This window comes from Schistocerca nitens, chromosome 4 (assembly GCF_023898315.1).
Source record: "Schistocerca nitens isolate TAMUIC-IGC-003100 chromosome 4, iqSchNite1.1, whole genome shotgun sequence".
NCBI lineage: Eukaryota > Metazoa > Arthropoda > Insecta > Orthoptera > Acrididae > Schistocerca > Schistocerca nitens.
Window position 1 is genome coordinate 501372156 of NC_064617.1, and position 144179 is coordinate 501516334.

Genomic DNA, 144179 nt, shown 5'->3' on the forward strand with positions numbered 1-144179 from the left:
GTCATATTTCCTGTGAAGTCCAGTAGGGAAGAAACCATTTCTCTGACATATGTGGTAGCTACACTGTTGAGTGCCACACAGCGACAGCAGTCCTTTCGCCAAGTTGTGTTTACGACAGAGACTGCTCCAACTGACGCTCTACCGGCAGCACAGGCGTTGCGGAATACTCGCTCTACAGGAGGAGCCCGAAAACCCGGAGCAGGATCGCGCCCCTGGCAGGCGCCTCGCCCTCCTCGCTGTGAACTGCGTTCATTCACGACGTGACGGCTGTCGCAGAGAAAGCTGACCAGCGCGACAAATTTACATTGGAACAATAGCCGTTGTGCCTGCTGGATGTGACGCAATATTCTTTACTGCAGAATCTAACAGCGCTTCCACACTTCGTAACGGGAGAGCATTTCGAACAATTTGGGACCAGAATACATGTTAACAAAGTACTGAATCGAGGTGTTACGAAGAATGAAGTCACTACGGAATGTACTTGAAATGTTGCACGTAAGTTGTTACGATTGTGTACATTATATACATAAACTACTAACAACTACTAGTGCTGGATGCCGAAACGGGATTTTAGGTTTAGTAAATTCGACCCAGGCGCACATACAACTCAGCATGAAAAAATAAATATACTACATTGAAACCGAGTGCAGGTGCTACGACTCTATTGCATTTACAAAAAAACTCCTGAATATGCATCTCATCGAAGACCTACACGTAGAATTAGCACCAACTGCGTACTTAAAACATGAGGAGGGTGTTCCTGCCAACGCTACCAACCTTAATGCTTAAATGGCAATCACTATGAGTCAAATTAAATTATTACAATCTAATCAAGCTTTAGAAAAAACCTCAGTTCGCCGTACGAACGTTGTCAAAAAGTGCAAGCTGTAGTTCGCGCAGATAATGTATCAAAGTTATAAGCTGGACAACGATAACTTTAATACTTGTAAACAGCTATAAATGAAACAACCGTCAGAGACTGCCTCGGAATTAATTTTGTATAATACAATATTATTCCTAACTCAAAATTAACCTTTTCCATGACTTATACATGCTCCTAAAACTTCAACTATGGATAGAAGACGTAATAGAACATGATTGAATGTAGGACTGAAAACCAGCCATAATACAACTAAAATACTGTAGAGTCAACACATCAAAAGATATTGTAGAGATTAAACTAGAAGTTAAAGAACGATGTGATGAATTTTTATATTTTTGGTCGGCATAAGACGACGTCTGGATGGACAGCAACAGAAATAATCAGAAGGGTAAAAATAACCTGTAATCCGTTTGGTAAATTAAATTACGTAGGTGTACGAGACTAAGATTTCGGTATGTCGTAAATGGAAAATTTACGGCGTATATTACACCTTTGACTTATGGTCATAAGACATGGACAGTTAATGCTAAACCCTTTTAATAAAAGTGTTTCTCAGTAAATATTGAAGAGATAAGTCTTAGAACATAGAAAACGTGCAGCAACAATATACACGGGCCGTAATTCGTGGATCTTTACCTAGCAGTGAGTGTTAAATCCCTGATGATTATGATCAGACATTCCTCTGAAGATTGTTGGTAACTTTTTGAAACACTCAGTAGACATCGGTACCAGTGATGTTCAGAAACAGCTGAAATCCATAATTCATCACACACCAGAGATCCAAGGTAAAACTTATCTGTATGTTTTTTAGTTTTTATTTACACATCAAGTTCCCTAGGACCAAATTGAGAAGCAAATCTCCAAGGTCATGGAACGTGTCAGTACATGAAATTACGACATAAAGATAATAACAGATAAAAAATGTTTATGAACTGGAAAAAAGTCAATACATAAACGCAGTCAACAATACAACAAGAATCATCTTAATTTTTCAAGGAACTCCTCGACAGAACAGAAGGAGTGACCCATGAGGAAAGTCTTCAGTTTTGATTTGAAAGTAGGTGCATTACTGCTACGATTTTTGAATTCGAGTGGTAGCTTATTGAAAATGGATGCAGCATTATACTGCACACCTTTCTGTACAAGAGTTACGGATGTCCATCCAAATGCAGGTTAGATTTCTGCCGTGTGTTAACTGAATGAAAGTTGCTTATTCTTGGGAATAAGCTAATGTTGTTAACAAGAAATGACAGTAAGGAATATATATATATATATATATATATATATATATATATATATATATATATACTGAGAGGCCAATGTCAAAATATGCAAACTCGTGAACAGGGGTCGACAAGAGGTTCGTGAACTTATTTCCCGAACCACCGGTTTCTGAGTCAAAAATATCCTTTAGAATGGAAAGAGTTACCCCAAAATATAGTACTATACGACATAAGCGAATGAAAATAAGCAAAGTAGACTAATTTTCGTGACGAACGATCACTCACTTCAGATACCGTTTGAACAGTAAAAATTGCAGCAGTACGTCTTTGAACAAGATCCGGAACGTGGGCTTTCCACGAGAGTTTACTATCTATCTGAACACCTATAAATTTGAACTGTTCAGTTTCACTAATCATATGCCCGTTCTGTCAAATTAAAACGTCAGGTTTTGTTGAATTGTGTGTTAGAAACTTTAAAAAATGAGTCTTACTGTGTTTTAGCATTCGTTTATTTTCTACAAGTCATGAACTTAGGTCATGTACTGCACTATTTGGAACCGAGCCTATGTTGCACACAACATCCTTTACTACCAAGCTATATCATCAGCAAACATATTTTAGAGTTACTTATAATACTAGAGGGGATATCATTTATATCAATAAGGAACAGGAGTGGCTTCAACACTGATCCCTGGGGCAACCCCCACTTGGCCGTACCCCACTCAGACCAGACATCACAGCCATTCCCAATATTGTGAATAATGACCTTTTGCTGTCTGTTACTGAAGTAAGAGGTGAACCAATTGTGAGCTACTGCCTGTATTCCGTAATGGTCCAACTTCTAGAGCAATATTTTGCGATCACCACAATCAAATGCCTTAGTTAAATAAAAAAATATGCCTAGCGTTCGAAACATTTTGTTTAACCTATCCAGTACGTCACAGAGAAAAGAGAATATAGCATTTTCAGTTGTTAAAGGACTTCTAATGCCGAATTGTACATTTAATAGCACATTATGTGATATAAAATTATCAATTATCCTTACATACACAGCCTTTTCAATAACTTTAGCAAACACTGATGGCGTAGAAAGAGGTCTAAAATTATCTACATTATCCCTTTCTCCCTTTGTATAAAGCGGCTTTACTACTGAGTACTTTAATCGTTCAGGAAACTGACAATTCCTAAAGGAAAAATTTCAAATATGGCTAAATACAGGGCTAACATGTGCAGCACGGTACATTAATATTCTGCTAGTCACTCCGTCGTAACCATGAGACTCCTTAGTCTTCAGTAATTTAATTATTGACTCAATCTCCCCCTTGCCTGTATCACGGAGGAGTATTTGAGACATCTCTAGCGTGCAATGAATTACGGATTTCAGCTGTTTCTTAACATAACTGGTACCAATGTCTACTAGTGTTTCAAAACGTTACCAACAATCTTCAAAGCACTGTCTTATCATAATCATCAGGGGTTTAACACCCCATACTGAGCACATGAACCAGTTGTTGGAATGTGTGTGCAAATCCATTAAGTTGGAAAAAACGAGGAACACTTTTACTTACCGTTATGCATGTTGCAGTTTTTACGATCTATATTATTTACATTGTTTCTACTTCGCTCTCTCCCGTTTATACTGTTTTGCGGCAAAATAAAAGCAACCTTTCAAAATTGCCGTTTGTTGTTTTAATTTTGGACACCAGTGAATTTGCTTTTAGGCTGCAATGATCTGTCCTGAGCAAAGCGATCTTCTTGGCCGTAATGAAAATGGATCTTGGATTATCTAGCACACAATCCTATTCCACGTTCTTCTCATATGACGTCCTGAAAGATGCCAAAGCAAACAGAGTCAGTGTTCATCGACGTTCCAGATGCCTTCGATGTAATAATGAAATTACGCTTACTTTGAGAAAATTCGTTGACAATGAACTAAATACTTGTATTTGTGATCGTAGCGAGATTTTTTTTTTTCTTCAGCTTCATTCCAGAACGGCATCACAGAAAATCTATAGATGCTAAAGGAAATTCCGTGTTCTCTGGGGAAACATGACGCGACAAGTATTGTTAGTGTAACTCTTCAGGCTTTCCCGGCGATCTAATGACATCTTGGGTTGTCGGGTGTTCTGCCGGATATCAGCGTCGACGCTAGATGGCGCTGCCATAGATCAAAAGGATATCAACCGCTTTTTTTTTAAATACGAACCCCCATTTTTATTACATATTCGTGTAGTACCAAAAGAAATATGAATATTTAAGTTGGACCACTTTTTTCGCTTTGTGATAGATGGCGCTGTGATAGTCACAAACATATGGCTCACAATTTTTGACGAACAGTTGGTAACAGGTAGGTTTCTTAAATTAAAATACAGAACGTAGGTACGTTTGAACATTTTATTACGGTTGTTCCAATGTGATACATGTACGTTTGTGAACTCATCATTTCTGAGAACGCATTCTGCTACAGCGTGATTACCTGTAAATACTACATTAATGCAATAAATGCTCAAAATGATGTCCGTCAACCTCAATGCATTTGGCAGTACGTGTAACGACATTCCTCTCAACAGCGAGTAGTTCGACTTCCGTAATGTTCGCACATGCATTGACAATGCGTTGACGCATGTTGTCAGGCGTTGTCGGTGGATCACGATAGCAAATATCCTTCAACTTTCCCCACAGAAAGAAATCAGGGGACGTCAGACCCGGTGAACGTGCGAGACATGGTATGGTGCTTCGACGACCAATCCACCTGTCATGTAATATGCTATTCAATACCGCCTCAACCGCACGCGAGCTATGTGCCGGACAACCATCATGTTGGAAGTACATCGCCATTCTGTCATGCAGTGAAACATCTTGTAGTAACATCGGTAGAACATTACGTAGGAAATCGGCATACATCGCACCATTTAGATTGCCACCGATAAAATGGGAGCCAATTATCCTTCCTCCCATAATGCCGCACCATACATTAACCCGCCAAGGCCGCTGATGTTCCACTTGTTGCAGCCATCGAGGATTTTCCGTTGCCCAATAGTGCATATTATGCCGGTTTACGTTACCGCTGTTGGTGAATGACGCTTCGTCGCTAAATAGAAAGAGTGCAAAATATCTGTCATCGTGCCGGCAGAACTGTACACGACGTTAAAAGTCGTCGCCATGCAATCCGTGGTGCATAGAAATATGGTACGGGTGTAATCTATGTTGATGTACCATTCTCAACACCGACGTTTCTGAGATTCCCGTTTTTCGCGCAATTTGTGAGCTACTTATGTGCGGATTAGCCGCGACAGTAGCTAAAATACCTGTTTGGGCATCATCATTTGTTGCAGGTCGTGGTTGACGTTTCACATGTGGCTGAACACTTCCTGTTTCCTTAAATAACGTAACTATCCGGCGAACGGTCCGGACACTCGGATGATGTCGTCCAGGATACCGAGCAGCATACATAGCACACGCCCGTTGGGCGTTTTGATCACAATAGCCATACATCAACTCGATATCGACCTTTTCCACAATTGGTAAACGGTCCATTTTAACACGGGTAATGTATCACGAAGCAAATACAGTCCGCACTGGCGGAATGTTACGTGATATCACGTACTTATTCGTTTGTGACTATTACAGCGCCATGTATCACAAAGCGAAGAAAGTGTTCCAACTAAAACATTCATATTTATTTACGTACTACACGAATATGTAATAAAAAATGGGGGTTCCTTTAAAAAAAAAAAACGCAGCTGATATCCGTTTGACCTATGGCATCGCCATGTAGCGGGCCAACTATTGCGCCATCTGGTTTCCCCTCTTCAAGCTAGACGAGTTTCGTTCTTTGTAGGTTTCTGTTTGATGCTTATTTCGTGAGATATTTGGCGCGGTCACTATCAATGGACCACCCTGTAATATGGTTAATTATCGAAAAACCCATAGTCTCATAATAAGCTGTTGTTGGAAAGGTATCATCCTAAAGCAAGTTTTGACCAGAAGTGTAATTATGAAGGTGAGCTCTTAAATAAAGATAAACACGCAAAGCCTTTGACTAGAGAATAAATACGTCATAAATGAAGTAATTTATACGAAATGTAGAGAAAAGAAAACAAGGGGACTCGCTGTGTTGGCTGAATGCCATTATTTTCTACTCTTTGTTAGGTCCTGCTAATGAAGATATTTACAACTACATCTATATCCACATTCCCCATCCTGCAGACCACTGTGAAGTGAATGGCAGGCGGTAGGTTCCAGTGTATCAGTTATTATTGTCTTCTCCTGTTACATTCATATATGGAGCGCGGGAGGAATGTTTGTTTGAATGCCTCTGAGCGTGCTGTAATTATTCTAATCTTATCCTTACGATCCGCAGAAGAGCGATACTTAGAGTGTTATTGTATATTCCTACAGTCATCATTTAAAGCAGGTTTTTGAAAGTTTGTTAGTAGGCTTTCTCGAGATAGTTTACGTCTATCTTCAAGAGTGTGCCTGTTCAATTCTTTCAGTAACCCTATGATACTCTCCGGCGGATCAAACAACCCTTTGACGTTTTGTGCTGCCTGTCCCTGTACACATTCGAAGTCCTCTGTTAATTCTATTTCGTATTGGTTCCACACACTTCAACAGTATTATAGGATGGTTCACACGAGTGATTTGTAAGCTGTTTCCTTTGTAGAGTGATTGTATTTCCCTAGTATTCTACCAAGAAACTAAAGTCTACTATCTGCTTTACCAACAGCTGAGCCTCTGTGGCAGTCCTGTTTCATGTCCCTTCAAAATGTAACGAATCACTGATATTATAGTCATAGGCTACTAAGTTTTATCGTTTTGTGAAATGCACTGCTTTACATTTTATCGTTTTGTGAAGTGCACAGTTTTACATTTCTGAACATTTAAAACAAGTTTCCAATATTTTCATTGATTTGAAATATTGTCGAGGTTTAACAGAATATTTGTGCAGTTTCTTTCATACTGTACGTCATTATAAATAACTGCATCCTCTGCGAAAAGTCTGAGGTTACTGGTACCATTAATATTATACATGCCTGACGCTGTGCCAGAGTCTGGGCCATCTGTAGTATTATAAGCTCAGAAGGAAAACCTCAGTAAGCCAAGATCGCTAGTAAACCATTCATTTCTATAACGGGTTTTGATAAGACTACATTACCATCTTTCGATCTACAATGAATAGCACCAAGTTGACAGGGTAACAGGTTTACAAGTCTAGTATAACAACAGACAAAATTAATTGTCTGTACACTTGGAAAAATAATGTGTGTTATGCTCTACAAATTCACGCAATCTCCTCCATCTGTGCTATGTATTGAAAGGTCTCTGTTGGATTCCTTTCATGTTAATTTCTTAAATCTGTTGTCATTTACGGCATAAATTCCTCTTCTAAATTCACTGTGGTGTTTCTGACTATCTGGGAGGAGACTGAGCAGTGAAACGTGTTACTTTTACACATAAACAAGAACGATCTGTCACACTACTACACTTTAAAACACAGTTTATATGTAATTCATGTCACACAGTCTCATACGGAACCTACATCCGCTTTCTTTTATATACTGTATATGATAAGATACTGTCATCTCCCTTCCCTTCTGTGTGAAAGAATGAATGAGCAAATGTATTTCTAGTTGCATGCTGGATGGTAGCAGACAAGCCTGTCTGCTAGAGAACAGTAGGACCAACGTCGGAACAGGTAGCTACGCTTTCTAAAAGCAAAGAGGTTTCTATCCTTAGTATGGTCCTATCTTGTCATATTGGTATAGGAAGCTGCCCCTCTGGTCACTTCCGTTTTGTATACGGAAGCACCCTTTGTAGGAGCCCAAGTCAGTCTGTCCGCAGCGAGCGTCTGAAGTGGTAAGATCTCCGGCTAAGCGCGTGTCTGCTAAGTCCGTAGAACAATGGATTTCTTAAGTTCAGCCTAACTGAAAATTTAATCACCTTTATTTCAGGTTTAGCTCTAAAACATCTAATGTTATCTTAAATTGCAACGCATTGTATTTCGAGTGTGAAGTTCAGAATATCTTCCAGTAGTTGCTTTGTCACTACTTTGTGAGTAAAGTGGAACCAAGTGTTGATCAGTAACTCTAACTAAGATCATCAATCTTAAATGCGAATGTGCGTGAGATTATAACGTCTCATCTTGACAATATTTTTCAATATAGCAACTTTTCTTTATGTTCAACCCACGTGGGCTGTACTTTGTGAGACCAGTACCACGTGCTTATACAGTTGTTTGACCCATCAGGTTAATAGTAAGACGATAGTAACCAGTTCGAGGTTTTTCTTTTGTAAATTGCTTTTCGATCTAATTTATTTTAATTATCAAAATTATTGTGGAGTTACACTCTTTGTGTAAACCAAGTTGAACACGTGAAACATGTGGTGTAATGACAAAAGTAGCGAACGTAACTTCTTTGGGTGAAAATTGAAGCGGTTGGTTGTGGTTAATTTCCTCTTGCATAAGTTTCAACGTTCTTCGTGAGTTATTTTTTGAATGCAGTGTTGTATGCAGTCTCCCAATCTAGGCTCTGTATTTGATGTGTTCCGTAAGATTACAAACTCACAATTTCACAATCCTAAATAAGGCACCAGTTTAGTTATGAATCAAGTTTAATATGCTGAAATTTCATTGATCAATGTTAAAATAAATTTCCAAATATGAACTGATTTATTTATTTTTATTTAAATTCTCTTTATATATATATATATATATATATATATATATATATATATATATATATATATATATATATATATATATATATACAGGGTGAGTCACCTAACATTACCGCTGGATATATTTCGTAAACCACATCAAATACTGACGAATCGATTCCACAGACCGAACGTGAGGAGAGGGGCTAGTGTAATTGGTTAATACAAACAATAAAAAAATGCACGGAAGTATGTTTTTTAACACAAACCTACGTTTTTTTAAATGGAACCCCGTTAGTTTTGTTAGCACATCCGAACATATAAACAAATACGTAATTAGTGCCGTTTGTTGAATTCTAAAATGTTAATTACATCCGGAGATATTGTAACCTAAAGTTGACGCTTGAGTACCACTCCTCCGCTGTTCGATCGTGTGTATCGGAGAGCACCGAATTACGTAGGGATCCAAAGGGAACAGTGATGGACCTTAGGTACAGAAGAGACTGGAACAGCACATTACGTCCATATGCTTACACCTTTTTATTGGTCTTTTTCACTGACGCACATGTACATTACCATGAGGGGTGAGGTACACGCACACACGTGGTTTCCGTTTTCAATTACGGAGTGGAATAGAGTGTGTCCCGGCATGTCAGGCCAATAGATGTTCAATGTGGTGGCCATCATTTGCTGCACAGAATTGCGATCTCTGGCGTAATGAATGTCGTACACGCCACAGTACATCTGGTGTAATGTGCCGCAGGCTGCCACAATACGTTGTTTCATGTCCTCTGGAGTTGTAGCCACATCACGGTACACATTGTCCTTTAACGTACCCCACAGAAAGAAGTCCAGAGGTGTAAGATCAGGAGAACGGGCTGGCCAATTTATGCGTCCTCCACGTCCTATGAAACGCCCGTCGAACATCCTGTCAAGGGTCAGCCTAGTGTTAATTGAGGAATGTGCAGGTGCACCATCATGCTGATACCACATACGTCGACGCGTTTCCAGTGGGACACACTCTATTCCACTTCGTAATTGAAAACGGAAACCACGTGTGTACGTTTACCTCACCCCTCATGGTAATGTACATGTGCGTCAGTGAAAAAGACCAATAAAAAGGTGTAAGCATATGGACGTAATGTGCTGTTCCAGTCTCTTCTGTACCTAAGGTCCATCACTGTTCCCTTTGGATCCCTACGAAATTCGGTGCTCTCCGATACACACGATCGAACAGCGGAGGAGTGGTACTCAAGCGTCAACTTTAGCTTACAATATCTCCGGATGTAATTAACATTTTACAATGCAACAAACGGCACTGATTACGTATTTGTTTATATGTTCAGATGTGCTAGCAAAACTAACGGGGTTCCATTTAAAAAAACGTAGGTTTGTGTTAAAAAACATACTTCCGTGCATTTTTTTATGGTTTGTATTAACCAATTACACTAGCCCCTCTCCTCACGTTCGGTCTGTGGAATCGATTCGTCAGTATTTGATGTGGTTTACGAAATATATCCAGCGGTAACGTTAGGTGACTCACCCTGTATATCACCGGTTGTCGTATGACGGTTAAAAGATTATAATTAATGTTAGTCTGGTTGGGAATTTGGTAAGCTAGACTGGATACCTGGTGAAACAGTTGCTCAGTAATGCAAGGTTAACTTCCCCAGACACCTCACAGCTTTTAACCCGCTTTTATTGTCTATCAGCACCGCTTTCAGAAGAAATTAAAGCAACAACATTACAGTATCATGTCACATCGTGAATATGCATGTGAAGATCATGTAATTCATTAGATATTGAGATGTCAAATGTAAAATAAACTACATGTACTGTTAGTTGACCCATGGACTGTTACCCTGGAGAGTGAAATGAGACATCACGAAGACAGTAGGTTCCTTTAATTAACTCTTTTATTTGGGTCCTCAGTTGCTTTACATCATGAAAAGCTTGGTGGAGGCATCCAGTTGCCTCTAGTGTGTAACAAATAACGGCATTGTTGACAGCACAAAGAGAGGGGCCGAGCATGCCATCACTCCGCTGTCAGCAACGTCTCTGGCTGCGACCGTGATGACTGCTCGGCAGCGCAGCTGACAGTACCACAGGGCAGCCGTGATCTCCCTCCAGTCGGCTGGCGGCTCTCTGCTCCGGAGGCGGTTGCTCCTGTGACTCAGAGCGTCTGCCCTGTCCCATGATCGAACAGCGTACACTGTACTGCATTCAGGGATGCTGCTCTGGATGTCATATGCTCATGGTGTAGGCTGTAAAACTGAGATGAGAATATTTTAGTACATGAATGACTGAGTACTTAGACACTCCACATTATGTTGATATACGGCTTAAGGCAATACTCTAAACACTTCCATGATGGCAAGTGAGGTAAGACTTCCATCCTTCCGCTAGCACATTGCAGCATCGGCCGTTGCTATACCGATCCCAGCTGCCTCTGCTTTCCAATGCCTGTGGGGTGTGTTTTCCTTCAAACCGCATAACACTCTTGTCTGCCAGTGGGTGGCTCTGTTGCATCTCACTGCCGCTCTGGTGTACTTTTTGACCGAATACGGTCAATATGCGACAGAACAAACATGAGGGTAGTGCACTGAAAACAAGTGCTCACACTCACACAACAGCTGATTACAGACTGAGATGCAAAGTAAACACAAGTATTCTATAAGCCCAACAGGTGGTACTATGGTAGTACAGTTTGGAATCGTTTTATGTAAAGCAATTGCATGAATATAAAATACCAACTAACTATTGATATGCTAATTGAAATAAGAGCTTTCAAAAAACGTTTATTTTTGTCGCATAATCCAAACCAGAAACCATAGAGATCTTCAAACAACAAATTATTATAAAATAATTTTATAGATTACTTTAAAAACTCCATTCTATTAACATGTAAAATTTGTTTATATACTCAGTTTATGATGTAATCTGGTAAGTAATCAAGCCAAACACTCTTCATACTCTTTAACATACATCTATAAAAAAGGGTCCAAATTGTCAAATCTGTGCTTGGAACAACAAACGCAGAAACTATATCTACTCGTACTAAGTATTCAGAGTCCATACCAAGAAATTTCACAATATACATATATTATGGTCTCTTACATATTACTCGACTGTATTATAGATATTATGTCTAGATACATTGTAATATGAAATATTATGGCTAGATATCGACTGGGGGCGTTAATTATGTTAATTTACATGTAGTATAAATTGATAGTGTACGAATAAGACCACTTAAGAAAAAGAACATGTACTATACAATTAACGTGATAACATGTAAAGTTTGTTGCTCAATGTCTTGGTACATCATTTAACAGAATGCAGATACTGATCGATATGGTAATCTATTACTGTTATTATTAGCCACCTGAAAGTTTTACTATCAAAAATTATTATTATAGCAACAGACACACAGAAGTGTGTAAAACTCTGTCTCTGACAATGTTATCGTTGTCTACAATTTTTCTCTAAAAATTGTTAGATCATCTAATGAAACTTAATGATCATTATCATAAAATCTGATACATAGCCATACAACTTGTATTAAGAAAACCTTTTTCCGATTTGTCAGTATTCAAGCATTTTCTGGAACTTCCTACTATCTGATATGTCAGTATCCTGTTACAGAACAAAAAACCGAAATTAATTACTCTTCCCATAAATCATAAAAAATCAATTCTCTAGCATCCGACTGCGATTCCTCTAAAATATCTCTAAATATATTCTCTAAAATCTCCTAACAATCATACTCTAATACTCCCACACACAATCAACAACTTACCTCATATTGCCGCTGCATGAATATTCTGCTTCCAGCATCATGCTAAAATAATTCAAAAGAAAGACTGTGATCCACGCAGAGCGCAATACATTGTTGTAACTACTGATGTGGCTACTTCCATGTTTCTTTTTTGTAAAAATTAGATGATCATGAGGGATTTAGTCAACAAGCCTTAAGTGGTGTATAAAATTAAAGGAATTAATAAAAAAATTAATTTACTTTATTCTGACATTTCATGTACGACATACTCTACTCTCTACCTTACTTTTCCTAGGACGATTTGATTAGCAATACTTTAATTATTCCACTATGTCTTTAATTAATAATCATGTTTCTGGTCACAACAAAGATACAAATATTACTTTCAATGTATGAATACACAAAAATAAAAAAATCACTGCAGTGCACAAGCAAGCAACAACTGTGTGCAGCAATGAGGCAAATTACCAAAAATCCTCAGTTATTGCGAAAGTCTCCTCTAGCGCCACTAGTATATTCAGGGCAAGCTGAGACCTCTGCTGATGAGTGCCTGATGTCTAGGTGAATGCAGCAGTAAGGAGACAATAATAATTCAGATCATACTACTTAAACTGTGTATTTAATTACGAAACAAATTTTATGAAGTAACGAACCATGTTTGCGACTTTCGGTAGTTTCAACGGTAGCCCCATCAGTAACGATGAATAACAATAAAAAGCAATTAATTACATCTTAATGTACGTCTAATCGTGGTATGATCTTCTGTTAAGTATTTTAGGTGCAGAGCTATGTCCCTTGGAAACTGAGGATTCTATCAAATCGGGACAGTATCTGTGAAACATGCTAAGTCTAGAAGCCTGTTTAATGCACCCAATTATTATAATATATCCTGTCCGCATGATACTTGCACCCGTAACATGATATAATCGAATTTACAAGATTATTTTCTAGACCATATACGACAGGCATGAAAAAATATAATATTTCATGGAAATACATTTATGATCGCAGTATCGTGCATAAGGTAAAATTGCTGTTATGCAGTGGTTCTTAGTGTCTAGCTGGAGCCGCTATCCGATATATGCATAGGTAAGTTATGGAAAATATTAACCTTTCGTAAGGTGTGTGGAGAAAGTATAAACAAACCCATAATTGTAATTTAATTACATTTTAGAATCTACAATGAGTATGCGCACCAAAGCATCAATAGAACGGTGTTCGATGTCTAAGTATCCTGCATACTCGTATGTCTTATAGTAGTATATACATGATGTCCTCCATGTAAAGTAAACACATGGTAACATGATATCCGCACTATACAATTAGGTCGTATTCCGTGTAATTTAACTGTACAGGTAAACGTCTCGATACATCACTGAGCACTGTAAATGAAACTCATAAATTATTCCACGTTGTTTCGTAATAAATTATAATCCAGTCGCAGTGAAGAGGATCTAATGTAATTGTGAGAATAAGTTTGTAGCAGTATATTTTATCATAACTAGAGAGCGGATTATATGCATTTGCATGTTGCATATGATTTTACATATGGCTCCTTTTCACCATACTTTAACTAAAAACTAGTGACGATGCGTATTTTCGTTCTATGTTTCCAATATTTTAAAAATTTAGACGGGCAGTCTCTAGCTCGATCTAGTTTTGATGTCCCACAGATTGACCCCGGTCTAGAACTGCGTGCAACCGCTAACCCAGAGGCTACTGCCTAGCAAAATCATTACAGAAGAGGAACAGGAACAGGCAGACAAAGTCAATGCTCCTGCGCCCGTACCCCCCCCCCCCCCCCCCCCGATTAATCCCCTCCGCTGTCATACCGTACGCGTCGGCAACAATTAAACTACGCGAACTTTTAGTCTCATGTCCATTGTTTCAGTATAGCTTTCTACTTACTTGTACACAGTTGAGCCGGGCGGGATTAGCCGAGCGGTCTCAGGCGCTGCAGTCATGGACTGTGCGGCTGGTCCCGGCGGAGGTTAGAGTCCTCCCTCGGGCATGGGTGTGTGTGTTTGTCCTTAGGATAATTTAATTTAGGTAGTGTTTAAGCTTAGGGAATGATGACCTTAGCAGTTAAGTCCCGTAGGATTTCGCACACATTTGAACATTTGTACACAGTTGAACGTGTTTACGACTTGTACTGTGTAACGTGTTGTGCGGCATGCCATCCGAAAAAAGAAACGTCTTTTCGTGGATTGCAGGCCATCCAGGGACATTTACATATGACGGAATTGTTTTATGTTGTCGACTTTGCGAGAAAAAGTTTCGCGCAAAAAAGTTTGCAAATAGACCAGCATGTCAAGACAAGTATTCATATCGCAGGAATGCAGAAGAAAGGTCCACGACAACAACTTCTGACAACAGCAAGTTGCAGTAGCAGGGATTTGTCAAAAGGTAACTGAAAACGTCGGTTTAGCATGGATCTATGTGAAGCATTCATTGCAAGTAATATTCCTCTTCACAGACTTACAAACCCTGTCCTCAAAGGCTTCCTGCGCAAGTATTTCTTAAATCAAAATATACCAGATGAATCAACACGGCGTAAAAATTACATACCGACAATTTATGTAAATGTTCTGCAAGAAATACACAATGAACTCAAGGACAGCATTATCTGTATTTCAACTGACGAAACTAGAGACACTTGTGACCTTTACATAGAAAATTTAATTGTTGGTGCTTTAAAAGAAGAGCCTTCTTCTCCATATTTAGCGGCCTGCAAAGAACTTGAAAAAGTAAATCATTCTCTGATCGCCACATTTGTGAATGATGGTATTAGAAAATATTTCCACAATCTTCTGCAAATAAAGGCTGTTTGTGTTTATTTCAGATGCTGCTCCCTATATGATCAAAGCAGGAAAAGCCTTTACAGTATTTTATCCCAATTTGATTCATGTGACGTACTTTGCTCATGGAGTACATTGCTCTGCTGAAGAAGTACGTTCCACGTTTGTGAATGTAAATAAACTGATTTCGTCCACAAAGAAAGTGTTTCTAAAGGCTGCTGCTCGTATCAAGATGTACAAAGAAAAACTACCAAATGTGCCTTTATCTCCTGAACCAGTGGTAAATCGCGGTACGTGGGTCGAAGCTGTGTTGTTTCTCGATGAACATTTCGAGGCCATTAGAGGGGCAGTAAACTACTTCGATAGTGCAGAGGCTTTGGCAATTTGCCATTGCAAGAAAGCTTTTAATGTTTCAGGTATTAAAAAAGACATTGCTGTGATTAGCTCTCATTTTTCCCATATACCTGTAAGTATTAAAAAGCTTGAAACTCATGGTTTGGCGTTGAATGAATCTATTCAGTTAATGAATACAATTGTTTCTAGTTAACCCCTCATTGCTGATTTCCAAGAAAACTTAAAGAAAAGTTTAAAACAATTTAAGCAATAACCCAGGCTTTGAACCCTTGTGCCAGATCGATATTTTTATTAATGGGACAGGTGAACTTTTACGAGTACTAGAAACAATAAGTGCCAACGTTGCACCCAAATTCAGTTACTGCCAGTTACCTCACTTGTTGTGGAACGGTCCTTTTCTGCTTATAAAAATGTCTTGAGTGATCGAAGACATCATCTTACTACTGAACATTTGCAACAGTACTTGGTCGTTTATGCTTACAAAATTAGAAAAATTTTAAAATAAATTACAAATGATTCTTTGGTCCGATCGTATTAATTAAAAGTTAGTGCTGTTCAAAAAAATTCGTCATTGTATGTTGTTTTTTAAATAAAATATTACGGAGTTTTTGAGCGTCCCCCTCAGCGTGCGATGTATCTCGAAGTGGTCTTGTACATATCGATTGTTTCGCTGCGACTCACTCGCAACGCATACGCTTGTGACCGACTACAATAGCAAAGAAGAGACAATTCTCGAAACAAGATATGCGTCCCCATTTTGTAAATTTTTACAAAATAATCCAAGAAAGGCCCCCTTCCTAAGCTCTACCAGAAAGTATTCAGAAAATGATATCAGCGTTCGAAATGTACCGATTTTTCCCGTGGGCGGCGCTATTCCTCGTAACTGAGATGCACAGGTTCGGCTTTGACATACAAATGCACCAAGCAACTACCATGTTTTTTTATCATTTGATCTTGCATATTTCGACACTTTTCATGCATTTTTAAGCATTTTTCATGCATATTTTAAGGTTTATGTGATGCATGTAATTCGGTCTCTAATCATAACTTACTGTAGTGGAAGATTGTTTAATGCAACACGTATTATCATAACATCCTGTGTAAGGACTGAATAAGAATCATATTTACTGTGAATTTGACATTCAAAGCCCAAAGTATGCTTACACCACGATAATGCTTCTATAATGTAATCAACGAAAAGTCATAACTTAAATGTGCCATCACTCAATAGCATGAGATCCGATGTCTCCGTGATTTACTTGATGCACCGTCAAACTGTAAGGTTTCGAGAGATTGAAAAGTAATCATTTGACAGTCACAGTAAGGAAATCTGCCAACAAGTACGTAAGAACGTAAAATACATGAGACAAATTCAAGCACTCTACAAAATGAAACTATCTAACATTATAAAAACTCGTCAAAAATTGTAAAAAAGTTTTTTACAAAATTCCAGACGATCATTTAACAGATAACTCGGGCATGTCTTCCTGTTACGGTATACCTGAAAGTTTTCAAGTTTTCAAAAATATCTAGTTTTCTCCCCTTAGGGACCTTATGCAGGATTTTCATATTATGACGAATGTCAGTAATCTTATGTTTCTCATCACAAACTGATCCCCGAAAGTGTAGTTCTATTATGAGTACTCGTATATTCTTTAAACTTCTTGAAGAAGGACCTACCTGTCTGTTCAACGTAAAAGGCGTTGCACGCACCACAGTTTAATTTATACACTTCCGATATACTGTATTTGTCTTCGTTATTCTCAATATTGTGTCGAATTTTTATTTTAATGTATTAGCAGTGTTAAATGCAAGGATAACAGTCGGTATCCGGAACTGCCGCTGAGTTTTATTTGAAATCTTCCCTCTCTCTTTCATGACAACATAGTTTAATTCAGTTTTGGTTTTATACTATTTTGCTTTGCAGTGACATTATCCGTGTACTTTTTCTTATTTAGCTACTTATTTAGTGTACTATAAACGTCATCAACCAAACCATGAGTGTAGCCATTAGAAGCCGCAACGTGTTTAAGCGCCATCAATTCTTGCTCTATATTTTCCTCATTGAACGGCAATCTTACCATTGTGTACAGCATGATATTGAAATAAACTGTATTGTAACGTGTTGGATGACATGATACAGCATCTATAACCATGTCAGTATTCGCTGATTTTCCAAATATGCTAAACATGTGCCTACCGTTCTGTTTCCTTATAGTTTTATCCAAGAAGTTGATAGCCTCATCTTTTCATATTTCTAATGTGAAATGAACTGTATTATGCATGCTATTTGAAGTTGCTAAATAATCTTGAACATCTGTTTCATCACCTTTTATCAGTGCAATTATGTCGACGCTGTACCGTTTGAATTTTATAGTTTCTCTTTTAAATCGGTGTTCAAACGAAAAAGATTATTTTCCAAATTATTTATAAAGATATCAGCCATGATAAGAGCTAAGCTATTACTCATGGCAAATCCTTCATTTTGACGGTAATATTTATTGTTAAACTGAATGTAATTATAATATAACGGCAATTCAAGTAATTATATCAACTCAGTAATCTCTCCTTGACATAACTTACAATGGGTTAGCAAGTTATTTTTTATAACCTCAAGATATTTCTTAATAGGTTTATTCGTAAAGACGTTTGTGATGTCAAAGGAGGCTGAATGGAATCATTAGTTATTTGAATGTCCTGTAACAATAGTACCAGTGCCTGTCTGTTATCTTAGTTGGATTCTCAAAGACAAATTCTTCTTTTTTAATATTTTATTTAATATTTTACTTAATTCATAATTTGGAGAAGACCAGATGTCAAGAATCGGACTTATTGTTTTCATAGGCTTATGTGTAATGGCCTAAGACCATAGTCTGGGTATACTAGTAGTCCTCATTTATATGTATCGTTTCTCTTTTTCAGTCAGAATTAAAAACCATTTGCTTCTTTTATTCCTAAGAGCAACATTAAATTTTCTGGTTGGATCTTTATCTACGTGTATAATGTTGTTATCGTTAAAAAATTGTTCAGTATCGCCTGTGTAAGCCTGATGATAGATAATTATAGTGACATTACTCTTGTCAGATTTTATTGCAATGGATCTATTATCACACAGTTTTCCATTAAGAGATTTTAAAATCTCGGTTCCACTTCGCACTCACAGATGGAGGAGATTGTGTAGAGCATAAGGTATGTTAGTTTTCTAAGTGTATAGGCAATTAATTTTGTACCTTGTTAAGCCAGACTTTTAAACTTATTACTCTGTCAATTCGGTTCTAGCCGTTGTATATCGAAAATGGTAACGTAGTCTTACCAAAACCCGTTATTGAAATAAATGCTTTAACGATCTTGGATTTTTGAAGTTTTGCTTCTGAATTTATTACTCTTAATGTTGTCTGCAATTTCATTAATGCACATCATGAACAGCAAAAGACCCAGCACATTTTCCTGATCACCGAAGTTACTTCTACATCTGTAGGTTCATAGCCCCTGGGTAACCTACTGCGTCCACCATGACAAAAAACTGTGAGTCCACTCACAAATTTCGTTTGATACCCTAACTATCGTACTTTGATAATAAGTTTGGGAGTGGTACTGAGTAAAATTTTCTCTGTCTGACTGCCTTGACCCATAGTTATTAGCATATCTTATGAGAAAACTTTGAGTTGGGTTTCACATGATTGATGTTTTCGATATATATACTGGTTGGCATGGAAGTGGTGGTTCTCATTATGTTTGAGCTGAGAATATGTTCTAAGAATCTACTGGAACTGAATGTCGAGGATATTGGACAGTAATTCTGTTGATCACTTCAGCTACCTATCCTGCAGATGGGTGTGAGCTGTGGTTCTTTTTTTTTCAATTATTGGGCACGGTTTTTTGTTCCAATGATCTAAGGTGTAGTTAACTGAGGGTCTAATTCAACCACGAATTGGGTACAGAATTTGACAGGAGTTCCATCGAGCCCCGGAGCTTTGTTCAATTTTAGCCATTTTAGCTGTTTCTTAAAGCTACTAACACTAATATCTACTTCATTCATCTTTTCTCTGATATGATAATTAAATTGGGACAATATTCCTCGATTTTCCTTTGTAAAGAAATATTTTGAAACAAAGATATTTTACTTTGCTAACATCAAATTCAGTTTCTCAACCTCTACAAATGATCAGAATTTCTTTGGGTTTTGTGAAATATCTTTGGACAATATTCTGCTACGATAGTCACTGAAAGCTTCACACATTGCTCTCTTGGTACGTTTCATTCAGAATTTCACTATTTAAATCCCTATGCTTTGTTTTATACGTCTTACGCTGTAGTTTCTGTTTCATTGCAGTGACAGTATACCATAGAGAGTCCTTCCCGTTATGAAGTGTTCTACTGGATACGTATCTACCCATTGCATGGCCAACTATTCTTTTAAACTTGAGCCACAGATCCTCTACATGTTCCTGTCATGAGTTAAAAGTTTCAAGTTCCCCACTAAGATGTGACACTACTGCTTGTTTGTCTAGTTTGCTGTACATATACGCTGGGATGGTAGTCATAGGATAGCGATACGCACATATACAGATTGAGGTAGTAGCGCGAAGACAAGCTATTAAAGGACAGTGCATTGGCGGTGCTGTCTTTTGTACTCAGGTGATAGACACCTATGTGAAAAGATTTCTGACGTGATTATGACCGCAGGACCGTAATTAGTAGATATTCAACGCGAAATAGTTGTTGGAACTAGACGCATGGTACATTCGTTTTCGCAAATCGTTAGGGACTGCAATATTCCGCGATTCACAGTGTCAAGAGTGTGCCAAGAACACCAAATGTCAGCCATCACCTCTCACCACAGACAACGCAGTGGCCGCCGGCCTTCACTCGACGGCCGAGAGCAACGGATTTTGCGTAGAGTTGTAAGTGCTAACGGACCAGCAACACTGCGTGAAATAACCGCAAAAATCAATGTGGGACGTACAACGAATATCCGTTGGCATAGAGCGACGAAATTTGGCATTAATGGGCTATGACAGCACACGACTGACGCGAGTGCCTTTACTAACTGCACGACATCGCCTGCAGCGCCTCTCCTGGGCTCATGACCATATCGGTTGGACCCTGGATGACTGGAAAAACGTGGTCTGGTCAGATGAGACCCGATTTCAGTAGGTAAGAGCTGATAGTAGGGTTCGAATGTGGCGCAGACCCTACGAAGCCATGGACCCAAGCAGTCAACAAGGCACTGTACAAGTTGGTGACGGCTCCACAATGGTGTTGCTTGTGTTTACACGGAATGAACTGGAACCTCTGATCCATCTGAACCTATCAGTGACTGCAAACGGTTATGTTCTGCTACTTGGAGACCAAACAACGATGGAATTTTTATGGACGACATTGCGCCATGTCATCGGGACACAACACTGTTCACTGTTGGGTTGTAGAACATTCTGGACAATTCGACCTAATGGTTTGGCCCCCCAGATCGCCGGAGATGAATCCCATCGAACATTCATGGGACATAATGAGAGGTCAGTTCGTGCACAGAATCCTGCGCCCGCAAAACTTTCACAATTGTGGACGGCTATAGAGGTAGCATGGCTCATTATTTCTGCAGCGGACTTCCAACGACTTGTTGAGTCCATGCCACGTCGAGCGTCTGCACTACGCCGGGCAAAAGGAGGTCCGACACCATATTAGGAGGTATACCACGACTATTGTCACCTCAGGGTACATCTTTCCACTTGTCTTAGTTGCCCTTTGTACTTTGGTATTCATTGTTGCTGTAACTGCCTCATGGTCACTAATAGCAGTTCCGATATGGGCATCCTCGAAGAGGTCAGGTCTGTTTGATGAGGTTCCGAACTATGTGTTCAACGTTGTTTCATAGGCTGTCGTGTCACGCCCGTCACTATCAAACCTGTAACTATCCCACTGGATTTTTGGATGAGTAAAGCTTCCCCTGATGATTACAACATGATTAGAAAACACATACAACGGAACTGAAGTTTTCTCTAAGATTTTCGGTTACACCAGGCGGTGACTCTAGTGCTCGGTAGAAGGATCCAATTATAATTTTATGTCCATCCTTAATAGTACTGCCAGGTGGGTAACTGCCTGCGGACTTCTGTTTAACATCAAGTTTTGAATTCACCATATAAGTTTGGCATCCAACCTAAAAGTAGAAGAAAGCGAGCCCACTACCACAGAAAGTAATTGCTATATTGACATGGCTTGGTTGTACGCTGCGATTGTCTGATCACAGGACTATCTTCGATTGTAAGAAAAATTACGTAGCAACGCGATGAGAAACGATAATAACCATTTATGAAAAGAATGTACACAAAAAACTTTCAAATTTAGTTTGATGAGAAGGCGTGGCATTGATGAACGTTGACTAACTAATCTAATAGAAGATCAGCCTGGATTACTGTCGATGACAGTAAATAAATTCAGGCACTCGGAATTGACTGTCCGATGACTGCTGACGGTAATTCATTGGCAACTACACCTGGAACTGTGCCCAGGACTCATAGAGTGAATCCTGCGGTCGGCAGAAGAATGTTCATCTGCGAACTGTTTGGCGGATGAAGGAGGTAGTCCTTGGTATTAGCGCCCTCTGTGGCGTCTGACATAAGCATCGGCACATCGCGCGAATTATTTCTGAGGCGGGAGAATAGGGTTGTTTCCGTTACGTGTGCTGTCAATGTAGCGACTGATAATAACTGTGTGGCGCCACGCTGGAGACATCCTGATGTATTGTGCCCTCTGTATACACTGCAGTGTACCGTGTGTGACGGCAGACATAGCAACAGTTAACACGATGAAAGCTGTTATTATAAATAAAGGATAAATATGGAGCTTACAACAAATCTTCAGTTGCAGTCACAAAAACTCACTGGAGACATCCTGATGTATTGTGCCCTCTGTATACACTGCAGTGTACCGTGTGTGACGGCAGACATAGCAACAGTTAACACGATGAAAGCTGTTATTATAAATAAAGGATAAATATGGAGCTTACAACAAATCTTCAGTTGCAGTCACAAAAACTCACTGTTTGACAAATGTAATCGCACTTAAATGAGTAGGAAAGAGTGTTTACGTTGTTATGTATGAACATAAACTATTAGAAACAGAATGCTGGCTGACACTACTCGATAACATTTGATGGTCACAATAAAAGATTAAACAGCGTACCAGTTGCACATAAACGTAGGGTACATTGACCTAGGTTCTTCCGGTGTGTCACAGGGAAATGTGTTGGAAGACTTGCTATTCATGTTGTATATTAATGACCTTGCAGACAATATTAATCGTGATGACACAGTTATCCATAACGATCTACTTCCTGAAAGATGCTGCATAAATAGTCAGATCTTGATAAGATTTCAAAGCGGTGCAAAGGCTGGTAACTTGCTTTAAATGGTCAAAAATGTAAAATTGTGCACTTCATAAAAAACGTAGTATCCTATGACCATAATATCAATGAGTTATTCTTGGAATGGCCAACTCATACAAATAAATGGTGTAACACTATGTGGTGATATGACATGGAATGATCACACATGCTCAGTCGTGTGTAAAGCAAGTGGTAGTCTTCGGTTTTTGGTAGAATATTGAGGAAGTGCAGTCAGTCTACAAATGAGATTGCTTACGAATCACTCGTTTGGGACCCATACCAAATAGAACAGAGGATATTGAACTTACACAGAGAAGGGCAGCACAAATAGTCACTGATTTGTTTGATGCGTGGGAGAGTGTCACAAAGATACTGGAGAAACTGAACTAGCAGACTCTTGAAGATAAACGTAAACTATCCCGAGAAGTCTACCAACAATTGTTCTTGACGGGACGAAAGCGATAGACGTAAAGATAATTTGGGGAGTCTCTCCAGAGAGTATCAGGAGATCCGTTACTGTTTACAAAATATACAAATGATCTATTGAATAACGTGGTAGTCTGCATGAGGCTGTTCGCAGACGATGTTATCCTGCGAAACTCAGCTCGCTCTGTTCCTCCATGAGATCCACAGCGCAGTGAACAACGGCGCTCAGCTTGATGCCGTGTTCCTTGATTTCGGTAAGGCATTTGACACCATCCCTCATTGCCGTTTAACGAAAAAATTACAAGCTTACCCAGTATCGGAGCAGACCTGCGTTGGATTCAAGACTTCCGTGCAGATAAAACTCAACACGTCGCTCTTAACGGGACTAAATCGACGGATGTAAATGTAATATCTGGAGTACCACAGGGAAGTTGATAGGACCGTTACTGTTTACAATGAATATAAAAGATCTAGTAGAAAGCGTCGGATGCTCTTTAAGGCTATTCGCAGATGATGCAGTTGTCTATACCAAAGTAGCAACGCCAGAAAATAGTAAGAATTTACAGAACTACCTGCGCAGAATTTGTGAATGTTGCAGACTCTGTCAGTTGATCTTGAACGTAAATAAATGTAAAATATTGCGCATACACAGGAAAAGAAATCCACTACTGTACAGCTACACTATTGATGACACACAGCTGGAGACAGCGTCTGCCGTAAAATATCAGGCGTAACTATACAGAGTGACCTTAAGTGGAATGACCATATAAAACAGATAGTGGGAAAAGCAGACACCAGACTCAGATTCATCGGAAGAATTTTAAGGAAATGTAACTCATCTACGAAAGAAGTGGCTTATAAAGCGCTTGTTGACCTGATTCTTAAGTATTGTTCGTCTAACAGGGATCCCTATCAGGTAGGACTGACAGAGGAGATCCAACGAAGAGCGGAGCGTTTCGTCATGGGATCTTTCAGCTGGCGAGAGAGCGTTACCGAGATGCTAAACAAACTCCACTAGCAGACGTTATAAGAGAGGCATTGTGCATCACGGAGGGATGTACTATTGAAATTTCGGGACAGAACTTTTCAGGAGGAGTCGGACAACATATTACTACCCCCCCCCCCCCCCCCACATACATCTCGCATATTGACAACGAGCAGAAAATTCGAGATATTAGGGCCAATACAGAGGCTGACCGATAATCATTCTTCCCACGCACTATTCGCGAGTGGAACAGGGTTGGAGGGATTAGATAGTGGTACCGAAAGTACCCTCCTCCACACATGATTAGGTGGCTTGCGGAGTATGATGTATATGTAGATGTTGTTGTCTATAGGAATATTGCCAGGCCAGAAAACTAATAAACAACAGGAATACCTGCAGAGAATAGAAGATTAGTGCAGGTACTGGCTTTTGACCCTGACCGTAAATAACTGTAATGTATGTGAATAGCCGGCCGCTGGGGGCCGAGAGGTTCTAGGCGCTTCAGTCTGGAACCGCGCGACCGCTACGGTCGCAGGTTCGAATCCTGCCTCGGGCATGGATGTGTGTGATGTCCTTAGGTTAGTTAGGTTTAAGTAGTTCTAAGTTCTAGGGGACTGGTGACCACAGCAGTTGAGTCCCATAGTGCTCAGAGCCATTTGAACCATTTGAACCACTATCGGTCTCAGAGATTGGCCAAAAACATTTCAGTCATAAACAGTATGCAGGAGTTGTACTACGAACACCCGATTAGTATGGTTGTCCGTTACAAATGACATCGAAAAGAGCGCCACGGATGACAACCAAAGAGGCCCTGATATGAAAAGAAGTGCCACCCATGCCATCATTCCTGGTTGTCGTTCCTTATGCTGACAGTCAGGTTGGTATCATATAGCCGACCGAGACACGTCCAGGCGCGTCTTCGGCCTGAAATCTCATTTACTGTTGTAGAATCGTCTTCAGTAGTGAGTCTCACTTCGACCTAAGCCCCGATGACCAGTGAGACGTGTCTAGAGACGCCCTGTACGGCTGTGGGATACCAACTTGACCGTCATTCGCCATAAAGCACGACAGCCAGGCGTAATATGCCATTTCCATTCATAGCAGGTCCCTTACAACATAGCGGTACGTCGGCAACATTCTATTTCAATTTTGTCGCCCTTTATGGCAAGCCATCCTGGTCTTACATTTCAACAAGATAATGCCCGGCCGCAAATAGCGAGAGTTTCTACTGCTTATCTTCGTGTTTGCCAAGCCTTATCCTGGTCAGCAACGTCGCCGGATCTCTCCCCTATTAAGAACGTTTGGAGCATTATGGGCAGGGTCGACTAACCAGCTCGCGATTTTTAAGATCTAATCTAATTCTGCCAATCGGGCAGAATTTAGCGCGATATCCCTGAGTAGGACATCCAACAACTCTATAAATCAATGCCAAGCCGAATAAGTGCTTGCATAACGACCACAGGTGGACCAATGTATTATTGACATGCTCAATTTGTGAAGCTCTTTCTCTTCAATTCTTTTCTGAAATTGTAACCATTTGTTTGTCTGTACATGTACATCACATCTATGGATTTCCTTCCATTCTGGATATCGATGGACCTAAATCTTGAATAGTGGCTCAATGAATTTTAAACGATACCATGCATATCAATGGTTACTTTTCCTTGAGAGTTCCTGGGTGACACGAGTGGGCCTCTGAAGATTTCCTGACAAAGGCTCGATAACATTATATAATCCGGCGATTGTGGCGGCTCCAGGGGATGTGTTTATCGTGCCAGTCTTGGACATTTCCAGCAGTTGTAAATTTGGAAGATGCAGTCCGACTCGAAAAAATCATTGATCAATTAACGAATGCTTTCACAGATATTACCCTATAGCCTTCATTTCACTGTGACTGCAGGATCCACCGATGATAACGACAGAATCGTGCAAAGCATTATCAGTCGTGATTACGTAGGCTTTCCCGGCGTAATAAGTCTTGAAGGTCTCTTCGGGTCTGCTGCCGGATACTAAAATCAACTTGACTCGATATTTCGGCGATCCAACTGGTCGCCATCTTCAGGAAAATGCTGCTTCTGCTGATGTGTCCCGCGACGCCAGGTTGCAAATCGACGTCCTATATAGGCCACCGTTCAGTACACGGCGCATGCGCCGCCCATCACAGTTTCTGCCTTCCAAAACAGGGAGGTGGCGCCGCCCTTAGTGAAACACTGCTGTCAACGATATATCGCAACCAAGGCCGCACCGAAGAACGTTCAGTTTTGATGCGAGATAATACAGTCGTTCGTCACCATTCAGAGCTCGAAAACGACATTGTTCTGGCACGTGAATACGTCTTGCGGTATTTAACTGTGTAAACTTAATTCGGTGGGTCCGTTACGTGTTTTCAATGATAGGTAGTCTATGTGTCTAGTGAAACTTCATTTTGGTTTATAACACACTTGAGTATAGAAAATCAACAACTGTTTATTCAGCTTCCATTGTGCAATTTAGCCATCGCTGCATTCTCCAGAGCCAAATTAAATACAGCTGTTACTTTACTGAGAACCGTCTTCATATTAAGGTGAAAATCCTGCTTATTCCTTCCTGTCTTTATCAGCAAATTTAATTGTTCTTCTACTTTTGTGTGAAGCATTTTTACAATGAGCTGTATTGCTACCATGACAGTACGTAAAGTGTAAACACATTTGTGGTAGAAACTTCCTGGCAGATTAAAACTGTGTGCCGCACCGAGACTCGAACTCGGGACCTTTGCCTTTCGCGGGCAAGTGCTCTACCAAGTGAGCTACCCAAGCACCATTCACGCCTCGTCCTCACAGCTCTACTTCCGGCAGTACCCCGTCTCCTACCTCATTTGTGGCTGTTGTTACCACAAATACTGCGTTTAAGTGTGCACGGGAAGCGATGCTTTAGTTGTTGTTGTTGTTGTCTTCAATCCTGAGACTGGTTTGATGCAGCTCTCCATGCTACTCTATCCTGTGCAAGCTTCTTCATCTCCCAGTACTTACTGCAACCTACATCCTTCTGAATCTGCTTAGTGTATTCATCTCTTGGTCTCCCTCTACGACTTTTACCCACCACGCTGCCCTCCAATACTAAATTTGTGATCCCTTGATGCCTCAGAACATGTCCTACCAACCGGTCCCTTCTTCTAGCCAAGTTGTGCCACAAACTCCTCTTCTCCTCAATTCTATTCAGTACCTCCTCATTAGTTACGTGATCGACCCATGTAATCTTCAGCAATCTTCTGTAGCACCACATTTCAGAAGCTTCTATTCTCTCCTTGTCCAAACTATTTATCGTCCGTGTTTCACTTCCATACATGGCTTACACTCCATACAAATACTTTCAGAAACGACTTCCTGACACATCTATACTCGATGTTAACAAATTTCTCTTCTTGAGAAACGCTTTCCTTGCCATTGGCAGTCTACATTTTATATCCTCTCTACTTCGACCATCATCAGTTATTATGCTCCCCAAATAGCAAAACTCCTTTACTACCTTAAGTGTCTCATTTCCTAATCTAATTCCCTCAGCATCACCCGACTTAATTCGACTACATTCCATTAGCCGGCCGGTGTGGCCGTGCGGTTAAAGGCGCTTCAGTCTGGAACCGCGTGACCGCTACGGTCGCAGGTTCTAATCCTGCCTCGGGCATGGATGTGTGTGATGTCCTTAGGTTAGTTAGGTTTAATTAGTTGTAAGTTCTAGGCGACTAATGACCTCAGAAGTTAAGTCGCATAGTGCTCAGAGCCATTTTTTACATTCCATTGTCTTCGTTTTGCTTTTGTTGATGTTCATCGTATATCCTCATTTCAAGACACTGTCCATTCCGTTCAATTGCTCTTCCAAGTCCTTTGCTCTGTCTGACAGAATTACAATGTCATCAGCGAACCTCAAAGTTTTTATTTCTTCTCCATGGATTTTAATACCTACTCCGAATTTTTCTTTTGTTTCCTTTACTGCACGCTCAATATACAGATTGAATAACATCGGGGACAGGCTACAACCCGCGGAGCAAATAAGAATAAAATCGTTAGGTTAAAGATGAAGGCTTTGGAAGTGTAGGTGTTTATACCACGGTGCCAATACTAATCCGTCTAGGTCATGTGGATCAACTGAAAAAAGTGCCGTGTTACAAAATGAGGACTGTTTTTAATTCTGGAGCTTTACTGAAAGGAATGAGACAGCAGAGATCAGGCGGTGGTGGGCAGCGGAGACTTCCGGAGAGCCGGCGGCCAGGTGGCAACGCGGCTACGGAAACAACGCGGCGGGTGGGAGCGGGGCGCCCGACCCGGATGCGCCGGAGAAAGTGTTTTTTCCTTTGCGCCACGCCGTGCAGCCGCCGGTTCCTGCCCCGCTACGGTTTTTTGTTCCTCCTGAGTCATCCTCTCCACCCCTCCGCGTCTGAAAGGGACAGTGGTGGTCCGTCTGCATACGAGAGGAGCACCGGGAATGCGGGCAGGCCGCCGCATCTTTTGTTTTCATTCTGAGACTTGCTCAGCCCAGCTTGGTGCCCACGCCACAGATAAGCGGTTCAGGATGAGGAAAAGAACGACATTCCGTTCCAGGGGACGGTGACTGATTTCTTACACAGTTTTGTTTATTTTTGACATCACTACCTTATTTAAAATTTTTGTCTAGAACAAAACAACCGGTTTCGGTCCACAATGGCCACCTTCAGATGCTGTGGACAGCGTTTGGTATCGCACGAACGTTTGTCCACCAAATGCAGCCCATAGCATCTGAAGGTGGCCATTGTGAGACGAAACTTTTTATGATTCTCATAAAAAGTGATTGTGTCAAGAATAAACAAAAGTTTTTGGTTCTACAAAAGTTTAGAACGAGTGCATCCGCAGCTTAAGATATGCATTATTGAAAAATAAACAGCAAACGGCTGTTGTGTAATTCTTTAATAGAACTACAGGTTTCATAACGTTAGACTTGCATATTCAGAATTTATGGTTCTGGATTTATTCGTCAGGAGCACTGTGAAATGAATGTTTATCACTGTCGCATCGTGATAGCTCATCGCTGTTCAAAAATGGTTCAAATGGCTCTGAGCACTATGGGACTTAACATCTATGGTCATCAGTCCCCTAGAACTTAGAACTACTTAAACCTAACTAACCTAAGAACATCACACAACACCCACTCATTACGGGGCAGAGAAAATCTCTGACCCCGCCGGGAATCGAACCCGGGAACCCGGGCGTGGGAAGCGAGAACGCTACCGCACGACCACGAGCTGCGGACTCATCGCTGTTCCTCGACAAAAGTATTTAAGAAAAAAAATGGTTCAAATGGCTCTGAGCACTATGGGACTTAACATCTGTGGTCATCAGTCCCCTAGAACTTAGAACTACTTAAACCTAACTAACCTAAGGACATCACATACATCCATGCCCGAGGCAGGATTCGAACCTGCGACCGTAGCAGTCGCGCAGTTCCGGACTGAGCGCCTAGAACCGCTAGACCACCGCGGCCGGCAGTATTTAAGAAATGACATATTTCACCAGTTGGATCTGAAAGATAGAGAAACTTAGAAATGATGTTGCGCTCGCAATAGCTCCCTTTTTCTTTTTTAATCCCAATCTCCACCATTCTTGAGTTTTTTGTTCACGACTTTCGTCACATCGTTGACCTGCATCTTGTAGAGAGCTATTTTGATTTATCTGTGAAAGCACCATTAATGGACTCAACTGCACTATTTCTGAACGAAAATTTATGTACACTTTCCTTCAAACCAGTTGGAATTCGCGTGATATATGTACTTCTCAAGTTTCTGAACGTATGCTTTTGAAAGGTTATGTATCAAATTCCGAGCAGTTCTCTCTTGTAGTTTTCAAGATTACAACATACGGGCAGCAGCTCTGAGTAGGGGTTATCAAGATATTCATTTATTTTATTGAAATAAGCCTAATATATTTTACGCTGCACTATAGCTATCGGTTAGTGCCACCGGTTCTCTATAAAAATAAATACTCTCCTACCTTTTATCTTCCTGAGGCAGCCAAAGAGATCTTCCATGTTTCTCGCTAATGCCTGTGGTAGAAGGCAATTAAGAAAGACAATTAGGCTGCGACCGCAGTCTGATCGTTGATGATGTTTGGTTTCTGAGCGCTCAAGAGCGAAGTTATCAGCGGCCATATAAATTTCCAATCTTTACGCAGTCCAATCTCGCCACTTTCACAAATGATGATGAAATGATGAGAGCAACACAAACACCCAGTCCCCGGGTGGAGAAAATCCCAACCAAGCCGGGAATCGGACCGATGACCCCATGATCCAGAGGCACCTACGCTAACCGCCAGACCACGAGCTGCGGACGTCTGATGGTTCCGCCAGACGCATGAGACAATCGTCTCCAAGGATATGCACGCGCCAACTTACTAAGGATGTCCGCGAGCGTAGCTCCAGGAATTGTTTCTAGTGAGGGAATGGGAGAATCAATTCATTGCAAGCTATGTCTCCCTTCCCTCACACCAAACTTCCCGTCATTCCCACTTTGAAGTGCCATAGTTCTTAATAATAATATCAACAATAAAATATATAAAATGTTTTAATATATTGCAGTAATGAAGAAATTCTTAAGCAACGTAAAATATATAAATATTTTAGTGGAACAATAAAAATAATAATAACGGTAATAATAATAATAATAACAACAGGCTTATATCTAACAAACTGCAGTTCAGAAAAACTTAACATTTGAGAAGTTATAGTGAGCTTAGTGTTTTTAAAACACCTTCCGAACCTAAGGTGGAAAGCATGCATGGGTGACTGATATATAAATTTTTACTGCTGTTATAAATTTTTCGATCAATGCAATAGTCACCCGCACTATCAGCTAATTTTTTTATCATTTAATTATTATTTTAAGTAAACAGATGGAGAAAAATTAGATTAAAGAAAAGTAAAGTAAGTTTAAACTTTTATATTTATTTTAAAATTCATCAGTGCTCAAGTAAACGGATAACACATGCTAAGTCTGTCTCAAAGCTGATGCCTTATTTACTGCTTTAAATTAATTGGCATAAAACGTGATTTTCAAAGAATAGGAAACAGGATGGGATACCTCATTCAACACAAAGATAGTTCAAGTGTACACAAAAAAAGGAACTGAAGAACTGTAACCAATCCATTCTATGTAGGCAAAGAAATTCCGCTCCTAGCGTAGTCGTGTTCCCAATGGATAACAACAAACTGGTATTGGAAATTAAGACATGGTTCGATATAACCACAATCTTACCAAAATGCTCTATAAAAAACCTTTCTAGAAATTGTGAAATAGGAAAACTGCTCGCGACAGCGATTAATTTGAATACAAGAAATATTATGCAAAAGAGTAGCTGGGGGCTAGTTTTGTTACTACAGCACATGTTCCACGTGCACAAGTACATTTACAGAAAATATGTGATTCCACCACGATTTTAATGAAGAAATCAAATCCAAACACATTACTTACAGAAAACTTCCAAACTGCGTTAATAGCGCCATAGTATTGACCTCATGGCTCGTTAAACAATTTTACGAGCACGTAGTACTGTTACTACAAAGCACACATCACGTGGGTTGAACACAACGAGAAATTATTAATTTGAAGAATGTCAACGAGAGTAAACCTTAGAATCATATGAAGACACTTATACGCATATGCACACTAAAGAGCGATGATTTTAATTATAATTACGCCTCTTCCACTTTTCTTTATTGGAGTGGAAACAAAGCAACTACCGTAATTAACTCCGAAACCAACACTGAAATCGCACTGCATCGCGATTTAAAATATAAAAAACATTTTCGATATAAACCTGTAAGAAAAGTGATTAATATTTCAGTGAGGCTGAAAACTTAAGAATTTCGTTGTGCTTCAGACTCACCAAACACCAAACAGTGACCAGAGAGGTAGCTTCGTTTACCTACTTCACAAAGGACGGACAGAACCACACCAAGCAGACAAACCTCTTTGCCTTGGGAATCGTTCTACCTACTGAGACTTTGGTACTACTGTTCTCTAGCAGGCAGAACTTCGCAGCCAACACCGAACATGCAACAACAAATGCTCACACTCATTCATCCTTGCACACCAGAAGGGAAGGAGATAACAGTATCTTAAGACATCATATACACTACGTAAAGGAGGCGGATGTGGGTTTGATAGGAAACTCCGTGTGATAAGAATTACATATAAAATGTGTTTGAAAGTGTTGTATGACAAGTTGTTCGTGTTTATATGTCAATATAACATAATCCACTGCTCAGTCTCCTCCCAGACAAATTTAGAAATACCACAGTAAGTTTATAGGTGCAGATGTATGACATAAACAACAAATAGCATGAAAGGAATCCAACAGAGACCTTTCTAAGCACATATTCAAAAATTTGAGAAGCCATGGTCACACATTTCATGTAAGAATTATGATAGTAGTAAGTGCTCACAACTTTGGTAATAAACTGAAACTGGCACTCAAGATTATCAGGTTTTTCACTAAGTTCTAGCATTGTGAATACTGAACTTCAAACCATTGGTACTTCATTATCCGAAAATTAGCTGAGAAATTCGAAGACATATGTACTGTCAGAAAAAAAAGAAAAATGTAGCTCCCAGAAGAGGTAAGGGAAACGAAATGAAACGTCATGGGTTGATTGGGTTGTCGTTGTTGATGTTGTTGTGGTCTTCATTCCGAAGACTCGTTTGGTACATTTTATTTTTGTATCCACTATACTTCAGCCACTATTAGTTATTTTGCTGGTCAAATAACAAAACTCATCTACTACTTTAAATGTCTTGTTTCCTCAGCATGACCTCATGTAATTCGACTACATATCATTATTCTTATTTTGCTTTTGTTGATGTTAATCTTATAGCCTCCTTTCATTACGCTGTCCATTCCGTTCAGTTGTTCTTCCAAGACATTTACTGTCTTGGTGTGTGTTATTACAGTGATTACAAAACTTAGTCAAATTTGCAAAGAACTTGACAGTATGAGCCCACTTGTCACTGTTGTCCTTATTTTGCTTTTGTTGATGTTGATCTTACTTTCTCCTTTGAAGATGTTCAGTTATTCTTCCAGGACCTTTACTGTCTTGGTATATGATGTTATTACACTGATTACAATATCTAATCAAATTTGCAAAGAACTTGACAGTATGAACCCACTTGTCACTACGACGTTGCACGCACTGTAGCCTGCACTGATTCAGTTGGGAAGGGGAACGGGGAAGGAAGGTCATAAAGCTGTTGTATCCTCTCCTGAAGTAAACTGGCCCGCAATTACTGTAACTTGTCCTCGATGTCTTCGATATTGGCACAGACGCGGAGCTGACGTCCTAGCTGGTCCCACGCCCTTTTCTATAGAGGACAGATCTGGTGATTTTGCTGGCCATTGGAGTATCTGACATCACCCAGGCAGCTCATGGAGACACATGCCATATGTAGGCAAGCATTTTTCTGTTGAAAAATGCGACCACGAAACTGTCGCATGACAGGCAACACTTGAATATACAGGATACCTGTGACGTATCGTTGTGCCGTCAGAGTTCCCTTAATTACTACCACTAGACGTGACCTAAAGTCATACCAGCCACCCAGTGGCTGGTGCAAAATTGCTGTACCTCTGAAAATCACGTTAACTTGGGACCTCTCTCCAGGTCGCCGTCGTAGTCGCCGACGACTATCATCCGGGGTAGTACAGAGCCGCATTTCGTCGATGAACACAGTGCGATGCCATTCTTTCTAGTAACGGCATCACTCCAAACGCAGTCATTTGTATTATGTTAACGGCAGCATAGGCATAAGATGGTAATTCCTTAGCCCGACTGCTGCTAGTCTCCGATCAACGGTAAGGGAGGCACAGCACAGGATGTTACAGGGAGGCCATTACTTGTTCTTGGATAGCAGACCCAGGTGTAAAGGCGCTACGATCTGTTTGTAGCACAACGTGGCGACCCTGCCCAGTGGTAGTCAGACGTGGTGGTCCGGGTTGACAATATTCCGATTTAGTTCAGTATCAGGCGACTGTCACACCCGAATGCCCCAGACATCTGGATAGTGTACTGCTAGACCAGACGGCCAATGGAAAACCGGGATGACGTTCCTCTCAAACTCTGTCAGCTGTTGATAACGCTGTCTCATGTGATTACGTGGCATATCCGTGTCCTTCACTGTGATCACTCAATATCTGGCCCTGTTCACGCCCCTTATATGCTTTACCAGCCTGGTAACAACACTAACCATGAACAACACCAATGAACTATGGTTGTCGTTCCACCAGTGACACTGAGTTACAGCTTTTTTCATATACATACCAACCTAAGGTGTGTTTGTGTAGGAAGTTACATTAACATACGACATTGTCTTCTGAATTCTTCAGGTTTTTGTCATGCTGCGTGCGTAATAATACAAATGATTCTTCTAAAAAGATTGGCGGCGGAAATAATGATCCCATGACCAGGACCACCGTCCCGACCTCCCCGCGGCTCTTGTTTTGGGGCTAGGTGTCTGTTGAGACCTCTATTTGAGTGAAACAGTCAATGGCGTAAGCTGCTGTGGGCAACAACACGGATAGTAGGGCCACAATGCAGCAAAATAGTGCTGGACTGCAGCAACAGCACCCTTGCCATCCACAACTTGTTTCTCACTATGGTGTACAATAACCAGGGCCCTACACGTCTACCGCACACCACTGTGAACAGAGATGATTCCAGAATGAGATTTTTACTCTGCAGCGGAGTGTGCGCTGATATGAAACTTCCTGGCAGATTAAAACTGTGTGCCCGACCGAGACTCGAACTCGGGACCTTTGCCTTTCGCGGGCAAGTGCTCTACCACTGAGCTACCGAAGCACGACTCACGCCCGGTCTCACAGCTTTACTGCATATCAGCGCACACTCCGCTGCAGAGTGAAAATCTCATTCTGGAAACATCCCGCAGGCTGTGGCTAAGCCATGTCTCCGAAATATCCTTTCTTTCAGGAGTGCTAGTTCTGCAAGGTTCGCAGGAGAGCTTCTGTAAAGTTTGGAAGGTAGGAGACGAGATACTGGCAGAAGTAAAGCTGTGAGACGGGGCGTGAGTCGTGCTTCGGTAGCTCAGTGGTAGAGCACTTGCCCGCGAAAGGCAAAGGTCCCGAGTTCGAGTCTCGGTCGGGCACACAGTTTTAATCTGCCAGGAAGTTTCATTATGATGATTGTTGGGAAACCGACATCTATCTTGCTAAGTACACTACTGACCATTAAAATTGCTACACCACGTGCTACAGACGCGAATTTAACCGACAGGAAGAAGATGCTGTGATATGCAAATGATTAGCTTTTCAGAGCATTCACACAAGGTTGGCGCCGGTGGCGACACCTACAACGTGCTGACATGAGGAAAGTTTCCAACCTATTTCTCATACACAAACAGCAGTTGACCGGCATTGCCTGGTGAAACGTTGTTGTGATGACTCGTGTAAGGAGGAGAAATGCGTACCATCACGTTTCCGACTTTGATAAAGGTCGGATTGTAGCCTATCGCGATTGCGGTTTATCGTATAGCGACATTGGTGCTCTCGTTGAGATCCAACGACTGTTAGCACAATATGGAATCTGTGGGTTTAGGAGGGTAATACGGAACGCCGTGATGGATCCCAACAGCCTCGTATCACTAGCAGTCGAGATGACAGGCATCTTATCCGCATGGCTGTAACCGATCGTGCAGCCACGTCTCGATCCCTGAATCAACAGATGGGGACGTTTGCAAGACAACAACCATCTGCACGAACAGTTCGACGACGATTGCAGCAGCATGGACTATCAGCTCGCAGACCATGTCTGCGGTTACACTCGACGCTGCATCACAGGCAGGAGAGCCTGCGATAGTGTACTCAACGTCGAACCTGGGTGCACGAATGGCAAAACGTCATCTTTTCGGATGAATCCAGGTTCTGTTTATAGCATTATGATGGTCGCATCCGTGTTTGGCGACATCGCGGTGAACGCACATTGGAAGCGTGTATTCGTCATCGCCAACTGGCGTATCACCCGGCGTGATGGTACGGGGTGCCATTGGTTAGACGTCTCGGTCACCTCTTGTTCGCTTTGACGGCACTTTGAACAGTGGACGTTACATTTCAGATGTGTTTCAACCCGTGGCTCTATCCTACGATCCCTGCGAAACCCTACATTTCAGCAGGATAATGCACGACCGCATGTTGCAGGTCCTGTACGGGCCTTTCTGGATACAGAAAATGTTCGACTGCTGCCCTGGCCAGCACATTCTCCAGATCTCTCAGCAACTGAAAAAGTCTGGTCAATGGTGGCCAAGCAAATGGCTCGTCACAATACGCCAGTCACTACTCTTGATGAACTGTGGTATCGTGTTGAAGCTGCATGGGCAGCTGCACCTGCACACGCCATCCAAGCTCTGTTTGACTCAATGCCCAGGCGTATCAAGGCCGTTATTACGGGCAGAAGTGGTTGTTCTGGGTACTGATTTCTCAGGATCTATGTACCCAAATTGCGTGAAAATGTAATCACATGTCAGTTCTAGTATAATATATTTGTCCAATGAATACCCATTTATCATCTGCATATCTTCTTGGTGTAGCAATTTTAATGGCCAGTAGTGTGCCGGCTGAAGTGGCCAAGCGGTTCGAGACGCTACAATCTGGAACCCCGCGACCGCTACGGTAGCAGGTTGGAATCCTGCCTCGGGCATGGATGTGTGTGATGTCCTTAGGTTAGTTAGGTTTACGTAGTTCTAAGTTCTAGGGGACTGATGACCTCAGATGTTAAGTCTCACAGTGCTGAGAACCATTTGAACCTTTTTTGAGCCAGTAGTGTAAATAAAAATGTGGCTGGACAGATTAGTCGTGCTACACCATGAAACACGTCGGTGGCAGCTTATAAGCGATGCTTATCGTTATCCAACAGAGCGCCGTTTACACAGGTGGTAATGATATTCTCGAGTGGGTTTAGGAGGGTAATACGGAACGCCGTGCTGGATCCCAACAGCCTCGTATCACTAGCAGTCGAGATGACAGGCATCTTATCCGCATGGTTGTAACCGATCGTGCAGCCACGTCTCGATCCCTGAATCAACAGATGGGGACATATAGCTTGGAAGCGGCTCATTCTCATTCACTGGCCGACGACACAGGAACATATTGTCCTATTACGTGCGTATTAGTCTACATCAACACAAAGGCAAGCTATAACTGTAGCAAGACAACGCACTACCTTATCACTATCGAAGTGTGTTAGAATGATTTTTAATAAACACTCTACGTACACGAGGTTTATAGTGATTCTCTTAAGGTCGTCTGACCATCTGTCGTATCGGGCACGTTAAGGACGAAATCGAGCGGAGTGTGCTCGACTCGTACTCTGCTCCGACAAATCTCGGCGAGTTGTGGTTCGTAGTTAATCGCTAATCAATCAGGATGATCCCCCAAAATTTTTGCCTTCTCGCGGAGTCCATTCTAGCACCTGTCGTTGCCCTCACCATGACTGAAGGTGGTAAAACACGCTATTCGGTACTGTACGTGCCTGTATTGATATGTTCCCAGGAAACAGTATCCTTTCCGTATTTGAAAATTTTGAGTACCTGAGATGGTGTCAAAGAACACAGGCTGGTACAGTTTCCACATTTTTATGATCTGACTGTCAGAGCACATTGTGTTAATTATTCACTAAATAAAACTTCCAGCCCCTGAAATTATTTTTGAAAACGTATATTCTTATTTCTGTCCTTCTCGGTAGTTTCACTGTTGAAAGACACCAAGCTCTCGAGGCTTGTCCCCTTCCACACTTCTTTTTTTTTCTTTTTTTGCCTTGATTCAACTTTTTCTCGTTAAGTTCCCGAGTGCTGACGGCCAATTAACGTCATTGGACTAATGAAATCTGGAATGAGAGCTTTCATTTTCTTTGGATAGTAACAGGCTGACGGGGATTGCACACTTTATTAGGCGTGGGACGATGTGTGGCGAACAAGGAGGTGGTCTTTCGCTGTGGAGACGAAGTGAGGAGTTCAAGGGATTCGCTTCTGAACGGCCAGAGAGATCGGCCGTGTTTCGTTTCTCGACCGGCAGAGCGAACGTTGGAGTTCTTCAGTTCTGGGCAGCCGGAGTGAAGGTGATCGCAAGAATCAGAGGTATTACTGTCACGGTAGTCCGGCAAGAGCCTGTCTGTTACCACTTGCTGACACCAGTTGGTATTGTTTGCCGTTTTGCGCTGGCACTTTTTCGGTCGAGTCTTTATCCACGGGGGCGGAGCGTTAGTGAGAACAGCTGCAACAACATACCTGTGCTCCGAGCTGTCGATGCGCGGCCACTCTTGCAGGTGGTAATGCATTCGCAGTGGCGCATTACTGTAATTAAATTGACGCCTCCTAGCTTACGCTGTCGACTTGTCGCCATACACAGCCACGGCTTGCATGTGTGATCTGTATCAAGGGCTCTCATTCGCGATCGATGTTGTTCGTAATAGTCAGGGGTAACGTGTTAAGGCGTACTCTCTCTCACAAAGTTTGAAGGGCTGTATAGAGTGACAGTTGATCCCACTCCTGTATAGAAATTCAGCCAACACCTCATTACCCAAGTCACATTGTTCTTATTTATGTACCATAAGATGTTCCAAAGAATTTTAGACCAGTTTCACTACTTTGTCATCTTTACAAATTTCTGGAAAGACTGATTTTAAATCGCCTATCACATGCAATTGATCCCTCACTATACCTCAAAAAATGGTTCAAATGGCTCTGAGCACTATGGGACTTAACTTCTGAGGTCATCAGTCCCCTAGAACTTGGAACTAATTAAACCTAACTAACCTAAGGACATCACACACATCCATGCCCGAGGCAGGATTCGAACCTGCGACAGTAGCGGTCACACGGTTCCAGACTGTATCGCCTAGAACCACTCAGCTACTCCGGCCGGCCACTATACCTCAGCAATCTGCATTTCGTCTAGGTAAAAGCTGTATTAGACAATTGCTGCATCTCACACACCTTATAGAAGATGGTTTTGAAGCTCGATAGGTGACAGAAGTGGCATTTGTCGACTTATCAGCGGCATATGATACGGTCAATCACGAGCTACTACTAGTCAAGGTCTACAATCTGACCAAAGATTTAGGTCTAATCACACTCATCGCCTCTCTTCCGCAGAATCGCAGGTTCTTCGTCGACTTTCAAGTACAACGTAGTCGATGGAGACTACAGAAGAATTGCCTCCCGCAAGGAAGTATTTTGGCTCCAATTCTGCTTAATATGTACACGAAAGATCAACCTACCGCCCCAAACACCAGGAGTTTCTTATAAGCTGACGAGCCACCCAGAACACAGATCTTGAATCAGTGGAGAACAACCTCACGAATGCCCTTGAAGATCTATACAGATACTACAACACAAACCAGTTTAAACCAAACCCTTCAAAGACCCAAGTGTGTGCTTTTCGTTTGAGAAACAAGGAAGCCACTCGCAAGTTGAAAATAGTAGGGTTGGGGGTGGAACTGGAACACTACGAGACTCCAAAATACCTAGGAGTGACACTTGGCAGATCTCTCACTTTCAAAAAGCACTACATGAAATGCAAGTCGAAAGTTTCCACCAGGAACAATCTCCTACGGAAACTGGACGAATCACAGTGAGGTAGTCAACCTGAAACAATCCGAACATCTTCAATGGCACTACGCTATTTTGCGGCAAAGTATGCCTGTCCTGTTTGGTATAATTCAACCCATGTCAAACAGGTAGATGCAGCTCTCAACGAAACCTGCAGAATTATAACAGGTTGCTTGAAATCCACTCCAGCTGAATGACTTTACCATCTCACAGGAATAGCACCACAACGTGTTCGAAGGGAGACAGCTGCGAACATGGAAAGAAAGGCAGTTGAACAGAAAATTACCCATCCTCTGTATGGGCGTGAACCGCATCCGCAACGACCGAAGTCAACAGAGAGTTTCCTTAGGACATCAAAGGAGCTTAGGACCACTGCTGAACAAGCTAGGATACATCTATGGAGGGCTGTGACCTACCTTCCCCCTGGTTGGAAAAGAGTTATTGAAGCTTTACCTCCAGGCCATGACGGGGAATTGACAACTTCGAAGTCCCTGAATAGATTGAGATCCGGAGTTGGAAGATCGGAAGCTAACTTGGCAAGATGGGGATTTGTATTGTATGTATTGTATGTTAACCGGGGACCTAGAAACGACGGAGAGGCTCCGTCCTCGGCGCAGCCGCAGTGGTCCACAACCCCACGACGACTACCGCAGTCCACCCCTCTGCCGCCCCACACCGAACCTAGGGTTATTGTGCGGTTCGGCCCCCGGTGGACCCCCCATGGAACGTCTCACACCAGACGAGTGTAGCCCCTATGTTTGCGTGGTAGAGTAATGGTGGTGTACACGTGCGTGGAGAACTTGTTTGCGCATCAATCGCAGACATAGTGTAACTGAGGCGGAATAAGGGGAACCAGCCCGCATTCGACGAGGCAGATGGAAACCACCTAAAAACCATCCACAGACTGGCCGGTTCACCGGACCTCGACACAAATCCGCCGGACGGATTCGTGCCAGGGGCCAGGCGCTCCTTCCCGCCCGGAAAGCCGTGCGTTAGACCAAGATGGGGATACTCTGATCCAAATGATATTCGGTGTGACTGTGGAGAAGAACAGACAGTTCGACACATGCTTCGGTGTCGATTGTGCCCAGTCTCCTGTACAGGAAGATGATCTTCAACAAGCAACAGAAAATGCACTGGAAATGGCCAAGTTTTGGTCAAAAGTAATTTAATCATAACTGTGTAAAATGTATGTTTCTGTCACGAGAATAGTAATAATAATTTATGTTCCATTCAATATTTGAGTCTTGTAATACTTCAGGAATTCTCGCAATAGATCACTTTGTGACACCAAAATCATTCTATTATTTAGTAGTTGAATTTCACCCCTAGTATCAGGACCCTTTGCCAGATACGATGATCAGATATTAAATTATCATAAATAGAATTATGTCGAAGGCGCAACTCTTAAACTGATCACTAACAGGGCCATATCGTAATTTACTCCGTAAATTGTCTGTTGCTTGATAGGAATAGTGATAGTAAAGTGGGAATTGAGTGTATTAGCCTAACTAATGCGAATTTCTTTAATGAATTTGAGTGACATGTCCACCTGTCAACCCCGGCACGTCACATAATGTGGCGACCCTTGCCTAGGATCCTTCCAGGCTTGCTGTGAGAGGCAGTCAGCATTTAATAAAGTTCAGTTTCTTTGTCCCTTCATTTATTTTAACTCCGCTCTGGTTTAAGACGCTGGCGCGAATTTGCTAATCATTGTGGGGTTGTTTTTTTTTTAGCTGTGATTCTTTTTTGTTGCTGTTGTTCATATGGATGGGTTTCTGCACGACGTCCCATGTATTCTGTGTGTTGGTATTCGGCGTCATTATCAGCGTTGTGGATCAAGTTTAGAGGTTATGATAACTGATAATGCAAACTGATGCGACAAGTTTTACCGGGAGACTAGGGAACGCTGTGTAAATTTTAAAATTTTTACCAAATGTCGTGCATTCTATATTTCGGTTTGTTGTCTACTCGTGTGAACGTTACTCCGAAGTAAGGCTAGGTTGAGGTGTAAAGGGAATTAGTCCGAAAGGTGAAGCGTAATGGACAGAGCAAATGGTGTGAACGAAAACGGGTCAGCGGATGAAATGATTCACGTTCTCACGTAAAAGAATGATAGACACACTGATGTGAGGTACGGTTCAGTAAGTGAAGGTGATAAAGTGGGAGAAGAAGAAGACGGTAGCATCAAAAGGTCAATCTTGCCAAGAGGATGTAGCAGCGCACAGGAATCTCGTGTAATGTCACGAAACAGTGGTCCTGAGCGCCAGCGGGAGTCGGATTTAATATTTCAGATTTTGTAAGAAATAAAAGAAGCAGTGAAACGTCCCCTTTGAAAAATTACTGACACACAATATTTTTTTTGTGCAACGCAATCTGACTTTCAATAATCCCTACAAAAGGATGGCCCTGACTAACATTAACCTATACCTTTCACAAATCACTTACCTCACAAAAATCTTCGTTACTCGAACTACTGCAATACAGCGAGCGCCACTACTGCCAGCTAAATAAAAGATTCAAACTACGGAAGGCACTAACTACTGATAGGCATAGTTAGCAAATGAAAGATTTTAATAGAGAACAAACAATGTATTTACCTTCATAGTCATAATATATATATAGCAGTTCATGACATCCAGTCTTACAAATTTCAAAACTCCGCCATCTCTCTCCCCACATCCACCACTGCTGGCGGCTCACCTCCAACTGTGCAACGATACGCGCTGTTCGCATCCACCTGCCCAACACTACAATGGCTGACAACAATAGAAACTAGCCACAGACTGCACACAGCACAGCCAGAGATTTTCATACAGAGCGCTACGTAACGTTGTCAATAAGAAAACATAAACAGCCTACTTACAGCAGTAAGAATAAGAAAAGAGGAAATGCAAGAGACGTCAGGTGGCAGAAAAAAGTGTCAAGTTGAGAAGTCACTGACCACCTAACAGTATTGGAGAAGATGAGTAGCGAGGCTAAGCAAACTTCGTTAGCATCAAAGAGGGAGGCAGGCTCAGCTAGGGTAGAAGCGGCAGTCGCCAAAAGAACCGCCGTAACGGCGAATAACAGAGCCAACATAACGAGGCGAACTGCAGACACTAATGCGTTTGCAATACTGAATCCTTCATAACACGGAGACAAGAGCATGTTGCGGCGACTGTAGAAGAGTATGTTGCGGGTGCCTAACAGAAAATACAGGGAATATAGGAACGCCTTGTTCAGATAGAACAAGCAGGACAGAGGGGGACTTTGCACTCCGACGTCACAGGAGCGGCAGGGAGTATGGTGTTATCGGCAGGACGCCCGCCTTGTGTGGAGTCAGAAAGAGAAAATGCGTCGAAAGAGAAAATGCGTCACAGGGTGCGCACTCTGGCAATGACAGCGATCTCCCGCACAATTGCAGACCACTTAGGAGGCACAATGCGGAGCTGAAGTACCAGAGTAACGCTCGGTTCGTCGGTCACTACAACCACCCGGAGGTATCCGGACACGCAGGACAAAACAGGATGTGTGACTCGGGGCTTAGCGCGAGCACGAGAGCAATGCTGAAATTCCAAAATTTTCGGGAAAACGGAACTCTGTTCCACGTGAAAGTTTGGCTGTCTCAATTTAGCCACTCATTATCGGGCTCCTGGCCACTAGAGGCAAAACTGGAATTTTACTGCTGACATATTGGAAAATGCTTTTCTCGAAATATACTGGTCACGGGAAATACAAAACCAAATAAAACAAGAAATATCCTGTGCCCAGACCTTGAATCGTCAGGATTTAAGAACCCTACGAAACTACTCGAAGGACTAATAAAAATGAATCAGTTCTTAGACGCGCCACACAATAACAGTGAAATCATCCAATTCACCTTCTCTAAACTAACAAGTAATTACTAGCAAGCTTTAGTTGGTAAACGTGGTACAAATATCGAGACCTTGAACTAATATTCTACAGACGAGCTGCTCGAGAGTGAGACGCAGAACAGAATAATAACTACCAGGGACAACACCGGAAGAGTGAGGGAAGAAATAATAGGTATGGACCGTCAGGAGGACAAGAGCACCGAGAACAGAATTCGGGAAGAACGGGAAACTTTTGTGTTAGCAGAAGAGCCAACACCGTGTTACGAGTGGAGGCCGAAATGCACTCGTTTTAGCTCATGCAGGCTGGCGTGAGGAGGGAAGAACTGTACTGACGTGAGGTCTGGACCATGACAAGGAATGAGACTTCAGAAAGCGGACGTAATTAGTTTGATACTTAACTTTAATCCATTAATCATGAGCGTCGCTCTTGACGGTACATGATTCACAATATTATCTGTTCAGAATACATTCTTGAAGATAGTAATTATAGTAACTGAATAGGGCGCCTTGCTAGGACGTAGCAAATGACGTAGCTGAAGGCTATGCTAACCTGTCGTCTCTGCAAATGAGAGCGTATGTAGACAGTGTACCATCGCAAGCAAAGTCGGCTGTACAACTCAGGCGAGTGCTAGGGAGTCTCTCTAGACTAGACCTGCCGTGTGGCGGCGCTCGGTCTGCAATCACTGATAGTGGCGATACGCGGGTCCGACGTATACTAACGGACCGCGGCCGATTTAAAGGCTACAACCTAACAAGTGTGGTGTCTGGCGGTGACACCACAGAAACCTTAATCAATTCGAAAGAGATAATAACGAGAGGCATTTTGAGCCAACCTGTCGAGAGGCGAACCAAGGTTCTCAGGGGGCCTAGGTGGTCCAAATTCGGGCACCTAACCGCAACAGCCAACAACGAAGTAGTAGAACGGCCCGAAACTGACGACAGGTTCATGAGGAGACGGCTCGAAACGACTCCGCAAACACTCTCGGACCGAGCCGAGTACACATGTTACAGTATGAGAACCTATCGGAGATACTGCTGGAGAAGCAGGAAATGATAACGTGACAGGACCTGCATCCCATGATTACTGCAACCATAAGTGGCGTGCATTTTTATGGTATAATCGACAGTGGAAGCCACATTACGGCCATTTCGGAGGCGGCATACCAACGGTGCTCAGAGAGGAGGAGCTGGCATATATTATCAATGACACAGATGAAGATAAGAGGCGCAGTTGGAGGAAAATGCAATAAAAAAAGCCTGCAGTTGCGACTGGAATTCATGTGTCAAGGACACGAACTAGAAACCAACCTCTTAGTCGTGCCTAATTTGACAGTAGATATGATCATAGGAATGAATCTCCTAAATGAATACCAGGCCATCCTGGACCCTGGAAGAGGAGAAATTGTACTGCGCAAGGGCAGTAACATCTGCATAAAATTTGAAGAGCATGCGATACAAGCGCAGCTTCCAACCAACTGCGTCCGTCTCAATTATACGAATGGTGATTACAGAAAAGACCACGATCCGGAAGAGTCTCCTCAGCAAGCAGACGAAAAGAAACAAGAATTAATGATCCAAGAAATAGAAGAGATCCCAGAAAAAAAGGTTAAGTCCGTTCTGTCCACTAAACATTAGGAGCGCAGGGTCTGGCTAAACCAGGTTCGATTAAAAATTTGCTGTTTGAATTCAAGGTACGTCAGTACGAGAAGTTCCTTTGCCAACCTATGGAATTCCTCTGGTATACAGACACAAAGTGGCGAGGAAAATTGTTGGCAGCTGGGATGATAGAGCCCGCCAGGTTCACCTATAACCCGCACAAGGTAGTCGAGAAGTCAGATGGAGCTATCCGTCATGTCCTTGACTCGCGTCAGATCAACACAATTACTGATACAGAGACAGATAGACCCGAGAGGTTCGGAGAGCTTCTCCATAACTTCAACGAAGTATCCGTTTTCTCCTAGGTGGATCTCATGGGGCTTCTGGCAAATTGATTTGCACCCCAATTACTGGCAGTAAACAACATTCCTAGCATTTTGTATATGCTATCAATTCCGGAGACTTCATAGCATTGTAAGTAATTACCCCGAAAGACACGTAATGAGTTATTCATAGCGTGTAGGCTTTCACGGCCGGCGTCTTCAGTAATTAAAACTTCCGGGCTAAGAGGCCGTGGTCCAGTAGTAGAAATACTTCTCCCTGACGCTTCGTTGCCAGCTGCGGGCAACATCATCTGAGGTGAGTCTATGTTGCCCGCAGCTGGCAACGAAACGTCAGGGAGAAGTATTTCTACTACTGGACCACGGCCTCTTAGCCCGGAAGTTTTAATTACTGACTGACGTAATGAGTTACTTTGGCGACGTACTAATAGTCAAAAAAAAAAAAATTTGGAACGTCATCTGTGAAATTACTTGGTCACTGAGACGCCCACCTAAACCCGCGGGAAAGGACAGGTAGTTTAAGTTGTGGAAAGGGGTCAAAACAAGCGGCTGTCAGTTACACTCGAACATACAACCTTTTATTTGATCAAACATTACAAGAGCCAAGAATTAAAAAAAAAACACAACTTTAGTTTTGGAACTTAATTAGCGGCTGAATGCGCCGTACAATCTCATGCCTTAAGGACAAGACCAACTTAATTTAAAAATGGCTGAAAGCCAAAAACTTAAAGCTCAACCAAAATCATTAATTTAAAAGCAAGCCTTATCTTAAAATAGTTCCTTAATCAGGCTGAAGGCCCAAAGAATCTGACACTTTAAGATCAAACAACTTACATTCAAAATCGGCTGAAGGTCCAACACTTAAGACTCAATAACATTAATTTTAAACATGCCAAAGTCTTTACATAAAACAATTCTTGAATTAGGCTGAAGGCCCAAACCATCTGACGCCTTAAGGGCAAAACAACCTTAATCTAACAATCGGCTAGAAGCCATACAAGTACAAACAACAAGAACAAACAAGAAAAGGCTGTACACCCAAGGGCGCTCGTGTGTCTGAGAGTCAGTTCGGGATGGACCAGCAGCGCAGTCGGGACGCATCAGCAGTGAAGTTCTGAGGGTCAGCCTGGAATTCAAACACTAACCCTCGCTTAGGTGAGACAGGCAGTCGGCCCAACCATTGTTGATCCGACGACAACCCAACCGACAGACAGTGAATGGACCCACCAACAAGACAACCTCCGCTTCACCCGACCAGCACACAACATGGAGTTCAATGGAACAATGTAGAAGGTATTGACGCCCACAACCAATTATACATTGAGCTGTCAAACTACACACCATGCTGGGCAGTGACAACATGATGAGGAAAATACACTGCCCGAATTTATGTCAACGGCCAGGGCACGTAACAGGAACTTTAACGGCCACAAGACAGAAGATTCCGCTGGTGCACTTCAATTCAAATAACCAAGTGCAGTTAAACTCCACCGGAGGGTGGCTAAAATTTGCCAACTTGAAAACACACATTGTTGCTCGCGGGAATATCCCAACAGCTGACAACGAACTCCAAACGACACCATGTGAACAGTCGTGACTTGCTGGTAGATTAAGTCAAAACTCAAATTTCATGTCCAGGATCGGTGAGCCACGAACCCCGTAGCAATGGGAACAGCACCACACACTCTGTCACTGCATAGAGGTCGCCAGCAGGCCCGGCATGACCATGCACCACAGGGATTTCACCGCTGCTCCACGCCAACTGACCAACTGCCCAGGTCCAGAACTGGTGAAAGGACCAAATATACGTCGCCGATGAGACGACCAACTGAACTACCAACCAGCGGTCGTCCCACTCCAGTCTCCCTGCAATGGACAGTTCATGTGTGTCGCGAGCGGTCGGTGAGCACTGGCTGTCGGCGCCTCACCGGCGCTCCATCCATGACTTCACTGCTGATGCGTCCCGACTGCGCTGCTGGTCCATCCCGAACTGACTCTCAGACACACGACGACCCAGCAATACTATGTCGCTCCAGAGATGGTACGACAGTGCACTTATCGATACGCGCTGCTGCTGCTGCTCTCAGGCAAGTAAGGCAGGAAGTTAGTGACGCCAGTAAATGGAATAAGAAAACGAGGCGGCAGTACCGTAATAGAAGATGACAAACATCAAATGGGATAAACGCGAGCCGTGCACGGCTCAGTCACATCAAAAAAGCACATGGAATTAAACCTAACCCCGAAAAGATTGGAGCAACTTAGAAGTCTGAAAGATCGACGACCAAAAGATAGCTAAGAGGGTCCCTTGTTATTATATATTTTTACAACGAGTCGTCCATGTGAATACTCAGAGCAGCTCACATCTGACTCAGCTTACCGGAAAGAAAATAGCATGGGAGTGACACAAAACAGCATAGTGTCAATTTCAGCCACTGAAGCCGGCACTTCCACCATTGCCAATACTTTCGCATCCTAACTTGGCAGAGGAATTCTGCATGGTCAGTGACAGTTCCTACAAAGGCTTGAGCTTGATGGTCTTACAGGATTGTATTGAGGATGGATATCGAGTCTGGAAAACTATTGCATTTAGGAGCAGAGTCCTTTCAAAATGCGAAAACAATTACTCTGTCACAGAGCTCGAGGCATTGGGAATTGTCTGGGGCTTTGCAAAGTTTAAATATTCTTATACAGGAGGAAGACCAGAGTCTGTGCAGATCACAAGGTCCTGGAATTCTTGCTCACTGCGAAATTAACCCACAAAAGGCTAATAAGATGGGTAACATAATTGCAGCAATACAATTTCACCCTTAAAATACGTAGAGGGCAGTCAAAATGTAATAGCTGACGCATTATCAAGGTTCCCTATAGGGGTACAGTCCAGTGTCAAAGAGGATCTTGAGGGGAACCATTACAGTCTCTACTACATGAGAAAAGTATCGTTCAAAAACTTTGGGACCTGCAGTATGAAAGACATTAGGAGAGAGCAAGATAAGGACCCAGAGCTTCTGTGGGTCAAAGACAAGTTGAAAGATCGGAATCTTCCGACCATTAGACAATACTATACAGGGTGAAAAGTACTTAAACCGACAAACTCTGGGAGGTGGTAGGGGACATCAAAACAAATATTTTTCCCTAATGTCATTTTTTCCTATGAGGAGTATTTACACCAGTAGAGGAAGATTTCTCTGGCGGCATATTAATTAAACCAACAAACACTTTTCCATCTTTTTTTTTGACCAAGAGACAACACATTAACACAACCCAATTTCAATTACACTAGATTTTCAAAAATGCCTCCATTGACACGTAAACAAAGGTTACACCGTCGGATTACGTTCTGTCTGACACGGACAAAAACGCTAGGGTTATCCTGAATTGTTCCTGCTGCTGCTACTATCCGGGCAACCAGATCCTCTTCTGATGCAGCAGAAGTTGCGTAAACAAGGTTGCGCATCTCTCCCCACACAAAAAAGTCCGTAGGGGATATATCTGAGGATCGAGTAGGCCATGGTACAGGACCACCTCTGCCAATCCACGTTTCTGGGAACCGTCGGTCCAGGAATCGACGCACACGACGACTGAAATGTGCCGGCGCCCCGTCATGTTGGAACCACGTGCGTTGTCATGTAGGGAGCGGGATATGTTCTAGCAATTCTGGCAATGCTCTGGCGAGAAAATTGTAATAGTACCTGCCATTTAATGGGCTAGGTAGCAGATACGGCCCAATTAAACAGTCCCCAACAACACCGACCCACACATTAACGAAGAACCGCACTTGATGAGTGCTAGTAACTGTGGTACGTTGGTTATCCTCATTCCAAACATGCGAATTGTGCATGTTGAAGACTCCATCACACCCGAATGTTGCTTCATCGGTAAACAACAGAGAGGATGGAACTGTAGGATGCATTTCACACTGTTCCAGGTACCACTGCGAAAACTGGGTGGATAATCAACTTGTTCCAAGTTGTTGACACGCTGTAAGTGAAATGGACGTAGCAATTGCTCTCAAAGGACTGTTCTTACATTCGTCTGATTCGTCCCCATGTTACGTGCAATTGCACGAGTGCTGATTGAATGATCCCGCTCCACATGCTGTAAGACAGCTTCCTCAAATTGCAGCGTTCTTAGCTTGCGACGGCGTCCCTGTCTAGGTAATCTGCTAAATGACTCGGTCTCACGCAGACGTTGGTACACAGCAGCAAACGTCGTATGGTGTGGGATACGGCGATTAGGATATTGCTATATTTAGATTAAAGTTCAGTCTTTAATCTAAATATAACAATTAATTGATCACTGTATTCCAAAAATGTTTACCAAAATAGGATATTGTTGTTGATAAACCCGCTGTGCATCTTGTCCGTTGTGGTGTGCTACGTAGTACGCATCAACCATATCAGTGTACTCACTCCAGGTGTATCGCTCCATTAGTAAACAGAGACAATGCACCACTACACTGGTGGACAGCAGTTTTCTACAACTGAAGAGCGTAATACGCCCTCTAACAACTGAAGATCGTAATACGGCCTCTTACAACTGAAGAGCGTAATACGGCCTCCACTGGTTTAAATAATCCTCATAGGAAAAAATGAAAAATACTACCTCCCAGAGTTTGTCCGTTTAAATACTTTTCACCCTGTATGCTAAGGAAAGGTACACTACCACAGAAATGATGTTGGAGGAATGGAAATAGTGTCGGTATCAACTGGAACATTTGACCAAAAAAGTAGTTTAGCACCCCCACTAACGTTACGAACATTTCGGTCTGAGAAAGTGCTTCCTGAAGCTAAGGACACTCTGTCACTTCAGGAACATGGAACGGAGAATTTGGCGTGTGCTGTAGGTGTGCAAGAAATCCCAGAAGGCAAAGAACACGACTGTAAATGTGCGACCCTCTCTGTTCCCGATTGTTCCCAATATATTAAAACACTCAGCGGCCACAGATTTAATGTGACCGTTACCGAAACTCTTAGAGGATGCAATTACGTGTTGGTTTTTGTCGAACTGACATTGTAATTTGTGACTTTCACATCGCTGAAAAAGGTTACAGGGTTGCCGGGTCACGAACTCTGTGTAAAGACTTTCTGCCACAGGTGGGACGTGGAGACAATTATCTCTGATAATGAACCGCAATACAAGTCATGGCTAAGAAGAAAGAGGATTGAACCAATCTCTATCTGCTCACTTCGGCAGAGCGTGTTATAAAAGAGTTAGGCAACCTTTGTCGCCTACACTGCCACAAGCAACACACCTCCTGAGACGTTTTCCTCAAGGATTTCCAAGACGTCATCAATGAGGCGCCTCATAGGATCATGCAGCTAGCGCCGATAGCAGTCTTGAAGAATCGACAGCCTCAGAACTTAGTAAAGAAGGTGGTATACTTCCCATCGCGAACTCGACTGCAGAATCAGAAAATTGTAGACATTGCTCTCCGCGGAATTCAGTCTGCAGCTCGGAGAAGGAAAGAATGTGCTACAAGAAAGCAAGTGAAGAATATTTTAAGTGGGCCAAGAAGACCTAGTGAAATCGCGTCGGCTAACGAACAAATTGAAGCAGAAATTTCAAACATTCTATCCGGTGTACAATGGACCATTCGGAATCAAGAGGATCTGCACCAGAGTGCCTTTGAACTGCAATCGATGAAGAGCAAGAAATTAACTGGGCTCCACCATATCTGCCACATTAAACCGTTTGTATATTCGGTTAGGGTAGTGAACACCTGTCGAGTAAGTTTAGGCTTAAGTATTTAGGACAGAAATTTACATTAAGTAGATGTAGGAGTGTGTAGAATAATCTTTGACCAAGTTGGTTGGTTGGTTTCGGGGAAGGAGACCAGACAGCGAGGTCATCGGTCTCATCGGATTAGGGAAGGATGGGGAAGGAATTCGGCCGTGCCCTTTCAGAGGAACCATCCCGGCATTTGCCTGGAGTGATTTAGGGAAATCACGGAAAACCTAAATCAGGATGGCCGGACGCGGGATTGAACCGTCGTCCTCCCGAATGCGAGTCCAGTGTCTAACCACTGCGCCACCTCGCTCGGTTTTGACCAAGTTATTTGTTGCTGTGGAGACCAATAAAATAAACCAGATAGGCGATGTTATCTTGTGCGTCGTCATTGAGCGTGAATGAAATGTAACTGAGTTCACAACAAACAATGTTGTTGCGGGGGGAGGGGGGGGGGGGGGGAATTCCATCCATCCGAGACTCGAGTTATGGGATAAATTTCTTGTGTGTATTGAAACTTGGTCCATTTCGTGGCATAGATGTGGTTGGGGAGATGCTCGTCTTACTTTTCGTTGGAGTACGGGCACGCCACTGATTGCGTTGCACCACTTTTTCGGATAAATTTTTCGTTGGGGTATGGGCACGCCACAGGCTGCGTTGCGCCCCGAGGGAGTGTGTGATGCGAAAGTGACCACCGAGGCCACCCACATCACTATAGCGTTGGATACATACTGCATACTCGTGAAAGTAGCGACTATCTCGCGATAATGCCACGTAGGTGGACGGAAGGACCCGACACTGTAGCACTGGGAAATTATTGCAAGGGGCGTAAGCAGCATCTTCTCGGCCAGATCTTGTCTACGACTAGGTGAAGGCGCGAACTCGCGCGTAATTAATTTTTCAGACATGATCATTGCAACATTACAAATTTAATTGAACGCTAGTGACTAATATTGTCAGGGTAAAGACTATTTTTTATTTTGTTTCTATGTAGTGTATTTTGTAAAATTGCATTGTGAAGATATTGGCTACGATGATCGACAGGGAATCCATCAGTATTGTGCAGGTGAAGTGGTGCAGGGTGCACAACGTAAGCTGAACCCAATTCCGGAGTCACCAGGGCCAAGGGAAAATCCTGGGACCGTGTCAACGTGCTGACAGGCATCCCGCCGAGGGAACATTGAGGCCCTTCGAAATTCCAGAGTGGCTTAGCGGAAGGTGGTGGAAGAAAGCAAGAAGCCGGACCGAGACGCAGTGCTATACCTCAGCACGTGCCAGCTGTCGGCAGCGGCAGACTACGTGGCGCCCGACTAGAAGAGGGCTTCTCCGGGACTCCCTTACGCGGCAGTGGGAAACGACTCGTAGCAGACGCAGTTGTATGGTGACAACGGTATTAACATACACTATATGATCAAAAGTATCCGGATACCCCCTAAAACATACGTTTTTTTTAATATTAGGTGCATTGTGCTGCCACCTACTGCCAGGTACCCCCATGTCAGCTACTTCAGTAGTCATTAGACATCGTGGCAGAGCAGAATGGGGCGCACTGCGGTACTCACCGACTTTGAACGTGGTCAGGTGATTGGGTGTCCCTTGTGTCATACGTCTGTATGCGACATTTCAAAATTGTTCAAATGGCTCTGAGCACTATGGGACTTAACATCTTTGGTCATCAGTCCCCTAGAACTTAGAACTACTTAAACCTAACTAATCTAAGGACATCCCACAACACCCAGTCATCACGAGGCAGAGAAAATCCCTGACCCCGCCGGGAATCGAACCCAGGAACCCGGGCGCGGGAAGCGAGAACGCTTCCGCACGACCACGAGCTGCGGACTACGCGACATTTCCACACTCCTAAAAATCTCTAGGTCTACTGTTTCCGATGTGATAGCGAAGTGGAAACGTGAAAGGACTCGTACAGCACAAAAGCATACAGGTCGACGTCGTCTGTTGACTGACAGCTACAGCCGACGGTTGAAGGGGGTCCTAATGTATAATAGGCAGACATCTATCCAGACCATTCCACAGGAATTCCAAGCTGCATCAGGATCCACTGCAAGTACAATGACAGTTAGGCGGCAGGTGAGAAAACATGGATTTCATGGTCGAGCGGCTGCACATAAGCCCCACATCACACCGGTAAATGCCAAACAACGCCTCGCTTGGAGCGTAAACGTTGGACGATTGAACAGTGGAAAAACGTTGTGTGGAGTGCCGAATCGCGGTACACAATGTGGCGATCCGATGGCAGGATGTGGGTATGGCGAATGCCGGTGAACGTCATCTGCCAGCGTGTGTGGTGCCAAAAGTAAAATTCGGAGGCGGTGGTGTTTTGGTATGGTCATTTTTCATGTAAGAGGCTTGCATCTCTTGTTGTTTTGCGTGGCACTATCACAACTAGGCCTACATTGATGTTCGAAGCACCTAACCTAACCTAACCTAACCTAACCTAACCTAACCTAACCTAACCTTTCAACACGATCGAGCACCTGTTCATAATGCACGGCCTGTGGCGAAGTGGTTACACGACAATAATATCCCTGTAATGGACTGACTTACACATAGCCCTGACGTGAATCCTATGAAACACCTTTGGGATCTTTTGGAACGCCAACTTCGTGCCAGGCCTCACCGACCAACATCGATACCTCTCCTCAATACAGCACTCCGTGAGGAATGGGTGGCCATTCCCCAAGAAACCTTCCAGCACCTGACTGACCGTATGCCTGCGAGAGTGGAAGCTGTCATCAGGGCTAAGGGTGGGCCAACACCATATTGAATTCCAGCATTACCGATGGAGGGCGCCACGAACTTGTAAGTCATTTACAGCCAGGTGTCCGGATACGTTTGATCACATAGTGTATGGAATCAGATCTCCAGTGCACGCTGATAACTTGCACTGTCGACAGTATACTGTTTTTATGCTTCAGCTTCCCCTGCAACCGGCCGGACCGCAAGCTCAATGCAGTTTGTGCTAAAGAGCATGGACACCTGTATCATAATTCGATTTCTTCTCTCCTAGAGAGACTGAAACATGAGCGATCGATGATGAATGACTCGATCTGCAAACCAGCTTTCAAATGCTTGACGCTGATTAACGAATCAGCAGTACCACCCCATCCAGGCCATTCTGTTCCTTGCTCAGCCCTGAACTAACCATTTTCTTTCCTCTCGTCAGACAGCTGTCTGATTATTCTCTCATTAGCCCATGTGAGGTGAGTCCCACACAAGAATGAGGCAGATGCCATGTTTCAGTCACGACTGAGACACCTGTAAAGACTTCCTACCTTGCCGTGACGTGAGCCACCTGACCTCACTGTCAGTACTTCTGTCGACACGGAAGGACGTCTGGTGCTGCTCACTGGCATTTATCCCAGCTGCGTCTTCTGAGGGACATCTGGCTGATGGCCCTTGCCGCTAGCTGCACCTTCTCCTGACAGTGTGACCGCACCGACACCAGCTTACATCCCTGGGCCACTTCCGTGGAGTAAGACAACCCATTTGATGTGAGTGAATCGGTGAAGAGTAAGCGTGTGATGTGTTCTTTATTTTGGTACTGCGAATGGCAGTCCACAGCCCTGGAGAACATAGCCCTCCCCCCACCCCCCACCAAGACAAGATAATCGTTCACCAATCTTGAGACCTTACGAATTTTGGGTTCTATTGTTGGACGGTCTTGGTATTCCCAAGCTTGTTAGTGCCTTAAGTACTTCCCTTGTATAGTTTCTGCATAATAGATGGCATTGAACACATGATATCTTTCTGTGCCTCTCAAGCATCTAAACACTATTTTTTTAATTCTTTACTTTTACATGTTTTCTTAAATAATTCGTTAAGATAATTCTATTTTTAACTTAAGTTTTTGGTAAATCGATTAAGAGAGATTCCTTCAAAAAAATGGTTCAAATGGCTCTGAGCACTATGGGACTTAACAGCTATGGTCATCAGTCCCCTAGAACTTAGAACTACTTAAACCTAACTAACCTAAGGACAGCACACAACACCCAGCCATCACGAGGCAGAGAAAATCCCTGACCCCGCCGGGAATCGAACCCGGGAACCCGGGCGTGGTAAGCGAGAACGCTACCGCACGACCACGAGATGCGGGAGAGATTCCTTCAATTGGTACCCTCTTTCGCAGGATTTCATACAACACTCGCTGTCAATGACTTTATTACTGAAAAATGAATTTTTTTTAGTCTGAGAGTGTAAATTTCTTACGTATATTTCATGCCTCTATGGCAACATATTTAATTCTGTTGGGTATTTTGTTGTGATGTTGCTATTTTGGTTTTTCAGAGTATCTCCTGTAATGTGATATATAATTATGATTGTTTATCACCATCTACAAAATATCGCACTATATAGATGTCACACAAACACTGACAATGTTTCATTGTGCTGTCAGGTGCATGAGTGCTGAATATTTGTTGCAAATTTCCTGTATCAAGTGTCGAACGTCAGCTGAAAGGACCGTCAGTCACCTGCATTCAATATACAATCCTCATTTTGGTAAGGGACATTGCCTGTGTGTGTCAACAAAACAATTCTGAAGGTTAAACCATTGTAACAAGCACATTTGCCTTCTTGCAGGGAACAGGTGGTCCTATAATTAACAGCAACTTCCAGCACCGCCTTCTGCCAAGTGTCCAGCACTCATTTGTGTGGATGACTTGCTCGTTGAGTGTGTGTGGTATCCCTGAGCATAAGCGTGTATGGGGTGAGGTGTTGTAGCTAGTGGAAAAGAGAGATTGGCTACATCGTTAACTCTTCCACCTATCTTCATGTCCCAGATGACTCTCTCTGATTTGATTAAGATGCAAAGTAAGTTTACACTTCTCAGATTTGTTTCATGTAAACGCCGCAATACCCTAACGCTAAATGAGCCAATCACTATAAAACGAAATCTGCTGTGAGTGAGGGGCTATGAGAGACCCTAAGTTCCTGTGGCTTGTTCGTTTTCCATTTTACGTTAAGTTACCAAGTGGTGATCGTCAATTAAGGTCACTGGAGTAATGTAATCTGGGATGAAAGCTTTCATTTTCTTTAGACAGTACCGGGTGACGGGCAGACACACTTTATTAGGCGTGGGACGATGTGTGGCGGTACGGCTATCTGAGCGACAAGAGCAAAGTACGGCCCGCTCGTCGCACCAGAAGACGGTTCCCGGCGTTTTCGTCTTTTGGAGCGAGGCGAGCAGAGTGCTTGGCACGCGGGCAGCGTCAGGGCCGGCGCCTTGCAGATTGTTATAGTACACTGGAACCCACCGCTCGCCTACCAGGCGATGCTGAATGGCTACACTGTTAGCGTCAGTTAGGAGAATTTTAATGTCTACCTCCATGGGGGATCGACAGAACGGCGCCCTTGTAGACCAATGCCGTCCAATGGCCAGAAGCAGTTTCAGGCCTACGCTTGCCCGCACATAGATCGAAAGAAGTCATCTGTTTGGTGGACCGATATGACGTGTGCTATCGGAAAAGAGCATACACCGAAACGATCTGCGATAGGAGGAAAATTTGTTGAAATGGTTTGGAGGGGAAAGGAGCGGCAGCATCTAAGAGTATGACTGGCAGCTGTTTCTGTGTCCTCCCACAGTTTTAGATTTTCCTGTGTGGTCGGGATGAGGCGCTAATCTTTCGGTCTGAAGGCGAAGTGAGGAGTTCAAGCTATTCTGTTATGGACGGCCGGGGACATCGGTCGTGTTTCGCTTCGGGACCGCCAGAGCGAACGTTAGAGTTCTTCGCTTATAGTCAGCCAGAGTGAAAGTGATCGCAAGAGTCAGAAGTATTGCTGTCCCGGTAATCTGGGCAGAGCCTTTCTGTTACCTCTCGGTGGCAACAGTCGGTATCGTTCGTCGTTTCGCGCTCACACTGTTTCGGTCGGTTCTTTACCCACGGGCGTGGACCACCACTGAGAGCAGCTCAACATTATCCCTGTGCTCCGAGCTGTCGGTGCGCGGCCACTCTTGCAGGTGGTAACGCATTCGCAGCAGCGGCGCAGTACTGTAATTAAATTGACGCCTCCTAGCTTACGCTGTCGACTTGTCGCTATACTCAGCCGCGGTTGATATGTGTGATCTATATCAAGGGCTTTCATCCCGGATATATATTGTTCGTAACAGTCAGGGGTAACATGTTAAGGCGTACTCTCACTCACGAAGTTTGCAGCGCTCTATAACGTGATAGTTGATCACAACCATTTTATCCACGGGAAGAATTTCGAATGCTCTGTCCTTCAGAATAAGAACTCAGCAAACATAACGTTTTCATGGTTTAAAGCTAATGTTAATCATCAGTTACAATTACGCATACCCTCAGGGTGGTTATGAACCTATTTCCCTTTCGTGCTCCCCTCTATCTGTTCGGAAATCTAGCAACGTAGAGACCTATGCTTCTCTACAACACTATAGCTTTTCATCATTACTTAGTTGCGCTTACTTGTGTATTTCTTTCTATGCTAACGTCAAATTAAAATTTATGATATGGTTACCAAGGGTCTCTGTATAACTGAGCCGGTAAGAGCAGTGCCAGTGAAAGCCAGGTTCTAGGTTCGAGCCTCGGCCCGGTACACACTTTTAATCTGGTGTGAAGTTTCGAAATAGGGCGAATTTTCTGCGGAAAGAAATGCGGTGGAAATAACTACTAGTCTGTGGATAAGGCAATTCTCTGCGATATCCATTCTGGCAAGAGTGCTTCTCTACCAACGTATGCAGAAGAGCTTCGATGAAATATCGAAAATTGGAGAGATTGGAGAGAAATGCTGGTAGAACTAAAACTGTGAGGACGGTTCGTGACTCGTGCCCGGATAGCCCAGCATACTCTCCTGAAAAGCGAGGTTTCAGGTAATGAAATTTACGTGGACCGGAAGTCACTGGTATAGACTGACGGAAAAAAATCGCAGAAAGAAAAAGAAGTAGAGCAATGTCTAGGTAACATATTTAAGTGATTGACATTATCAGATCACAGGTTAAAATAATCGTGACATAAGACATTGCAAATGTGAAATGCTAGTACATTAATAACAGATGTAGCCGCCAGAATGTCGAATGCAGTGTGTTGTACAGGTACCGGATGTCAGTTTGTGGGATAGACTTCCATGCCTGTGGCAGTTGGTCGGTCAATACAGCGACGGTTAGTGCTTTTTGTGGGTAACACTGGAGTTGTGGTGGGATAATGTCTCATATGTGCTTGATAGGAGACAGATCTGGTGGTCGAACAGGACCAGGCAACATGTCAACACTCTGTAGAGCATGTCGGATTACAACAGCGGTATGTGGGAGAGCGTTCTCGTGTTGCAAAACACAGCCTGGAATGCCGTCCGTGAATGGCAGCACAACATGTCGGATCACTCTGGTGAGTGGGAGCACGAGAGTGCTCGTGCTGTCATACAAAATCGCACTGCAGACCATAACTCCAAGTGTAGGTCCACTGTGGCTTGCACGGAGACAGGTTGGATGCAGGCCGTCAGCTGGCCTCCTTCTGACCAACATTTGGCCATCAGCAGCACCGCGGCAGACCCACCTTTCACCTGAAAACACAACAGACCTCCCCATGCCCTCCAGTGAGCTGTCGCTTGACACCATAGAAGTCGCAAATGTCGGTGGTTTGGGATCAGTGTACTGCACGTTACAGGATGACTCGGAGCTGCCTTTGAAGTAACCGATTTGTAACAGTTCATTGTGTCAGTGTGGTGCCAACTGCTGCTCAAATAGCAGCTGCAGATGCATTAGGATGCGCCAGATGATCTTCCCTCTCGGTAACACCACGTGGCCGTCCGGAGCACGGGCATGTTGCGACGGTACATTCTCGTGTCCACCGCTGCCACCGATCATGTACAGAGGCTGCATTCCTGCCAAGTCTTTCTGCAGTATCGCAGAAGGAACACCCAACTTCTCGTTGCTCTATTACACTACCTTGTTCAAACTCAGTGAGATGCTGATAACGGCGTCTTTGCCGTATTCAAGGGATTCTTGACTAACATCAACTCTACAGGTTCAATCTCAATGCTAACTAACGCCACGACCGTTACTGCGTACATTTAAAGCAAATATGCTTTGAATCCTCATAGTGACGCTACCAATGTCAATGAGACTGGCTCGAAATTTGAATAATCATCATCTTTCAGATGTGGAAACAAGGCTACCAACTTTCGTTTATGTCGCACAACTCCTTCTTGGTGTTTCGATTATTTTCGGTCAGTGTATTTTTCTTTAAATAAAACAAAACTGTGGAAAAGAGGAAGAAAGTTTCGGGAACGGTAGTATAAACTTATCCAACAATGGTGGGTATTCAATTAAAAACACTCAAGTAACATCAGGCTCGTTGGATGAGTCATGAAAAGTACCATATTTATTAAGCACATAACAACTGATCTGAATGACATTAAGTGAAAAATAACTGTTCTATGTGCGGAATTGGTGCTAATTTGCAAGAGAAGACAGGGATGTGCTTCATCATGATGCAAACAGTTCTGTTCAGATTCAACTAAGTTATAAACCCATGTCGAGCACTGTAGTAGATTGGAAGAGAGAGGTCTGCTTGTAATTAAACGGATAAGATACGATGACAGATTATCTGGCTCATTTTCTGCGGTCTGCTTCACTGTGAAACAGTAGTTAATCGTGGACTATACGGTTTCTCCTTATTAGCTGTAATAAAAATCATTGGGAGTGACTCGTAGGTAACGGAAGATACTCCATACTGCAGTAAGATACATGTCCTCAAAATGGAGGATAGCTGTGCCTTAGCCCTTCACTGTGCTGCTTGGCGGATGTGCAGTGAAAAGCTCTAATTCTCTTTTCATAGTTGTCCTTCACGTTTAACACTGGAACTGCCTTGCAGACGGCCAGTGTTACTTTATAAAGGTATTGCAAGAATTTGCCACTAGAATGCGCTATTGAACTCATGATCCGACAATGTGTGTTGCTCTGTGTGGCAGTGCCAGTGTGTGCGGTCTCTTTTGAGGGTGATTGTTGATAGTTGCATATACAGTGCTTCTGTAACCTTTGGAGAGTATACTGTTCAGTTCAGCTTGTATTTCTGCTAACAAATAAGTCAAATATGTAAGTGCTATATGAATCAATTTTGTTTGCATATGTGCGCTCGAATGATAACAAATTAGTCAGTTTCCTTTATTCGACTTTCTTCTAGTTTCTCGTTGATTGTCATTCACATATACAGGAAATAGGCAACGTAAAGTGATGGCTTACAAAGAATTAATGCTCCTAGAATGTCCATCTGACACTGAAGATGAGTTAAATTCTGGAGATTCGGATGAAGATCCAACTATAAATGTAAACGACCTGAATCTGCAGATAGTGATAGCGAGCCGGAGAGTACTACATGTATAATAATAATGAACTTGTTGCTGATATACCAACACAACGATCTTCTGAAAAAACCCAAAGGTAGAAGAATAAATGAATAATTTGAAAGAAAAAAAAAACAAAGTGCTTCATTTGTAAATGACTTTTCAAGATTCAAAGGATATACCGTACTGCCCCAGTTAGTGCTAGAGTTGTCTACGCCGTATTAGTTCTTTAATTTCTTTTTACTAACGTATTAATAACAAACACTGTAAAGGCATCAATCTTTGCAGAGCACGGGAAAACCCAAACAAAACATTTAATTGCAACTTTCGAGACATTTATATATTTAGAGGATATGTTCTATTAGCTCTTCTGTGCCTTCTGTCGCTGTTTGTGATCTCTGGAATTATGTTATTGGTGTTGAGCTAGAAAAAATACGATATCTGGATACTAGGAAAGTCTGATGACAACTTTGCATTTCAGTTACCAGACCTTGAGAGTCGTGATCATGACAAATTGTACAAAATCAGGCCTATAATTGATCATGTGAATAAACAATGTCTCTCATTTGTAATGAGTGAGTGTTTGTCACTTGACGAACAAATTTTTGCAAGCAAAGCAAGGCACCACATCTAGACGTATATTAAAGACAAATCACATCAACAGGGCATAGACTTTTCGTTTTCTTTGCAAAAACAAAGAATGAAATCTACTGTGAATTGGAAAATAATCCAAAATTCAGGTTAGATAATGAGCCAGAGATTGGATCATCTGGAAATGTTGTGATTCATCTTATAAGGGAAATTCCACGGGACCAGAACTACAAGATCAATTTTGACAGATACCATATCTCTGTAGATCTACTTTTCGAAAGTACCATTAATTCTAACATAACGTTCATTTGATGTTTAAAACTGATTTTATACTTAACAAGAGTTTATTAATGACGTAAATTTCAAGCAGTTTTGCGTAAGTGCAAAGTGTCGCGTATGAGTGAATACGATAAGTGTCACACAGATGTGCGTAAATACAAAGCGTAAAAAATATTTACATTCCAAAAGTAAGAATTTATTATTTCTCCAATATTTTTCCTGATGTCCTTGAACAATTACAAATACAAAAAAAATTGTTTGGTGCTCTAGAAAGAACTGCGAAACGAAGGATTAACATCCTTCCACGCCAGACAGACGTATCAGTTTGAAGAAAGTGAAAACATGTAGGGGATATTGGCGAGTATGAACTGTACCCAGAGCAGTTTGTGGTGAAATCTCAACACCGTTTCGTCTTTCAATGCGAAACTAACGTAAGTTGCTCCTTTGCTGTCTGCCGGACATTTTATATCACTGGGAAAATGATAAAAAATTTTAGTAGCAGCATTGTGTAGCCTTTTTTGTGCTGAAGACTACGTTCATGTGGAGTAACGAATGTCATGTTTCCTTCAGGTATTGTAATTATGTATATCATTGTTTCTTTTGAAGTGCAGTGGATTATTTACAACAATTCTCCTCAGGGAACAAATAAAGTGTGAAGAAGTAGTCAGAAAGCCCAACTCCTTAAACAGATGTCTACAAGATTATCGCAAGTGAGCACCATGTATTATTCTTCTAGCGCGTGTTTGAGCTGTAAAGATTTTCTTTCTTAAAGGTGACATGCCCCAGAAAATTATTCCATTTGACATTACTGAATGGAAATATGTAAAACCTGTCAGCTTATTAGTTTGTCTCTCCCAAAGATTTGCAATGATTCTATGTGCAAATGTGGCCGAACTAAGTTGTCTTAGGAGTTCCAAAATGTGATATTTCCAGTTAAATTCTCCTCAATAAGGATACGTAATAATTCTGAAGTTTCCACCCTATTAATTATTTCCCCCCTGTGAGGTACACATATCATTGGTGCAGGACCTCTAGATGTGTATAACTGAGTATGTTGTGTTTTTTTTAAATTGAGAATGAGACGATACGCAGAAAACCAGTCAATGACATTGTTAAGAACATTTTTACCAATTCTTGTTGTTCTTTGTACGGTTGGATTTATTATAATGCTATTGTCTTCCACGGCAACGGCCTTGCCACAGTGGATACACCGGTTCTCGTGAGATCACCGAAATTAAGCGCTGTCGGGCGTGGCCGGCACTTGGATGGGTGACCATCCAGTCGCCATGCGCTGTTGCCATTTTTCGGGGTGCACTCACCCTCGTGATGCCAATTGAGGAGCTACTCGACCGAATAGTAGCGGCTCCGGTCAAAGAAAACCATCATAACGACCGGGAGAGCGGTGTGCTGACCACACGCCCCTCCTATCCGCATCCTCCACTGAGGATGACACGGCGGTCGGATGGTCCCGATGGGCCACTTGTGGCCTGAAGACGGAGTGCTTTTATTGTCTTCCACAAAAAGAACTAAAGGTCGTTTTAGACGGTCATATCATGTTTCAGTTCAGTTTCAGTTTCCGTTCTCGTTTCATTTCGATTCGGAAGTACATTTGTTCTCACGAGATCCGTTCAAATCTTTCACTGTTCTCAGTCGTCTCATTTATTTTCAGCTCTCAACAGAGTGAACACGTGTTTCCCTTTAATTGAGTTTGCTTTAATTAAGTGTACATACGTGGCAATATCATAGCTCATGGATGAAGACTGTCTCATTGCAACAGCCTTAGCTTTACAGCTGAAGAAAGCGCGGAACAAAAAAATGAAATGGAGTAGAGCTTGGCTTCTTAAAAGAAATTCGTTGTCACATGTAAATTTAATGTGATTCGCTGCATTAATTACCGATGAATGAAGATGCGTGTTTCCTGTTATTAAGCCTTATGACGCTTATTATGCAAGAAGCAGGATAGCAATATGAGGGAGGCTATTACTTCTCATGAAAGGCTAAGTGCGAAACTGAGACTTTTTGGTAAGTGGAAGTTTTTACCTAAGTCTTAGGTTTCATAGAGTGATATCAACTCCAGGTCTAAATAAAATAATACCTGAAACTTGTGACACCATTATTGCGGTGCCGAAGGATTACGTAAAGGTAAGTAATGCGTTTACAGTTTTAATTCGGAGATCATGATAAAAGTAAAAACTTTTTTACAAACCAGATATTTTTATGTTTCCTACAGCGGTATCAACTCCAAGTCTAAGTAAAATAATATCTGAAACTTTTAATATCATTATTGCGGTCCTCAAGGATTATATAAAGCTAAGTGTTACGTTTAAAGTTTTAATTCGGAGACAATGATAAAAGTAAATACTTTCTATTAAATCTGTTTTTTTTTTGTCCAAGTAAGAACATTATTTGTCAGCAAACTGTGAAAAATAATCTGATACAGATGCATGGTTTCCTTATGTCTCTGTAGGTGTCATACTCGTGGATAATTGGACTTGCAATTTTGACAGAGTGGTTCAAGATGTTTGGGATGGCTGCGACGTTAGAGGAGTGCTCCGGTGTCGACAGTGGCGTCGAAAAATAATCTTGTGATGGTTGCGGCATCAAAAAGTAGTTCATCTGCCACCTGCAACGTTACTACTGACGAAAATGCTTTCAAGGTTTTCATATGCCTTTCAAATATAGCAAGGTTTATAAGCTTCTTGACATAAGGTACCATTTCTGGAAGTATATTATTCAGTTTATCGGCAACATGCTTTCCAAAGCTATCATGTTTTCCTTCTGGTATACCGTCAGTCTTTTTCAGCTTCTCAGCTTCAATTGTAGCTCCTTCTTGTGTGAAGCACCTTCGTTCTTTTACTACCCGCTAACCGTTTGCTTCCCATTGACCGATCGCTCCCTGATGATTGAGATGGGGAGGGTCTTGTAAATTCTTCATCTGATGATTGACCTTGTACAGAACATTCATCATCGTCTCCATCTTTGTCACTGATGGACTGCGGGTGCTCCTGAAAAAAAAGTTAAACACAAATAAAGAAATTTGCATATTATTGTGTAATTAATTTCAATGTTTGTCTTTCTTTTAGCTTCCACGAAATGAATTAGAATGGAGAAAAGTTGCTAAGGGTTTTCATGATAGATGGCAGTTTCCATATTGTCTGGAAGCCGTAGGTGGTAAGCACGTACGCATAATTCCATCAACAGGAAGTGGATCACTGAACCTGAATTACAAGAAGTTCGATAGTATTATTCTCATGGCTGTTATGGATTCGAATAACGAATTTAAAATGTGTGAAGTAGGAACAAATGGAAGAATATTGGATGGGAGCGTAATTATCAATACTAAATTTTACGAACGGTTAACTACCAACAGTTTGAGTTGCCTCCTGATGCAAGTCCAAAAGATGGTACCATCAATCTCCCGTATGTGTTCGCGAAGGACGAGGCATTTGCATTAATGTGAAACTTTTAAAACCGTTTCACAAGAAAGTCTTCACCTACAGAACATCGAAGGCTAGAAGAATTGTCGAAAATGCGTTTGGCATGCTATCAAATAGATTTGGAATGTGCCATTCTGGTATAAATTTGAAGGAATATCCTCGTCTTGACGTGATGTTATCTTCACAATTTCTTATTAATATGATCTCAACATTCATACATTACACCCGATTTAGATGGTATGAATTCAAATGAGATTACTGAAGTGCAAGGGGTAGTAGATCCAGCAAATGACACCAGCAGCTGGAATGTTAGTAATGACGCTAAATATTGTCGAAATTAGTTTGTCGAATTTTTTGTAAGTGAAGGATGAGTTCAATGGCAATACGACTCTGCAGAAAAAACATATTTTGAATATTTTTTGTAGCAAAGATAAACAATTTTGAAATAAAGCAGCAATGAGAAATAAAAATGTATCTGCGGCTATGGATTTTTAATTACTTACCACTTCCTGATTTTCGTCCTCGTCGTCTATAGTATAAACACTTGTTACAATCGGCTGTTGGTCGCTTACGAACGAAAGGAGATCATAATACCATAGTGATAGTTTGTATGCTTCTCCAGCTCCGGCTCCACTTCTTTTTTAAATTCTTTGTTATAAGCTGAGGGTAGGCTATTAATTTTGGATTTTATCATCCCCTTTGAAGCCTTTTTATCGTATTTTTGGTATTTCTTTAATTAGGCAGCATAAGCGGCTTCCCTACTGTTAGTATTGTGACAGAGTGCGTCCTTTTTGTTCCACAAACACGGTAAAGTTCTACAAACGTCAATGAACTCTATAACAAAATCGTGATCCTTGGAAGTTGCGACAGTTGTATATGTGCATTGTGCAAGATTTTCAAGAGAACTGACTTGAACGAACGAACTTAGGTATGCCGCACTCGTTTACGCTGAGCAATTCTAGGAGCTGAAATGAAACAAATAGATCTAGGCAACCTGTCAGTTCTGTCTCCGCTTCAGTTCTACTTTCAGAGTTTAATTTTTACACATAGGAAAAACTGACAGTTTGACTGAAACTGAAATAAAACTGAGAACTGACATGACCACCTAAAACGTTCTTAATTCAACTTCTTGTGTATTAGGCAGAAAGTTGTTTACACATATGAGGAACAATGGTGAACCCTAGATTGAGCCTTCAGAAGCTCCGTATGTGATTTCTCCCCAGTCAGAAAAATCTCGCCTGATTGTATTGTTTGAATTACTAAGTACAGCTTTCAACAGTCGTTTGGTTAGATATGACATTATTCATTGTTTGGCTATACATTAATTCCATAAAGCCTCAGTTTATCTTGGAGGAAACTGCGGTTCACACAGTCAAACGCCTTTGTAAAATTTGATAGACAACAGCCTTGGTTAAGTTTTTCATTACATATTTCACTAAGACACGGCTTATTACACGGGAAAAGTCTTTAGTACTCTGTTGAAAACATCACCTAATACATATGACTTTAATTTTTGAGGGAACATACAATTTCCTTAATTTCAGAGGGTAGAATCGGGTGATACATCTGAATTTTATGAGAGTTGCTTCTTCAATATTCTACTGTGCTTTATCTCTTAAACTGCTTCTTCTTAAATTTTATGTTATATTTAAGCAATGATTATTAAATGCGTTTGCTATTAGTGACTTATCTAGTATAGCCTTTCCATTCAGTCCAATAGTGGTATAACCCTCTTATATGGCCGATTGTCCTGTCTCTGGTTTCACTACTTTCCACATAGTCTTGAGTCAGCTGTCGGAATTACTGATTTCCGACATAACGTGTATGTTCTATGATGTTTTAATAACTTTCTTAGTAATTCTGAGTAGTTCCTGTAGAGTGCAACTACTGTAGGATCTTGTCTCGTTCTTGCCAACAGATGCAATTTCGTTTTCCTCTCACAATGTACTTTAAACCCTCTAGTAATCCGTGGTTTTTACACAGCTGTTTAATGTAATTTCTCATTAGCTTATGTGCAACGAATAATGATGTGAATTTATCATGGAATAGATTAAATATTATTTCAACATTTGGCTCAATTTAAGTTTCATCCCAAGTCATCTTCTATAAACTATCCTTAACAACATTTTTTCTGGAGTAATTAATTATCCTGATGTCCACTGAGAAGTACCTGTACTATAAGGCTCAATCTCATTTATCCTAAGTGCGCATCATGATCAGAGAGAACATTTGTTACTGGACATGCAGTTATTTCCACAATTTAAGCTTCATTAAAGGAAACATTATCAGTCCAAGTCCTACTCTCTTTATATGTCTGTATTGGAATGTTAGTTACTGATATTAATTATTCCTCTCATAATCTCTTAGATGTATGACATTAAAGATAAAAGTGGCGTTACAATTTTTGAAACAATAAAATATATGGAAATTTGAAAAGAATACTTCGAGAAACTTTTAAATGCTGAACATGGATTTCCAGAAATTGAGAAAGAACATAAATATCAGGACTTATAACCCTAGCTGCACCACCATAACTGAAAGAGACAGTAGACGCAATAAAAATACTAGAAAACAACAAAGCTACAGGGAAAGCTGGAATAGAGCTGAACAACTTAAAAAGGGAGAAGATGCAATTGCAAAACATGTACACAAAATAGTGACCAACGTATGGGATGAAGAAAGAATGCCGTACGAGTGGAAAGAAGTGGCTGTAGTACCAGTTCATAAAATGGGTGATACACAATAACGTAGAAATTATAGATGCATCCCATTAACTAGCACAGCCTATGAAGTGTTCCCCAAGTTTTTCCAGAAATCATTGGAACCATATTTAAAAGACATAATATGTGAGAAGCAACGGTATTTATTAAGAATCGATCCACCACTGATGAGATATTTGAACTGAACGAAGTTGTATAAAAACACTGGGAATACAATACAACAATGACAATATTGTTTGTTGATTTCAAGGAAGCCTACGATAGTATAAACAGAGAAAAGTTGTAAGAGAAAATGCTTGCTGCTTTCTGACAAATAGCATAGCAAATAATTCAAATTATTCAAAAACAGTTAAAAATTCCCCGCTGGGGATCTGTATGCAGTTTCAATTAAAAGTGAACTATTTTTCACTATTAACTCAAGTTCTGAGGGTAAAAGGGGTTCAAGTGCTTGCCGAAGCAAAGTGAATAAATGAGTGTCAGCGTTAAATGGCTGTTTATAAATTACGTGAGTTACTATCGATAGATAAGATAATTTTTCATAATAGCCCATTAGTCCATATATACTTGTAGGTATTGTTAGAGATTGTTGTGCCCTACATTATTTTTTTTTTTAATATTAAAAATACTTATTCCCTTGTGTCCTAAAACTTTTAGAATAAAACAGGTACCAGTACAAACACATTTTGTTTACTGTGATATATTTTGAAGATTTTTTAATGCAACATACATGATGTACATAGTACAATATAAGATTCTTTATAAAACAAGAAAGTTTTAGTAGTTAAAGCGAAATTACTACAAAAGTTGAAAAACAAGAGATATATAGCAAATAAAATTAAAATACCACAATGAAAATATATTGATGTGGTTCCAACATATATGAGAGATTATCCACACTCACTTCCTGTAAGCCCTTCACAGTCACTGTCTATATAATTATAATCATTTCTTTCTGTTGTATCTCTTGAAGAATATCTTTCCTGGGCAACAATAGTGATGCTGAACTACCGTACTGTGCATTTTCCAGTCTACTTGGCCCCCTTCTTTGACCATGTTCTCTTCTTCCCCCCACTCTCTCTTTTTACACCCACTGTAAGTGTTGTCTGTGAACGGGATATATTGTTGTAGAACTCATGATAAAGGGTAGGGATGTAGTTCTTTACCTCCTGAAGCTTCTTTCATTTCTCAAATTTTATTTCAGACTCATCTTTATGCAAAGGCTGCAGAAGAGGTATTACTGGGGGACAAATATTGAGCCTCCTAAAATACGTCTATATAGACACAAGACCATGATTTAGTGAATACCTGAATTCCATTGTTAGAGAATTTTCTTTCCTGGTTCAGACCCAACCTGGTACTCCTTCATGGTATTTTATTTCCTTCTGTGTCTTTAGCAACTTCATCTTCAGCTATGTCATCCATGCCTTTAATTGAAAGAAAGTTTTCTGTTTTAATATCGTCTATGCAAAACTATCTGCTTCGCTGCTTCCCTCCTGTCTTCAGGGACAAGTACATGTTTGAAGTGTTTCTTGCCTCTTCAGAGAGACCAAACTCTGTCACATTCCATACATGCATGACCAGGTTTGGGGACCTCATGCTGTATTATGTATATGCTCAGACTGAAGCGACGAATGAAAACGAGTACAAAGGCTGGGATTCGAACCAGGGTCTCCCACATAGTAGTTAGATTTGCCAACCACTACGTCAGCCTGGCACTGTGGCTTTGCACAACTGCAAAGACTACCCTAGCATACCTTCCTCCTCAGTCCAAACACCACTCAGTGTTCAGCCCTCATGGCGTTCCTCCTAAACACGAATAGCATTGCCGAGGCTCTCCAGCTGTATTGGAGTATCACCTCAGTATCGAACGAGATGGGGGACCGTGTCTGTAACCCCGGCATAGGTGCTTTGATATGTTGGAACTATATGGTTTCAGAAATCTTTTCAGGTCTCAGACATCTATGATGTATATGTGCAGACTGAAGCGATGAATAAAAACTTGTACCAACGCTAGGATTCGAACTCAGGTCTTCTGTTTATTAGGCAGATGCGCTAACCATTACATCACGCTGACATAGTGGCTTTGCACAACTTCACGCACTACTCTAGTACACCTCCCTCCTCAGTGCAAATTCCCATTCGCATTTCAGCCCACTTGGTATTCTGCCTAAACGGAAACAGCATTGCCAAGTGGGCTGAGGCATTAATGGGAATATAGACTGAGGAGGGAGAGTGATCGAGTAGTCCATGCAGTTGTGCCTAGACACTGTGCCAGGGTGGCATATTGGTTAGCACATCTGTCTAGTAATCAGGAGACTCAGTTTTGAATCCCGCCCTGGATACAAATTTTCATTCATCACTTCAGTCTGCATATATACATCAAAAATAGACTGAAAAATCAGCCACTCAGTTGCAAATAGAGATTTGTTATTCCTTCGAGCGTGGTTGCGATATTTTTAAAAATATGTTCTTTAAAAGTATTGGCCTCATTACATCTCTTGATGCCCCAATAGATTAGACGACGGCATCATCATGTGATGTAATAACGCCAGTAGTTCCGACGAAGATATTTTTATAAATATCGAGAAGACAGTCAAGGGATAATAAACTATTTGCAACTGATTGGATGATTTTTCAATCTATTCAGAACTACAAAATTGCTATTTAGCAAAGATTTTTAAGACTCTGAAATACATCATAAATGTATGAGACTTGGAAAGTTCTCTGGAACCATATAAATCCAGTTGATTAAAGCACCTATGCCTGGTTTCCAGGCAGGATCCCCTATTTCGTTCGATGATGAGGCATTATTCCAATACAGTTGGATAGCCTCTGCAATACTGTTCGAATTTAGAGTAATACCAAGTAGGCTGAGGCGTAAATGGGAGTTTGGATTGAGGAGGGAGGCATGCTAGGGTAGTCCATGCAGTTCTGTGAATCTTAGAGGTAATAACACAGGCTATTACAGAGTATGAGAGTACCAGATGGCAAACAGAATCGCAAGAATGAGCCCCTATGCTGGGGTGAGTCAAACTCTCAGAAGCAGCAATGTTACAAATTGCATTGATGAAAGAGTAGACATTGAACTTTGTAGCAATAATACAAACTTTGTAGAGAGTGTCTGAGGAACAAATCGAGAATAGGAACCAGTGTCCGAAAACATAATCCAACAAAGCTACAGAGCGTCGAAGTTATAGGTGCCGGCGCCTGCCGCTAGACCAGCCCTTTGGCAGCAAACATGACCTTGTGCGCTGAAGAAGTACTTCTTATGTTTTCTCCTCTTTTCTTTGTATTGATATTCCCTTTCCTTTAAATTGAATAAAAGAACCAAATTCTCAAAAACTCTGTCGTTATTTACTGAACCTAACTGATTGCCCCTTACTCCAGCAGAATAGATAGCCATAGCTGCTGCATAGACATACATTGGCGTCTGTAATTTCTCCGCTGCTGGTACATTTATGTTACATCCTATATATTTAAAAACAACGGAAATTTTAGGGGGTTCCAGGAGAAAAATAAACTGTGGATCGAAACCCGTAGCCGAAATCGCCATCCGGCGAGGAAACAGAGCATCGCACTGATAGGAAACAAGGCCTGTCTTCGCAACAGCTAGCTCCATATTATTCACAGGCGATCATGGAAATCAGTCGCGATGGCTAAATAACTAACAACGCTCGCCTATTGCGAGACATTCCGCCTGCGGTCCGTCAGTGTACATAGTCACGTTTGCTGACGATGAGACGGTCTAGCCCGTGACTATAACTCCGCGCTCTGCAGTCTCTTTGAATGACGTTTCTTGGCACAGGTTCCTATCCTTAGTTTGTTTCTCGACACATGCTCTACAAGCCTCGAAGATTGTGGGAATAGTTTTGTAACACTGTATGTATACAGGGTGGTCAGAAACAGTCTGAAAAGCTTGTAAGAATTTTGCAGAGTAGGTTGTTCTGAGAAATAATTGTTAAGAAATAAATTCGATACGTTGCACCACTTTCAAGTTAATTAGTATTGAAGCTCGCCAATCAGGCCACTGCGAGCGCATATTCAAGCGGCCCGCCAGAGACGGTGTCACAAAACATGTTCTTCGTTTAGTTTTCTAAAACCGAACAAGAGAGACATACAGAAACTGGATGTAGGACGGTAGTACCTCCGACAGTCAATATTGGTAATATGTGTGGTATTTAATTTCCATGGATAATGACTGTGTCACACTACTTGCTGTTGGAGGGGGACGGTGCTTACATTGGCACAGTGGTCCGAGAACACCAAGGTCCAGGGTTCTGCGTCTTGGATAGCACCGATGAGCCCCTGGGAGACATAAATCCTATTCAGACGACTCCCAGAGTAGCCTGTTTGATATCTATAGCCCTGCACTTAGCCATGCCGAATCTTCCGGGTGTCTTCCAGGGAAAGGTCGCAGGTGATGAAGCATCTTACCTGGTAGGGTTGAAATGTGGTTGTTGATCCTTCCTATGTACAACCCAACTGAAGTTGCGACCAAGCACACAATGTTCGCAGTGGCCGAGAAAGAGGGGAGCGATCTCCTCAGAGTAAAATCGAGGTCTTTCTCTCTATGGCCAAAATCATACAGGTCGTACACATTTACAATGTAGGTAAGCGCCATACTCCCGTGGATAGCAGGCACATGGTATTCTCAGTTGATATGTCTTCATAAACACACGTGGCCGGTCTGCGTCCAATGTCATCACCAGGAAAGCCGTAAGAGGTGTAGATGACCACATTCGGAAGCTTGGCCAAGGGCACCCCCAGAAGCAGACCAACGTCAATGTCAAACACCCAAATCATTTCCTGCAGAAGTTGGGGTATCACGCGCATACTAATGTTATTGATATTAATTGAAGCCATGCGGTTCATCTGAAGCTGCGGCCCACCGCATGGGGGATCCCACCGGCAGGCATCAGAACAGAAGCAACCAGCAGCGCCACGCTCTAGATATTTCTGTAATCCATCGCTGCTGCCATGCATTTGTTGCCTCATTGTGGGTGTCGTGGACCCCTGCATACGGTCTGGCGCTTCCTCAACGTCGTCACTCCATGCTGACGTCGTAAGTGCCTAAGATGAGTCAAAACAATCCACCGAGAACATCGCCGATTGAGTGGGCAGAACAGCCGACCCGTCAGGGTGGTGGAATTGTCATAGGTCGTCGGATTGCGCAGACATTGTACTTGTCACTAGTCTGTCGGCTAAAGTAACATCGTTGTCCTCTTCATCTTGAGAAATCAGCGAGATTTCACCAAGGTTAAAGGTCACAGTATCGAAAGCGAGGTATCCCGATCAGAGGTCGTGAAGCGACGCCACTTGCGCTTCTAGGATAACTGGCGCTTGTGCACCTAACCTTCAGTGTCGGAAGACTGGAGGGATTCCCGACGTTCCAGCATGCAAGGCGTCGTAGGAATGATGAGCGATAAAAGTTCCATAGAACCGCCCAGCACAGCTTACACAGACGTCGATGTTGTAGGAGGAGGAAGAAATGCTGGCATCTCCATTCCATTGGGCTCCACAGACAGGCGTGTCACTTGTAACACTGGCTGTGTTGGCCGCCGATCAGTGGATGACAAAGTGAGGGCCATCGTGTAGGTGACAGACAGTACTATTGGTGGAGTCTCTTTCGGCATCTCAGTGGGTGGCAAATGAGTGATGCGCCGCTGCAAGCATATCGAATGGAAATGAGCCTCCTTGCCATACTCAGAGCAGGAGCCTTTGATGTTTGATCAGGACGGTATGTGACTACAAAGATCAATCGTAATCTGAACCACCTGTTTCAAATGGAAGATGTTCTAAACTGCACCCAGCATTCCGCAGTGTGACTGTGAACCATGCCATAGGGCCAGAAGGCCGCTACGATTTCTTCCGCTGGCAGCTCGAAAGGCAGCTCAAACACACGTATGGTACGAAGGCCCAAGCCTGAATGTGCCTAAGACCTCAGTGGACGCCCGAGGATACGACAACAAGTTAAGGGGCGAGAGGAAGGTGCAGATTGGGTTTATGGGAAGCCATTTGCTGCTTCACAGTACTTGGTAATCCTTTATTTAACAAGATATACTTAAAATATCAATAACATACAAATCAATAGTAATTTGTTAGAGATTTATTTCAGAGTGACAAACCAGTAAGACCAAACTTATAATAAAGTCGCCCTTACAGAACAGGAAGTTTAAGGCAAGTTGACACAAGTTACATAAGGCGGTTTAAACACCCCTTTAAGCAGTTGCAATTTTTTTTACAGAGCAATTAATGCATCTTTGACATAACAAGTACAACGTTCGTAAAAATACAACTGGAGAGCCCTTTATGCACTCACAAGATTTCAACGAGGCAAATGTGACTTCTCCACAATTACAGAAAGAGCATTACCAAAACAATTTAAGAACAACTTATTAGATAGTAAACTTCAAAGAAGGAAGGTGGTCCTTATTTAGAAAAATTTTTACAAGTTCAGGATTACGATTAAAATAGCTTGAGGGCGCTTTTGGCGCTATCAATGTAGAAGTATAATCGCTTATTTTTAAAATTTACAGCTTCAGCATTTCACATAGCTGGAGGAGCTCTTTGAAATTAGCAACTTTTCAAACAGGAAGGTAACAATATTCAGAATTTTACAAGTTCAGCATTTGGTAGTCTGAGCCCGCTAAGGCGTCAGCACTTTCTCAGACAGGAAACGTAAAAAAATATTTAAGATGTACATGTTGGGTATTTCACCAATATCGAGAGTTTCTTGTCATAAGCAGTTTTTCAAACAGGAAAGGCAACAATATTTTAAAATTTACAGGTCGAGAATTACGATAAAAGATTTGGAACGCCCTTTGGGCACTAATCATTTTGGAACAGAAAGGTAACAACGATTTTAAAACAGGTAGGTTCGGCAATCCATAATTAAAGGATTGAAACATCTTCAAATCAAAGCACATTTTACGGCAGCAATAACAAACCAAGACCGGGTTGGTGGAGGCAAGGCTTGGATAGGATGGTTTGGGGTAGCGAACATTTTGATTTAAACTTAAGTTTGGAATGGTTCAAATGGCTCTGAGCACTATGGGACTTAACATCTGAGGTCATCAGTCTCCTATAACTCAGAACTACTTAAGCCTAACTAACCTAAAGACATCACACACATCGATGCCTGAAGCAGGATTCGAACCTGCGACCGTGGCGGTCACGCGGTTCCCGACTGAAGCGCCTAGAACCGCACGGCCACACCGGCCGGCTAAACTTAAGTCCGAATGCCATAAACATTAAGATCTAATAGAGAGATCCCGTAGCAAGCGTGGAGGCCGCGCCGCTTCAATGGCTGCGGCAAGACAGGAGGTGGATTACCAAGCCGTACACACGTATACAGCCAACGTGGACTGGCCACACCCGGTGAGTCGGCGGGTACTGGATATCATACAGACGGCGATGGCTTCAACGCTACGAACAGCTCAGGAAGCCGAGGGCAAACAGTCATACAATTCATGCAAGACTGAGCATCAAAAATAAATAAATTCTCAAGGCCCGACATGAGAATACAAAATACAAACCCTGCCGCAGATACCGACCAAAACCTGTTACAATGGCTGCATTCTTTAAAAACAAAAAAAAAGTGATTAACCGGTTAATCGTTTAACAGTAATGACCACAAACAGCAATTAATTTGATTAAGCAGCCAACTGCTATCAAGACTCCCAAAAAACAAATTTACTTAAGTAAACTTAAGAAGTAGCAAGAATAGTTGTGCGTTAATACCTAAGCACGAGATCACAGCAGTAGTAAAACATACAACAGTAAACAAAAATTCCTTCTTTTACGAGATTTTAAGATCTTCGAACGAGAGTATAGAAAACGAACCAACATTAATCGAATCGCTGGCTTTTGCTTATCACGACCATGACCGATGTTACAAATCTTGCACAAGTCAGGCAAGCAAGAGCTTGCCACCTCAAAAGTCAAGCTCGATATTCGATCTCAGTGATCATTAATATAAGTATTGCCCTAGAACATACTACAAAGAAATTAATTTCACACTCACGCAGTAATGATAAAGACCATAGAAATGCTGATCAAATTACAATAAAAAGTAAAACAGAGTTTAAATACACTCAAATATAGAATCCATAAAAGGAGTTCACACAGAGAGGTGGCGAATTTAGTAGCTTGGGTACGGAGTGACGGAGAACAAGGGTCAAACCAGCCAAACGAGAGTAAGTCCAGTACCGGAACACATGTGTTAAAATCTATAAACAGAAGTACCTTGCTCAAAAATAAGGTAGGGCGGGCGGTTACCAGAGAAAATCAACGTGATCACGACGCCTGTATCAGCAGACGGTAACTCCCAAATCCAGATATTCAATCGGGCACAATAGCGTAGAGCCAACACTCCACATCAACACGGCCCTGTACAATTAGTCGCTCACCTGGACGAGCAACCGCCGACCAGGCCCCGTAATGGCACGCTCGCCATTCGTCACACTTTCCTTTCTCGCACTGCCCCACCTTCCATCAACAAGCTACCTCTAGCTCCCTCTAACCATAGAGCCAACTACAAGAAGACCGAAGCGCCACACGGTGGCGTGACAGGAAAACAGATTGCGCCAGGAAGAAATGATATAACAGCTCGGAAAACGGGCCGACAGGGTTCAGTGACACCGTGATCATGCCAACGTTACCGTCAGTGTGACAGAGCTGGAAGCCATGTTGTGCAGATTTCAATATCGTGCCAACTGCTGCACTGCCTACTACCTTGACATACATGACAAAAGTGTATTCCCAGTGCGTCTGATGGCAGTAACTTTGCCTCATCACGGAGGAAGCGTTCTACTTTCTGTACTTCTGGTCGTGTGTATTCATTATTAAAAGTGAATTGAAGTGTGGCTTACCTAAATCGTCGTCTTACAAGAGTGTAGTCACGACGTCATTCTCGGATGGGACTTTTTGAAAGCTTCTCAGGCAATTATAGACTATAGTCGCTCGACAATTATGCTAGACGAGATGATATACTGTGGACAGGAAGATGAGCATCAGAGTGTGTGGAGACTATGTGTGCTGGATGAAGTGATCATTCCTACAGTCAGCGCTAGAAAGGTAACTGTCACGTGTCATGCCATGTATCAACTCATGGATCTTGTAGTGGAATATAAGAGAACCGTACCACTGAAGAATAAATTGCTCATCCCAGCGTCTGTGGTCTCGTTTAAGAACGGATTCGGTGAATTGTGGATAGTTAACTGTCGACGAGAACCGCAGATCCTTCCAAAACGCATGAGCTTAGCAACCGCTGAGCCGTTAATTGAAGAACAGCTGAGTGTCATAGAAACCTCCCATGCCGAGTCTGTGGGCGAAATTAGTGCTACCACTACGAGACAAGATCTTCAAGCTCGACTATCACCAGATCTCACTAAGGAACAACAGAAGAAGCTATTTTCCATTCTTCAAGAGTTCTCTGAATGCTTCAATGCACAGGTGAAGAGCAAATTAGACAAATCGACGGTGAAGCACCGAATTAGCACTGGAGACTATCAACCAATAAGCCAGAGAGCGTACCATGTGTCAGCAACAGAACGTCGAATAATTCGCAACGAGGTAGAGAAAATGATGAAGAATGACATCATTCAGCCTCCGCAGAGCCCATTGTCGTCACCAGTGGTCCTCATCATGAAGAAGGATGGCGCTTTTGTGTTGATTACAGGAAGCTTAATAAGATAACTAAAAAGGACGTTTACCCTCTTCCACAGAATGACGATACACTAGATTGTCTGAAGGGGGCTAAGTTTTACTCAGCCATGGACTGTACTCGGGACACTGGCAAATAGAAGTAGATGAGGCTGATCGTGAGAACACTGCATTCATCACCCCTGAGGGCCTGTATGAGTTTAAGGTAATGCCGTTTTGCTTGTGAAATGAACCAGCAACCTATGAACGGATGATAGATAATCTTCTACGTCACCTGAAGTGGACGATGTGTCTTTGTTATTTATATGACATTATAGTGTTCTCAGAAACGTTTGATGAACATATAAAAAGACTGAGGGCCTTTCTTAAGTGTCTCCGACAGGACGGACTGAAACTTAATCCAAGAAAGTGTCTCTTTGGAGCAAAAGAAATAAAATACTTGAACACCTTGTGTCAAACGAAGGTGTGCGGCCAGACCCAGAAAAGGTGAGATCTGTAACGGAATTTCCTATCCCTAAAAGTATTAGAGATGTGAGAAGCTTCCTTGGAGTATGTTCTTATTACCGTAGTTTTATCAAAGACTTTTGTATCAAAGCCAGACCACTCCAAGAGTTGTTAAAAGCTGATGCTAAATTTATCTGGGGTGGTGCTCAACAAGATTCTTTCGATGTGCTGGGAAAAGCTCTGACGACTGACTCTGTACTTGGTCCCTGTGATGAGCACCTACAGAACTACACAAAGAAGCCAGTGGGTATGGGATCGGTGCTGTTCTGGTGCAAATTTCGGATGGAAAAGAGAAGTTTATAGCCTATGCTTCTAGGAGACTTACAAAAGCCGAGAGAAATTACTCAACTACAGAAAAAGAATGTCTTGCTGTGATCTGGGCCATGTGCAAATTTCGACAGTATCTATATGGAAGGCCATTCACAGTTGTTAAAGACCATCATTCACTTTGTTGGCTGACAGGTCTTAAGGATCCAACAGGACGACTCGCCAGGTGGGCACTACATCTTCAAGAGTATGACATTACCATAGTGTACAAAAGTGGAAGAAAACACCAAGATGCTGACTGTCTCTCTAGTAACCCTGTGCAAGACCATCAAGATTTTGATGAAGATAGTGACTGTCTCGCTGCACTCCAGGATCTCTCTGCTGAGCAGAAGAAGGACGCCAAGATATCTCAAATTATGCTTGCCTTAAATCGGTCAGAGGATGTGAAAGGACAATTTAAGGTAGTTAATGGATTACTTTTAAAGAAAAACTTTGATCCGTTCAGAAAGAGGTGGCTACCAGTGATTCCTAAACACATGCGCTTAGATGTTCTACAAAAATTCCGTGACACACCTGATGCGGGAAATTTAGGATTTATTAAGACCTACGATAGAATCCGCTAGAGATTTTTCTGGCCAGGTTTATTTACGAGTGTGCGTCACTATGTGTCGCACTGTAGAGAGTGCCAGACGAGAAAGGCAGTTCCTCACAAGGGAACCTCCCCATCGCACCCCCCTCAGATTTACTTATAAGTTGGCACAGTGGATAGGCCTTGAAAAACTGAACACAGATCTATCGAGAAAACAGGAAGAAGTTGTGTGGAACTATGAAAAAAATAAGCAAAATATACAAACTGAGTAGTCTATGTGCACGATAAGCAACATCAAGGATAGTGCGAGCTCAGGAGCGCCGTGGTCTCGCGGTTAGCGTGAGCAACTGCGAAACGAAAGGTTCTTGGTTCAAGTCTTCCCCCAAGTGAAATGTTTACTTTCTTTATTTTCGCATAGTTATGATCTGTCCGTTCGTTCATTGACGTCTCTGTTCACTGTAATAAGTTTAGTGTCTGTGTTTTGCGACCGCACCGCAAAACCATGCGATTAGTAGACGGAAGGATGTGCCTTTCCAATGGGGACCGAAAACATCTGATCGCAAGGTCATAGGTCAATTGATTCCTCCACAGGAAAACACGTCTGATGTATTCTATACGAGACTGGTGACGGCATGTGCGTCACATGTCAGGAATATGTTGTTGACCCACCTAACTTGTACACTTGGCGAATGGGTAAAAAGATTCTTCTACCTTGCCCGATTGAGGTTTTCTTGTGGATGTTATAATCACTCCCAAAAAAAGTGATTAAAACATAAGAGTTTGTCACATAAACTGCAACAAATAAATGCAACAGTTTCACAGTCGCACAGTTTTGCCTGTGCTCTGTCAAAACATATGTTTTTAACGTTTTCAAATTTTTCCGTGTGCAGACCGTCAAATCCTGCATATGTCCGAGCAAATCCGAACATGTCCTGGAATTTTGGAGAGCGAAGTTAATTATATGTGAGTGCCTGAACTTTGATAATTGTCTGAAAATAAAAATTAAAATTCTTCGAGGGAAGACTCGAACCAAGGACCTCTGGTTTCGCAGCTGCTCACACTAACCACGGGACCACAGCGCTCCTGTGCCGCAAGTATCCTTGATGTTACCTATGTTGCTCATGGACTACTTCGTTTGTATATTTTGCTTATTTTTTCATAGTTCCACATAACTTCTTCCTGTTTTCTCGGTTGATCTGTGTTCAATTTTTCAAGGCCTATCCACTGTGCTAACTTATAACTAAATCTGAGGGGGGTGCGATGGGGAGGTTCTCTTGTCAGAAACCACCTGGCCGAATCATACCAATTCCACCAGCCGGAAAGCCTTTCCAGGGTGTTGACCTTCTCGGACGATTTCCAACGCCTGCTGGTGGCAATAGATGGATTATTGTTTGCACTGATTATCTAACGCGCTATGGCATTACAAAAGCTGTGAAAACGGCCGAAGCATCCGAGGTACCCAAATTTATCGTGGAAGACTTTGTATTAAAACACGGTGCCCCAATGTCGTTAATTGCGGATCAAGGGAAAGTTTTCAATCGAATCTTGTGACAGAGATAAACCGTCGGTGCAGCATTACTCATCACATGGCGACTGCCTACCATCCGCAAACAAACGGGCTTACTGAATGACTTAATAAGACCTTGGCCGACATGCTACTAATGTTCATCAATGTTGAGCAGAGCAACTGGGATGAGGTGCTACCTTTCGTGACGTTTGCCTACAACACCGCCAAACAAGACAGCAGAGTATTTACGCCATTTTCCTGGTGCATTCATCTAATTACACCGTCTTCTTCGTAACAATATCATTATTCCTTGTGTAATCCATGTTTCTTTTTTTACTTCTGTGTGATTTGAGTTACCTTTAGGGGAAAACAATTTTCGAAAATGGAGGTAAATTTATTAATGAATGCTTTGTATTTTCCATTTGAGTCAGAAGTATTGTAACATTTATCCAGCTCATGTTTTTGAATTTCTCAATTTTTGGCTTATTTATTACCCTCCTGTACTCGGATTTAATAGATTTTTTATCCTGACAAGTTTCAACATTTAACACAAGATGCCGCATGCCGTTATCAGATAGTCCATTTACTATTGATTTTATGATATGATTCCTAGATTTGTTTACAAAGATATTATCAAAATGGTTCAAATGGCTCTGAGCACTATGGGACTTAACTTCTGAGGTCATCAGTCCCCTAGAATTTAGAACTACTTAAACCTAACTAACCTAAGGACATCACACACATCAATGCCCGAGGCAGGATTCGAACCTGCAAGATATTATCAATAGCAGTCTCAGAGCATTTGTGTATCCTAGTTGCAAAGTTCACAGTAGGGGCTAAATTGAATGATAGTGTCATTGACAGCAATAATTGTTCACTGACAGAGCTTTTCAATAAATCCACATTAAAATCACCAGCAACCACTATTTCCTTGTTTTTTTTTTTTTTTTTACCCTTGGATGGGACAACAGAGCTTCGAAATTTTTTATGATGAGATTGAAATTTCCTGAAGGTGATCTGTGTATACCTACTATTATAAAGGACCTATTATGAAACACTACTTGTGTTGCACAAGCCACTAATTGCTGCTCTGAGCAAAATTTATTAATACCAATATTCTTGGAAGCAAAACAGTGTCTGACAAATGTGGGAACTCCTCCTTTCTCCAAATTTTCTCTATAGAAGTAAGAAGTTAACTTGAATCCTGCAGCATTTAATATATCTATACCAGTGGCCACATGATGTTCAGAGAGGAAGATTATATTAGCTGGTTTGCTCAACTCCAATTCTTCAACACAAATAAGCAAGTCATTAAGCTTACCCCTGAACCGCAGCGTTTGCAGGAGCTGCATCTGGTAATGCAGCTGGGTGCCCCAGAAGTTCCCATCGCCGTCTTTAATGCCCCATCTGGGACCATGTCCGTGTCTACACCTACAGATGCTGTCGCACAACCTGTGACTGGTTTTCCGGACCACGTTTCTGGCCACACACACGGCGAATGCTGAGATGCGGGTGGTGCTGACTGCAGTCTTAGATCCTGCTCCCGAAATTGCGTGGGCATTCTGTGGTCCCGCAATCGTGCTCCGCTTCCTTACCCTATGCCGGTTTGGAGGTTTGGGGGAGAGGAGTGCAGTGTCATCGATCATCGATAGCTTCATATCAGTTGTCGACAATCGCACAGATGCTGCATGTCATCGCAGCATCACAGGTGACGCCTATCCGCACGACTCTCAAACGAGGCCTCATGGATTTGCAAGGCGCTACCGCCTCGTAGCTGTTATCAAATACTGCCGTCTGGGTCAAAGGAGGGCGCCCACTTCTGCTTACGGTGGATAGTGCCTTCGATGCCTTGCTCTGCCAAGTTTACATTAGACTAGAGTATAATGAGTGTTGTTCTGTATCCTGCGGACAGAAGTTAGCAGCAGTAGCTGCACTTAGAACACTCAGAGCTCGAAAACTACAGATTTCCTGTCTCTTGCATCTGTTTTAGACTGCTTCTTTGTGTTCTAGTGACAGCCAAGAGTTATATATTCATAATCCCGCGCTTGTTAACATCAGTCACAGCAGAGAGGAGAGTTATAAAAAATAAATGTTCCATTATTACTAAGTAATGAGTTTTTGACTGTCTTCTGTGTCCAACAGCATGCACAAAAGGAAAATGAGAGAATACGGTACATTAGTTGTGGTTGTCAAAAATACAATGAAACTAATTACATTCCTGTGTCAGTTTACAGATGTAGATTGTTTATTCTTAAGTTCAGTGCGTGTCTTTAAACTGGAAATGCTTAACGTTTAAAACGGATTAAAAACAGTTTCAACTGCAATAAAATATTTCTTTGTAACGGTACCCGGATTTGGTCAGAATGTGACCATCTTCACAGTGTTTGTACCATGATGGCAAGTGGTGGCGGCGAACGGAGCAGGTGTCGTGGCTTCACGAACGTCATCTGCTCATGCAGTATCTGGGCTATCATTTCTGTAGTACATGTTGGGACATTAGAATAATAATAAGAATCACAAAAATTTTCTGCACTTGAAGCAAAATTAGTGAGAGTCGACTATTTCGATCGGTAATGTTACGTCCTTATCTATGTACACAAACTGAATCGTATGGGGCCATATATATATATATATATATATATATATATATATATATATATATATATATTCTAGGGGTAGCATCTTTAATTCATAATCAAAACGTCTTCGGCCCCGTGTTCAAATCGCGCCCCTGCTTAAGTTTTGATTAATAATCACCATTGGTAGCCGAAGACTTCCGGCATAAGAACTCAGCGTTTTCGGTGAGAGGGTTAGCTACCCTCCGTTATAAAAAAACTGAGTGAACGGATCAACGAACACACTAAACGACTGTCATCGGACGTCCGCAAGGAACAAATCAACGAACAATATAGAACAAAAATGAAAAAGGGGGGGAAGATAGCATCTTTAATTCATAATCAAAACTTCTTCGGTCCCGGGTTCGAATCCCGCCGTTGCTTAAATTTTGATTAATAATCAACATTGGTAGCAGAAGACTTCCGGCACAAGAAGTGATCTCCATTCTTCCACCGGCCTTGTCAAAGAGGGCGGAGGGGCGGATAGAAGTTCAGGACACTCCCTTGTCCTAGGGATGGGAAACTGCCCCTAAAGGCGGAAGAATTGGCGATGATCAACGGCATGAGAATGCAGAAGGCAATGGAAACCACTGCATTACAGACACGTAACGTGTATCCACAGGACATGTGGCTTATAATTGAAGAAATGTCATGATGATCTCTCCATTGGCAACAGATTTCAGAATAGCCCCCTACTCGGATCTCTGGGAGGGGATTGCCAAGGGGGAGGTTACCATAAGAAAAGGACTGAATGATCAACGAAAGGATAACGTTCTACGAGTCACGGCGTGGAACGTCAGAACCTTGAACGTGGTAGGAAAACTAGAGAATCTGAAAAGGGAAATGCAAAGGCTCAATCTAGATATAGTAGGGGTCAGTGAAGTGAAGTGGAAAGAAGACAAGAATATCTGGTCACATGAATATAGGGAAATATCAACATCAGCATAAAATGGTACAACAGGAGTAGGATTCGTTATTAATAGGAAGGTAGGGTAGAGACTTTGTTACTGTGAACAGTTCAGTGACAGGTTTGTTCTTATCAGAATTGACAGCAAACCAACACCGACAAGGATAATTCAGGTATACATGCCGACGTCGCAAGCTGAAGATGAAGAGATAGGGAAAGTGTATGAGGATATTGAAAGGGTAATACAGTATGTAAAGGGGGATGAATATCTAATAGTCACGGAGGTCTGGAATACTGTTGTAGGGGAAGGAGTAGAAGGAAAGGTTACAGGAGAATATGGGCTTGGGACAAGGAAAGAGAGAGAGACTAATCGAGTTCTGTGACAAGTTTCAGCTAGCAACAGCGAATACTCTGTTCAAGAATCACAAGGGGAGGAGGAATACTTCGAAAAAGCCGTGTGATATGGGAAGATTTTAGTTAGATTACATCATGGTGAGACAGAGATTCCGAAATCAGATACTGGATTGTAAAGTGTACCCAGCAGCAGATATAGTCTCAGATCACAACATAGTAGTGATGAAGAGTGGGCTGAAGTTTAAGACATTAGTCAGGAAGAATCAATACGCAAAGAAGTGGGACACGGAAGTACTAAGGAATGACGAGATACGGTTGAAGTTCTCTAAGGCTATAGTTACAGCAATAAGGAATAGCTCAGTAGGCAGTACAGTTGGAGAGGAATGGACATCCCTAAAAAGGGTCATCACAGAAGTTGGGAAGGAAAACATAGGTACAAAGAAGGTAACTGCGAAGAAATAATGTGTAACAAAAGAAATACTTCAATTGATCGATGAAAGGAAGAAGTACAAAAATGTGCAGGGAAAATCAGGAATACTGAAAAGCAAGTCGCTCAGGAATGAAATAAATAGGAAGTGCACGAAAGCTAAGACGAAATGGCTGCAGGAAAAATGTAAAGACATCGAAAAAGAAGCGATTGTCGGAAGGACCGACTCAGCATACAGGAAAGTCAAAACAATCTTCCGTGACATTAAAAGAAAGGGTGATAATATTAAGAGTGCAACGGGAATTCCACTGTTAAATGCAGAGGAGAGAGCGGGTAGGTTGCAAGAATACATGGAAAGCCTCTATGAGGGTGAAGATTTGTCTGATGCGATAGAAGAAGAATCAGGAGTCGATTTAGGAGATCCAGTATTAGAATCAGAGTTTAAAAGAGCTTTGGAGGACTTATGATCAAATAAAGTTGAAGGGATAGATAACATTCCATCAGAATTTCTTAAATCATTGGGGAAGTGGCAACAAAACGACTATTCACGTTGGTGTGTAGAGTCTGGCGACATACCATCTAACTTTCGGAAAAGCATCATCCACTCAATTCCGAAGACGGCAAGAGCTGACGAGTGCGAGAATTATCGCACAATCAGCTTAACAGCTCATGTATCCAAGCTACTTACAAGAATAATATACAGAAGAATGGAAAAGAAAATTGAGGATGCCCTAGATGACGATCAGTTTGGTTTTAGGAAAGGTAAAGCCACGAGAGAGGCAATTGTGATGTTGCGGTTAATAATGGAAGTAAGACTAAAGAAAAATATAGACACGTTCATAGGATTTGTAGACCTAGAAAAAGCGTTCGTCTGTTTAAAATGGTGCAAGTTGTTCGAAATTCTGAAAATTGTAGGGGTGAGTTATAGGGAGAGACGGGTCATATACAATATGTACAACAGCAAAGAGAGAATTATAAGAGTGGACGACCAAGAACGAAGTGCTCGTATTAAACCTTACTGTTCAGTCAGTACATCGAGGAAGCAATGATCGAAATAAAAGAAAGGTTCAGGAGTGGAATTAAAATTCAAGGTGAAAGGATGTCAATGATACGATTTGCTGATGACATTGCTGAGTGAAAGTGAAAAAGAATTACATGATCTGCTGAACGGAATTAACAGTCTAATGAGTACAGAGGATAGATTGAGAGTCAATCGAAGACGTTAAGGAATTCTGCTACCTAGGCAGTAAAATAACCAATGACGGACGGGGCAAGGAGGACATCAAAAACAGACTAGGAATGGCAAAAAGGACATTCCTGGCCAAGAGAAGTCTACTAATATCAAATATCGGCCTTAATTTGAGGAGAAATTTCTGAGAATGTACGTCTGGAGTTTAGCATTGGATGGTAGTGAAACATGGACTGTGGGGAAACCGGAACAGAAGAGAATCAAAGCATTTGAGATGTAGTGCTATATACGAATGTTAAAAATTAGGTGGACTGGTAAGGTAAGGAATGAGGAGGTTCTGCGCAGAATCGGAGAGGAGAGGAACATGTGGAAAACACTGATAATGAGAAGGGACAGAATGATAGGATATCTGTTAATACATGAGGGAACAGAAATTATGTATATATGGTTCCCACAAGAAGATGTGAGCCCAATGTGCATCACCATAACAATAAAAAATATCTGTATAACACAGCTTAGTTTAATTACTGTTACCAAACGAAATTGAAAATTTAACTGGATGAAATCTGTGTTTAATAAGATAAACGTACTCTATGATTATGTAAACTGAATATAGAAGCAAAGAAAGTGAACACAAATACATCCCAGATACACGCAGCTAGCACAGTTATATGGATTGATGGAAACTTCAGTATAGTTCGTCAGACAAGAAAGTGAACACAAATCTGTCCCAGATACACTCCTCTAGCATGATTATACGGACTGATGGAAACTTCAATATAGTTCGTCAGACAAGAGAAACAGGATTTGTCTTAGCAGCTTCTGTAATTGGTTACACAAAAACAAGTATATATTCTATTTAAGTCGGATATATGTTGACAGTGATTTAAGAATGGGGAGATAGCCGAGCGTGTATAGAATCACGCTGGTATGCTGTACACCTTACGTTCGAAATTGCTCACATAATAATTTTTTTTTTTTTTCAATTTTGTCGTCGTCAAAATGCGTTGGCATGTATGACCAAAAATAGGGAGAAGACTGCTGAATTTAAATTAGATGCTGGTCATTGTTTCAAAAGTAATGTACGAAAAGCCAGTATTGTAGAATATTAGTAACAGAAGATTCCCTGTAAATTGTATTTAAAGTTAAACATCGTCGTGGCACGACGTCCTCCATATAATGTTGATGGAGCGAGAACCATTCGTTACCGATATTTCTATGTTGATTCTCACTCTAAAATTATTAATCGCAACATAATAATTAAATTTGTACATGTATGTGGCACATCAAATATGAAATCATTTTGTCTTATTTCGATTGTCATCTGATTTGTAGCGAACGTAGTGGAAGCGGTTATCAGCTGTTATCAAAAGTGAGAGTAAAGCAGGAATAAAGAAAAAGAGATAAGTATAACATCTGCTTTGGACGTAGATCGAATCCACGACTCCCAGCACTGAAGCTTGTTACCTTACACAATACTTAAATCGGGTATCCGGTATATGATTCTCTTTGCCGAACAATATAGCGACTAGCCTCTAGCTGATGTTGTGTATCAAATGAGGAAGTTAATAGTTGCAGGAAGTTTGATCGAAGAAGCAGACTTCTTGAGGTTTATTAAAGGTGGCTGAAAACGGGTTTAGCTGTTTGTCTGTATATGACATTCAGTGAGATGTTTTGCTATAGACTAAAACACGTTTTCAACCAGTAAATGAAACCAATTATTATTTCTTTGATTTTTTTTTCTTAAGCACACAGCAATTGACAGAGCTTTACAACAGACGTGTTTCGCTTTTATTTACAAAGCATGAATAGTGCTCGTTTTGTACTCAAAAGCGTACTTTATACTTTCCTACATTTTGCTATATTAAGATTAAAAATAGATTTTTTTATAAATTCAATGAACAATTTGCGTATGGTGCTTATTGCTCTTTTTTACATGTTCTGAAGTCGCGAAGTTTTTCCTTCGTTGTTAGCAAAGGCAGCAAACGAAAAAAACTTAGTTGACCTTCACCCTTAGTAATTTTCCACTTTTAAGAATCAGCATTTTCATTATCTGCACTTGCGTTCTTTACACTTCAATTCTCTTTCGTAAAATTTGAGCCATTTTCATAGAAAACAATGCATTCAGAAGGGTGACATTACTCACAATCCAACCGAAAAATAAATGAACAGACAAAACGAAGGCCTGAATGCAGAACAACTTTTGTGAAGTTTTACAAAAGTTAGTACTAATGACGCTTTGGCAATAAAAGTGAAACGTGTCTGTTGTAAAACACTCTTACATTTAAACTAAAAAAAAAGAACTCATAACAATTACTGCGGTAGATGGCCAAGCAAACAATCATATTACTACATTAAAGTTAATGATTGGTGGCTATAATAAAAATGCATAGACAGACGTATTCTCTCCGTGGAAACTGGAGTGTTCTATTGTGGGCGGACTAACTTTCTGACTTTTATATCTTTTATTAGTTATCTGAATCTTCTGTATTTACTGAGGTTGTAGAGAACGTTGCAAAGCATCCTTAGAAACGGGGAAAAGGTAAACGTTGTACGATCGAACCCTGGAATTTGTGAGGGTGAAATGGAATTGTTGAAGGGCAACGATCAGTTGTGTGAGAGTTGCGACTTTTAAATTTGATATTATGGGCTGAAGCGAGGCTGGAGACGCTTCAAAAAACTACGTCAACAACATATTAGTGCGAAGATTTGATCGGAGCCCGCTGATTAATAAGCCTCTTCTCCGACTGTGGTGGCATTAGGGGGCGTTTAGAAGCCGCGTGTGTCGCAGAGGCGTGAGGAGCGTGGATTGCGGCACGGACGCGCTTTAATGATTTCGTGCAAGTGCCAAAGAGCGGAAGTGGATTCTTACAAATGGCCTACCCGGATGTTACATCTACACTGTGTGCATCGCGCGCTGTGTAGTCAGACGTAGCGCAAGCAACTGAAAGTGACGTGTTGCTTATACGGCTACGAGCTCACCGTGAAGTCTCAGACAGCCCATGCGAGGCTTCTTCGGCGCTGGTGGCACCGGAAGCCTCGTCCTGCCCAGAAGTGGGTGAAGGTCAGAGGCGGTGCGCGGTTGCCGAGCGCAGCACGCAGCATCCCCTGTGACGACCATTTGTTTTCTCTCTCACTCCCTGTGCCGAGACCATTACGTTGGCAAAAGGATTATCCCCCACAAAATTCTTCTGGGTTGCAGAAAGCATCCTGCTGTAATATCATGTACCAACATTTAGGCCACAACTGCAAACAGCCTTCACCAAGGCACGTAATACTACTGGGGTAATCCAAAGTTAACTCTAATAAACTCACAGAGCAAAGTATTTGTCACCACCTTAAGAGAGTCCTTGGTCGCTTTGGAGCAATGTAGATGGTGAGGAACTGGTACCAGACAATCATATGACCCACCATCTATAATGTAGACCATGCCACTGAGCTAACATGTCCCTTTCAGGGGCTCTGACTACAGTTGTGTACATTAAATTTTAATGTGTTTAGGCTGCAACACAAGTATTTTTTCCCAATGGAATCCTGAGGTGCACATTTGTGAATGTTCAGCCTTTGCATCATGAGCAAGTGTTGCCAACTGTCGGGCATCACTATGAAAATATCAGCAAGTCAATGTAGCAGTGCGCAGCAGCTCGTGACCACCAGAATACACGGATGTGGTTGGTTCGTCTTATCCTACTGTACAATTAAATGTTGTTGTTGTTATTTTGCATGGTAATTATCGAATGATCATTTTCTACATGGATACTCTGCAAATCACATTTAAGTGCTTGGCAGAGGGTTCATTGAACCTCCTTCACTATTCTCTATTATTCCAATCTCGTATAGCGCGCGGAAACAATGGACACATATATCTTTCGGTACGAGCTCTGATTTCTCTTACTTTATCGTGGTGATCGTTTTTCCCTATGTAGGTCGATGTCAACAAAATATTATATTTTCGCATTCGGAAGAGAAAGTTGGTGATTGGAATTTCGTGAGAAGATTCCGTCGCAACGAAAAACGCCTTTCTTTTAATGATTTCCAGCCCAAATCCTGCATCATTTTTGTGACACTCTCTCCCATATTTCGCGATAATACAAAACGTGTTGCCTTTCTTTGAACTTTTTCGATGTACTCCGTCAGTCCTATCTGGTAAGGATCCCACACCCCACAGCAGTATTCTAAAAGAGGACGGACAAGCGTAGTGTAGGCAGTTTCCTTAGTAGACCTATTACATTTTCCAAGTGTCCTGCCAAAAAACCGCAGCCTTTGGTTAGGCTTCCCCACAATATTTTCTGTGTTCTTTCCAATTTAAGTTGTTCGTAATTGTAATACCTAGGTATTTAGTTGAATTTACGGCTTTTAGATTAGACTGATTTATCGTGTAACCGAAGTTTAACGAGTTCCTTTTAGCACTCATGTGGATGACCTCACACTTTTCGATATTTAGGGTCAACTGACAATTTTCTCACCATTCAGATATTTTTTCTAAATCGTTTTGCAGTTTGTTTTGATCTTCTGGTGACTTTATTAGTCGATAAACGACAGCGTCATCTGCAAACAACCGAAGACGGCTGCTCAGATTGTCTCCCAAATCGTGTATATAGATAAGGAACAGCAAAGGGCCTATAAGTGACTATAACACTACCTTGGGGAACGCCTGAAATCACTTCTGTTTTACTCGATGACTTTCCGTCAATTACTACGAACTGTGACATTTCTGACGGGAAATCACAAATCCAGTCACATAACTGAGACGATATTCCATAAGCACGCAATTTCACTACGAGCCGCATGTGTGCTACAGTGTCAAAAGCCTTCCGGAAATCCAGGAATACGGAATCGATCTGAAATCCCTTGTCAATAGCACTCAGCACTTCACGTGAATAAAGAGCTAGTTGTGTTTCACAGGAACGATGTTTTCTAAACCCATATTGACTGTGTGTCAACAGACCGTTTCCTTCGAGGTAATTCATAATGCCGGCCGCGCTGGTCTTGCGGTTCTAGGCGCTGCAGTCCGGAACCGCGGGACTGCTACGGTCGCAGGTTCGAATCCTGCCTCGGGCATGGATGTGTGTGATGTCCTTAGGTTAGTTAGGTTTAAGTAGTTCTAAGTTCTAGGGGACTGATGACCTCAGATGTTAAGTCCCATAGTGCTCAGAGCCATTTGAACCATTTGAATTCATAATGTTCGAACACAATATACGTTCTAAAATCCTGCTGCATATCGACGTTAACGATATGGGCCTGTAATTTAGTGGATCACTCCTACTACCTTTCTTGAATATTGGTGTGACCTGTGCAACTTTCCAGTCTTTGGGTACGGATCTTTCGTCGAGAGAACGGTGGTATATGGTTGTTAAGTATGGAGCTAATTCACCTGCATACTCGGAAAGGAACCTAATTGGTATACAGCCTGGGCCAGAAGACTTGCTTTTATTAAATGCTTTGAGTTTGTTCACTACTCCGAGGATATTTACTTCTACGTTACTCATGTTAGCAGCTGTTTTCGATTCGAATTCTGAAATGTTTATTTCGTCTTCTTTTGTGAAGGCATTTCGGAAGGCTGTGTTTAGTAAATCTGCTTTGGCAGCACTGCCTTCGATAGTATCTCCATTGCTATCGTGCAGAGAAGGCATTGATTATTTCTTGCCGCTAACATACTTCACATACGCCCATAATCACTTTGGATTTTCTGCCAGGTTTCGAGCCAGTTTCGTTGTGGAAACTGTTATAAGCATCTCGCACTGAACTCCGCGCTAAATTTCGAGCTTCTGTAAAGGATCGCCAATCTTGGGGATTTTGCGTCTGTTTAAATTTTGCATGGTTGTTTCGTCGTTTCTGCAATAGTGTTCTAACTCGTTTTGTGTACCAAGGACGACCAGCTCCATCGTTTGTTAATTTATTTGGTATAAATCTCTCGATTGTTGTCGATACTATTTCTTTGAATTTAAGTCACATCTGGTCTACACTTATATTATTAATTTGGAATGAGTGGAGATTGTCTCTCAGGAAGGCGTTAAGTGAATTTTTATCTGTTTTTTTGAATAGGTATATTTTTCGCTTATTTTTCGAGGATTTGGGGATTACAATATTCAATCTCGCTACGACAACCCTGTGTTCACTAATCCCTATATCGGTTCTGATACTCGTTATTAACACGGGATTATTTGTTGCTAACAGGTCAAGTGTGTTTTCACAACTGTTTGCTATTCGCGTGGGCTCATGAACTAACTGCTCGAAATAATTTTCAGAGAATGCGTTAGCACAATTTCGGATGATATTTTATGCGTACCTCCGAAATTAAACATGTATTTTCGCCAACATATCGAGGGTAAATTAAAGTCACCACCAACTATTATCGTATGAGTCGGGTACGTGTTTGAAATCAAACTCAAGTTTTCCTTGAACCCTTCACCAACTGTATCATCTGAACTGGGAGGTCGGTAAAAAGATCCAATTATTATTTTATTCCGGTTGGCAACAATGACCTCTGCCCATACTAACTCAAAGGAAGTATCTACTTCAATTTTGCGACAAGTTAAACTACTTTTGACAGCAACAAACACGCCGACACGCCGCCGCCAGCCGTGTTTAGCCTATCTTTTCGGAACACAATAAAGAATATTTCGTAATTAGTTATTATAGTTCATAAAATGAGGTCAAGTTTACGAATTACGATTTGAAAACGGGTACATATTTTGCTATAAATCTTGCATCTAAAATCATTAAAAAAGTCACCTAAGATTATTATTAGGTAAATAAAAATTTTCCTTCCTCCAGAAGAAGACTTCAGGTTTGAAAGGGATATACACTGTCTGATAAAGAAAATGAAGCACCTAGAAAGAAAAGAGGGAACGAAATGAAGTTTCACAGATTGATAGGACATTACGTTATTTCCGTGATTACAGCTTCATATACTGTTTACAAATAACTTAGCAGTATGAGACCACTCATCAGTATAACGCAGCACTCACTCTAATGTGGATGCAGGGACTTTTTGGATTTGGAAGAGTTGTATCCTCTCCTAGGGCAAACTGGCCAGCAAGTGTTGTAACTGGCCCTTGATAGCCCATATACTGTTAGTAGGGCAGAGTTAACGTCCTAGCTCAGGGTATTCAAACTTTTTTTCTTCTTGGCCCCCCTTCATGACGAAAACAAATATCAGTCCCCCCTCCCCCATCCTATTTTATTAATAAAAATACTTGTGATCATTTTTCATGTTTTCTTTATCTCTGTTTTACGAAACTCAAAATCACGCAAAAGAAACCAAAACTACATGAATTATTATAACGAAAATACAGAACAAACTGGTTATCTTTAATATATTTTTATTTATTCAAAAACTATGGAATGAACAATATTTACTACTCAACAAAAGGATTAAAAGACCACTAAAAATTTAAATTGCGAAGTTCAGTGCGATGGAAGAGCGTACCTTTGAGGAGAACTTTCTCGAGACGTGGTATAATAGCAGAAACAGCCAATTGAAGTTCTCTGGGTGCATCTAGCTTTGAACAGTAATTCATTTTCATAGCTGCCAAAGGCGAAAATCTTGTCTACATAAAATAATAACAAGAGTCTAAAGGGTAAAATATTTGCATTACATAAGTATTCATCATGCCAGGGACAAAGGTCTTTGTCTCTGACATTGTGAATACTTACGTTACGCAAATATTTTATCCTTTAGACTCCTAATATAATTTTATCTAGACGAGAGACTTTACAAATGGGTGAATGCATTTGTGTATTTATTCTGACGCACGTTGAGGGTAATCTGGATGCTGTCTTAAGCCATGGCAAGTGATGTTTCTGCTTTTTATATCTATTTTATATGTGACAAGAGCCGCTAGGCTTCAGCTAATGTCATTTGCCACCATGTGATATAACAAGGGTCCCTCCTTCTAAAGAAGATACTTTTATAAATATCGAAACCTAGGTCAAGGGCTAAACAAACCTTTGGTTTCCAACTGGCTGGCTGATTTTTTCAACTTTTTCATACAAAATTACGACTAACTACAAAGAGAATTTAACTTATTATTAATTCAGGTTGTCCTTACCTATATTCTGTCGGCAAGCAACTTCAGATTCGTTAATTACGGAACATTAAGTACTCGTGTCACAACAAACCCTTTTATACACCGGAGATTATAGGTAAGTCATAACTTTCTCCCCGAACTGAGGTCATTATCAAGGCCAGAGACAGTCTTACACAGAACTGCTGTCATGGCACACTCATATGATCAATCATTTTTTGGTGTGCTTGTATCGTCTTCACTCCTGCCCCTACAACCCTTAAAAGTGAAGCTAGCAGATCTTGCATGATCCTTTTTGGGATCTTTAATACCTATTTCTTTATGTGTGCCTAACGCTGTAGCTTACCATAAAGTGTATGCTATGTATACTTAAGTAAGCAGGACGGAAACGTATTCTTCTTTATCCTAATAAGGTGTAATTTCCATGTAAGTTGCAACAGTAAATTTCGATTCACTCTGGTATCTGTCCAACAGTGCCACGATACCTCCCCTGTCACTATATCGTAACAGATAGACCTGACTATGACTTGTACGCATGTTTTCTCAAGTGATCCCAAATATTCATACTTTCTCTCTCTATCCCCTCCAACATTATTTTTTATCTGATTAGTCTGATACAGCTTGCGACGACTTCCTACCCTGTGTCAACCATTTCGTCTTAGAGTAGCACCTTCTCACTCATTATACTCAATTATTTGTTGGATATATTCCAATCTCTTTCTCTCAATCTTTTATCCTCTACAGCTCCCTCTGGTACCGTGAAAAATTAGTTCTAGGTCCCGTCTACTAATCTAAATTCGTAAGATATGTCCGCAGCTCGTGGTCTTGCGGTAGCGTTCTCGCTTCCTGCGCACGGGGTCCCGGGTTCGATTCCCGGCGGGGTCAGGGATTTTCTCTACCTCGTGATGACTGGGTTTTGTGTGTTCTTCATCATCATTTCACCATCATTGACTTGCAAGTCGCCGAAGTGGCGTCAACTAAAAAGGACTTGCAATACGGCGGCCGAACTTCCCCGCAAGGGGCCTCCCGGCCAACAATGCCATACGATCATTTCATTTCATTTCGTAAGATCATCTTGACTCCACTGGTAAACTACAACGCTGTTTTGACCGTTCTTTCTCATGTAAGGTGCTTATTCTGTAATTTCGCTCATCAGAATTGATAAAAAGTGAACAAAACTGGGAGATGGCGCAATAATAACTTTGAGGCGAGTGTGAGCTCCTTGCGGTTGACCATGTTAGCGATTTTGAACGCAATCTACCTGACGTCGGCACTCTGTGGACAGAGTGTTTTCCGCTCCGCGGTCTTGCCACGTTGTTAACATCGCTTATTGCCCGACCACCGAAGTTAAGCAGCGGTAGGCTCGGCTAGCACTTGGATGGGTGACCGTCCGAGGAAATCCGGGTGCTGTTGGCTTTAAGGACTTGAAAGCCGCACAGGTGGGTTCCCATTGAAAGACTTGCACCAGGCCGTCGTACCACACGAAATTTTTCCCCGCTCCGGTTTGTAATGGTTGCGATACACGACACTGAAATCAGTATATCTCACCCTGAACTGTGAAACCATGTGCGACATGTGTATGGATCTCAACGAGACGACAAACTGACAGATGTAAGGATAGTTTTGGGATACCGCAAGGAAGTATTTACCGTATAAGCCTACACGTGACACTTGCTAATTCTAACCTCGGTAAATCGAAGTAGTTGTACGATTCCTTCAAAAATCTTGATAAATATAAAGATCACATGTGATATACTCGATAAAACGAACCGATTGTCATGACAGAGCGCCAGCAAACACTCTATAAATCGAAGTTAGCGGCTGTAGTACACTTGGTAATTTGAATTGCTTTGTCAATTGGGGTTCGAAAATGTTAACGTTCTAAGAACCAAATCTCACATTTGTTAAAAGAATCAAAAACAATGTATCTCTTTTTGTACATAACACAATTGTATCCAAAAAGTTGCGATAGAATTCTGCTACCACAGAATTTTGTTGCTCGGCTCATCACTCCCAAAAATAATCAAACAAATCAGATACTAGATAATCTATTAAGGAAACTCTAAGTGACATACCATAGAACTAAATGGTTCTAAGTATCAATAAGAAAATTTTTGTTTCAAGTGCCGTTAATATTCGTGATGATACAAGTACAGAAATACAGCAGTAATGTTTTAACTACTGCAATTGTAGACAGCAAAATCTTTTAAATTTTTTTACAAGGGAATAACAAAGTTAAATTCAAGAAAAAATCTCTTAGTATTGACTTATGTTTCTCAGAGATTATTAGGATCAGACGTTCCAGAGTTTACTGTAAAACTACCTGTGATTTTGAGAAAGAAATGGAAATATTGTCAACAGGTCCTCCCGTTTTGCAACTGATGAACATAACTGGTTTTTCAGATGAAGTACGATGTTGAATACATGAACCATGGCTTTTTCTCTTTTGAACACAGTGACATTTTTTCACTCTTCTGTTTCAGATTTAAGAATTTTTAGTAGCTATTTAAGAAGAATGAGTGAGAGACATTTTGATTATACTGCATTCGGGGATCTTAGACATTTGCATTGACAACAATACTGAAAATCAAAGAAGTCAGTTGAGTGCGTTGAAATAACATGGAATGGGTTCATAGCTCTAACTCACGCAACAACTTTGCGTAAATATTTAAGAGCGAAGGCCTCGCTTAAATTTATTTGTTTCTCCATATTTGCAGAATCTCTGTTCCAGCTCTAAGAACTGTGTCCGCTAACCACAAACTTATTTATTGCCTCTTCAAACCATCCCAGGTTAAATGGAGGAGATCTCGACGAATGCCACTTGGATCTTTGGACAGAAGCACTGCTTGGCACGAAGACTATGCGCCATTCAGTAATGAATGTTTGAAACATTTTCTCCATAATTTGACATTTGGAAACCAATCTAGGGACAGGTAACACAGTCCCGATAAAACAATGGCACTGAAAATGCGTTTTATGAAAAAAAATGGCACCTAGAACGTTCGATACTTCCATCCTTCAGCTTTTTCTGTACTTGAGTCATCTTTTAACTCTTCTCCACACTAATTTGCTTACTCAATAATGTATCATGTACTACAATACATAAATCAGTTGTAAAAATTACTTCAAGTAAGTACAAGTGCTTTATTCAGGTAGAAAAGAAACAGGTTACTGGGGCTGGGGAATGAAGGTAATTTCCGGAAAACCCCTATTAAGCATTGTTATCTTCTTCAGACTGTTCGAAGATTATGCGATTGTTTATAACAAAATAGCAGCACCAGAAGACAGTATCGATTTGCAAAATGATCTACAAAGGATTGATGAATGGTGTACGCTCTGGCAGTTGACCCTGAGCGTAAAAAAGGTAACATATTGCGCATAAATAGGAATTCCTGTACAACTACACTATTGACGACAAATTGCTGAAAACAGTATCTACCGTAAAATATCTAGAAGGAACTATCCAAAGCGGCCTTAAGTGGAATGACCATTATAACAAACAGTAGGAATATCGATACCAGAGAGATTCATACGAAGAACCTTAAGGAAACGTATCTCATCCACGAAAGAAGTAGCTTACAAGGTGCTCTTGTTCGACCGATTCTTGAGTATTGTTCATCAGTTTGGCACCATTACTAGATAGGAGTGATTGAAGAGATAGTGAAGATCCAACGAAGAGGGGGGCGTTTCGTAACGGGATCGTGCAGTCAGTGAGAGAATGTTGCAGAGACACTCAACAAACTCCAGTGGCAAACGCTGCAATAGAGGCGTTGTACATAACGGAGAGGTTTCCTGTTGAAATTTCTAGAGGGTAATTTCCGGGAGGAGTCGGTCAACATATTTCTTCCCACCACATACTTCTCGCGAAATGACCACGATGAGAAAAATTCGAGAACTTAGAACTAAGAAGAGGCGTGCCAACAATCATTCTTCCCGCGTGCTACTCGCAATTGGAACAGGGAAGGGGGATCACTTGTTGGTACCATACTTACGCTCTGCCACACATCGACAAGCGGTTTGCGGATTACTGAAATAAACGCAGATGTGAATTGTGGACCGAAAATAAAAGGATATAGAGAAAACTTTCGGGATCCTGCCATGCGCTTCACTAGTTCCCAATACATCTTACTTCACCCTATCCACTTCTTTTTTTTAAAAAAATTCTCTAACTTATTATTCGATTAAGCGATTTAATATTTCCAGAGTCCTATTAGTAGAAGGCCAGTTGGATATTTCCAGATTTTCCAGCTGCTCGCATACTAAGCACACTCACACACAGCTCCAAATACACATTTGCAGACGTTGATATGCGTTCCTGGAACATACACTTGAAATATGCGCGGACGGTGAAGAGTCAGAGTCGGCGTTGATTTTCTCCGGCGAACTCGAAACGAGAGTGTGAAAGGAGGCACGCGCGTGGGATCGGTTACGTGGGAGAACATGCTGGTCCACTTTCTTCGCCACTTTGTTCGTGCTGATCAAAACCTGCGCAGTTTTCGCTCAAGACCTAAACAGAAAAACATTCGATGTACAGAAAATAAGCAATGATAAAATAGAAATACTTACAGGATCTAAAACAAAATAAGGTTTATTTACACTGAATCCGCTGCCACTAATGTTTTATGTGCGGGAATACCGTCGAAAAGAAGGGAATATTACGGAAGGTTTGCGTGTCTTACTCTCCTGTATGCCTCTGACGTCCCCCTGAGTACGTACGATCTAATGCTATTCTTGTAAAAGCGCATAGACTAATGGCAGCTAAAAGTAACTATGTGCCGTAAATTTAGTCCTTCACTAGACCCGTTAAAATCGTTTTCTACCAGCTGTCATTGTAGCTCCCGAATGCAAATTACATCTGGGAACTAAATGCAACAGTTTTGCATCCTTCTATCGACATTAATGGGTGAGCATCGCTTCCTCCACCGGCAGCACTACTCGTTTTTCTACGTGTACTCCTCTTTTTCTTCCGTCTTTCTTCCTACGCTAAAGCCTGTTTCATTCAGTATGTCTCAGTCTACCTTGGGGTAGTCGCTCCATGTTTTCCTTGAACGACCTCTATTTCTTTTATCAGTTAGTGATTTATTTTGTACAATTTTCATAATCTTCCGTCTATTCTATCCTTTCCATGTGCTCGTTTCATTCATGTTGTCTCTTATGTACTTACTCATTAATGTAATCCAGTTTACAGTAAATATGTTATATTAAACTGTCAGTGTCTTTCCTGAAATTCTCCACAGTATTTTCATTCCACGGTTTCCAAAAGATTTATGTTTTGTTTTTGATATTTCAGGTATTGTCTCAACTGTGAATGTCACAACTGGTGTCACTACTTTTTTTTGTGTATTCTTGATTTGCATCTGCCGGCCGGAGTGGCCGAGCGGTTCTAGGCGATACAGTCTGGAACCGCGCGACCGCTGCGGTCGCAGCTTCGAATCCTGCCTTGGGCATGGATGTGTGTGATGTCCTTAGGTTAGTTAGGTTTAAGTAGTTCTACGTTCTAGGGGACTGATGACCTTAGATGTTAAATCCCATAGTGCTCAGAGCCATTTGAACCATTTTGATTCGCATCTTTTCCTAAATGTTTGTTTTTCCAAATTGTATCTTTTAAACGCCGTGACACTTTGTTTGCTTTTGCTACTTGTTCACTATCTCCTTTTCGACGTTTCCACTGTTGTACAATTCAGTGCCGAGGCAGTTAAATATCATTATCTGTTGAATAATACTTCCATCTACTTCAGGTATGCGTTTAAGTAGTTGCACAGATAGGGCCACAAATTTGGTTTTTTGATTGGATATTACCGAGTTAAGGTTTTTCGCAGCTAAGTTAAATATATATAAGAGTTTCTCCACGTTATCTTCACTGTTTGATACCAGAACTGCAACGTCAGCATTTCATATTATTTTTATTTCTTCGTCTTCCACACTACAACCACTACCAACCAGTGCCTCCATTATCACTACGTCCCTAACAATATTAAAAACTAGGGGGCTCAGAAGTCAGCTTGTCTAATACTACTGTTAGCTGTTTTACAGCTAGTTGACGAGAAATCAATTTTCACATGAATGTAGCTGTTGAAATCAATATTTTCAATTATTTTTATTAAGTAGGAAGGAATGACCCGAATGCTGACCAGGTTTACACCATCTGTTAACTGAATCCCATCGAAAAACTTCCGTAAGCCAATGAAACAAAGCTACGCTTGTCTGTTGTATTTGACGGACTTCTGTACAGCCTGTCTAAGAATGAAAACTGCATCTCTGCATGACTTAGCGTTACTAAACTCATACCGCTCCTCTTCAAGGTTTGCACTACTGGCCATTAAAATTGCTATACCAAGAGGAAATGCAGATGATAAACGGGTATTCATTGGACAAATATATTATACTAGAACTGACATGTGATTACATTTTCACGCAATTTGGGTGCATAGATCCTGAGAAATCAGTACCCAGAACAACCACCTCTGGCCGTAATAACGGCCTTGATACGCCTGGGCATTGAGTCAAACAGATCTTGGATGGCTTGTACAGGTACAGCTGCCAATGCAGTTTCAACACAATACCACAGTTCATCAAGAGAAGAGATTGGCGTATTGTGACGAGCCAGTTGCACCCCATACCATCACGCCGGGTGATACGCCAGTATGGCGATGACGAATGCACGCTTCCAATGTGCGTACACCGCGATGTCGCCAAACACGGATGCGGCCATCATGATGCTGTAAACAGAACCTGGATTCATCCGAAAAAATGACGTTTTGCCATTCGTGCAGTCAGGTCCGCCGTTGGGTACACCACCGCAGGCGCTCCTGTCTGTGATGCAGCGTCAACGGTAACCGCAGCCATGATCTCCGATCTGATAGTCGATGCTGCTGCAAACGTCGTCGAACTGTTCGTGCAGATGGTTGTTGTCTTGCAAACGTCCCCATCTATTGACTCAGGGATCGAGACGTGGCTATGCGGATAAGATGCCTGTCATCTCGACTGCTAGTGATACGAGGCCGTTGGGATCCAGCACGGCGTTCCGCACTACCCTCCTGAACCCACCGATTCCATATTCTGCTAACAGTCATTGGATCTCGATCAACGCGAGCAGCAATGTCGCGATACGACAAACCGCAATCGCGATAGGCTACAATCCGACCTTTATCAAAGTCGGAAACGTGATGGTACGCATTTCTCCTCCTTACACGAGGCATCACTGCCGTTTTTGTATGCGAAATCGGCTGGAAACTTTCCTCATGTCAGCACGTTGTAGGTGTCGCCACCGGCGCCATCCTAGTGTGAATGCTCTGAAAAGCTAATCATTTGCATACCACAGCATCTTCTTCCTGTCGGTTAAATTTCGCGTATGTAGCACGTCATCTTCGTGGTGTAGCAATTTTAATGTGTAGTGTATATTTTTACGTACAATGCAAAGTAGATATCTCGTAGAACTGCAGAATTTGGACAGTAGATAAGCTGTTAGACAGTAACGCCCCGAAGTGTGTTGATCAAAGGGTCCACTTCAGGCATTACAACTAATGTACAGATCTCTGATGAGAATATTCCCAATTGAGAGTCGCAAGCACTCATCACACCGACTGGCATCCTAGAAAATCACATCAGGTATTCGTCCTCCACGTCCATCTCCATAGCATCTCTTATGTATTCAACCGTGGAAACGAGCCACATCGGCGAAGATAATTCGTTGCGAATCAGCGCTGTACTGACGAGCACATTTTAATGGGTGGCGTCAGTGGCATTCTTCCTGATGAAACACAAGCTTTCAGTACACGGTCTGCCGGCTACTGGCGAACTATAGAAGTGCCTAAAGAGCAATGTACAGCTAGATGTGACTGTGGGAGTCTGTCATTGAGTGCTGTAGTCACATTTCGTAATCCTGCACTGACTTTCGGACTCGACTGATTGTCCTCCGTCCAAGTCTCCTGCAAAGACGGCACTACTAATAGCAGTACGCCATGTGAAACGGAATGCAGCTTCACGATACGGCACAGCGCTTCAGCAACAGCTGATCATATAGTTCTGTTCAGACAAAGTAACTAAGTGAGACATTGTGACCTCTCAAGCAACATTTACCGCTAGCAGACAAGAATATACAGGCTTGAACGCTCAAATATTATCTTCTATACATCGAGAGATCAGCAGCACAAGACGCTAATAGAACACTGTAACGCGTGTTCATGCCAGCGTTACCTGATAACTACTGCTGAATTTACAGCATCTGTCGCCTGACAACTACCGTTGGATGTACAGTACCTGAATGGTACAGTTCTACCCGACGACCAAAGACTGTGTTTTCTGGAATAACAGATTTCTACAAAGATCGTTTTGTTTTCATGGCTGTGCAGAAGGCACTGGAATAAGCACCTATTTGCGACAGCCGCACAGCCCCATGAAAGAAAGATGTTGAGGTACAGAAAATTTCTTCCTCTGCGAATAGTCTCGTGTGATGAAAATAGCACAAACAGAGTAAAAAAGTAGGATGTACAGAATTAGAGACCAATACTGCTGACTTCCGTCTGTTGCAGGATCTTCGAATATTTGCTAAGCTCAAGCATTATGGCGTTCCTGGAAGAAACGAGCTTCACACAAACAACCAGCACGGATCAAAGAAAAACCATTCGCTTGAAACACAACTTGCTTCATTCGCAAACGATATCATTGGCATAGTAAATGCAGGCGAACAGATTCCGTCTTCCTAGATTTCCGATAGACGACTAATTCAAATGCGATCATATTATCTTCACAGATATGTGACTGGTTCTATAAATTTGTGATTAAAAGAATCCAGTATATAACGGAGGGCGAATGTTGCTCAGAAAAGGAAGTAACATCGGCTGTGGCCTAGGGAGCGTAATAGGACCTGTACTGTTATCAGTACACAGTGTGATTCCGTGATGGTGTTAGAAACCTTCAGGGGTGATAGAGGAAGGTAAATGTATCAATCTGAGGTAAGGAACTCTAGACCGGAAACCACCGAGTCGAACTTTATAAGCGCAAATCTTTCTGATAGCTGCTCTGATAGTGACCCTCTTTCGCTGCAAGCTCTTAGCTTTCCACATTTTGGGAAGATGGAAAGCTTGTAACTTTCGACTCGGTCGTTTCCGGACTGGCGTCTCTTGCCTCAAATTGATACTTTAACCCTTCTCCATCATCCCTGAAATTCTGTAACGTTATCAAGGAATCTCACTCTATACAAACGACTTATCCAAATGGGTCTGCATCACAATGAGACTGTTCGCTGCCGTGCTGTTCTCTACAGGGAAGTATTGTCGTCGGACAGTTGTAAGCAAATGCTGGAATACTCCAATAAAACGTCTCTTTAGTGTAATGAATGTCAGATCATTTTAAAAATGGATAAAAGTAAGACAACGCCTATAATAGAGAGAAAGAACCCTATGGTATCTCAATACAAGGTTAGTGGCCAACATCTTGAGCACGACGCACTGTTTAGGTGTTTAGGAGTTCAACAGTAGGGAAGGCGAGTAGAAGACTTACGTGTGTTGGAAGCTTTCTAGGAAAGTGCAGTGTCTGTAACTCCTTTACTTAATCCAGCCGGCAAGCAGTCCGAAAGCCAATTGTTAGAAACTAGCAGTTCCTCGCCACGGATTGCTGTGGCTCAGAATGGTTAAATGTAAAATAAAGAAAAGAGAATCTACACGATTCGAATATGCATGGGAATCGGATATACGTCCTAATCACCTCCCTCCTGGCTCTTTCCATCCTCTCATCACCCCCCCCTCTATGTCCGTCTCCTCCTCCGCCTTCTCCTTCCACCTCTTACTCCATCTCCTCCTGCCCTCTCTCTCTTATCGACCTCCCCCTTTCCGCCTTCTATGACCTTTTCCTCGCACCTCTCTGTCCCTATCTTATTCCCACCTCAATATGACATTGAGCCTTGTTTATTGTTACTGCAAAAGCAGATTGTATAATAATATTCTAATCATAAGCCGATAAGCCATAAATACAGTTTTCCTGTTCGCTAACAACGTTTCACTATCTCGTATTTTGTGTATGTACGAGGTTTGTCCGAAAAATACGTATAAAAGTTGAATAATAGCTTTATTTTACAATTATTCACATATTACAATATGGTCTCCTTCAAAGTACTCACCCTGAGACGCGATACACTTCTGCCAACGCCGTTTCCACTGTTGATAACATTGCTGAAAGTCTTCAGTTGTGATGTTGTTCAGTTGCCGTGTCGTTTCCGCCTTGATGGCTTCCACATCTCCCAAGTGCCGCTCCCGAAGAACCATTTTGCATTTCGGGAACATGAAGAAGTCACACGGGGCTAAATCGGGTGAATAAGGCGGGTGGTCTGTCACGGTTATTGAGCTTCGGGCCAAAAACTCGCGCACAACGAGCGACGTGTGAGCGGGCGCATTGTCGTGATGAAAGATCCACCTGCCCCCTTTTGCCAACTCCGGTCGAACTCGGGCCACAGGAGCTCTGAGACGTGTCAGAACTTCAATCTAAAAATTTCCGTTCACTCTCTGGCCGGGAGGGACAAATTCCTTGCGAACAATGCCCCTAGAATCAAAGAAAACAATCAACATTGTCTTCACATTGGACCTTGATTTTCGCGACTTTTTTTCTCGGTTCTCCTGCTAGTTTCCATTCCTTGCTTTGAGATTTGAGCTCCACATCGAATTCGTAAAACCAGGACTCGTCTCCAGTGATGACTCGGTTGAGAAGGTCCCCTCGTTCCTCTGCTTCCAACCAATCCTCACAGCACTCAACCCTCTTTGCTTTCTGTTCTGGCGTCAAGAGCTTCGGTACGATTTTCGCACACAATTTCTTCATTTCAAGTTTTTGTGTCAGGATTTAGTGAATGATTGTTTTGGGGATTGACAGCTCGTCAGCAATCATTCTGACTGTCAATCTACGGTTTTTAAGAACACAAGCCCGAATTCGTTCAACATTTGCATCGGAACTCGATGTCGACGGGCGTCCTGGGCAAGGGTCATCGTTCACTTCTTCTCGGCCATCCCGGAACCTTTTTACCCACTTGTTCACGGTTGGTTCCTTCAGAAAATTGTCTCCGCAAACCTGTTTCAAACACTCAAAAATCTCACGGTCATTCGTGCCTAGCTTTGCAAGAAACTTGATGTTGACGCGCTGTTCCTCAATCAGAGAGAGCTCCATGCCGACGGCAGGTGAAAAAGGGTAACTGTCAACAAGCTGCCGCACACTCCCGCCTTCACGTAGACTGCTCTTACTGGAACTGAAAGTTGATGGGATTTATTACAGCAGTAGTCCCACCTGGCGGTGACTGCAACCTGTAACATAAAGACATTATTCAACTTTTATACATAATTTCCGGACAAACCTCGTATTTATATGTATTAAAAATATAGAGCATATATGTCTCAATACGTTTATTACAGTAATGCGCAAAAATTTGAAGTAAATCGGTCGAATTCTTTTCGAAATTATTGATAACAATGTTTCCCCTTTACATATTACATACAAATGTAGGTACAATATATGAAAAGTGTCCGCCCTTCGTGGTCTCGCGGTAGCGTTCTCGCTTCCAGAGCACGGGGTCCCGGGTTCGATTCCCGGCGGAGTCAGGGATTTTTTCCTCCCTCGAGATGACTGGGTGTTGTTGTCTCGTCTTCATCATCATCATTCATCTCCATTACGGTCGGAGGAAGGCAGCGGCAAACCACCTCCATTAGGACCTTGCCTAGTAAGGCGGTGCGGGTTTCCCGCATCGTTCCCCTACGCTCTGTAAAGAACCATGGGACTTCATTTCCATTTTTTTCCATATGAAAAGTACATAGCCTACGTGAGTCCGAATGTTACTCAGAGCAATTTAAAGTAAATCGGTCAAGAACTTTTCGAGATTTTGGTAAGAGCGTTCCCCTTTATATAATATATATTTATTGGTATATTGTATATATTTACAATATATGTGTATAAAAACACGTACGTATTTGCTTACAACGTTGCGTCAAAATATGGAAGCAGTCGGTGAATAACTTTCGGAAATGTAATATTTTGGACAAACGAACATTCCATTTTTATATAGATTTCCCCTGTTACACACATATATAAATAATAGGGGAAATAATATATACACTCCTGGAAATTGAAATAAGAACACCGTGAATTCATTGTCCCAGGAAGGGGAAACTTTATTGACACATTCCTGGGGTCAGATACATCACATGATCACACTGACAGAACCACAGGCACATAGACACAGGCAACAGAGCATGCACAATGTCGGCACTAGTACAGTGTATATCCACCTTTCGCAGCAATGCAGGCTGCTATTCTCCCATGGAGACGATCGTAGAGATGCTGGATGTAGCCCTGTGGAACGGCTTGCCATGCCATTTCCACCTGGCACCTCAGTTGGACCAGCGTTCGTGCTGGACGTGCAGCGTGAGACGACGCTGTATCCAGTCCCAAACATGTTCAATGGGGGACAGATCCGGAGATCTTGCTGGCCAGGGTAGTTGACTTACACCTTCTAGAGCACGTTGGGTGGCACGGGATACATGCGGACGTGCATTGTCCTGTTGGAACAGCAAGTTCCCTTGCCGGTCTAGGAATGGTAGAACGATGGGTTCGATGACGGTTTGAATGTACCGTGCACTATTCAGTGTCCCCTCGACGATCACCAGTGGTGTATGGCCAGTGTAGGAGATCGCTCCCCACACCATGATGCCGGGTGTTGGCCCTGTGTGCCTCGGTCGTATGCAGTCCTGATTGTGGCGCTCACCTGCACGGCGCCAAACACGCATACGACCATCATTGGCACCAAGGCAGTAGCGACTCTCATCGCTGAAGACGACACGTCTCCATTCGTCCCTCCATTCACGCCTGTCGCGACACCACTGGAGGCGGGCTGCACGATGTTGGGGCGTGAGCGGAAGACGGCCTAACGGTGTGCGGGACCGTAGCCCAGCTTCATGCAGACGGTTGCGAATGGTCCTCGCCGATACCCCAGGAGCAACAGTGTCCCTAATTTGCTGGGAAGTGGCGGTGCGGTCCCCTACGGCACTGCGTAGGATCCTACGGTCTTGGCGTGCATTCGTGCGTCGCTGCGGTCCGGTCCCAGGTTGACGGGCACGTGCACCTTCCGCCGACCACTGGCGACAACATCGATGTACTGTGGAGACCTCACGAGCCAGCCGCGGTTGTCTAGCGGTTCTGGCGCTGCAGTCCGGAACCGCGGGACTGCTACGGTCGCAGGTTCGAATCCTGCCTCGGGCATGGGTGTGTGTGATGTCCTTAGGTTAGTTAGGTTTAAGTAGTTCTAAGTTCTAGGGGACTTATGACCTAAGATGTTGAGTCCCATAGTGCTCAGAGCCATTTTTTTGAGACCTCACGCCCCACGTGTTGAGCAATTCGGCGGTACGTCCACCCGGCCTCCCGCATGCCCACTATACGCCCTCGCTCAAAGTCCGTCAACTGCACATACGGTTCACGTCCACGCTGTCGCGGCATGCTACCAGTGTTAAAGACTGCGATGGAGCTCCGTATGCCACGGCAAACTGGCTGCCACTGACGGCGGCGGTGCACAAATGCTGCGCAGCTAGCGCCATTCGACGGCCAACACCGCGGGTCCTGGTGTGTCCGCTGTGCCGTGCGTGTGATCATTGCTTGTACAGCCCTCTCGCAGTGTCCGGAGCAAGTATGGTGGGTCTGACACACCGGTGTCAATGTGTTCTTTTTTCCATTTCCAGGAGTATATATATATATATATATATATATATATATATATATATATATATATATATATATATATGGCGTTACAACTGGTATATAAAAATATGCGCGTATTCGAGTGCAACGTTGTGTCAAAATTTCAAAGCAATCGGTGTAGGATTTTTGGAAATTTAAGATATGAAACAAAAGAAAATTTATATTTTTATTTATATAGAATGTAAGCCATTTTAGCTGTTAGACTGAAGTTAAAGTGTGTCATTGCATTGCAGAAATATTTTATTTTGATATACAATTTGTGATGACGGCTTCGCATATGCTGCGTAAGTATTGTTCCGTGTATTAAATTTATAATTACTTTCACTATTACGTTGATCGTGTGTATTTCACACTTGTCAGGCTACTTTTAGCTGTGCAAATTCGTTTCCATATATTCCGAAAACAGCCGTTCCTTCGCATAGGCTAAGAAGCTGCAGTTATATTTTGTAGGTCTACATTAATGTAATTTGTTATAGCTGGTCCATATTTTATTCAGTCATCACATCCGAATCTTTGAAGTGTAGAACACACACGCAAACATACAATAGCTCCCCAGGGGCAGCGATGCTATCTCGAAACCACGGAGGCTGACCAGTCCTGAGATTCAATTCCACACTTACGAGCAGTGAAACTCACGTAACGGTGTTGATTGTGACAGGACGTGCATCAGGGAAAATAATCCAAACGGTGCATTTGAAGCTTCTCGACAGAGCAGGCTGCTGAGTTATCGAGAGCTCCCCTATCGCTCATCTAAGCGTATCTTTCATTAGAGGCGACACTTTACATTATTCTTATAACACCGCATCGACAATGTTAAAACTCGAACAAAAGCATTATTTATGACAGGTCGTGCATGTACACTCAGACATGAATTTCGCTTGCTACTCATTATCAGTTATTCGTTTCACTAAAAACTGAACTCGTTCTGCAAAAAGGCATCCAAACCAAGAAAATTAATTTTAAAAATTGCATTCGCAATTGCATAAAATCGAGTTTTAAATATCAAAACAGATATATTATCATTTAAAAGATAAGCCTGTCCACAAACTGAAGGTTAGTCTGAACACCACAGCGGTTTATTAGGTTCGAAACTGTTGGAGGTGCTGTGGCCTTGCATTCCTCTAACCTTATGATCTGACTTACCCAGCCAGCTATAGGGAGTAATTATAATGGCACTTTAACCTCTGTTCCAGTGCTTGCAGAAAAAAATGAATTGAAGAGGATCCGCCTTTTTGCACGAACACTATTTTTTTGTTTCCTTTAACACCTAAACATGTTTCACCACAGTTGTGAACTCCTCAGTTGGTTTTGGCTCTGAGCACTATGAGACTTAACATCTGAGGTCATCAGTCTCCTAGAACTTAGAACTACTTAAACCTGACTAACCTCAGGACATTACACACACCCATGCCCGAGGCAGGATTCGAATCTGCAACCGTAGCAGTCGTGTGGTTCCAGACTGAAGTGCCTAGAACCGCTCCGGTCGGCTCAGTTGGTTTTCTTTTTCCTTTTATTGTTTCTGAAATACAGAGTTACTGTAGATCATTGAAGCCATTTCGTAAATAGACTTAGCTAAATTAACTGACATATTCTCACAAAACTCAAAACTCGTTTAGGAAAACTCAAAAAACTTTATATTGTTGCAACCGCACTTTAAATGTCTGACATAATACCGCAGCAGTGAGCAATTCGGCAAGATGGCGACAGGCACCGAGAAAACGTACGTTGTGTTGAAGTGCATTCACATCAGTCTGCCATAACAGTACAACGACACTTCAGAGCGTAGTTCAACAAGGATCCACCAGCTGCCAACTCCGTGATGGTGTGAATGTGACGGTACGCGCAGTTTACTGTAGCAGGATGCCTCTGCACGGGGAAATCAACGGGTCGCTCTGCAGCGAGTGAAGAAACGATTGACTGTTACATGATACGTGTATCTGGACGTGCTGGAAAATTGGCCCATGGCACAACTGGAGACGAACAGTGTGCACTTCATCTACCAACAAGATGGTGCTCCATCTCACTTCCATCATGATGTTCGTGAATTATTACACAAGAAATTGAAAAACCGATGGAACGGTCGCGATAGAGTTGATAATGAGCGGTTCATATCATTGCGTCCACGCTCTCCCGACGTAAACTTAAGCGATTTTTTGTGTGGGGTTATGTGAAGGATTCAGTGTTTACGCCTCCTCCACCAACAAACCTACCAGAACTGCAAGCTCGCCGAGAGTGCTTTTGAACATATTAATAGGGACATGCTGCACAGAACGTGGGAGGAAGGTGATTATCGACTTGATATAGGTAGAATCAGTAGGGGGCACATAAGAGCTTATACGATACGTCAAAAACAACTTGTGAGTTTTTTCTATGTGTATGAAAAGCCCTGTAACAACATGTGAAATAGGAGGCCTAAGTACCGTTTCGTTCTACACCACCGCAGCACTAGTGTCGCAATTGTGCACATTCGCACTCATCTCTCTGGTTTACTATTTTCCCACTGACGCCATTACAGTCAGATTGTGTTGTGTCTACATTTGTTAATGATCGTTCAAAATGTTTAAGGCAATCTCTGAGTCTGCAGACTGTGAAGTGCATGCTGTAGTACAGTTTTTGAACGCAAAGACTTTTAAGCCGGCTGAAATTCATCATCAACTTTTAGAGATTTATGGTGAAAATTTAGTGCCTGATGGAAAGGTAAGGAAGTCGGAGAGCGGAGTGGGCGTCCTTCTGTTGTCAATGATGGTTTGGTTGAGAAAGTGAATGAGAAAATTCGTGAAAACAGATGGTTCATAGTAAGAATGATTTGCGATGAATCTCCACAAATTTCAAAAACTGTTTTACATGAGACTGTCCTAAATAGCTTGTGTTCCCGTTGGGTTCCAAAAATGCTTACGGTTGCACGCAAAACGGTGCAACTTCAGAGTGCTTGGACATTATTTATTCGATACAGTGAGGAGAGTGATGAATTCTTAAAACAGAATTGTGACTGATGATGAAACTTGGGTTTGTCATGTCACTCCAGAATCAAAACAACAGTCGATGGAGCATAATCACTCACGATCCCCCAAAAAACAAAAATTGTCAGCACAAAAACCTGTGCACTGAGTTCCCTCCCAGAGGTGAAACCGTCGATGAGTTACGATACTATGAAACTCTGAGAAAACTTACGCGCTCAGTTCAAAACAAAAGGCACGGAGTGTTCAGTTACGGCATTGTGCTACTTGATGACAACGCTTGTCCCCATTCTGCTCGTGTCACTGAGAACCTTATTCAACAATTCGGTTGGAAGTAGTTCGATTACCCATCGAACAGCACCAATCTTTCACCTTTTGACTACCACTTGTTCTTGAACTTGAAGCGTGAATGTGGAGGAAGGCACTTTGACACCGACGACTATGCAAAAAACGGTGTTCAGCAGTGGCTTTCTTCATTGATAGCAACTTCCTATAAAAACGGCACAGGAAAGTAGGTTTCCCGCTATGAAAAATGTCTGGACAATGGTAGCAACGATGCAGAAAAATAGTTTAAGAAATGATCTTTCTTGTAAATATAAATTTTGTTTTGATAAAATGTTTTATGAGTTTTTTTTCCAAAACGGTACTTACTTTCAGGACATGCCTCGCAACACAGCTACAGCAAATCTGGGAAATCGCTTCAATCATTTATAATAACCTTGTATATACAATAAACACAAATTTTATATGGGTTAGGAATATACCACGTATTGTTGTTGTTTAAATTACATGCTCAAAAAAAAGCAAAATGCGTAATGTAGACAACTACAGCATCTGATGTAACACATTCCTAACCGACATATTATTTGCATGTATATATTTCAGATACAGTAAAATAAAAAACCCACTGAGGATAGCAACTGTGGTAAAATATGTATGGGTATTAAACAAAACAAAAATTGTATTCTGGCGAAAAGGCGGATCCTCTTTAATTCATTAACTACATTGGGACCTACAGTTCATCGTAGATTCCGAACCACGATGAAATTCGACACTTTTCACATAACAAACATTGCCAGGCGTGAAAAAAGTTATGACAGTGCTAAGAGTCACTTGGGATCGAGCCTGATATCTTTGGATCCGTTGTATATGTCCTTCAAATAATAAAAATCCTTACCCTTCGTTTGTTATGCACGTATTATAATTATCGGTAGATGGTCATTTTCTATCTGACGGGCCGGCCGTTGTGGCCTAGTGGTTCTAGGCGCTTCAGTCTGGACCCGCGTTGCTGCTACTGTCGCAGGTTCGAATCCTGCCTCGGGCATGGATGTGTGTAATGTCTTTAGGTTAGTTAGGTGTAAGTAGTTCTAAGTCTAGGGGTCTGATGACCTCAGATCTTAAGTCCAATAGTGCTTAGAGCCATTTGAACCATTTCTATATGAAGTATGATTATAAATGTAAATTGTGAAGAAACGAGTTAGGAAATAGATATGAAACTGTAACAGTTTTAGTCTAATATAACAGTCACAGTCACGTACAGTATATTTACTTTGTATGAAAAACTAGATACTGAACAGTATTAGACTAAATACCCGACAATGTAATCTGTCATTAGTCTTCTCTAGTTCAAGGAACATAATATCCGTCGGTTTTGGAATATAATATTTGATGTCAGGCTGCTGGGAAGTTAGCTCCTGAAGACTTCTACCCATCTGAACATGTCCGTGAGAGTCATCAACATCCGCCATCGCAGTTCGTCCTCGGTGTTATTCAACAAAGCCGCGTGCCGCAGCTGTCTTGTTATTCTCCCAGCAACAATTTCCGTCCCAGTAGTAAAGCTGTAGTTACGATATTACAGTACCTGAGGCTTTTCGAATTACGATGCACTGCTGCAACTAGACGAAATACATGAAATGTATTCGCAGTTGAGAATACAGACAATCATCAGCTGCATAATGGAATTAGGACAATGAAAATTTATGCCTGGTCGGGACACGAACACAGACTTCCCACTTATCGTGAACGGTAGTCTTACCATTAGGGTATCCGACCACCTCGTAGGGCCAGACCCAAACTTTCGTTTGTAGTCAACCACGTGTCTACAGCCTGTACTCGTACATCCATTAAGTATATACCCATCCACACGACACTGCAGTGCCTGAGTTATTCCGAACTACAGGGCAATGTTCCTTCGGACGAATGTGTGTGGGTTTTGACTCAAGAGGAGCAGGGAATGAAAGAGTAAGCTTTAAGAAAGAAATGAAAATAACTGTACTGTAAAATGTAAACTGTACAATAATCAAAAGAGAAGCTGTCTATTTCAAAGTCCATATCTTTCCATTCCTAGTGAAATGTAAACTAGTGCTGTGTAACATTAAAAACGTGTTGCTCCACCCCGCTATGTGACATACTTGGATCCTCTTCAGCAGGTGGTCGCAAAGTTGATGCCCACAACTGTTGCTCTCAACGTGTGAATAGGATTCCTGTGAAGGCGAAGAGCAAGATTCAAAAATGGTTCAAATGGCTCTGAGCACTATGGGACTTACCATCTGAGGTCATCAGTCCCCTATAACTTAGAACTACTTAAACCTAACTAACCTAAGGACATCACGCACATCCATGCCAGAGGCAGGATTCCAACCTGCGACCGTAGAAGACGCACGGTTCCTGACTGAAGCGCCTAGAGTCGCTCGGCCACCGCGGCCGGCGAGCAAGATTCAAATCGTCCCAAGGGTACTCAGTGTGGACCATGCCTGCGGGTATCACAGTTGATTTTCCTTTTATCTCGCAAGGGAAACCCACCATAGGTCACTCTGTGACACAATCGAAACTTCGCTTGGTGAAAGAAGGGTGAAAATAAAAAGTCACCTATTTTATCTCAGGTGGCAACACTCAATAATTTCCGAGAAAATTACAGGCGAAATTTTGACGCTGCTTTATCAGTTACTAAGCGAGTCAGTAGCTTTGTGGCTTGGAGCACATTTTCAAATTTTTGCTCTTCGCGTTCAAATCCAATCGTATGTTTGTTTCTTCTTTGGTTGTCGCTGAAGTATGTGACATCAGTGGCACTAATATTTTTTTGTGACATGGAGAAAAGCAATGGAATTACTTTTTCCGAAAAGGAATAAGCATTTTAAATCGTATTGAAAATATATTTTATCATCACAAATCTAATGTAACGTTCTACATAGTAAATGAAAATTATGACCATATCAATTCTAGTAATTCATTTTTGTTTTTGATTTTTACTTTCATACTTCAAGAGAACCAGTGTATTAATCAGGGGACATCTTTTACATAAAAATTCAAAGTAGAAAATTTGTAGCACTACGAGCAACGTGTGCAGGCGCATATGCCACAGTTACATTTTTTGCCATGAACGTCATTAGGAAAACCAACCTCGTTAACATTACTAAACATCCTGCGATCTGGCGACAATTTCGCGGCAAACCAAGCATATCAAAATAGTTTCAAATGGCTCTGAGCACTATGGGACTCAACTGCTGTGATTATCAGTCCCCTAGAACTTAGAACTACTTAAACCTAACTAAACTAAGGACATCACACACATCCATGCCCGAGGCAGGATTCGAACCTGCGACCGTAGCAGTCCCACGGTTCCGGACTGCGCGCCTAGAACCGCGAGACCACCGCGGCCGGCATAATTAGTTTCGCATAACTTGAAGCCTGCAGTTGGTTACGGATTCAGTGTGTATTTTATTGATTGCATCGCTTCTGCTTGTGATTTCGTTTGCTGTAGGGAGAGAATATGTCACTTCTGTAATGGGTGAATGTATATGGGATGATTAAAAAGTTTCCGTTCGAAGAGTCGCGCGGGGTTGCATATACGCTGCAGCAACACCCGCAAACGGAAACTTGTTAACTGCCCCTTATAATTCTTTACCTGTTAGTAAAAAATACGCAGAACGGCATACGCTTTGGCGAAATTACTTTTAATGAACACGTCTATATTCTGATTTCATCGACAACCAGGCCCATCCTATAAGGAGAGATAGATTTGCTCACCCCACGAGCCAATAATGTACAAAAACGGCTCCATTTGTACGTAAGTTCGCAAAACTTTGTCCAAAAACTAAAGATAGGATTCTTTTGTTTCATTTGGCCGACAGCTATTTATGTAACTCTGTCGCCTCGAAACGATAACGTTCTTTAACTAGAGACGCTATACATTCTGTTTCATCCGTATTCATAACGAAGTCAGGATTGAATTCAGGAATTGCAACAGAGATTTGAAGTTGAAATAATCTTGCTCTTCCCAATAATTCATCTTGTCTTAGGTGCTGATGTATTGTTTATATGACATTGAAAAATTCTGTGTTTCCTCTTGAAAGCATCGCTCCAGGTGTTGGAGGCTTTGAACTCAAAACTTGCCGACCGCAATTAGTTTGCAGCTATAGTACCACACGTCCATTATTTCTAGCCTCCGTAACACCACCGAACAGACACGAATCGATCAATTCACATCTATCCCGAATCGATCTTGCGCTTGTGAGGCGGGAGAAACGGACGAGTTTTTTGATGTGTTCGTGGGACCGCTTGTAACAACGAGGAAACCTGCGCCGAATGTGTATGAACTGACGAAACCCTATTCACATGAGAAATATGATAACGGAAGCACCGCTGAACAGAGGAATGAAAGCAAGAATCTTATTTGAAAATAAGAAGATTTTGTCACATTTTAATCGAGGACTATGTCTTGCTGATCACGCTGAAACTATAATACCAGTGAATTTGAGAGTCTGCGCGACAGCAGCAACACCTAAGTGATTACTGTAGGAAGCAAATTTATTTTCTAAGAGATCACGTGGTTTCTCTGCGCGGAAAACTCTTTGCAACAGTCTTTATTTGTCTCCAAGAAGTCAGTGGCAAATTAGATCCTAGACTCCAACAAGCCGTAAACTAATTAATGGAACGGCATCATAACAGCCACAAATCGGGAAATATTACAAAAAAAAATCTATTACAGTTTTCGGACGAAGTTTTTGATCTTAGAAAAAAAGGAAACATTCCGTACAGTACTGAGTCTTGGGATGGTTAAAGCTATCCCTCGTCAGACAATGGCAAGGTTCCCAGAATGAGATTTTCACTCTGCAGCGGAGTGTGCGCTGATATGAAACTTCCTGGCAGATTAAAACCGTGTGCCCAACCGAGACTCGAACTCGGGACCTTTGCCTTTCGCGGGCAAGTGCTCTACCATCTGTGCTACCGAAGCACGACTCACGCCCGGTACTCACAGCAGAAGTAAAGCTGTGAGTAGCGGGCGTGAGTCGTGCTTCGGTGGCTCAGTTGATAGAGCACTTGCCCGCGAAAGGCAAAGGTCCCGAGTTCGAGTCTCGGTCGGGCACACAGTTTTAATCTGCCAGGAAGTTTCAATGGCAAGGTTGTCAATGAAACAGCAATATCGACGTGTTCATTAGAGTGATTTCGCCAAAGTTTACGCCAGTCTGTTATCACTAAGACGCATGCTTTTACTGGTAGAATAATTGCATTCGGTCATTACAAAAGGGACACTATTCTCATCGCACAGCAAACGGAAATCACAAGTAGAAGCAATGCAATTAATAAAATAGACACTTGGATCCGTAATACATCACAGGATTCAGCTTTAAGAAAAATCTTTGATGTGCTTTATTTGCTGTGAAATTGTCGCGAGATTCCGAGGAGTTAAGCAACGTTAGCGAGGTTGCTTTTCCTGATTATGTTCACACTAGAAAATGTGACTGTGGCATATGGGTCTTCTTTCGTTGCTCGTGGTGCTTCGAAATTTTATGCTTTGAATGTTTTTGTGAAATATATCATTCCCGGGGATACACTGGTTCATGTAGAAGCATAAAAGTCAAAGTCAAAGCAAAAACTGAAAGACTAGAATTTATATATTGTCTATTTTCAATTACTGTAAATTATATAAGGTTATGTAAGATATGTGACGATAAAATCTGTTTTTAATAAGATTTGAAATGCTTTCTTCTTTTGGAAATAATTCCATTGTATTTCTCGTTGTCCAAGAAAACAATTATGTCATCGATGTCAGATGCTTCCGTAATAGAAGAAAAAAAAAACATACTACTACATTTGAACAATGAGCGCAAAAATTCGAGGCTGTGCTCTTAAGCACTTTGCTACCGACTCGTTTGGTATAACTCCGCGGGTGCGAGTGATGAAGCAGCGTCAAATCGCTGACTGCAATTTTATTGGAAACTACTGAATATTGGAACCTAAGACAAAATAGTGTGTGAAACAAAAACCAAACGAAAGCTCTATTTCAATCAGTTCGTATTTATATTTCTTAACGCTACCAGTTTCGGCACTTCACTGGTGCCACACTCAGGCCTCTATGCACACTCTGAACGGATGTGCCACAAAGGGTGGTGCAACACAACATGAGCCATCAAATAAATCTGGATTTCGTGAGTATCTTTTTCTTAAGTGAGTACCCCAACGCTTAGACAACAGACAGCTTGTAACATCCCCTTAGAAAAATTAAAAATTACTGTGCTGGTAAACTTCTACGTTATTTGATACAAAGACAGCTGAGTAAAACTCAACGTACTCAGACAGTTCTCTCTTTACTTATTCTGATCATCACTAAACTGACACACAATATTTTTAGCACAACGCAGTCTGACTTTCAATAATCCCTACAAACGAATGGCCCTGACTAACAATAACCTATACCTTTCATGAATCACTTACCTCACAAAAATCTTCGTTACTCGAACTACTGCAATACAGCGAGCACCAATACTGCCAGCTAAATAAAAGATCCTAACTACTGAAGGCACTAACTACTGATAGGCATAGTTAGCAAATGAAAGATTTTGATAGAGAACAAACAATGTATTTACCTTAATAATGTTCAAAACTCATATATATATATGACATCCATGTTTACAAATTTCCTTTGTCTGGCGGACAGACGTCCAGATCGTCCGCTTATAGTGACCTCTCAAAACTCTGGCACCTCTCTCTCCACATCCACCACTGCTGGCGGCTCACCTCCAACTGCCCCACACTACGCGCTGTTCACTTCCAACTGCCCAACACTACACAAGCGAATATTCCAACAATGCCAACCAGCCACATACTGCACACAGCACAGTCAGTGATTTTCATATAGAGCGCAACGTGGCGTTACCAACATAAAAACCTTAACAGCCTACTTACAAGGTTTGTGGTACATTCGTTCACAGTCTGCATAGGGGACTGAGGATGGCACCAGTGAATTGCCGAAACTGGTAGTTTAAGGAAAAATAAATAAGAACTGATTGAAATACGGCTGTTGTTTGGTTTTAGTTCTACGTACTGTTTTATCAGCCTCGATCCCGAATCGATGATGGCCTCAATAAGATAAAATAAGATAAAATAGGCGTCGATTTATTTTCACCATTTTTTCACCAAGCGAAGTTGCGACTGTTTCGGAGTGCGACCTATGACGGGTTACCCTTGTCATCTACACAGGTCGCTGTACGTAATGATTTCCTGCGGCTGAAAGAATTGAGAAAGAGGTATACAATCAAATAAACACGCACTATACGATCACCAGTAAAGTGCAAAACTTGTTGAGTAGTTTATCTTTCAGAGGAGAACGATCTTCACTCGCGTATCTTCGCTCTTTGTGCTCACCCATTTAGACCAGTCCAGTCCGTGTGTCTGTGACGAGCCACTCGCAGGCCGGGGCAGAGTACGATGCACCGTGACGTCAGAGGGCATGGGTACGGCGTTCTGCTCGGACCGGCCCGTCCGGGAGAAAGTGAAGTAAGCGGCATCCGGCTGGCGCGGCGACGAGTGCTTCCTTGCGCAAAGCCGAGCGCTCCGCAGGCACCACGTGCTCCGCGCACTTCCGAGTACAGGCCCTGCTGGCGAAACGCCGGAGGGAGGGCGTGACGCACATACGAGTCCTCTGCCATCAAGCATTAGGGCAGTTTTGCACGAGCAACATTCTGGTCAAAATCGACTATTCGAAGAGCGCACACCTTTCGTGCCTGCATGTAAATCGACAACCGTTCACAACACGAGTGTGTCTATGACGTGAGTGATCTATAGATTGGGCCGATCCGAGTATGCTGTACACGGCGCATGTGCAGAAACAAGGGACTAAGACGCAGAGTCTATTTACATCGAAAGTTAACATATAGTGGTCCAGCTGGCTCCTATTATAGAAATGGATCCTGTTCTTTCGTGTCTTCTTAATCTTGATTTCGGTGCTTTTTTTTTTTTACACACACTTCAAAGTTAAACAAGGCCCTTATATTTTCTTCATAATAGTGTTCGCCTACAAGAGATATGATATGACTGACACTAGAAAAGATATTTACTTTTCATGGAGAAAAAGCCTACACCATGTACGAGGGTAATCCCAAAAGTAAGGTCTCCTATTTTTTTTATAAGTACATAGACCTGTATATTTCAACAATGGTTTACATCAGTTTACAGCTTGAACATTAAGCTATTTTTCGACACAATCACTATTTCTGTCGATGCATTTTTGTAGACGCTGTGGCAGTTTTTGGATGCCCGTGTCATACCAGCTCGCCGCAATGCTGTTCAGAAAGTTGTGAACCTCTTCTTTCACCTCGTCGTCGGAACTGAATCTCTAGGACCACAATAAACGCTGACAGGTACTGTGAGACTCTGAAAAAACTCAAACGGGCAATTCAGAACCGGAGAAGAGGAATGTTGAGCAAGGGCGTACACATTCTCCGTGAATACATCGCTCGGCAAACCGTTGCTCTGCTGCAACAGTTTGAGTGGAACATAATCACCCGCCCACCCTATAGTCCTGGCTTGGCGCCCAGTGACTATCACCTGTTTCCTAGGTGAAAAAAACATTTGGCCGGAAAGCGATTCAGCTCCGACGACGATGTGAAGGGAGAGGTTCATAACTTTCTGAACAACATGGTAGAGAGTTTGTATGACACGAGCATACAAAAACTGCCGCAGCGTCTACAAAAATGCATCAACAGAAATGGTGATTATGTCGAAAAATAGCTAAATGTTCAAGCTGTAAACTGATGTAAACCATTGTAGAAATAAACAGGTCTATGTACTTATAAAAAAAATAGGAGACCTTACTTTTCGGATTACCATCGTAAGACTGTAAACAGATAAACGTTATTTAATGAAAATTATCTCAACAGTGAAAATTTGGAATTATTTGACTACAAAAGTAATTTTCGATGTTATTCGGAACTTAGGAAGAAAACAAGATACAAAGGATAAACCAGAAATGCGTTATGGTTCAAATGGCTCTGAGCACCATGGGACTTAACTTCTGAGGTCATCAGTCCCCTAGAACTTAGAACTACTTAAACCTAACTAACCTAAGGACATCACATACATCCATGCCCGAGGCAGGGTTTGAATCTGCGACCGTAGCGGTCGCGCGATTCCAGACTGTAGCGCCTAGAACCATTCGGTCACCCCGGCCGGTCAAAAATGCGTTATTTACTGCGTTATTGATATTGTCTGATATGTTTGCAAGCATATAATTTCTCGAACAAAAAATGTTTGATGACATTTTTCCTATTCTTTCAGTTCTCATGTGTGTAAACAATTTACCGCATGAGCTTCGCCAAGAATTTCTACTGCAAATTCCGCATTAGTCTTTAATAAACCTTATCATCATTACATGTTCCTACGTTTTGTTACTATATTTAGATATTTTCATAAAATGATAACCGCACATAACCTCACTTTCACGGTTCAGGAACCAAAGTGCACCGCAGATGGGTATCACAGCACAATTTTGGCGCTGACGTGCAAACGAACTAGACTGCTCGAAGTAGACGAGACTCAGACATTAATAAAACGCCACGGGCGCTGCAGCAGACACGCTCGTCTCGAGCAGCCAATTGAGACAAGAAAGTTGATTGCATAAATGGGCCTTAAGGCAGTTTTACTAGCAATTTGTGGTCGAAAGCGACTACTCGTGGTGTCTGTGCTTCATGAGCCTGGCTGCAAATCAGCCGCCAATCACATCAGCGACGTCAGTGATTAGTTGATTACGCCGGGTGGGAGTTCTAAAATGCTGGCAAGTGAGTGCGTCTGCGCAGAAACGGGGCACGCGGCACTGGCGTTACTTCTCAACCTCGCAATTTAACCAATTCTCGCTGCGGGCACCCATATCACAGCAATGGATTTTGAGCCTTCTTAGTCTTTATTTTATTTTTCACTTTGTTTTCGTGATACATTACGAAGATTGCATGAGGATTCGATATTTTCCCTACTGGTGTTCTCCCACAAGAAAGACAAAATCAATGAGCAAAAAACTAGTATCTGGATATGCAGATAATAACGTAAACACAATGTCGGCAAAATAAAGTGGTGTCCCGTAAACATCGTCCAGTGCAAGTTGTGCCTATAAAAGGTCGAGAAAAGGTCCAATATAGCCCCTATCCGAAACTCAACTTGACCGACGGGTTTGACAGCCGAGGGCTCTGGTGTAGTGTTGTATTGCAATAATAACTACTGATGAAGAGAACTAAAGATGCTCGAACAAGATCTGTAATGCTAAAATTTGTACAGTCAGAAATGATCATAATTTATTTTATTTTTTGTACGTCGCAGTCACAGAATTTGTTCTTACGACCGGCTCTTCAGGAACTACAAAGGAAAACACAAAACAAACTTACAAACACGGAATTTAGAAATAGTAACCATGTCCCTTGACAAAACCTAATTTAAAATAAATACAATATAAAATATGGTCCATACCCGTGGGTCAGCATATACTATGATGTGTCGGCAGCTGGGCCAACACCTTGTAGATAGAGGTGGCTTAAAAGGCACGCTAGACTAACGCAGACGGGCGTGAAGTACTGGAACAGGATACGTAATTAATGCTATGAAGAAAAGTACGTAGCTGGTATAATACTTATCTTTAATCAATCATTGTGGTACATAGCACAAAGGAGACTTTAATTACAATCACTGTAAGGCTAATGGCGCCTTGCTAGTTCGTAGCCATTAACTTAGCTGAAGGCTATTCTGTCTCTCGGCTAATGAGAGAGAAAGGCTTCGTACGTCTAGTCGCTAGCTCTGTCGTCCGTACAACTGGGCTGAGTTCGAGTCAGTCTCTCGAGACCTGCCTTGTGGTGGCGCTAGGTTTGCGATCACACAGTGGCGACACGCGGGTCCGACATGTACTACAGGACCGCGGCCGATTTAAGCTACCACCTAGCACGTGTGGTGTCTGGCTGTGACACCACATACTACACATTATTTAAGTAAGACCAAGAATATGTACTCATATATGTGACAAAAACTGTACATACCTTCTCCTCTCACTCCTAGTGCTCCGTGCGGCCATAGTTTGTATAATAGTTCGAAACATGAAAACAATAATTTTCCTTATAATTACTTTCCTGTATGCCATTCCCATATTCGCCAAACGGAAGGTGTATGAGCGTTATAAGATGGTGTATGAAGTAAGATATGCTTAAAAGGTAAAACTATCCATCATAAAATAACTTAGGTAAAACAAATTTTTGAAGGTGACAATATATAACATGATCTTTTGGTTTAGTATTGAGAATACAACAAGAAAAAGAAAGGTTAGTTTTACTTCATTTAATAGTTAATTTCATGTGATACAGAACGATATCCGCTAATGCCTTCAGAAAATGCCTGGTAGTGCAAATTCCTACAGACATTCTGATATCTGTATTGGATGGTTCTGCACTCCTGGAAATGGAAAAAAGAACACATTGACACCGGTGTGTCAGACCCACAATACTTGCTCCGGACACTGCGAGAGGGCTGTACAAGCAATGATCACACGCACGGCACAGCGGACACACCAGGAACCGCGGTGTTGGCCGTCGAATGGCGCTAGCTGCGCAGCATTTGTGCACCGCCGCCGTCAGTGTCAGCCAGTTTGCCGTGGCATACGGAGCTCCATCGCAGTCTTTAACACTGGTAGCATGTGCATGTGCATGTGCGTGTGCAGTTGACGGACTTTGAGCGAGGGCGTATAGTGGGCATGCGGGAGGCCGGGTGGACGTACCGCCGAATTGCTCAACACGTCGGGCGTGAGGTCTCCACAGTACATCGATGTTGTCGCCAGTGGTCGGCGGAAGGTGCACGTGCCCGTCGACCTGGGACCGGACCGCAGCGACGCACGGATGCACGCCAAGACCGTAGGATCCTACGCAGTGCCGTAGGGGACCGCACCGCCACTTCCCAGCAAATTAGGGACACTGTTGCTCCTGGGGTATCGGCGAGGACCATTCGCAACCGTCTCCATGAAGCTGGGCTACGGTCCCGCACACCGTTAGGCCGTCTTCCGCTCACGCCCCAACATCGTGCAGCCCGCCTCCAGTGGTGTCGCGACAGGCGTGAATGGAGGGACGAATGGAGACGTGTCGTCTTCAGCGATGAGAGTCGCTTCTGCCTTGGTGCCAATGATGGTCGTATGCGTGTTTGGCGCCGTGCAGGTGAGCGCCACAATCAGGACTGCATACGACCGAGGCACACAGGGCCAACACCCGGCATCATGGTGTGGGGAGCGATCTCCTACACTGGCCGTACACCACTGGTGATCGTCGAGGGGACACTGAATAGTGCACGGTACATCCAAACCGTCATCGAACCCATCGTTCTACCATTCCTAGACCGGCAAGGGAACTTGCTGTTCCAACAGGACAATGCATGTCCGCATGTATCCCGTGCCACCCAACGTGCTCTAGAAGGTGTAAGTCAACTACCCTGGCCAGCAAGATCTCCGGATCTGTCCCCCATTGAGCATGTTTGGGACTGGATGAAGCGTCGTCTCACGCGGTCTGCACGTCCAGCACGAACGCTGGTCCAACTGAGGCGCCAGGTGGAAATGGCATGGCAAGCCGTTCCACAGGACTACATCCAGCATCTCTACGATCGTCTCCATGGGAGAATAGCAGCCTGCATTGCTGCGAAAGGTGGATATACACTGTACTAGTGCCGACATTGTGCATGCTCTGTTGCCTGTGTCTATGTGCCTGTGGTTCTGTCAGTGTGATCATGTGATGTATCTGACCCCAGGAATGTGTCAATAAAGTTTCCCCTTCCTGGGACAATGAATTCACGGTGTTCTTATTTCAATTTCCAGGAGTGTAGTTTAAGATTTATTGCTCAAAATTGCTATGCCAAACAGTTTTGTGAGTAATTTTAATGTTGTAGTAGCGATAAAAAGTACTTTGCAATAATTATCAATTGCCAACCAGTCGCTATATGAATTGTTAATCCTTCGACCAGACAATGAACTATGTTTGGTATACACTGATGTCCTCCGGTAGTTTTATAAATAACACAACTCTATTAATGTGCAAAAACTATTACACTTTCAGGCCGTAGGACTCGAGCGTAGCCTGTTGAATACATGCTATATAGCTGAGCAAGTGCTGTTTGCTGAAAGTTCTAAAGAAGAGGCGTGTTTTGTAGACACTATCGCAGGAGATCATCCTATCTGTATAACATGATGAGGAGGTGAATGAACAGTCAACAAGTCCTTAAGAGAGTAAGTTTTACAGTGAATATCAAACAACAAATGCGGTAGTTCCAAAACTTTTTCTGCTGTGGATTCTTTGGTTGAATAAATTTATATGGCAAAGCCTCTTTAGCCTTCCTTAGGCTTTCCTGCTACTCGTGTGTAATATTAACCATAAGGAGGAAGGTGGAGGTAAATGAGATTCAATTTTTACTTTGTGTTATTGTAGTAGCAGTATAGGTCTCTGTGAGGGGGGGGGGGGGCAGAATACTTACGTATCTATGGGGCAAAAGGACTGATGACCTCGAAGATAACAACCAACCAATCTCTGAAGCACAGAATAGAGATTGGCCACCACTGTTCCAAAAATGATATTTCATGGAATTAAAAATTCTGTAACATTTGTTGATACTTTTGGAATTTCATGAATACGTTTGTTTTTTAATGTTGCCAGAAGATGGTCCTGTCAGAACATACACATCACATGAGGACCCTACTGCTCATCTGAAAAGAAAGTTGAACACAGTGTGTGAAGAAAACAAGCAGTACCGTAAGAAAATAAAGTTTCTTCAGCAAACAAAAACCTTCGCCTCAAGAAGTAAAACATTAATATGAATAATGTAACGAAGCCACTGCAAAAGGAGAACTATATGGGTGAAGATAGTGTTTCAGTGCGGAAAAGTGTATCAGGAATAAGTGAGCAATTGTTGTCGCGTCAATCTGCAAAGACTACAGATTCTGTTGCTCGTAGAAAATATGATGCAGCTTTGGCGTCTTTTGCTTTAACCCCTAACTTTTATTCACCTAGAGCTTATTATTACACTAGGGCCACGTTTGATACTTGTCAGCCACAGACTCGAACACTAAGCAAGTGGTATCAAAGCGTAGATGGGGCATCTGGTTTCATAAGTGAGGCCTTTGAACTTTTGAGAGTGAAACCCAATTCAAGCAGTTCAGGCTATCCTGTCTATCTTTGTAGTCTGGCAATGGATGTGATGGTAGTAAGGCAGCACATGGGATCTGTTGGCCATAAATACTCTGGTTGTTGAACTGGGCTATTCTTCTGAATCAGATAGTTTACCTTTAGCAAAAGAGGCAATAGTTTTCACGTTTGTGGCCGTAAATAGCAGTTGGAAACTGCCACTTGGATGTTTCTAATTGCAAGCATCAGTGGAGCTCAAAGAGCAAATTTGATGAGGAAATGCATTGTTCTGCATTGTCTGGAGGAGTCAAAGTTGTATCTTGCCGTGACAACTGCTCTTTGTTGTTCTCTCGATCCATTACCTTTATGTAGTACTTTTAATATTACTGATGTACACAGTTCTATCTACTTTTCCTTGATCCACCTCACATGCTTATGTTGCTGAGGAATACTTTAGGCCGGCCGAAGTGGCCGCGCGGTTCTGGCACTGCAGTCTGGAACCGCGAGACCGCTACGGTCGCAGGTTCGAATCCTGCCTCGGGCATGGATGTGTGTGATGTCCTTAGGTTAGTTAGGTTTAAGTAGTTCTAAGTTCTAGGGGACTGATGACCACAGCAGTTAAGTCCCATAGTGCTCAGAGCCATTTGAACCATTTGAATACTTTAGGGGACAAAAAGAAATTAATTGATTCTGATGGCAACATTATTCATTTAGCCAATAATGACAATGAAATATGTTGCTTAATAATTTTTTTCAAATGAAATAAATAATTTATGGAGACAGAGTACTGGAGTTGTAAATAACGTGATCATTTAAGTGTGATATCCATTGTTGAAATTCCCTTCCACAGTCGTGATAACTGAAGAAATCTGCACTACTGGGTGTAACGATTGTTTAAAATCATGACAGGTATGTATTCTAGAATATGCAAAACTAAAAAGCTAAATATACAGCGTATAGCCAGACCTAAATATCTCGTGAAGATGATATTATGTGAGAAAAAGAAAGGCTCTGCCTGACATTAAGTGTGCCGCGTGGGATTAGCTGAGCCGTCTAAGGCGCTGCAGTCATGGACTGTGCGGCTGATCCCGGCGGAGGTTCGAGTCCTCCCTCGGGCATGGGTGTGTGTGTGTTTGTCCTTAGGATAATTTAGGTTAAGTAGTGTGTAAGCTTAGGGACTGATGACCTTAGTAGTTAAGTCCCATAAGATTTCACACACATCTGAACATTTTTTTAACATTAAGTGTACAATTTTATTTTTAGTGATGACTGAAACCACCAGTCCGGTGAGAACAATCTGAAAATCGTTCATTTTGATAGGTACATGTAGTAAAATGATCGGGTGGATCTTCTACTGTGAACTAATACAGCTAATAATGAGTGTTAAGTTAAACGATCGGCAGTTTTGCCGACATGTAAGTACGCTTAACGAATGAAATTTTGCTTCAACAGATTACGTTCTCAACTGTCTGATTATGAGTATTCGTCCATTGAAGTGTGTCGTATCTAAGTACATACTCATATAAAACTGTTATTTCAGTAGCTTTATGTAGCAAGGGCAAGTTTCACACAGACAAATGGCTCTGAGCACTATGGGACTTAACTTCTGAGGTCATCAGTCCCCTAGAACTTAGAACTACTTAAACCTAACTAACCTAAGGACATCACACACATCCATGCCCGAGGTAAGATTCGGACCTGCGACGTAGCAGTCGCGCGGTTCCAGACCGTAGCGCCTAGAACCTCTCGGCCATTCCGGCCGGCTTTCACACAGAGTTTTAGGGAATAAACTGTTGCTTTGGGCATAAAAACATGGCGGTCTGTCACGCCCCCTCGCTTCAGCCAATGTTTGTGTGGTGTCACCGCCAGACACCACACTTGCTAGGTGGTAGCTTAAATCGGCCGCGGTCCATTAGTACATGTCGGACCCGCGTGTCGCCACTGTCAGGATCGCAGACCGAGCGCCACCACAAGGCAGGTCTCGAGAGACGTACTAGCACTCGCCCAGTTGTACGACGACGTTGCTAGCGACTACACTGACGAAGCCTTTCTCTCATTTGCCGAGAGACAGTTAGAATAGCCTTCAGCTAAGTTAATGGCTACGACCTAGCAAGGCGCCATTAGTTACTTCATGAATCTAAAGAGTCTCACTTGTATCATCAAGAATGCTGTATACCAAAGGACGATATAAAAGTTAAGTGTTCTAGTAGCTACGTTCTTTTCTTTATCACATTCATTACGAATCCTGTTCCAGACGTAACGCCAGACGGCGTGAGTTGACGCGTGCCCTTTCGGCTACTTCACTGTGGACTGGCTGCCTTAACAGTCCACTACAGTTTGTACTCAGCATGGTAACCCCATCTCTCCTGATTTTAACCCCTTTGACGCTGGAGAACTATTATGGTGATATCCGTGGCGTGATAGCCGAACATCGTGCAACGATTTGTTGTCTTTGCAACCATTAAACAAAGACCCAAACGCCAACGCAAACAGTGGTGGCGGGAAAAGATGGCGGAATTAGGCGTATTGTATAGCTTGCCGGCAGACAGTCTGGCAAAGTATACAATGCCTAGGCAATGTATAAAATAATATTTTCATACTTTGACGTTCGATTGTAGGCAGTCTATATATTACCTAGGCATTCTATAGAATGCCGGGTTTCACACGATGCCGGTAACATATACATCCACTATAGCAGCCAAAGATATGGTGCACGGATGGCAGTTTCCAAGAGACAGTTTCACACAGAGAAATGTCGACTGATGATATGTTCTGCATTCAGCACGATGCGTTGTTAGCGATGGCGAAGACGTACCGCCGCCGTCATGAGTCACGGACTTTCGCTAGACGTCACCGGCCTGCGTGCTTTTGTGTCGAGCTACTACTCGTGACGTCACTGCTTGCAGAGCACCTGAATAATCTCAAAATGGCGCTACTGAACTGGCTGCTCCAAAAACTGTTGTTTGTTACGTGTCCTAGCAAAATGGTTCAAATGGCTCTGAGCACTATGGGACTCAACTGCTGTGGTCATAAGTCCCCTAGAACTTAGAACTACTTAAACCTAACTAACCTAAGGACAGCACACAACACCCAGCCATCACGAGGCAGAGAAAATCCCTGACCCCGCCGGGAATCGAACCCGGGAACCCGGGCGTGGGAAGCGGGAACGCTACCGCACGACCACGAGATGCGGGCTGTCCTAGCACAAAAAACATCGCTGATACAGCCTTCTTATTCAACTGACACGGCGTCGCCTAGTGAGTTCCGAATCAATTTTGTATAGACGCATATAGGAACGAATATACATAAAAACTGGTGATCAGTTTCAAGAAATAAATGATATTTTAGTATTACTCGTCCTAGAAACGTGCTTATCGTGCAAAGCCAAAAACGTCAAGGAAGTAAAGAATGCCCCCTTATTTATTTCTACCGATGGAAATATGAGTTTTTTTTGTACAGGCAATGAAAAAATGAGCAGCGAAAGGAAATCAGTGCCGATGGTGAACCTCTGCTGTCTGAATACAATGAACTTGGAAATTACTACGACAGGCTGCTCAACAGAGGGATTTAAGGATAGATAAAAGAAATGCGTAGAAACAGAAATGAGAACAACTACTTATTGGAGATTTCTGCAACTATTTATTTTGCTGCTGTAGCATGTGGGTCTAAACATAGCGAGAGGGAAAGTTTAAAAAAATTGGAAATATTTGATACGGTCAGCTAACAAAAATTCAGAGAACAAATAAACAGTAAAAAAACACCAGAATCGAGTGCCAATTTTCCAATGGAGTGAACTGAACGGTAAAAGTAAAACTTGCAGCACATGACAATTACAACAAGAAACGCGTCCAAACGCTGCTCATTCCCAAAATCAACAAAATATTAACAGGATCAAGGAAATTGTTATACATCATAGAACAAGACACATTTTATTCAGTAACATTAAGTAATCTATAATAACCGCAGAGACAAGAAGAAAATGTCTCACAGACGGGCCACAGTTCGAATGGTAATTAAATTTCTTAACAGAAAATACGTCAATAGCAATACACTGCCTTCCATCTCTGTATTTTATCTACGTTATTCTTCCGTACTTTGGGGCTACATCTCGATTTTCGAAGACTAACTAGTGTTTCTGATAGAAGCAGTCAAGGACAATTGATACTCTTATGATGCACTCTCTGAAGTAAAACTGTATGTACAAACAATAATTCTGTAGGGATTACCTACATTCAGCTGCAGAATATGCATCGTTTTCATCCGTGGAAAAAGCAATTTGCTAGTTGCAACGAATGATACTAACTTGGCACGGTACAGAAGGATGAAAATTTACCAGTAGTTAAGAGGATAAAGAAACTCATATGAGCATGGGGAAGGGGCAGAGCTGTTTTAGATCTCTGCCCAATGCAAAGATCGGCTCGTTTTAGGCAAATCCTAAGCTGTAAGCGGTAACAGGGGGTTGGTTCAGATCGTTCTCAACTGGGACACCATGTTCAGGTCCGCCATTTGCTTGAAAAGCTAGGGAAAACTACCGAAAACCATATTGTCTAGGATAAAATGCGGGAGGCTGGAAATAATTTTAATTGATAGTATTTACTAGTAAAATTATGTAAGCTTACTACGTAGAGTGTGAATACACTCTATTCAGGGTGAACATTAATAAACGCGATAAACTGCAGGGACGGATTCCTGACTGGAAATGGAGGAAAAAAGGTCTTATGAACATGTGTCCAGAAATGCGTTGTTGCCACGGTAGATAGCGCTGACGAATAACAGTTCCTCTGACCACGAGCCGTGTCGAGAAGCAGCATGGCTGTACTAAAAAGTATCCTCACAGACACAACCACATAACACATTTCAAGCCCTTTTTGTGCGTTTGTGTTCTCATGTGTCCCTTCAGAAGCAAAGGCGGCCGACTGTGCGTACACCAGATTTGGAGCTTGTACTTGGGTTCGTCCCAGTATCTTGTAGAACCCGGTCCACATGTTGTGTTATATGGTTGGTGTCTCTCAGGTACTTATTTTGGTATAACCGTGCTACCCTTCGACTGTTTCCATCATGCTTGGCCGTACACAAATACCATCTCGGCTTGTTCCCGATATGAACACCGCGCCATTCTACTGCTTACAGTACGCTACGTCAATTACACAGCCGTCAACAAGCAAGAAACACGCTGAACGTGGCCAGAGGAATTGTCATTCGTCAGCACCATCTACCATGGTTATATTCGTAGAACCATTCTTCCTCAAATTGTAGTCAGGAATCCGTCCCTGCCATTTGTCGGCTTTATCAATGTTCATCTTGTATAAGTCTTGACAACCGTACCATGTGGACCTAAACAAAGCGAGAGGGAAATTCGAAAAAATTGGAAATATTTGAGCAGTAAGTCATACATATCTATTTCAGTGGAGTATATCGACGAGTTACTTGACCTGCACTGTAGTGTAGCTGTGACAAACACCTACACACTAAGTCCACACGTTGAAACGACAATATGCAGTGGAGACGTGTGTAGGAGGCTGTAGCGTATTCCCCCAATGCTCGCGAGACCTTTTCTCTTCGTATAGCTGTCACATAAGTAAACGACCGAGTTCAAATGGTCTGCTGGACGTTCACTGGTCATTGTGTGACACGTCGGTTCGTACAGGGCATGGAGAAACAGCAGAAATGGTTTTGTGAAATATATGAATAGGAAGAGTCGAGCACTGCAAACTAGTACTGGAAGATGTAATGCACTCATAGTACGCGACAACACCATAATATCCGCATGGACGTAACAAGTCGCACAGCCTTATCTATAAAGTTAGCTCGACATTGAAATGGGTGTGGATCTCTCTGTGTCTACTGTTCGGTGTGATTATTTACTTATTTATTCATTTATTTAACGTATGGCTTACAGAATTATTTTACAAGACCACACATTAAATTGGTACAAGATAAAATAATGAGAAATTAATATTATTTTATCTTGTATAAATTTTATGTTTGTTTTTGCAAAATGTAATTCTTTAAGCCATCTGCTAAATAAACAAATAAATAATAACGCATCAGTTGCCATCGACAGTGGGGAAAGATCCCGGAAACGTATAGGTACACTCTGCTTCATACACATAAAGGCTGAATCAACTAAAACTAGCACTGCAAATAGTTCGGAAACGGAAAGTGCTTTGACACGTTGTTTTTGCATAAGGGACAGGTAATTAGGGGCTCGTATTGTTTGCCAATAAACAGATTGTAATAATTCTCAGAAAGTGTATTTTTGTGCAAACATACACTTTTTTAAATGGAACAAGGCCTATTGACATTAACAAACTAAAAGTAGGGTAAATTGGAATGTCAGTGGCATCTGTTCCTGGATTCTAGTGCTAGTCGTTTACGAGATATCGTATTTTACGAAGTTTCCACATTGACACTTGTTTGTGCCATTCAGCCTGCGTAGTTGCTCGGTGCAGTGTTATTATGTTTTGCTTATAGTGTGCTTGTGCGTTCCTTGAGTGCACTGCGACTTGCTGGTCAGTTAGTGTGTGACATTCCAAGCAGCAGATCGTGAGTGGACGATGGGATTTACCAAGCCGACATGCTCATCATGTGTGGAGAGTCAAGGAAAAATACAGTTCGTTCTTATACGCTGTATGTGACAACATATCCCAATAGACGTCAACCATCATGGCAGTTACTTATCAAATTGTTCAAATGTGTGTGAAATCTTATGGGACTTAACTTCTAAGGTCATCAGTCCCTAAGCTTACACACTACTTAACCTAAATTATCCTAAGGACAAACACACACACCCATGCCCGAGGGAGGACTCGAACCTCCGCCGGGGCCAGCCGCACAGTCCACGACTGCAGCGCCCTAGACCGCTCGGCTAATCCTGCGCAGCAGTTACTTATCAAAAAATGGCTCTGAGTACTATGGGACTTAACATCTGAGGTCATCAGTCCCCAGGAACTTAGAACTACTTAAACCTAACTAACCTAAGGACATCACACACATCCATGCCCGAGGCAGGATTCGAACCGGCGACCGCAGCAGTCGCGCGGTTCCAGACTGTAGCACCTAGAACCGCTCGGCCACCCCGGCCGGCTGAAAACGATTATGAGGCTCGTGTTAAGCTCTGTAAATAGACATTAAAACAGGATACTCCAATGTATCAAGTATCTTGTTTAGTGTTGAAGCCACCTTTAGCAATCATGGCCAGGTAATCAACCGAAACAGGCATTATTGGTCTGTTGACTATCCCCGTTGGCTTCTCCAGGCGGAACGTCAGTGTCCATGGAGTGTAAACGTGTGATGTAGGATAGTGAATCACCAGCTCATAGGCCTATTTTCAGTACTACAGCATGTCTTCAGGAATTGTTCCCAAATAGCTGGACTGGACGCAGAGGACCAATACCTCGGCCGGCCCGTTCCCTAGATTTAACGCCGGTAGATTTTTTTCTGTGGGGAAAGCTGAAAGACGCTACTAACAATAACATACCAACTACACCCGATGATATGCAACCATGGTATTACTGCAGCCTGCTCGGACAACTACGCTGAAATGCTGGCACAGGTGCAGCAGTCATTCCATACCAGACTGGAAGCGTGTATTGCCGCTGCCGGTGGTTATTTTGAACACAGGTGTTGAGACGTTAACAGTCCACTGAAACCCATTAAAACATGTATTTTTCGATCCAGTTTGAAATAAACAGGAATCACTGATAAAAACAAAAGGCAGTGGTGTAGGTAAACCTATATTTACAAAATTGATACAGTGATTAAATTATAATCGTATTGAAGTATATAAGTCCTGTAATTGGTCGAAATATTTAGGAATAACATAATTAGGTGAAATCTGGAACAAATGATCGATTATATTGGTCAAAGCCATTTCTTTGAAACTGAGATGGAATTGTGTTAAAACAACAACTAAATTAAAGTCTGTTGTATTTAAACGAAAAACCAAGTGAGAGAATCAAAATTGATTAGAAAATTAAAACGTAATTAGCGAAAATGTTATAAGTGGCGTGTAAACATAGGTAGTTCCTTAGATATTTGGTCAATAATAAACAAAAGACTTATTTTGCCACATTAAATGGGAGACTTGGAAACATATATTGATAGAAACATTTTCCGATCCATGTATCTTTTGCATTTTTAAAAATAGTAAAAGTATTGTTAATATTTCATATTTGAGTATTCTGAAACTTCTAAAATGTTAAATGCTTAAAATTCGATAAATGTATTTGTTCTATAAGTGCCAGTGCAACTGTGAAACATGTAATTAATTTTAAGGCAACAGTTTTAATGGCAATTTTATTAAAATACCTTTATAACAATACCGAGGATTGTTCGGATTTATACAGGGTGAGTCACCTAATATTACCGCTGGATAAATTTCGTAAACCACATCAAATACTGACGAATCGATTCCACAGACCGAACGTGAAGAGAGGGGCTAGTGTAACTGGTTAATACAAACCATAAAAAAATGCACGGAAGTATGTTTTTTAACACAAACCTACGTTTTTTTGAAATGCAACACCGTTAGTTTTGTTAGCACATCTGAGCATATAAACAAATACGTAATCAGTCCCGTTTGTTGCATTGTAAAATGTTAATTACATCCGGAGATACTGTAACATAAAGTTGACGCTCGAGTACCACTCCTCCGCTGTTCGATCGTGTGTATCGGAGAGCACCGAATTACGTAGGGATCCAAAGGGAACGGTGATGGACCTTAGGTACAGAAGAGACTGGAACAGCACATTACGTCCACATGCTAACACATTTTTATTGGTCTTTTTCACTGACGCACATGTACATTACCATGAGGGGTGAGGTACACGTACACACGTGGTTTCCGTTTTCAATTACGGACTGGAATAGAGTGTGTCCCGACATGTCAGGCCAATAGATGTTCAATGTGGTGGCCATCATTTGCTGCACACAATTGCAGTCTCCGGCGTAATGAATGTCGTACACGCCGCAGTACATCTGGTGTAATGTCGCCGCAGCCTGCCACAATACGTTGTTTCATATCCTCTGGGGTTGTAGGCACATCACGGTACACATTCTCCTTTAACGTACCCCACAGAAAGAAGTCCAGAGGTGTAAGATCAGGAGAACGGGCTGGCCAATTTATGCGTCCTCCACGTCCTATGAAACGCCCGTCGAACATCCTGTCAAGGGTCAGCCTAGTGTTAATTGCGGAATGTGCAGGTGCACCATCATGCTGATACCACATACGTCGACGCATTTCCAGTGGGACATTTTCGAACAGCGTTGGCAGATCATTCTGTAGAAACGCGATGTATGTTGCAGCTGTTTGGGCCCCTGCAATGAAGTGAGGACCAATGAGATGGTCGCCAATGATTCCGCACCATACATTTACAGTCCACGGTCGCTCTCGCTCTACCTGTCTGAGCCAGCGAGGATTGTCCACGGACCAGTAATGCATGTTCCGTAGATTCACTGCCCCGTGGTTTGTGAAACCCGCTTCATCGGTAAACAGGTAGAACTGCAATGCATTCTCTGTTAATGCCCATTGACAGAATTGCACTCGATGATTAAAGTCATCACCATGTAATTGCTGATGTAGCGACACATGAAACGGGTGAAAGCGGTGACGATGCAGTATGCGCATGACACTACTTTGACTCAGTCCACCGGCTCTCGCAGTGTCCCGTGTACTCATGTGTGGGTTCATGGCAACAGCTGCTAACACACCAACTGCACCCGCTTCTCCTGTGACGGGCCTGTTACGGACCCGTTTGCGTGCTACGACCATACCTGTTGCATACAGTTGGTGGTAGATGTTTTGCAATGTGCGGCACGTTGGATGCTCTCTGTCCGGGTACCGTTCTGCATACACCCTGCAGGCTTCAGCTGAATTTCGTCGACACTCGTCATAGATGAGTATCATCTCCGCCTTTTCAGAGTTCGAATACACCGTGGTCACAGTTCCTACAACACTACACTATCACAGACGTCTGGTAACACGGTGTACTACAGTTGGTCTGCATGCGGAGACGAAAGCAGAATAACAATAGCAGCAAGCGCTACATGCGGACACTGCGACAGCTAGACCAAACCACAACAGTGCACTACAGCCACACTCGTAAACACGGTCGCCATCGTAAACATGTCCCTGCAGATGGTGCTCGCCGACCGTGGCCCGTGTTTGTTACAACACGCAACTGAACGTCGGAGGTTTCAAGCGTCAACTTTAGGTTACAATATCTCCGGATGTAATTAACATTTTACAATGCAACAAACGGCACTGATTACGTATTTGTTTATATGTTCAGATGTGATAACAAAACTAACGTGGTTCCATTTAAAAAAACGTAGGTTTGTGTTAAAAAACATAATTACGTGCATTTTTGTATGGTTTGTATTAAACAATTACACTAGCCCCTCTCCTCACGTTCGGTCTGTGGAATCAGTTCGTCAGTATTTGACGTGGTTTACGAAATATATCCAGCGGTAACTTTAGGTGACTCACCCTGTATATAAAGGGGCAGCGATGTTGGCATTCAGGTGCAGTGTCTTATTAGATTCCGTGCAAGAAGCATGTAATGGCTTAAGGAAGATGTACGTCAGTGTTGTAAGCATGTCACTATAAATTTGGGTGACTTAGAGTAAAGGTTCTGAAACTTAATGTTTGTATTTATTATTCATGGTGTAAAAACCATGTTACAGTCGACAACATGAGCCTGTGGCAGCAGTAGATATAAAGCAAATGGATGAGTACACTCTACCAAATTACAAACTTTGTTAATAATAATTTCACAGTGTGATGATGAACTATCTCGTTACTAGTGTAACTAGTGTATACACTTGTTCTTTAGAGTGTGCTACCACAGTTATTGTACAATTGTCGGCGTGGGAACTTTTCAAAATACGATATTTCGTTAACGACTCGCATTAGAATCCTGCAAAAAACACCTCTGACATTCTAATTTACCCTATTTTTAGTCTGTTAACATCAATAGGTATTGTTCATTTAAAAAAAGTGTATGTCTGCAAAAAATTCTAAGTATTATTGCAATCTGTTGATTGGCTAACAATACGAGCCCCTGAATACCAATCCACATCAACAGCACTTTCCATTTCCGCAATATTAACGGTGGAAGTTTTCGGTGATTCTCCTAGTATGTGGACCGGGCAAAAACATGGAAACTGCACGAGAAATTCATGCTTGAACAGATGCTAACCAAGCCTGCTGGTGGGTCTGTTGTATCTGACCACGAAAGACACGCGTGCAGTGGCCTCAATATTTTGCAAATGACGGTAGTGGTCAGAACAGTGTTCTGTGCAGTTGTGCGTGCATTACGTCGAAGATAAATGAATCCGAACGTGGAAAATTGTTACTGCTTGTACGGCCGGGCTTCCACGACCAAGGAAGTCGAAGTATTTGATGTTTCAAGAGGCACCATATCGAAGATATATATACCGTATACAGGGAAAGCGGAAAAACATCATTCGCTAAGTCACATCGCTGACAAAAGCGTGTGTTGAATGACCATGATATACGACCACTGAAAATAAAAGTATGGCAGCTGCACAAATCACTGCGGATCTGAATGTCGCACTCGTGAACTCTGTCAGCATCAAAACAAGACGAAGGGAGGACCATAAGCTGGCAACTGCAGGGCGAGCCGGAATGCCAAAACCACTCACCAGTGATGCGACAGGAAAACGTGGTGCCAAAATTGTACAACCTAGGCTGTGGAGCAATGGAAGAATGTCATTTGGTAGGATGAGACTTGTTTCACAATTTTTCCAACTTGTGGCTGTGTTTACTTTCCAAAATTGAAACATCGCGCAGGTCTGTTGCTGGTTTGGGCAGTTACAGTATATCGTGATATTCCGTGGGCCCTATGGTTACTCTGCAAGGTCGGATTACTAACAAGGATTATGTAACCATTTTGGCTGATCAGGTCCACCCCATTGTACAATGTTCGTTCCCAAGTGCTCATATTGTGCCCCTGTTCACACAGCTCGCATCGGGCAGGACTTGGTTTTATGAGCACGGGGATGAATTGTCGCATCTCTCCTGGCCACCATAATCACCAGTGAGCATTTGTGGTCTGCTTTGGAGAGAGGGTTGCGTAATCGCTATTCATCTCCATCATCGTTACCTGAAATTGCCACTGTTTTGCAGGATGAGTGGCATAAGAATGTCTTGGAAACCATTCAAGACTTGTACTTATCCATTCCGAGACGAGTGGTAGCTGTATTCAATGCCAACAGTTTTCTTACACCGTATTAGGCACGGTAATGTGTTTTTGGTGTTTCCATGTGATGGGAAATGGACATTCGACTTTTCTCAAGGTCTGAAAAATGACAATAAGCTGCACATGCACGTTCTCTGGGATTCCTGTGTTGCAGTGTCCACCTGAAAAGTAACAGTAGCTTTACATATTCCAATAGCTATAACGTACTCGCACGATTCTTCATTTACACTGAAAATAATGAAAATAAGGCTGGAGTTTTAATCAACATAATCCATAGAGGTGGAAAGAGTGTAGTATCAGTTTGATAGCTTTCGGTAAAGTTGTTCATGACGTAAAACTTCCCATTCTCGTCAGTGAAAACATTCTATACGCCACAGGCAGTGGTAACCAGATGGATTCAATGTTTCTAGACTTCTGCCAACTAAAAATGCGATCGCATAACGTATGTAATCTGATTTACGACTGTATCGAACTTCCCAGACAAAGAGCGGTCATTCACAGACACTGAAGTAGTATATGGGATGTCCTGAAGAAATTCAAAAAGGCCACGAGTAGTCACGTTACACATGAGTGACTAAGTAAGTAGCATTACTTACAATCTAACCCTTTTGGCATATGACATGATCATCCATAGTGTAGCTTTATCCGATGAGAAATATATCAAACGAAATAAATCCCGTTCGAAGGACAGCTGTACAGAATATAATGGTGTGCACTTTATGAAACATAACAACGTAATAATCTACGATAATACTGTTAATGAGTCAAAACTGATCTAAGATATGTCAAACAAATAAGGGAATGTGTGAGTTAAGAACTTAAATGTTCTAAAGTGCACATTATAGGTGATGTGAATGACAGACTTCCATTACTGATAATGTACTGGGAAATTAGAATAAATCTACAGAAGAGGTTGCTTACATAACATATGTATAGAAACACTTCTCATGTGTGTGGAATCCATATCAGGTCGAACTTAAAACGCAGATAATATACAAATAATGGATTTGGGATGATGAAAGGCTGCATTCTTCAAATGGCTCTGAGCACTATGGGACTCAACATCTTAGGTCATCAGTCCCCTAGAACTTAGAACTGCTTAAACCTAACTAACCTAAGGACACCACACACATCCATGCCCGAGGCAGGATTCGAACCTGCGACCGTAGCGGTCGCGCGGTGCCAGACTGTAGCGCCTAGAACCCCTCGGCCAGCCCAGCCAGCGAAAAATTTAGCACATAGTACAAAAAAAATTTACTCGCTGATATACATTTTATAGAATACGTTACTTATAAATAGTCCCCATCGATGAATAGATCTGCACATATCGCACCTCTTTAAGTACGAAAACTCTCAGTACTAATGGACATACAGTAGCTGAATAATTAGTTATAACACTTTTGTCATCTACCTAAATAACTAATTCATGAAATGATCATACTTTGCTCGACAAGGATCCTGGAAGTTTCAGCACTACTCTGACCAACATGTTCGCCTTATGAGATACCGGTGAAACATTTGAAGCGTGCGTCGAAGTAATCTGCCCATGCTAATTTGTCGTCCCATCATACGGAATGTCCTAAATCTTAAGAGTTCAAATTACACAGATTGTGGACAGTCTTTAACTCAGTCTTTGAGATGAGGAACTAATTGCTAGAAATGAGTATTTAGTTTTTTAATAACATGAATACTTTACACCTTATAGTAACAAATTCATACTGCGAGGTGTCGGTTGTGGCTAGAGCATACTCCTGGGATGCGCAATGCCAAACTCCGGCCACCAAAAGACAGGAACCACCCTAATTGACCATGCAAATTAAATTAAAACAAAGATGTTGTTGCGCAACGGAAACGCCTTGTTTAAATGAATGTTAATAGGAGTGGCCGAATTAAGCATGAAACAAATGGGTACCACGCCACTCACATAAACATGTTAAGAGGAGGAGGGAGCTTCAAGCTAGGAAAGAAAATATATGATCACTGTAAGAATTAGATTTATTATCTTTAGAGATGCAAATTACCCACTGATAGACAAAAAAGAAGCATTGACAAACAGACAAGGAATTATAACATTAAAGCTTAACTTTGGCACAGATGGGTAGAGAGGATGAAATAAAGTTACTTGAACAGTTCGTGGACACGTCCAATGACAGCATAAGTTATTAATTAGATGTAGAAAGTACACGAAAAGACAGGAGCGAACACCATAAGATTCCCAGAAGGCACATTTAGAGCAACGGGGTGATGTGTGAATTTAAAACTTCGCACGCTGGACTCGCATTCGGAAGGACAACGGTTCAACCCCGCGTCTGGCCATCCTGATTTAGATTTTCCATGATTTCCCTAAATCGCTTCAGGCAAATGCCGACATGGTTCCCGCGAAAGGCCGCTGCCGACTTCCTTCCCCATTCTTCCCTAATCCAATGGGACCGATGACCTCGCTGTTTGGTCCCCTCCCCCGAATCTTCTAACCAACTTAAAACTGCGAACTTGGCTCCTGAAGGGAACGACTTAACTTCGCGTCTGAACAACAGCAGTGGGTGCGACGAAAGCGCATTTTACCAAGCATTCGACCCGTGAATAAGGAAAGCGACAGCAGCAGCAGCAGCTGGAGAATATGGTTTCTGCAATCTCTTTGTACTTAATGCTCAACTACAGACATTCTTCTAGCGGCAGCAAGGCTCGTCCTAACTTGAAGTCATCACTATCACCAAAATAAAATCGAAGTGTGCTCTTTCAAATCCTAATTCTCTGAAAACCTAAAATCGAGTGTGTCTATATGAATGCTCTATAAATTGGATGTCTTTTTGCCAGAGCGGGAACTCGCCGCCAATGGGCACAGGGTTTGCAAGTTCCGATGAATGAAATATACGTATCAGAATCAAGCAATCTCCCACTCTTTCCTATCTCATTAGTAAGCCAGTCGATCAGAAACGGACAAAGCGAGCCTGGAGACTTCTGCCACTCCATGACATTATTCAGAAACTGACCAATGGCAAACTCGGCACCGAGTCAAAAGTGGATGAAGTGTTGAAAAGGAGAAGGTGAGCCTATAGAAACTTCATTCTCAACATTTTGAACGAAACATTAGCTGGCGTCGCTGCGGACACAACGGTGTTTCCCACGCCGGACCAAACGAAGCGACACGTGTGCAGAAGTTTTTTATCTGGGAGTAAAGGGCTTGCTTCCAAAATGCGTGTCTTTCGAAGAAAATGGCTCATTGTGGCCGCTGAAACACATTGTAGTCGAAACAAGTTTACAACTCTGCCGTGTTCTCTTATGAAAGATCTTATCTTTACCTACCCAGTCCGCCCCCGGTAGCTGAGTGGTTGCCGGCACGGTAGCTCAGCGTGTTCGGTCAGAGGGTTTAGCTATCCTCTGTTATGAAAAAACTGAGTGAACGGATCAACGAGCAACCAGAACAAGTGTCATACGACGTCCGCCAAGAACAAAGGCAATGAACAATGCCCTCCGTGGCGATTGATACACGCATCAACCCGCCGTCACAGTGAATCTCGGATGCGCTGATATATCCCTAGAGTATGCGTATGTTCCGCAGTCTTCCATAATACGAGCACGGAGACTCTGAACATCTTGTACTGGGATTTCATCCACAAGAGCTTTCAAGTGCTCCCACAAACAAAGTCCATTGGGTTTAGGTCCAGAGAATGTAGAGGGGAAGAAATTGGTCCATCTCTACTTATCCATCTATCACCGAATCTGTTATTGAGAAGCCGACGGACATAACCCTAAAACGAGTAGGTCCTTCATCGTGCACGAGTTTAGTCGCACAGCTAAAGGCACATCGGCTAACAGGTCAGGTAGAACATGCTCTACGGAACTGTAATAATTTTGTCCGTTGAGCCTGAGTGGAAAAAAGTGAGGTCGTACCAAACAGTCACCAACAATGCCGCCCAAGCACCGACAAAAAATCTTTGTTGATGACTTGCTTCAATAGTTGCGTGAGGATGACGTCTGTCGATGATTCTAACATTCTGGTCTTGTATGTTCCCCGTGATTAATGAGTTCTAAGATGGGAAACAAAACTTTTTCAGACCCATGTTCATATAACATGATTTCTTCGTCTAAGGGTGAGCAACGTGTCCTACAATTTGTCCCATACACTTTTTCTACAGCCGGTATGTTAGTGGACAGTTTCAGGGAAAAATGAAGACATAACAACGGCAACTATTGAAAGTGACAATCACATCCTAATGGCTGCATCTCAATGTAGTTAACTGTTAAAATTAACTCTGGCTGCAAGATTATTTTGACTGCACGGTTTGCACAAAATTATTACAGTTCCGTAGAGAATGTTCTACCTGATCTGTTAGCCGATGTGCCTTTAGCTGTGCGACAAAACTCGTGCACGATGAAGGATCTCCTCTTTTTAGGGTTATGTCCGTCGGCTCCACCCCTGTTAATAACAGGGGTGTAACTGCCGCTGCACCAGTACACGCTGTATTATTCGACGTGTGCAGTTTACGAGCGAGCTGACCAGTGGTTATTGATGAATCTTCTCCCATACGATTCGACAGGGTCTCCTTAATTCCTCAGAGCGTAAAATTCTCTGTGGTGAATCTTGGCCTGTTCCCTTTGGCTTTAACAACCAACTTTCTCGTAAGTTTAAAACCAAGGCGATAAATCTTTTCAAATTATATGCTACCTGATGAAAAACTTTCTTCGTTTGGATTTCCGACCACTTCATCCTGCTGCACCGTACAGTGAATGCACCTCTGCAAACATCTGTAACGAATAGCGCTCAGTCTTCGACTACCAGTCGTGAACCATAAACAGTGGTAAACTCCACCGTGTTCACATCACGAACTATTATTTTTGTCGGTTTTTGCAGTGTTTTTACGTTTTCCGGTAACCCAACATTATACGTCAAATTGAATTTTCGTTCTCCATGCGTGCCTATCTGCCCATAAATTTTCTTCAGCATTTCTTGTTCTAATTAATGTCTGAACTATTTGTAGTCAGGTGGCTAGTGGTCTCATTCTTTCATTCCGATCTAGCTTTTCTCATCCCATGATATCGTATGTCCGTATCATATTAGCTGATTTTCTTCCACAAAATCAATATTCGATCTTGTGACACCCATTTTGACTTGGTGACTCCATTTATGACCGTTTTCCGCATGGATGTAACCGTGAACCGTCTCGAAAAATCCGTCTCAGATTGCATCAATTTTTTTCATTAAGTGGGGTTTAACTGTGCATACTTCCGACCCATCTGTCATAATGCTTCTAATAACGGTATTGAAGATTTTTTCTTTTGTTTTCTTACTAATCTAGTGGGTTCGTTAACAACAATTTAATGTTCCAATAGTATACCTTTTAGTATTTATTTTTGAATTAATGCCCTTACATTGTTTACAATCACGTGTGATTTTTACTCCTAAATATTTGTATTCTTCAGTAGAGGCTATGTGCAATCGCTCCCGTATCTTCTTCCAGCGTCAAATCTTCATGTGATCCTCCTATTACAATGTGTTTTGTTTTATATATATTCATGTATATATTCGTAGTTTGTTGTTCTCTACTCCAAGGAATAAAGCGGATTGTTTGAGATACGGCTCATTACAGAGCCTCTGTCACTTTCAGCCAAAAGCCAGGAAAGAAGCTACTGAGACAGAGATGTTCGCTAATTTTATACTATGAAGTACTATAGAGTAAAATGTGGTTCACCGTTCCTCCGACCTTCGTACCGGCATTTATAAAGAAATGCTCAGTAAACCGTCAGTTACAAGGAAAACAACTTTTTACCGCGAAACATGAACCTAAACGAAACCTAAAATACGTCACAGAGTAAAAAAATTTACTGAAAATTATTTTAGGATATATTGACGGAAAAAAATTGTGCGCGGTGCTCTAATCTCCGAATTCTTACGAAGTGACACATATACGCTCAACCATCGATGCGGACTAAGACTTTACCTTCATCTGGAACAATAAACTATAAATTTACTTTAAATGTATATTACAAAAGTAATTACTAACGTTTACATAGTTGAATCATTAGCTTATTGATTTTTTCACGGAAATAGCTGAATTTTTTCACCAGAGAAGGAATGTGGGTCTTCCCTGCATCATATTACTGCAATTCTTAATACAGATACAAATCAGCAGAAGACGCAACAGTCGTTTGTGACATCATCATGGGACAACTGGAGAGAGTTAGCAATGCGGATTTACCGCTGTCCTGCATTCTGGGATACCCCGGTATGTTATGAAAGACTTCATTTGTACCGTCGTGAGTTCGGCTCTTCGGGGAACAAGAAGTAGGTTCGCTGAGTTACGTCAGAGAGTCGGACGGGCGAATCGGCGTTTGCCAGTGTGACAGTCTAAGTGGAAAGTTCGTGGTCGGAAACTGAAAGCAGAGATTTTAGGGAAATCTAAATAGTCGGCAAGCACGATTCTCATTGTGATTATTTTGGTTTCCCATTAATTTATTTGTTCTGAATAACCACTTCCACAAAAGAAAAGCATGACCTTTATATGCCCTCTAGCCAGCGAAGTGGGAGCAGCAATATTTAGTGCTTTGTCATTTGGTATTCTACCGTCAGCCCCCAGCCCCGATTACTTAAGGAAACCGAACTCTCATGTATAAAAATTTAGTTCTTCCAAACTGTGTTTCGTACAATGATATTTTGTAGGTATATTCAGTGGTATACCTTGGATACTGTCTGAAAAATTTGTTGCAAATAGAGACAATAGCAAAAAAAGTAACAAATTAAATTCTCAAGCCTGCTACTACAGTTTTACTACATAAATTGCCCGCCTCGATAGCTGAGTGGACAGCGTGACGGATTGCCGTCCTACGGGCCCGGGTTCGATTCCCGGCTGGGTC